This window comes from Thermobia domestica, chromosome 15 (genome assembly GCF_964235325.1).
Source record: "Thermobia domestica chromosome 15, izTheDome1.hap1.1, whole genome shotgun sequence".
Taxonomy (NCBI): Eukaryota; Metazoa; Arthropoda; class Insecta; order Zygentoma; family Lepismatidae; genus Thermobia; species Thermobia domestica.
Window position 1 is genome coordinate 122,497,809 of NC_137468.1, and position 144,179 is coordinate 122,641,987.

The window sequence follows — 144,179 nt, forward strand, 5'->3', positions numbered from 1 at the left end:
AAAGAATAATATAATAAATGTGCTTTCCCCTAACACAGAGAACTGTAAATCATGTATTTCAAGTTCGGGAGCGTGAATGGTGAGGAGTGTTATTAGATTTGCTCTTTAGTAACACATTGCATAGCAAATAAAGGTAGGCAACATTAGTGGTAAGTAAAATATTATTATTATTATTATTATTATTAATAATAATAATAATAATGTTAATAATAATATTAGGTGTTGTTTGTGGCAAGGCAATATCTTCCTCAATTCTTCTTCAAACGTAATAATTGTAACGCCATATCTCCCTTACAAACAAAATATTAGCAATTTATATCGAGAGAACGGGAAATTGTAGAGTGATGGGAGCTACGTTGGACAATATGCACTCATAGTAATCAGAAAAATAAGCGATTTCAATGCAAAATGAACGAAGAGTCATTGTCATGGGTAGTCATGGAGCCACGGCAGAGCCCTCTTTAGCCAAAATGTCGATAACTTATATCGAGAGACCAGGAGGTGATAGTGAGATGGGACCAACGTTGGACACTGTGGATCCATAAGGCTCATCGAAAAAAATTACTGGGAGGGGGGCAGCCAGCCTTACTTATTTCCACATAAGAATATAAAATTATATTGTCGAAATACACACACGAGTTAGCTAGTAATATTTGATATTATTATTATTATTATTATTATTATTATTATCATCGACAGCGTCTTTTCAGTACGTGTGCATGTTTGACATGAAGCCAAAGAGAAGATCCATCATTCGTAGAAACAATAAGAATAGTCAGTTACTTTAACTGTGAACGACAGCGATAAATACGAAAAGAGTGATTAGCTGTAGCGAAAAGAAACAATACACTCTTTCAAATGGATAAAAAACCAAGCCGAGATTGATTCGAACTCGCATAGACGGCGTGAAAAGTCAGTGCTTTGTCCACTTTTCTTTTAACTGACTAACCGAACGTGTTTCAGTAACTTACTTATTGCTAATTTTACTTGCTTCACTCGTTCAACTTGCTTTTTCTAATAATTTATAACGACCGAGACACGAACACAGAAACATAAGGAACAGTTAAAAATCATAGATGCTCCCCTGCCGGGAATCGAACCCGGGACACCAGACATCAAAGTCGCACGTGCTAGCCAGTAAACCAGAGGGGAGGGCACTGCTCACGCTCTGTGTCGTTAAGGATTTCGACCACTGTATTGCCAGCTGTTACTTCTGTGGGTTGTATACTATGATCACATGTTTCTTCTTTGCTGGAAGAGTTAAACCTACATTCTATGTAATACATGAGGTATTTAGACCTACATGCTCTTCATATATTGTAATAAAAGGGTCATGCTGGGAATAAGAAAAAGAACATTCCTTGGACAAAACGGAAACTATTGGCATCAGAAATATTTATCTACGAGGCATGCGCAGTAGTATATTTCAGAATAGTTACTGTTTAGTTCAGTAAACCAAGAAAGGGGTGTAAAAAAGCAAATATGTCGCGTCAACGAGATCGATCAGAGTTGACAGAGGCGGAAGCAGATGTGTAGTAATACAACAACTTGGTTAAATTGATATGGTTCTTTATTCTTTAGTAGATCGTATCACAACTTTACAGGAGAGCAGAGAAAGACTTACTAACGCTGTCATATAGTGAGCTTTAGTAACACGATCATATAGACACAAATGGATGTAACTGTGAGTACTACAATTTGGATTTAACGAAAGCCGTTTAGATATTCAGTGGTTTGCAGGGTTGTATAAGACACAAAAAGATAAGACACAATACAATTCTTCATACCTCAGCTTCCAGTAACTAGATACATGCAATTTCTAGTTAGATACTGAAACTGCTGTCGGATTTTAATACATGACGTATTGCAGGATACAAAATGCTTTGCATTACTTGTTTTATTTGTAGACAGCTACTAGCTTAGTGTTCTGAAAGGTTGTGTATAAACTAGGGATAGCCAATTCCGGAATTATTACTTTCCGGACTCCCGAAGGTAAAACCGGACAAATTCCGGAGTTCGAAAAATTCCCATTTTGGAATAATTCCGGAATTCGGAGCAATCCGGATTTTTTCGAAATCCAGTGTTTTTTTCAATTCCGGAATTTTCTAAATTCAGGATTCTTCCCGAGTTCCGGAATTTTTCTGAATTCGGGAGTTTAACTGAATTCCATAAGTTTCCGAAATCCGGAAAGTGAAAGTTCCGCTTCCAAGAAATGAATTTATTTTGGTTAATATGAATCGTGGCGGAAATGTCTTTGACCAGGTAATGGCGACTGGTTTGAAAGAAATGGGGTGTATGAGAATTCAATCTGTCATATTTGTAGTTTCGTGTGGAGAAAAAACAAACTTGTGAACCAGCGGTTTAAGAACAACTCAAGTTATTAATGTAAACTTTTCCGACATCATAAAAGAAATACGAAAGACATTTTGAATCGAAGAAATATAACATACAAGTTTGCAAGCGAAGACAAAGGAACCTAACGTAACCAGACTAAAAACGAATTTTTTACTGCGTAGCGATCGCGGTTTAGTGGTCAAGGTGCTTGTGCGAATGCACATTGTATTTTTTTTTTACTTTAGGATTTTTGATGGCGATTGATCGGCGATAACATACGTTTTATTATATTCAGATATTTGAATACTCGGATGTTTCAATACTTGAACTATCAAATCTTCAGGAATAATAATAGTAATAATTATAAACTAATAATAAATATTATTATCTCGTAGAAGATTAAAAGCTAGGAGCTAATTATTTCTCAGGTCATACCATTACAAGCAGAAACGTGACATTTGGAGAGAATATTTCGGTTTGGTTTAATGTTGCTCACGAGAAGAGGAGTTTCTCATCTCGTTTCTAAAACAAATAAAATAACATGAGAATTAACATTTTACATTCGAGACGGGTCAAGGCTAACTCAAAATTTTCGTCTCTCTTTGGAGATGAGAATCGAGACGAGACGAAAAGTATGGTAAACATTTCCCGTCTTGTCACGATTCTCGAAATAGTTTATGTCCATTCTGTAAGTAACAATTGCTCTGTAGACTGAATCTCATAGGCTATTTCGTTACATTATATTTCAGATCTCATTGAATTATGCTCTATGTAGGTATTTTGTAGCAGAGCTTTTATATTTACCTCTGCATATCCTAAAAATTAGTTTATTATATGCCTTACTGTTGCGTGATATTCAGTTATATTTATTACAGTTATTTTCCTTAAAATATACAGTAGAACACTTTCTACATGAAACTTCAACGGTACGTTGTAGTTTAAAATGTTGGTAGTTGCAGAGGTGTGTCTTGAAGGTACGGAACCCTTTCCCCGAAATCTCTACATTTAAGTAAATTTTGCCAAATTTCAACGGCAAGTTTAAAACTTTTATTATTATTATTATTATTATTATTATTATTATTATTATTATTATTATTATTATTATTATTATTATTATTATTATTATTATTATTATTATTATATCAACACCGTGTATAATTTTTAAAAGATATACGGTTTTTATTTGAATAGTAAAAGCCAATTGACAGTCGATCTCGGTCGTCGAGAAGTCTTCAGGAGGGAAGGACATCGGTCACGTTCTGGGTTTGAGTTCCGAAGGGGCAAGTATTCGGGCTCAAGCCAAAAATTGTTAAAAGTTATAGGGTTCAGCCAAACATGTTCAAAACAGCTGGGACCGGGTTTAGGCTTCTCAACGGCTCGAGCGGCTCAGCTTACAGCTCATTCACTATCGAACCGAACCGAGAAGTGAGCCGAGCCTACAGCTCACCAAACCGAGCCGATTTGAGCCATCGGCTTAGTTCAGCTGAATCGAAACGTGCCGATGGACTAGTTTGAACTTAGCTGGCTTGAACCGGTTCACGTGACCCGAGTGGGGACCCATCCCAACCGAGAAAGCTCGAGCCATCGGCTCAATTGAGCTGAGTCGATGGCTCGTTCTGAGCCGGCTCGGGTCATCGGCTCATCCCCACCGAGCCGACTCGAGCTGTTCGCTCAGTTGATACGAGCCGAGCCGGTTGATATCACTACCCGAGTTGGTCTTCTGCTTGGGCTCAAGAATTCGACAGTGCAGGTCTCAGCCTTGATTTTAAGAACTACAGTATATACTTATATTGGTGATTACGACATTCGAGGCTGTCTCGTAAAAAAAAACTCTTGTCTTCTCGTTATCTAGACGAGACGAGATACACTAAAATTGCCCCACGAGATGCACTAAAATTACGAGACGAGACGCACCCCTGTCGTGAGCAACACCAAAGTATTCCACACTACTGCTTACATTTCTCATGGCTTTCGCTTTCCAGTCTAATCAGGCCATTATTTCAAAATGAGTTAAAACGAACTGAACGAGCGAGCGAGCCATTATCAAACTCGACTCAACTCGAAACGTGCCCTCGAAAACAGCTTGACCTTGATCGCTACGCGGTAAACGATTCGTCTTTAGTCTAGTTACGTTAGGTTTCTTTGTCTCCGCTTGCAAACTTGTATATTTCTTCGATTCAAAATGTCTTTCGTATTTCTTTTATGATGTCGGAAAAGTTTATATAAATAACTTGAGTTTTTCTTAAACCGCTGGTTCACAAGTTTGTTTTTTCTCCACACGAAACTACAAATATGACAGATTGAATTCTCATACACCCCATTTCTTTCAAAGCAGTCGCCATTACCTGGTCAAAGACATTTCCGCCACGATTCATATTAACCAAAATAAATTCATTTCTTGGAAGCGGAACTTTCACTTTCCGGATTTCGGAAACTTATAGAATTCAGTTAAACTCTCTAATTCAGAAAAATTCCGGAACTCGGGAAGAATCCGGAATTTAGAAAATTCCGGAATTGAGAAAAACTCCGGATTTCGAAAAAATCCGGATTGTTCCGAATTCCGGAATGTTAACGAAATCAGAAATTTCTAAATTCCGGATTTTTCGAAATTCCGGAATTATTCCAAAATGGGAATTTTCCAAATTCCGGAATTTGTTCGGTTTTACCTTCGGGAGTTCGGAAAGTAATAATTCCGAAATTGGCTATCCCTAGTTTATACACAACCTTTCAGAACACTAAGCTAGTAGCTGTCTAAAAACAAACAAATAATGCAAATCATTTTGTATCCTGCAATACGTCATGTATTAAAATCCGAGAGCAGTTTCAGTATCTAACCAGAAATTGCATGTATCTAGTTACTGGAAGCTGAGGTATGAAGAATTGTATTGTGTCTTATCTTTTTGTGTCTTATACAACCCTGCAAACCACTGAATATCTAAACGGCTTTCGTTAAATCCAAATTGTAGTACTCACAGTTACATCCATTTGTGTCTATGTGATCGTGTTACTAAACTTGCTATATGACAGCGTTAGTAAGTCTTTCTCTGCTCTCCCGTAAAGTTGTGATACGATCTACTACAGAATAAAGAACCAATTATCAATTAACCAAGTTGTTGTATTACTACACATCTGCTTCCGCCTCTGTCAACTCTGATCGATCTCGTTGACGCGACATATTTGCTCTTTTACACCCCTTTCTTCGTTTACTGTACTAAACAGTAACTATTCTGAAATATACTACTGCGCATGCCTCGTAGATAAATATTTCTGATGCCAATAGTTTCCGTTTTGTCCAAGGAATGTTCTTTTTCTTATTCCCAGCATGACCCTTTTATTACAATATATGAAGAGCATGTAGGTCTAAATACCTCATGTATTATATAGAATGTAGGTTTAACTCTTCCAGCAAAGAAGAAACATGTGATCATAGTATACAACTCACAGAAGTGATAGCTGGCAATACAGTGGTCCTAATCCCTAACAACACAGAGAGTGAGCAGTGCCCTCCCTATGGTCTAATGGCTAGTACATGCGACTTTGGTGTCTGGTGTCCCGGGCATCTATGATTTTTAACTGTTCCTTATGTTTCTGTGTTCGTGTCTCTGTCGTTATAAGTTATTAGAAAAAGCAAGTTGAACGAGTGAAGCAAGTAAAATTAGCAATAAGTAAGTTACTGAAACACGTTCGGTTAGTCAGTTAAAAGAAAAGTGGACAAAGCACTGACTTTTCACGCCGTCTATGCGAGTTCGAATCAATCTCGGCTTTTTTTTATCCATTTGAAAGAAAGTATTGTTTCTTTTCGCTACAGCTAATCACTCTTTTCGTATTTTTCGCTGTCGTTCACAGTTAAAGTAACTGACTATTCTTATTGTTTCTACGAATGATGGATCTTCTCTTTGGCTTCATGTCAAAGATGCACACGTAATGAAAAGACGCTGTCGATAGTAATAATAATAATAATATCAAATATTACTAGCTAACTCGTGTGTGTATTTCGACAATATAATTTTAAATTCTTATGTGGAAATAAGTAAGGCTGGCTGCCCCCCTCCCCAGTAATTTTTTTCGATGAGCCTTATGGATCCACAGTGTCCAACGTTGGTCCCATCTCACTATCACCTCCTGGTCTCTCGATATAAGTTATCGACATTTTGGCTAAAGAGGGCTCTGCCGTGGCTCCATGACTACCCATGACAATGACTCTTCGTTCATTTTGCATTGAAATCGCTTATTTTTCTGATTACTATGAGTGCATATTGTCCAACGTAGCTGCCATCACTCTACAATTTCCCGTTCTCTCGATATAAATTGCTAATATTTTGTTTGTAAGGGAGATATGGCGTTACAATTATTACGTTTGAAGAAGAATTGAGGAAGATATTGCCTTGCCACAAACAACACCTAATATTATTATTATTATTATTATTGTTATTAATAATAATAATAATAATAATAATAATAATAATAATAATGATAATAATATTTTACTTACCACTAATGTTGCCTACCTTTATTTGCAATGCAATGTGTTACTAAAGAGCAAATCTAATAACACTCCTCGCCATTCACGCTCCCGAACTTGAAATACATGATTTACAGTTCTCTGTGTTAGGGGAAAGCACATTTATTATATTATTCTTTCAAATAACACGTTTCACAAGTTACTTCACTTTTAATGTGTAACTCCATATCGTCACTAATAATCATGTTGTTCCGATAGAAAAATAACCCCCCTCCTGCAAACAAACAAAAAAAAAAGCCTGACCGTAGCGAAAAGGCGTGAACCTTCTTTATGCGATTAATCGGGTCCAATATTTCAATAAGTCCCTGCACACAAATATCTCAGTAAAAGAGGAAAAGTTATTCAAACTTTCTGAATACCTATTTATGGGCGAAATTTGGTTCCCTTGGAAGTTTTTAAGAGTTTGAAGGGCCGCCATTTTGAATATTTTCATCTGATTATTCTGGTTAACGAACTCATCAAGATATTTCAACAATTAATGTTTGTGCCAAGATTTGTCTCAATCCGCTGAAAATTAGGGTGGCTATGGCATTCACAAATAGCGTTATATATATATACATACAGATGGATAGATAAATAGACACACAGAGAGAGAGGGAAAAGGTGTTTTGCTCCCTGCTCGCACCTGTGGTGCGTCAGAGCTAAACCGGGCCCCTTTGCAAAACGTATTGACCAGCCTAACCTAAACACAAACCTCTTAATTGCTAACGTAGAAACGTGGTCGGGAGGTGTAAAGCATGTAGAAATTGTATTTTTAATAACCATGAGTATGGATTCGAACACTCCACTTTCATGTTTTTCTTTTTACTTTTTGCAGCTACATCGGAACGTTCAATTTTTATTCTTTACTAATTGCAAATGGCGTTTACATTCAAAATATGAGGAATTTTGGTGGCATTTGTTCGGATATTCTTCTCTTTCAAAATTAAGAAGAGAATAAAAGCAATACGCAAAGACAAAAAGTATTATCAGTACTAAACATTACCAATAACAATTGCTACGAAAGACTAAATACGACCTCTTTTACCATCTCTCATGAGCTGTATGTATTATTAACAAAATTTTTAAAAACGTCCTTGACGTGGATTCGAATTCGCGTCCTTTTCATTTGTAAGCCAGCACCTTAACCACTACACCAAGATCATGGCGTGGTGAACGTTTAGTTGTCGGCGTATTTGTTGTAATTGTGTTTTATGTTCCCACTTCGACAATTTTTACTCTTTTTTCTAAGTTTAACAGCTGTTTCTGGCTTTCTCTTTCGGTGTCGTCCTTTATTTACAATATGCACTATTCGTATTCACAGCTTGTGCTCCTCTGCAATGTCTTATTCAGATTAAACTTTTCTTTTTGCCCCTCAGTAAACATTTGATTGATTTAATTCTCATACTCTCCACGGATGGAGCGCAGGAATGCCAGACTCGAAAAATAGGTGTACATTTACTTTCCTGACAGATAATACATTGACACAAAGTCATACTCGTACTCCCATGAAAATCAATTATTATGAAACCTGTGAAGACTATAAAATACATATTTTCTCTGCTGCTACTTGAAGGATCAAGACGAAATTTTCAGTTTAAGTTGAACTTAAAACAGAACATACAAATGCATTTTATTGTTCACCTAGTTTGCAGTGTTGCCACGTAATAACTAAAAGAATCGTGAGGAGGGACTTTTTTACGGAAATTTTCTTAAATATCCCACAATTATTTTTTCTTTGTACTTAGAACTGTCTTGTTCATTACGTAAACTGAAAGACTACACTCTTACGAATCGGTCGATGTATAGCTTCTTCCACTGTTGCACTGACGGTCGGAACCGTGACACAAAGTCATACTCGTACTTCCATGAAAATAAATTATTATGAAAACTGTGAAGACTATGAAATACATATTTCCTGTGCTGTTGTTTGATAGATCAAGATGAAATTTTCAGTTTTTTTTAACAAAAATAAGACACCCAAGCAGTAACGACGCCAGAGGGGGCAAGGGGGGCGAGCGTCCCCCTAGTAGCTACTTCTGCCTCCCTGACTGCCACCTAGACTGCCCCCCAGACCCCAACAATCTTTAAACATTCTACATGTAGTATTTTATACCAGTATCATAACCAATTTCATTGTCAAATTGTAGTCTACTCTCCATGCATTTACTATGTGGCAGATTAGTCCTCAAGCTTTCTTCTTTGAGCGTCTGGGTATGCACGCATATTTCTGTTTTCTGATTTAGCGCCTTTTGATGTAATTTTTAGTTATATTTCTTTCTTATGATTTTTAATTACTGTGCCTAGCGAACGACAGTAGATTTGGTCGATTTGTTTTCTTCTCATTGGATCAACTTCGATTGGAAACAAAAGAAAGGTAAAACCAGTTACGTAACTTGTTTGTATTTATCCAGGTTTTAAGTTTTCAGTTTCATATTTTGTTTTATTTAAAGTTTCTAGACTTCTTTTTTCTGAAACATTATTCTCAGCTTTCAATATTCAGGAGGTTAGTTTGCAACTACCAGTGATTAATTTTTTGAAGGGGATAAACAGGGTTGTGTTTTCTCTTCCTGCAAATGATAATAAATTTGTGGAATTAAATTGATTCCCAATAAAACGTATTGTCAGAGTGCTGATCTTTAGTTAGTAACTGGTTTATACTATTAGTAGTGCTCCCTTACGTATTTTGTTTCAAAATACTGACGTGACGTCTACCATATTGACTAGGAACTGCTGAAAAATTCGTAGCCCAATCCAGAAGGAATGCACGTGGAATGGTGAAGTTTTACTTCTTCTACGCTTCCCCCGAGAGTCAATATACTACCTTGTACAATCAGCGACAGTAATATTTGGAGGTTGGATACATAAGACCAGTAGCAGAATAGTTTCACTGTATGTCTGATAGTTGGACAACCAACATGACAGCAAATACATGCCAGGATATTCCTCCATTTGGAGGAAAAAAAGTACTACTATCTGAGAGCATCACTTAGAGAAACAACCACGAGATAAACAACATCGTCCGTCTTTCCTCCATCCCCCTGTATCCGTCCTGGTTTTTCTCCCTTCATAGGATAAATCTCATTCAGCATCAAACGCAAACATCATTTATAGTGTTTAATTCCTTGAAAAAAGTTAACTCAGTCCAGGCCGAGACTCGAACCCCGGACCCTTAGAATGACAGTCAGACGCTGTAACCACTTACCTACACACGCTATAGCAACTGCTTTTATAAACCAGCCATTACCAGCGCTGTTATCAAACGTCTTAAATCAGCCATAGTCGGGAGTTACCCCAGTTACACTTGAAGTTTGAATTTTATTTACGGCCTTTAGCCATCTATGGCAACAGGCAGCATGTTTTCATTAAAAGCATTTGTTATGTAGATTAAAATCAAGAATAACTTAATCTATACTCTTACTTCTTACTGTTGTCAATATATATATATATATATATATATATATATATATATATATATATATATAGAGAGAGAGAGAGAGAGAGAGAGAGAGAGGAGAGAGAGAGAAAGAGAGAGAGAGAGAGATAGGTATACAAAAATCGGATTAATGGGGGTTAAAAGAGTGATTTCGTAACCTCGAAATTGGTCTTCAAGACGGTGATCGCAGCACTACTGACATCTGGCAGCGGCGTTACGTAACACACACATTAGAAATAAAGCTTCGAAACGACACGTTGCACGTTGTGCCGTGGATAAGTCTGTAAGGTGTCTGCTTATTGAGTAGGCAACTCGAGTTCGAGTCTCGAGTATACCAATTACTTTTTCCTTCAAAATACAAGTCAGTCTAAACATACTTTGATCGTCAAGTGCCCGCAATGGGCAACAAGACATGACACGCTAATTTTGCTTTATGATAACGCAGCAATGCACAATTCAAAACGTTTTATCGACAAGAAAACGTATCTTGCCTGCAAAATATTAACTCACGTCCCGAATTCACCAGACCTTGCCCCTTCAGATTACTAATTGTTCCGTCACACACACTTTCTAGGCAGGACTTCACAACGGATGAAGAAGTGGACAAGTGGGAATCTAAATAGTGTGCCTTCAAGGAAGCAAAGTACTATTAAGACGGTATTGACAAATTATTACCTGAAAGATGGGAGAAATGTGTAGCTAGTGATGGCCATTACTTTGAATTAAGTGCATGTGATGTTTCTGTTAAACTTATCGTGTTTTCTTTGGTTACAAAATCCGCATTATTACCCGGTACCTGTAGTATCAAAGACAACCAGACCCGCAGCCAGCCACCAAATTGTGGTTAACATATTCGTGGTCTATTCCTGATACTATCCCACGTCTCTTTCACATGCTGTGGCAATGCCTCCTTTGTTCTCTCCTGTCTGTTATCCCACTCCCGTAAAATCATGCCCCAAAGGTTCTCTATTGGATTTAAGTCTGGAGATTTTGCAGGCCAGTCCAAAACCGAAATTTCGGGATGTTCATTTAACCACTCCGTAGTAACTCGTGCTTTATGGACGCTACTATTATCATGCATAAAAGTTATTTGTGGCATTTCTTCAGCAGGATAGACGAAGCGCACTGATGGCAACATACAGTCCTCCAAAAGCTGAACATACTCGTCAGCGTTCATTCTAGATGATACATCAACTAGTTCTCCAACCCCATCTGTTCTCATCCATGCCCAAACACACACAGATACATGGTCTTGTCTATATGTTGGCTGAACGTTCTCTGGAAGATATCTTGTGTTATCTTGCCGCCACACATACATGTTTTCTCCTTCGTCTGAACTATATACTTTCTCATTACTTCAGATTACACGGTTCCAGAACTCTTGTGGCCTGTTGATGTGTGTCTATGCAAACCCTAAGCGAGCATGGACATGTGTATCTGTTAGTTGAACGTGAAAAACAGAACAAATAATATGAGTACAGTTACATGTCTCTGCACTGCATTCCAGATCGAAAGTTTTTTTTATTTTTTCTGCAGGGAACATGTTTGCATATTTGCTTTAATGCTCGACACATTTTCATCTTCGTTGTCACGTGCGGTCTACCCAGTTTCTGTTTATGTGAAATTCCTATTTCCCTTTCTCAATTCAATGTTTTACTCTTTTTAATACCCAGTCCCATGGATCGAACAATTTCCTTTGTTAGTATTCCAGCCTCCCACATCCCAACTATTGCTCCTCTAGTTATAAGGGACGAATAGCTTTCCATTTTCGCTTTTTATTATGAAATCAATTTGCCGCACACAACAAACGGTCTTTTCTGCAATTAATGTGTGTTAAGAGTTGTAAAAATAGAGTTCTTTACTTCAAAAAGGGTAGAACTAGCAAGAAAAGTAGCTACATGTCAGTAAATTCGGCAACAGCCCCTCTTAAATGTGTTCACAGTTACTAAGTTCAATACTGTGGATAACGTTACATACTATTGGTATATTTTAGAAACAGATTTCAATTGAGATGTGACTTCGTATATTCATTAGCTGTTCACTTCCTGCTAGTAACAAATTGTTTGCAACTTTCCTCTATGCAACATATTAAGACTATACTATCAAGTACAATGTTTGTGTCTTCTGATATGCAATTACTTATAAGTGAATAAAGTATTTTTTAAAGAAATGGTTAGCGTATTTCGTTTCCATGTTACGCTTCTCAGGTTCAAATCCCAATGGAGGTTTGTATTTAGTAGAAAAATATTTTATAGCACTATTCTACATATACTGTTGATAATATATAAATGAAAACTTACCCTTTCAGACACGAACATGACAAACACGTTATGAGTTTTACTTTCCAACATTGTAATAATTTCAAGTTTCTGCCAAGTTAAGCTCGAAAGATGCCACGGAAGATAGCTTTTCTGGAAACAATTCGGTGTGTTTCTGACCTCTCATTACTTCGTTCTGGATGCATTTTTGCTTCAGTTTTAGGATTAGATGTAGTCACCAAGCTTAGATAAAGTGCTACATTTGACTCTGATAGTCCTGTTACTTTAGATTTTATTAATGCCAAAGTTAATTTCATTAGTTACTCTTTTATGAACATCAGAAGTTTTATGGTGCTTCCCGTACATATGGAAAGCTGAAATTTAGTATTGGTACGCTTGGTTTAGTGTGCAAGTAACAAACAATCATTTTATATTTCCAACCCTCAATACCTAACAGTGGGGTGTGCAGATTATGTAGCAACAACCAGAAACGAAAGAAAGGAAGAACGGGAAAAAATGAAACCACATTAAACATTTCATGGAAAAGATGTAGTCACGTCATGAGATATCTTCACACTCTGAAAGTTATTGTATGTCTTACAGGACCGATTCTATTCTGCTTGAACGCTTGCACTTTTACTGTCGGAACACTACAGGCCTCTTACTTTGCTTTATGACTTGGCCAATACGCAGCGAATCATTGACGCTACAGCGCGCTGTCTTTTATATTTCAATGTTCACATTTCTTATTGAAATGCCTATTACATGCACATATTAAAGAACAGTTTGCAACAATTTTGAAGTGAATATAAATATAAGTGTAGCAGCATGCCTATTGATATAATCAACCTAAATTCATATACGGATAACGATGGTAGGTTTTAATAGCTTCAGAGTTCCGTAATAGCCAAATCATGTAAAATATGAAGCCGTATGTTCATCTTTCGTAAATAGATTACAAATTTTGTAGTTTAGTTTACAAGTGTTGTGTAAGTGATTTGTGGCGTAATCTTAACGAAGGGGACTATCAAGAAAACCACTTCAGTTAGATTCCCGTCGTAGTAGTTGCTTTTCTTGTTCGATTTATTGTAATTTTATTTTTACTTATTATTATTATTATTATTATTATTATTATTATTATTATTATTATTATTATTATTATTATTATTATTATTATTATTATAACTATTGCAAACTCGATGACATGGCTACATCTTTTACATGTACTTTTTAATGGGATTTCAAGTCTTGTTGAAGAAGCAACATACTTGACTGTAAGGGCTTAGGGAAGGAAAATGTCATGTTTTTTTTGTTTTTAAATTTGTATTTGGACGCAAAACCAAGCCTGGATACAAAATGCCCTTGATTGGGGCCGCAGTGGCTCAATGGTAGAGCGTTCACTTCTGGTGCATGGGCCCCTTGGTTCGATCCCAGCTCGCGTCAAGTGGACTTTGTGTTTGACAAAAACCGTCTGCGTGGGTTTTCTCGGAGTTCTCCCGTTTCCTAATACTTTATTCATTCCACCAATTCATTCATTTCTCGTCATCATTGTTTCATTTAGCCTAGCCGGCATAGCCGTGTGACGTAAAACTGAAGAATTTAATTTTCATTTAAATTTCCCCTTTTTATACCTACGGAAAGTATCCTAAAGGTTTCGATGATCATAAGAGAGTAAGTTAATAAGTGGCGAAATCAATGAGCTTCGCGTATTAACAACATCTAAAGTAACAAGGTGTCGGAAAACCTCATGAAGTATTTTGGTGGGATATGACTAATGATGATTTGTGGATATATTAGAGTTATTCAGATCTTTGCAATTATTATGTCATAAATAGCTAAGAGATTGAGCGTCTTGTGTATTAATATTGCTCTTCGTGTGGTTTTACAGATTTGACAACACATAGAAGATAGAAGACCAAAAATTGTATTTTCACCATATGTTATTATTGTTTTACTTCAGGAAAGGGAAGAACGTGCGAAGAATCTTTGTGATTTTAACTGTCTTCAATGTTTCTGTCTTCTTGTCCCTGTTCTTACTGGGAAAACTGTTAAGTGAGTGAAACGACTAACATTAAGTAAAAGGTATAAAATTCGGAAACATAAAGTACTGAAGAAGGTTCGTAAAATTAGTTAAATTTGAAAATAATAATCCAGTAAGATTCCAGTCAAGAGGAGTGCCTGTTGAGGGTTCGAAGCCCTCTAAAGATCAGATTCTCCCTCATGTTCTTGCCTGTTTGTACGTCTTTTTGCTTTTCAATTTGTAGTTAAACTCGCTGCCACACGCTAGGGGCTCCATCTCCAGATTACCGGTCATGGCTTTGCCATGAACTGTGTAAACTTCTAAAAAAGTAGTGTAGACAAATTTACTTCCTTTTACAGCAGGCACTTGACACCAAGTACACTTCAATTCAAGCGGTATCATTTCTTGCATATCATCTTGAATTGCACAAACTACACATTTTTATTACAAGACCAAATTTTACGTTGTCTCGTGTCGATAGTATGTCATGCAACTGATGTCTCCTCTCGAAAGCTACATATGTTTGTATTCAAACAGTTCTGTCTCGTCTCGAAGCTTCACACTAACATACTGCCTTGTTTCGAGACCATCTCAACTGTTGTCGTATAAACAGTTGTCCCATTACGTATGTAACAACGAAAATATTTTGTTCGCGCAATACAAACAGAAACTACTATCCTAATACAAAGCAATGGTAATAGGAAAAATGCAAGAGAAAACAAGGTTTTGCCGGGAATTGAACCCAGACCTCACACTTAGTAAGCGGATGTGTTACCTCTCACCCAAGGTACTAACTTGATTAATAATCGTTCTATTACCCTCCAAATAGTACATAACAAGGCAGATCAAGTAATTCAACAACATGGCAACTTTGCATTCAAGACGGTGACTCTTCCAATGATTTGTTTCCTCACTTAAACTACCTTTCAACCTTCATGGTATAGCAAAACTTGACTGTGCTATCGCTACAAACATTTCAACCGCCATATTGAATCAAAAGTTACTACTTTTTCAACATGTCGGATTTTTCCCTTACGTATGCTGTAATCTACACATTTGGACGAAATTTCGTTATTCCACCATCTCTGTAAGTAGGCTAGAATTATAGCACCCTTGAACCTTTCAATGGACAGTTTTACACACAAGATGGCTACTTTATTCAACTTTAAGCACGGTCTCGCAAACTACGCATCAGAATAAAAATAAGTACGAAATTTCGACTTTCTAGCAGCAGCAGTTTCAAATTTCACATTTTTTCGATTTTAGCGGCCGAACGGAAACGAATTTTAGTGCTCTTGTTTTAACATAAACTACGTTTCTTTCTTGAATGCTTCAGGAAAAATAACGTTTCAATGATTTGTGGAACTACCATAAAAACGAACGTTTCGAAACGACGAAAAATTTCGACACTTCATTTGCATGGAAAGTGGCGCCCGTGTCACGATATGGGAGTTTTTCCGTTACACACACGATATCTTGAACATGTGTGCAAAGTTTGGCGTTTTCGGTAAGTGTGCGAACAAGTGTGATTCCTTCTTCAGATGTATATAATTCTCTGGACTATTCTTTCTAATAATTTCACTATTTTATCATGACTAAAATCAGAATTTTCCGTTATTATTACAACATTCGATTGGTAAAGAGTGTGCGATTTGCTGAATTCTCTGTACATCGAATTTTCTCTTTCTAAGCGTCAGTTTCTCAATGTTGGACTAGCCGGTTCCATTCCTGCTGAGGTAATTATGAAATTTTTATCATTTGTAATATTGATACTTCTGATGCATACTAACATGACAAATGTTCGATTTCTCTGGTTCTTAGAGTTGAGACGATTTCTTCAGAGGTTTAAAAACCAACAACAAGAAGTTACGTCATCAATATCAACCTTGATTCGTACTGTCTGGGAACGTAAAATGATTAGCCAAGAATTGATGAATACGTAAGGTATATCGTTAGTATTGATCAAAAATATGACTGATCAAACCAAAGGTTATTGTTTCCCAACAATTGCTTATTTTTCTACTACTTCTTCTACTACTACTGCTGCTAGAAATATTAATGTTTTAAGCAATTCACCACTTCAGGTATGTTCCATATCAATCAACAAAAAGCTTGAAATTGAATAATCAAAAACTTTATATAATACAAAATATGTAGCCAAGTCTTGACTTTACAATAATAATTATAATAATAAAGAAATAACAGACTTACAATACCGCTTACGTAAACAATACCATCCAATAAAGAAAAAATAATTGCCACGATGGGATTCGAACCCGGATCTCTGCCATACGAATTTCATGCTTTGGCATTTTTTTTTTTACAAAAAATTCGCCCCAACCGTGGTATTATTCGCCAGTGGTACCTCACTTCCTTGCGATTTATTTCAAACACGACAGAGACACGACCACAGAAATATCGAGGACAGTTAAAATTCCGACCTTGTTCTTCAGAGTGATTCGAATCCCCAATGGGCTTCACCTCACATTCGTCAGTAATTTGCCATAAATTCCTCATACAAAGATAATAAAATAAGATGTTAGGAAGATACAAATAGAGCTTTCTGTTTCTACACGTCTTGCTACAATTCAAAGCATGCGAAAATGTCTGCCGTCTTTTCTTCTTTGGAAATTAGAAGTTAGATTGATTTTGACTTCAGTTTAGCATCCCTTTCAGCAACGAGGCTATATGAGACATGGAACATCTGATTAAGGTGGAGTATAAACCACATGAGCTCCCTCCGGGAATTGAACCTGGGTCTCCCATGCCAAAGGCGCGGGCGCTAACCGCTTAGCCACGAAGAAGCTCCACTAACCAAGGAATTCACATTTGTAATAAAACAAGACTGTGAAATTATCACTAATCGGAGGCCACGAATACATTAGCTTCGATGTCACAAAGTGAAGTGTGTTCGAACAGGAGTCGAAAAACCGATCTATTGTTCCGACAGTGTAATCATTTCTCGGTTCAGCGTGCGCCACTGAAGATATTTCTGTGGCCATCTTTGAGTCTGTCTTCATCTCACTCTGCTACGTAATTCTATGCCGCACATTACCCAAGAAACTACCCCGATTATCCAGTAAGGTCCTCAAGATGTGGCGAGAACCGGCTCAGAAGCGCGGATTGCTTATCTGTGGATGCCGCGCATATCTAACGACCGACGGGCCCCTCGGGCATTGTGGGTCGGGCCGAACGTACAGGCACGCTAGTTTCCTATTATGACATGTCCCATTTGAGGTTGTTGCAGTGCCAGGGCCCAAAACAGCTAGAAACTGCTGATCGCTCTCGGGTATTTCGCCCACTGCGTCAGTTGAGCCTGGTTTGGGAGTGTGTGCGTATCAGGGAGCAAGTTGAACTACGCGTCTCCCATAAAAAAAACTCCTAGCTACGGGCTTGCTGCATATGGCAACTAAGCCCAAGAATGGGTTGCAGTTGAAACCAAACCAAGCTCATCTGACACATGGGTCGAAATAGCAGAGAGCGATCAACAGTGTCTGGCCGTTTTGAGCTCTGGCACTGGAATAATTTCAGGTGTGACATCGAGGTTTGCATATTCAAAAACCAGCGTGTCCCTATGTGCTCCTCATATCCACAATGCCCGATGGGCTCTGGATGGCCCGGTCACTGGAGATACGCATCCGAACAAGTAAGCAATTCTTCCTTCTGGGCCGGTTCTTGTCACTTCTTGTGAGGATCCTGCTGGATAATGGGGCTAAATTCGTGGGTAATATGCGGTATAGAATTACGCAGCAGTCAGGAGATGAGATCAAACCCAAATATTTGTAGAGAAATCCTCTCCGGTTGCGCACGGTGCCCTGAGAAGTGTCTTCAGTGTAGGTACTGTCTATCGGTTTTTTGACTCCTGTTCGAACACATCTCATTTTCTGACATCGAAACCAACGTATTCGTGACCTGGAAAGCCTACCGATTCCCTACATACCCATACCGACCATGGTACTCACCGGTCAAGAAAGTGAGAAGTCACTGGAGTTGTCCTTTAAAATGCCCATGTAATTAAGCTAACAGTACAAATTTTATGTCCATTTTCCTTACAAATTTATGACTTCATATCAAACTTTGTATTTCAATTTTGCTATACGTTAACACTGCACAATATCAAATTTTCTATTTGATACTTATCGTAATACATCTACATAACCATATTAATTTTCTAATTCAAAAGCTCACCACTTGCATTCTACTTATTACATCCAAAAATACAGTTTTGTTGGGAAAATGCACATACGCACACAAATCAGGATTTAATCGAATAATAGAAGTTTTCTCTTGCGAGTTTCAATAATAGTAATAATGATAATAATATCCAATGTTAAAATTGTACACAACAATTAGTCTTATTCGAAAATACAGTGAAACCTGTCTTCAGCGGAATCGAGCGGGACTCGCAAAAATTTCCGTTAAAGACAGGTTTCCGCTTAATGGAGATAGACCTTTCCGTTAAAAAAATATATATGCTTATAACGGACATAATGAGAAAATATATTGAAGTACGCAGCTTGTTCATTTACAGTACTTTTTCCTTCTACGGATTAATACCCAAAAAAACTTAAAATAAACACAAAATATGCTGTGCACACTTTCCTTTATTTTTCCCAATAGTCAAGCAGGATTTTTTGCATACATTGTTACTACTTGGCTGCGGTATACTTCAGGACACAGAAAAGCTTTCTCTGGAATTTTGGAAGTCCTCTGAACTCTTTCCTCCTTGTTTTCACGACACGTGATGGAGATATATAACTTCTGCTTTATCTCAATTCCTTTTTTCCAGAACTTTGTTTTGTCAGTTTTCTTCTCATTTTTGTTGGCTGTCGCTAGTTGCTACAGAAGCGGAACAGAAGTACGCCTACAAAGAAGACTGACAGGTGACATGCTACGTAGGACTAGCGAAAAATTGTGGGAGCTGAATATGAGTAGTGATTGACGAAGGTCAACACTGCCCATAAAGATTTAACAAAAGGACGAAGTATTTATCGCAGACAGTATATGTTTACCCTCTCACAGGATGTTTAAAAATTTTCTAAACGATGTAGTCTGAAACTCAGAATTTTCCGTTAAAGGTCCGCTTTCCGTTGTCCGCATAACACAGTTTCCGCTTAATGAAGGGACTTTTACATGTCTTTTACTCCAAAATCCATGGGACCATGAAATATTTCCCTTTAAGACAGTATTCCGTTTAATAAAGGCAGGTTTTACTGTATTATATATTGGAAAAAATATAAAAATGGTTGATTATTTGCCTATCTGCAATAACGTACGTTTGGTAAGAGGAGGGTGAATACAGTAGGAAGATTTCGTCCAAAGCTTTTCCTGGGGGGAGCGTTCCAAGCATCACTGCTACGTTTCCTCTTTGCACACCCATACTTATTCTTTGAATAAGATAGGATGAAGCTCGGGTGTAGCCTGTGTTAAGAGTTATGCGGTGTCCAACCACTTTAATGAAGTTTAGACCCTCCTGACCCAAAGAGCCTCAAGTTTCAATGGTGATGGTGACGAAGTGGTATTTGTCCAAGAGGTTGTTATATGTTCGTCTCTTTTCATACTCTCTGCGAGTAGCAGCCATCCCAGCTTTTGTGGAAGAAGGAGGAGGATTAGAGGGGGCTAAGGTATCAGTAGAAGTAAAATCCCATATTAAAGCCTTCCCTCGTTTCCAAGGCACCAAAGACATCCTGTCTGATCTCTTGCCATCAGAGCGACTACACCCCATTGGCTCTCTCACGGAAGGCGTTCCAGAGTATATTAGAGCACTCATTATGATGTCGTCAACAGTGGAGTGTCGAGAGTATCTGCCAGCACTATGAAGACATAATAGGCCATGTATGCCTTTCTTATTCACTAAACTTCCGCAAGCAGGGCACTGGTGTTGTTCACAGACATCTGCTCCCAAACGTAACCCACAAGCAATTCGAAAATTTTCGTCGGGAAGATGCAGCCCTAAGGATGGAGATGGGATAGCTTCAGGGGACCAGGTACCTGTTTCAGGGGAAGAAGTAGCAAGAAGACGTGCTTTATCTTCAGGATTGGTGGAGGACTGAAGAATAGAAGATAATCTGGAGTCTATAAGAAGAGCGTCCCATGAAGATTGAAAACTTCTCTTGTCAAGGTCAGGTAGATTGAGTCCGCCGCACGATGTCCACTGGGAGATAGAATCATTTATCTCAGATTCAGAATCCTGAAGAATATCCTGGCGAAGAAGAGAATAATCAAAGGCTATACATGGATGAAAGGAAAGATGGAGTAGCCAAGTCAAGGGCTTGACGAATTCCTAGACAATATGACTTGATTGTTTTATGCTCTGAACACTCCATATAATAAACACAAGCTTCAGCAATTATAATAGAATGCAGTAGATATAAATTGCGAAGCACTGTATTTTTTTCTCAATTAATAATTGTTTATCAATATGTTTCTCAACTAATATTGATCGTTTTCGATTACTTTTACAAATCAACCCACAACCAAATTCCAATATATAGAAAATGCTCCTCCCCTTAATAAAAGAGAATTTAAAAAAATGCTAGGATATGTGCTGTATATTTCTAATAAAAGCTAATATAGTGAATTTCAGCTCTCTAAGTTGAACGGCTTGTGAGACACTCAATTTTTCGTAAAAAATCCTACCACTACCCCCATAGGATATGAATTATAATGAAAGCGATACGCATATTATAACTTCCAAGTTGGAATTGAGGCCTAACTATATACCAGAAGTCATTTCATTTGACTTTGCAATTTGGCCGTGATGATCAAGCACACATAGATACATTCAATTTTTTATATAATAATTAATATATTACAGGTGATTCAAAAATATTTTTTTCCAGTAGTTAGCTCTCTAAAAACTCAGAGTCTGTGTCTCAAAAGCCTAGTAGTAAATCCTATTGCTATTATAACAATTGCAAATATCAATATCCAAAACTGTCTGATGTTCTTTCTTTAGTAGAAACAAATGAAAAACGAATAAAGAGGGAGGCCTTGAAAGTAAAACGTAAACAAATTCACCAGTGTTAAGAAGAAGCCGTCTATAATGCACTGAGCAGAATGAATCGGTCGGTGAGTCAGAGTGGATCGTTGGGTCAGAATGGGTTGTTGGGTCAGAGCAGGTCACAGTGGGTAGTGTTTCGCAGTAAGTCATGTGCTGTTGACCCACGACCCAGTGACCCACTCATACATCTTGACCCAATTGACCCACTTCATCTCTGGACTGGACACACGGATAAAGCAGTCATATATGTAACTTAACCTTCCTAATTTTACTTAAACTCCACTAGTTTAAGATAATCAAGTGATGCAAGAACGCAATTATTAATTCAAATGCAAAAATGTAGAAATGTATTTTCAACGGAACAAAACAACACTTATCAGCCCAGATTTGAACCCGGGTTGCTCCACTCAGCAAGCAGACGTCTTACCGACTTATCCACCCCAAAACTTGCTACTTTTGGTATTGAAGCTTTATTTAGACTGTGCGTGTTACTAACAACGCTACAAGATGTCATTACTGTTGTGACCACCTCCTTCAATACCAGTTTCGTAAATTTACGACATTACTCTTTTAATCCTCAATCAATCCGACATATATAGTGCTTATCGAAAGTTCCGGAACGGCTAAATATCTCGAATAGAATGCGTTTTTTGATAATTTGAAAGATACAAAAGTTGCAGGATATCAACAGACCTATCGGAAGCACGTGCCTGTCAAAATATGTGCGGCCCTGTGTGGGCCTCACGGGACCCAACTTTGATTTTTCAAATGAGAACCCCCATTTTATTACAAATTCGGTATTTCCGAAAAAAGACTAAATCAGAATATGTACTGCTCAAAGTTGTAGGATGTAAATACCAGGCTCTACAGGACCGCAAACACTATAAGAGTGAGTAGGGTGAAAAGTTCCGGAACAGCTAAATATCTGTTAGAGTGCGTTTTTCTGAAAATTTGAAAGGTACAAAAGTAGCAAAGTATCAACAGTCCTATCGGAAGCTGGTGCCTGTGAAAATATGTGCGGCCCTGTGTGGGACCCACGAGGCCTAACCTTGATTTTTCAAATGAGAACCCCATTTTATTATAAATTTGGTATCTCCGGAACAAACTAAATCAGAATAAGTACTGTTCAAATTTGCACGTAGACACAGCCGAAAGGATATGAGGTGCATTTTACAGGAATAATTGTTGATCCCTTCAGTATTTCTTCCCACTTAGGCTTGCGTAGCAACTCATTCTGTAGTTGTTAGACGTAACAGCACTTTGCGATGTCGAATTCATTTCTGACTACCCCAGTGGCCAATGTCCCATATTCACTTTGTACAGTCTGTCAAGGAAGTAAATGTGTACCTGTTTTATGAGTCTGGCATTCCTGCGCTCCAGCCATGAAGAATATGAGAATTAAATCAAATGTTTACTGAGGGGCAAGAAGAAAAGTCTAATCTGAATAAGACATTGCAGAGCGCCAAAGTGTAAGTACGAATAGTGCATGGTGTAAATAAATGACGACACCAAAAGAGAAATTCAGACACAGCTGGTAAACAAAGAGAAAAAGAGTAAAAATTGTCGAAGTGGGAACATAAAATACAAATGCCTCCAAATATACCAACACCTAAACGTTTGCGAAGCGAAGATCCTGTTGTGGTGGTTAAGACGCTAGATCATAAATCCAAAGAACGTAAGTTCGAATCCACTCGAAGTAAAACGATTTTTTTTAAATAATGCATACAGCACGTGAGAAGTGGTAAAAGAGAGCGTATTACCCGTTTGAAACGTTAAGTGAAAACGAGGCAAAAATTCCAGTGACATTTATTAGAGAAGTGAAACAATGAAAACGAGGTAGCAGGTATATCTAATCAGGGGTATGTATCAGAGGGCGGTGATCGGAAAAACGAAATTTTCCCGAATTTCACACATATGATTCTCTACAACATACAAACTTCTTCAGAAATATGCCTATTGCAGACACCATGATACACCACCGATTGCGCTAGCCAAAGTTTGTTTAACAAATGGTGTAGTGCTTTTTCCTTACAACGATAAATCAAAAAGTGTATACTGCAGATCAATGAAGTGTTTCGAATGTCCTGATAATTTCCTTTCCTTTTCCAAATTAACATGCATAAATCGTCTCTATCATGATACAAGTGCTTGGGTCTACTTTCTTAAGGATCGCTCATTTAGTATAAGAAGTCACTCTTTGATTCTTCACGATTGCTTTGAAAAAAAAATAACTAAAAAAAATTTGAAAGGGGACAAGCTCTAAATAGGCGGTCAATATGTGAAAGTGACATAGTGATTGTCTGTCCGATCACCACGGGAAATCGAATGAACCGTTTGAAATGAGTACTTCAATACATTTAGTACTTGAAAAAAAATGATTACCTGACGTCTACTGGAAACTTGACAAAACTTCACAAACATATTATGAATTAATATTTTACTCGTAGTTAAAAATGGTTGCTTTATTGGATAAAGAAAAAAACCAAAAACACTTAAGCAGGAATCGAACCCAGGACCTTTTACACCTGAGACGTGGATCTTTCTGACTCTGCCACGTCTTCTTTTGGTAACTTCCCACTTCGTCTCATACATGAGGTGAGTTGGAACCTTTAAGACGCTTTTCACCCAATATTTCTGGCAATTGCGCTACTCCAGTTTGTAATATTAACACTTTAAACGTGCAGTACTACCTCCGAAGTATATCCCCGAAGTTTAATAATAATGATAATAATATTAATAATAATAATAATAATAATAATAATAATAATAATAATAATAATAATAATAATAATAATAATAATAATAAAACAAAAACTGCTAGTCAACATCACTGGCCTAGTTTTTAGCAAGCGTGCCTTTGTCAGACGAGTTCCTTGGTTTTATTTCTGATAGGAGCATGGAACGCACTATAGTGGTTCAGATATCACTTTAATTTTGGATTTCATGCTAGTCTACCTATTGGCAAAGGACGTAAATACAAGCTAACAAATCAGTTAAAAGATCTAGAAGCAATAATTAGTTAAGTCAATAGTAGTTTATAAACACTATGTTACTTCTGTGTCAATGTTTGATATTCCGTGTTATCTTTAACGATGTTCCGTACCCGCTTACATACACAAGGGGGTCTTCGGGGTAGTAACCACCTTGAGCAAGATATGTGAAATAAATATTTATTAAGCTAAGATTTATATATAAACACCAAAAATTATATGAACTTGGTAGCTTGAACCACCTAGGCGAAGTTTCTCGTGCACCACAGTGTGTACCTACACCATCTTTGTTCAGTGGCGTGTATTGGTTTAATGTCTTGGTCTACCACTAACCTATATAACATCTGCATATTATTATTATTATTATTATTATTATTATTATTATTATTATTATTATTATTATTATTATTATTATTAATAATAATAATAATAATAATAATAATAATAATATACTGTATTTTAGTTTCCACTCATTATACAGTCTTCAATATAAGAGAAAACCTTACAACATACCATGTGCTATTTCTACAATTACTGTTATGCAACCGCTTTTGAAGTGTTTGATATAAGTAAAAAAAATCCTTGCAGAATATGAAAAAAAATTAAAGATTAATTTTTTAATCCTTACAATTTTTAAACGATTATCAATTAAAAAAATCAACTCCTGGAAATTTTATTTGATTAAATTAGAAGTTAACACATTTTTGTTTATTAATTTATTCATTGTTTTCTTATCGGATTAACTACGAACTTCTTTGTTTCACTCAATCATATAGAGAAGAACGCTAATTCCCTACTGGATGTTTGTGATGTCACTGTTTGCGGCCCTTATTCTCACTAAACCTCACGGAGAGAAAGGAGTAGACAGGGAGCATGCTATTGATAAAGGCATTGGTGACAAGCATAAAAGATGATAACGTAATCGATAGTCCTGTAGATATGTTAATCGGATATTCTCGACGACTTGTGCACTACCAACACTTCTTTATCGTGTTTTCCTTCTTGGTTTTTTCCTCTCATTTACTCTACCTATTTTAGTGCATTGCTTTACGAAACTTAAGCAGGTCGAAGGAAGCAGCAGAAAACAAAACGACAAGATCAATGCACCTAGTATAATCAACAGGAAGACGGCACAGATGCACAACGCAACACAAATAAAGGTTAACAATAGAGTTGGGATGTACAGGGTGGCTAGAAAGTTCCGAACCACGACACCTCGACATGTAAAACTTAAACTGTGCGAGAGCATAGGCAGTCAATGTGGTGTGTGGCCAACACGAACAGATAAACAGGCACAATATCTGGCCTCCATGCTGCAACTCACAGTATTGATCAAGTCTTACGGAAGATGGCGCCGCTCCGCGAGGAGAACTGTTCGTAGTTCAGGAAGAGTACGTGGTAATGGATTGCCTTGCGCTATTCGCCGCTCAAGAGCATCCTACACATGCTCGATGGGTTTAAAGTCTGGCGAGTATGCAGTCCATGCAATGCGCGTAATGTCTTCGTTCTCCAGATACTCGGACACCAAATGTGCACGGTGTGGGCGGGCATTGTTATCCATAAACAGGAATTCCGGACGAAATGCTCGTGGAAATTGCGTACATCAATATGGCGAATTTCATCCCGATACCATTGCGCCGTCTGAGTGCAAAGTTCCACAATATGGAGGTCCGTTTCCCCATCCAGCATGATCCCACCCCATACCATGGTTGAATCATTGTCAAAAGACGGCCGTTCAGCAATGAAGTTTTGGTGATAGCGTGTTCCTGGCTCTTTCCACACTAATGTACAATCAGAATCAGACGACAGGCTGTATCGAAACTCATTGGAGAACATAACACGCGCCCACTGTTCTTCTCCCCATGCAACATAACGGGGTTCTTCTTCTTCCTGACACCATCTGTAACGCACACGTTTGTGCTCCCGTTTCATTGGCGCACACAATACAATCCTTTTGCATACAGTCCTGCTTTTTTGAGCCACTGACGAACAGTTTCACGACTAACACGTTGTAACGCTCCCTAAAACAAATCATTTGCAAGTTGAGAGAATGACGCTTAACGATCACGTCTGGCAGCAATTGTGAGAAAACGGACATAGGTAGCCGACATCTTCCTTGGACGACCTTCTTCGTGACGTCTACTGACTATTATGTCCATTTTTGAAGCGACTTCTCAGCCTTGATACAATATTTTGTTCACATTGAATTCCTGCGCCACGTCTACTTGATATCGGCCTAGTTCCAATCGCCCAATTATTCGCCGGCAGTCAACGCTACTTAATGTAATCTGCCAGCCAATGCAAGGTATCTATGCTTGATATCCCACATAGGAACCACTAACTCACTCCTTAAAGTTTCGGACACAACTGGGCTGTCCTACCTCACGCCTTGGCCAGTTGAAAATTACTAACGCTTTGTTGTTAAATACAGCAATATTCGTCCCTTATCTATACTTCCAAAATTTAAGCTGGATACTAAAGTTCAGTCTGATCCATCAGTGAGTCAGTGAGTCACGACTCATGTGTTGAAAATAGTTGGTCTTAGGGCATCAAATATCAAAAAACGATCATAACTCCGGGTAAGCACAATTTCTCGCCAATCAGCAATCAAACAAATAAATCAACATTGCTTCATTACAGTAAAATATTTAAAATGAAATGAAATATTTCAGTTTAACGTTCCAAGTTTATGACCTTTAGTCTAAGGAAGACGGATGATGATGATTGAAGAATTGGTGGAATTAGAATGTGGGAGGGAACGGCAGTACCCCGAGAAAACCCACGGACACCATGTTGTCCACCATCAGGAATCGAACAAGGGAACGCACGCACCAGAGGTAAGCTCTCTATCACTGATCCACAGTGTCTCCCTAAAATATTCAAATTTAAGAGAGACAAGACTCCCTAGACTTTCCTTCTCTTTTGATTAAATTTATTAGGATCACGTTAATCTGCCTAATTCTACAGGTAACATTAGAGGGATGGACAGATTTGAGAGGGTTCTTTTTCTGCAATTCATGTGCCTCTTCTTGGCCAGGTAGTTAACCTGGGATCCTGACTTCCATTCCAGGTGGTAGTGCCTAATATACTAAACTAATTTAGAACCCACCATAAATAATCTGCTCCGTCACAAATATTCTTAATGCTAAGATGAACGTTTATCTCCAATCAATCAAGGTATTTTGACATTCGCATTATAATGTCCAATAGGGTGGAACGAAAAAACCTTGAATTTTTAAATTTTATTTCTAATAGTGCGGAAATGTTGCCTTTTGATGTAAAAAACAGAAAAATAAAATTTTAGGGTAATCGAAGTGTGCTGCAAGGACGATAAAGTTTCACAAATATTACATTTCTTGTTCCATTTCAGCCTCTCTTACTCTTTCATTTGCACTATAAGAACACTATATGATTTGATGTTCACAGATCTATGATTTGGTGAAGGGAGGTTAAAGATGTCACCGTTTCACTTTACCTGTTTAATTCAGCCGGGTCCACCGAGGCTCGGTCCCGGTACTCTTTTGGGTGCCGGGGCTGAGCCCCGGATCTTTTCTCGTTGCTTTTCAAAACTTTCTCCGCATCTGAAATAATGTTGATAAAATCCGTACTTTAACTTTCCTTTGTCAATGTTTCGGTAGCTCGGTGGCTCACATAATGTAAAATTAAAGTGCATTATTAAGGCAACCGGGGAATGAGAAAATAGAAGAAACAAGGTTCTTTTCTCTCCGGCCGCTGCTGGTAGTTTTCTTTGCTTTATTTATTTATTTATTTTTCAACAGAGGTATAGCTGAGCTATAAAATTCTTGGGGGAGGGTAGTGACAGAAACTAAGAAGTTCTTTCTTCTGCTGTCTTCAAACAAACTACAAAATAAGAATAAAAAAGAAATAAGAGTACTCATTACCTTTCCACTTTTTCTGAAAGCTATAGAGGCGGAAATTTCATCTTGCGAACTCAAAATTGACTCCTTACACTTTCTATGGCAATAAAGTAATTTGTAGGGTTTGCCAATGCTTGCAAATTATTATTATTATTATTTTCGAAAACCTCCTTTCTGGCTTCACTCGTGTTGTTTTCGCAAAGTCAGAATACAAGAAAGCTTCTTTTTGTACTTAACCTTTATAATTTTATTAAAATCAAAATAAGTCGTAACAGTTTAAATAACGTTATCTTAATCAGATGTTAGCTGGCAGAAATATCTCCATAACATTAAATCTATACAATTTTTTTTTATTTTTAAACGTAAAAAAAAATATCTATTTCATCACACACTTCTACACCTAGCACTCCATTTTCGACAACAACAAACACATTCAATGTTACCAGAACACAGAACAGGAACTGGAGACCACAGTTTAGCAGTATAAATTTTTTAAAAAGAAAGAAGTCCGTCTAAGTTCAATATCTTAGGCAAATCTTTTCGGAATTAGTGATAAAAAATTGAAATAAGAATATCATCCCAGCGAAGAAATATAAAGGGAAATAGAACGGATTTACTAAATAAACTTAGAAAGCAAATCGCTGTCCATCACCATGTTTATACTACTTATTTTAAGTAAAAAATTTCATCCAGCTCTTGTGCTGATGGGAAGCTTCTTGTTTCTTTCGATTATGTCAATTTATGTAGGCCTTTCAGTCTCTTTGTTTTCTTTTGGGATACGCTGAAAAGGGGGAGGGAGAAGGCGGGGTCACTCCGACAATTTACAATTTTACATCTTCCGAGGGCTATGTGGTAACCAGTGACGAAAATTGTCCGGAAAATTTTCCGATTCATAAAAACATACTCCACTTATTCCTACGTCGTTATTTATCCGTGGTGTGAGGTGGAAAAGTTTCTTCTACATTTTTTCGGAAAATTTTCCGTTCTTGACAAATATAAGTGATCATGTAACAATTCCTCAGTATTCATAAAATCGATTGAATTCATGTATAGAAATGTTAAAAAGTGAAAGATCTTTTAAAGAATCTGAAAATTTTCATGGCTCAGACAATTTTCCGTACTATGTAGGAACAAGTGAAACAATTTTTCATGAATCGAAAAATTGTCTATTCTGTACAGTGATGTAAATTTTCCGATACATAAAACGTACTCCACTTATTCCTACATCGTTGTTTAGCCGTGATGTGAGGTGGAAAAGTTTGTTCTATACTTTTCTGGAAAATTTTCCGTTCTTAACAAATATCAGTGATCAAGTAACAGTTCCTTAATATTCATAAAATTGATTGAAATCATGTATAGAAATGTTAAAAAGTGAAAGATCGTTTAAAGAATCTGAATATTTTCATTGCTCAGACAATTTTCCGTACTATGTAGGAACAAGTGAAACAATTTTTCATGGATCGAAATATTTTATGTCTTGTTTGGAAAAATTGAAGAACTCTTTATGAGTCGGAAAATTTTGATCATTTGAAACAAAAAGTAAATCAACTTTTTGTGAATCGGATAGTGTTAATGCTCTGTAGAAACAAGTGAAAGAATTTTCATGAATCGGGAAATTTTCATCACGATGTAGAAACAAGTGAAAAAACTTTTCATAATCAGGAAAATTTTGGATATTATGTATAGTGATGTTAGGGAGAAAATTTTCCACTATATTTAACTGCACATTCAGTTATAAAATTCAACTCCTGTAGAGGAAAGTTAAACAGCAACAAATTATCATTTTCCAATTAGCTTTCGAAAACCAGAAAATTTTCTATTTCAAGTTGGAAAGTAAAAACATACAGTGTTTCTCTCTCTCTCTCTCTCTCTCTCACTCTCTGTATCTATATCTATATCTATCTATCTATCTATCTATCTATCTATCTATCTATCTATCTATCTATCTATCTATCTATCTATCTATCTATCTATCTATCTATCTATCTATCTATCTGTCTATATCTATATATATATATACAGTATGTGTGTGTGTGTGTGTGTGTGTGAGAGAGAGAGAGAGAGAGAGAAAATTAAATTGAGTTGATTTTGTGTTTAACATCCCTCTCAGCAGCGAGACTATATAAGACGGGACCAACTAATTAACGTGGAATCCAAACTACATGAACTCCCGCTGGGAATCGAAGCCAGGTCTTACATGCCAAAGACGCGTATCCTAACCGCTTAGCAACGAAGGAGCTCGCAGAGGAAGAGAGAGAGAGAAACACTGTGTAAACTTTTACTTCTCAACTTGAAATATTAGAAAATTTTCCGGTTCCCGAAAGCTAATTGGAAAATTATAATTTGTTGCTGACTAACTTTCGTCTACTGAAATTCAATTTTGTAGCTCTATGTGCAGTTAAATATAGTGGAAAATTTTCCACCTAACATCACTATACATAATACCCAAAGCTCACGGGATATAAATAGTTTTTTCCACTTGTTTGTACATCGTGATGAAACTTTTCCGATCTATGAAAATTCCTTTCACTTGTTTCTACAGAAAAATAAAACTTTCCGATTCACAAAAAGTTGTTTTACTTTTTGCTTCAAAATGATGAAACTTTTCCGATTTATCAAAGTTATTAATTTTTTCCATATAGGAGAAAATATTTCGATTAATGAAAAACTGTTTCATTTGTTCTTACATAGTACTGAAAATTGTCTGAACCATGGAAATTTTCAGATTCCTTAAACGATCTTTCACTTTTTAACATTTCTATACATGAATTCAACCAATTTTATGATTGCTTAGGAATTGTTACTTGATTACTGATATTTTATTAGAACGGAAAATTTTCCGGAAAAAATATAGCGGAAAATTTTCCACCTCACACCACAAGTGATAACCTTTTTGTCCTTCTCACATAGTTGTGTATGTACAAGTGACGGCGGCAGCTTTGGCAAAAATTTCTATAAACTAACATCAAAGCCTGTCGGATGGAAAGGTTGAACCATGTGAGGCTACTTAATTTTTAGAAACAAGAGGTCAAAGAAAGAAAGCTAAACAGAGAAGTAGAAAATGAAAACCTCATAACAAACCTCCTTCTTGATAGGTGCCATATGCAGGCTCCATTGAGAGAAGATTGCTCCTTGCTGAAACCGAAAAGAAAGGTCCGAGATCCCTTATATTTATTTTCAATATCGGTTTTGGTGGCAGGTCATTTCCGTGGAGAAAGAGGGATCATTGGCCATGTAGCACTTCCTGTCTCTATTGCCACCAAATTTCCATGAGTTCATAGCCGCAACAATAGAAACCAATAAAAACATTAAAGTGAAAATTCGTTCTGTCCCGAAATAAAGTCTTTTTCTGAGGTAACAAAGAAGCGGCTGCTAGTCTTTGACGCCTGCAGAGTTCTATGCCCATAATTTGACAACTTTATTTAGAAACTTTTCTTTTTTGAACCCGAAAAGTTCGTTAGTTGCGCTCTTTAGTGCAGGATAAGACGACGATAGTTAAGTCCGGTGCGATAGTTGTGCGTTTGTTCGCGATATTTTGGTTTCGTTACTGGTTATTTGGTTAAGTAACATTTCGGTAATATAGGCGTAAGACGCATGTGCTGACGTGAAACTGATGAACAGTACAGTTTAACTAGATAAATTTAATAACAAGGTGAAAAAGGTTTCGTGGACTTCGTACTCGCATTGTTGTGTATAAGACAAGTGTTATATATATATATATATATATATATATATATATATATATATATATATATATATATATATATATATATATATATATATATATATACATATAATTACTCGTATCAACAATGGAAAAGTACATTGGAACATTTTTTAAACGTAAGAATAATTCGGACAACACGGATGCGAGTGATGCGAAATGAAAGTGTAGTGACAGTCTTCATGTAGTGTGTGAAAATAATTCTGAAGCTTCCGAAAATTTTCTAAGAGTTGTAGTGAACACAAAGATAACGAATCAAACAAAATGGAGGGCATACCGGCTTGTTGGACACATGAGCAATGACTACAATTTAAAGGTAAATACTCTTGGTTATTTTATAACAGTGGGGCATTAGGATGCATGACGTGTAAGAAAGTACAGACTCTAGGTATGTGTTTTTCTGAGCAGGGTATTCATATTGCACCAGAGTGGGCAAAAGCCTTGATTCGTATTAAAGAGGAACGTTGTAAAGCTGATCAGCAAAAGCAGCTCAGAAAGAAAATGTATGAGTAGAGACCGGATGTTTAGGCACTAAAAACCTAGAAAATAGGCAGGCAAATAGGCACTAAAAATTTAAAAAATAGGCAGTACAATAGGCACTAAAATGTAGTTCGAAATAATGAAAATAAATACTCAATACCATTAAGAAATAGATTCGTCATAAATAATGCTCAAAGAATATAGAAACATACTTCTTTGTCAATATCTTCTTTTATTGCATATATAAAAACGAAGCTTGCTATGCATTCCATATATACTGGGTAAACCTGAAAGATGTGCACTTACTTCGGGAGGTGATTCGTGACATTCAAGAGGACTTTTTGTCTTCTTTTCATGTCACGAATCACCTCCTAACGTATGTGCACATCTATCTGTTCCGTTCCAATTGTCAGGATTCGATTTTCGATTCCAAGTTGGCACCCCTGTCAATCGTACACGATGCGGAATTCCACAGGCAACAGGATTTTTTGTCTTCTTTTCATGTCACGAATCACCTCCCAACGTAGGTCCACATCTATCTGTTCCAGTCCGATTGTCAATATTCGATTTTCGATTCCAAGTTGGCATCATTATCACTCGCACACGACAAAGAATTCGACAAACTACAAGAGAACTTTTTGTCTTCTTTTGATATCATTCATCACCTCGGAAATATGTGTACATCTTTGAAGTTCACCCTGTGTATATATTGTAACGTACCACGTGCTTGTGTTTACAAACACCTAATATACGTATATATGTATGTATTATTTATGTTATATAAATTATATATTTTTCCAATGAAGGCTTACTTTGAAGAAAATGCATAGAATAGGCAACATTAGACACTAAAGCAATTATTTAGGCAGTAAAGGTCGAAATAGGCAAAATAAAATTGGCTTAAATCGAAACTATAACCCCCTTTATATACTTTAAAACGTTATTTTTGATCATACCTTTTATATTAAAGAATAGGCATTTTGCCTAACATCCGGTCTCTATTTATGAGCATAGAGATTCAAAAGCACACACAAAAGCGGAAGAAATTCTTAAAAGTAGATGTGATGATCTACTGCGGAAAGGTATATGGAGAAGAAGAATACAACCGCATAGGAAGTCACATGTCGCGCGTTTCGCAAATGCACATTGCAAAACACAATCATATTTTTTAGATTATCCGAAATTGATCGATCTACAAATGCTTAACGGGTTAGATATTGGGAGCACTTTGCAGAGTAATGTCAGTTGTACAGAAATAGTACATCATATCGCGAAAGAAATGAGACACAAAATTGTAAATAACATTATTGATCGTAGAACCAAAATTCCCATTCTTCTAGACGAAAGTACCACAGTAGCTAACCAAACTGTGCTTATAGTGTATTTGCAAGGGACAATAAATGATGGAGCTGTCACAACAATATTCTTCGATTTCATTCCTTTAGAAAGGACCAAGGCGATTGATATTAAGAACTCACTCATGGAATGCCTTGAGAAGCAAGGATTGAGTAAAGAATAGCTCCAGGATATCTTGATTGGTTTGTGTACGGATGGAACCTCAGTAATGCTAGGGAAACGAGCAGGTGTAGCAACATTGGTGAAACAAGACTTCCCTCGTATTGTAACATGGCATTGCGTAAATCATCGGCTTGAGCTTGCAGTTCATGATGCATTGAATGACGTTACAGCAACAAACCATTTTGTAGCGTTTCTTGATAAAATATATTTAACTTTCAGTATGTCTCCAAAAAATCAGCACGAGTTAAATGCGCTCAACAATTATGTAGCAACCTAACGAAATTGGGAAAAATTTTGTCAGTTTGCTGGATGGCATCAAGTTTTTGAGCTGTGGAGTCCGTATGGAAAGGATATTCGTCATTGTATCATTTCTTTGTTAATGCTGCTACGGATGAAAATCGCGATCGGAGAGAGAAATCAACGTTTCTAGGGCTAATAAATATGCTTGAAGAAAGTCACTTCATCACAAGTTTGGGAATAATGATGGATGTCTTGTGTCAGCTTTCTAGCCTTTCAGAGCCCTTGCAAGAAAAGACTATATCCCTACCGAAGGCAAAAAAGCTCATATACAGAACAATCGAGGTGTTTAAGGCCCACAAAGAGAGAGGAGACATATACTGGAGAGAAGTACAGAGAGCCATAAAAGAGAACATTTTAAAGGAGTTCCCTTGAAAATGAGTGGCAGTAAAAACAACGTTTCGGAAATTAACAAAGGACAGTTCTATAAGAGTGTAATTACAAACTTGAACAGAAGATGCCTGACTGAGAAGGACACTATGTACTCCGAAATGATGAAAATTATTTACCCTGAGTACTGGCCGGAAAATATTAATGTCGATTATGGAGAACAAGACTTGAAAGAATTGTGTGAATTGTTTTCTTTGTGTTTTCGAGAAACTATTCAAGCTTATCGCGACTTTAAGGATAGTGGAGGCAGGCAGGTCTTGGGGGCAATGAAGGTTCTAATGCAGTGTGTGCAAACGGTACCAGTCAGCAATGCTGAGTGTGAGCTGGGTTTCAGTGTAATGAATAATGTTGTCACCCAACTAGAAACGCGCTACCGGTTGAAAGTGTGTCATTTTTAATGACAATAAATATTAATGGTCCGCTATTGTCACACTGGGCTCCCCTCCCGTACGTTAAGTACTGGATATCCCAAGGGGGAAACACCGCCCTCTCAAGTTGCAAGAAGAGACAGGAGGCAGAAGAAGACAAATCGAAGAAGCTTTATGGAAACTATTGTGACTTAACTGCTTCCATTGTCTTATAAGAGGTAAGTTCAGCTATTTTGATATTATTATTCACATAAAAATTATGTGAAAATATGTTGTCATGAGATTTGTTTGATTTGTATTTTCATAATTTTTCGCAACTCTATTTAATATGGAAGTGCCTGGAATTTAAGTTACAAGATTTGACTAAACCGTACACACACACATATACATACATACATATATATATCCAGGAAGGGCCCCGGTACCTTTTCATCACGAATTTAAGCACTGCCTTTTGTAGAAACACATCAAGTGGGATAAGTGTTATTTTATCAACTGTAAAGTTGGAGGTCAAGGAGAAGGTGTGTTATTTGTGTACATAGTGTACACAAAGATAATAATTTCTGTTCGAATTTTAAAATAGTAGTTACAGTGTATGCGGACTATGGGTTGCTTATCAAAACAATATACTCTGGGTCTGGGAGATCTAAAATTTGTCTAGAAATAAAACGAATAGAAGATTACTAAGTGCACAGGTGAGAAGTATCTTTAAAAGACTTTAAAATTTAGAACTATTTAAACAGTGGAGAGATCTTAGAAAGCTGGCCTACAGTTCGCGGCTGGATGTTATCAAGGGTTATTTAGAGTACTCTTTCAATAAATCACGTGAATGTAAAATAAATGAAATGGATTTTATTTAAATCATGTCTCTTGTATTTTATTATTATTATTATTATTATTATTATTATTATTATTATTATTATTATTATTATTATTATTATTATTATTATTTTGGTAATTGTCGTGAAACAAGATTTTTTCATCCAGTAGAGAATGAGTACCTTTTCATAAGTTGCTTAACACAAAGAATGTTTACACTACCAAAGATTATCAATTACGAGGGTCGTTCTGAAAGGAATACCTCATTTTTTTTAAGGAAACTAATGGAGATTATAAGCAACAATAGCACAGCTGAACAGATCAATATTTGAGCTACAGACTGTCATTTATCCACATAATTCCTACCATTCGTTATACACTTTTGCCAAAAATGAACCAGAGCCTTCATGTCGCGCTTGTAAAAATTAGCATTCCATGAAATGTCTTTTGGATTCCTTCTCGTAGTGATGACACCACGTGTCATCTCCAATGACGATGCTATCCAGAAAATTGTCACGTTCAGCTTCGTATTGGTTCAGCAGGTCCCGACAAATTTCCATTCGCTGAGTTTTGTGATCTTCTGTAAGCATCCACGGCACCCATCTCGCACAGACTTTGCGCATTTTTTCCAAGGTATTATAGCCGACATTCAGCTTTGTACACAATTCTGTGGTCGTTATCCGGTGATCAGCATGGATAAGTTGATCAAGACGCTCTTCATTGCAAGGGATGACCGCTGTGCAGAATCGAACGGGCGGTGGCTTGTCATGAACACCTTTTTCACCACCTTGAAAATGCCGTTCCCATCGCCTCAAATTGCTCACGTCTATTGTACCGTCTCCATAAACCTTTACCAAGCGTCGATGGATTTCAATCGGCGCAATTACTTCAGTAGTGAGGAATTCAAGCACACATCGTTGTTTTATACGCACATGCGTATCAGGCTCCATTTTGGAACACTGCTATGCTGGCGCCAACTACCGCAGAACAAAGGGACCAGGTGCAAATAAAAGAGGAAGGTTCAAGCATTAGCATTACACCAACGACATCTGGCACGGACATACAAAGTCAACACAAAAAATAGGAGGCATTAATTTCGGAACGATTCTCATACATTCTGACAGCTAAAAATCATGTCATCAATTTCTCGTGACAACAATTTTATTTTCGATAGCGAAATTTTAAAATTGCAAGCTAAAGTCATTTTCTGTACAACTATCTTCATTTTTCAATAATTCTGAAACTAATAGATCAATATTAGAATACTATTTTCGACAATATACAAGGAATTGCGTTTTCCTTTCTGTGTGTGTGTATCTAAGAAAATTGTGGGCAATGCTTAATTTGTTGAAGTAATGCGTTTTAAATTTATGATGAAGTTGAAAAAAGAATGTGTACAGAGCTGAATGTCGGTTATAAGGTCTTGGAGAAAATACTGAAACATCTTGGTTATCGCAAAATCTGATGCTTACAGAAGATCACAAAACTAAGCGAATGGAAATTTGTCGGGACCTGCTGGACCAATACGAAGCTGAGCGTGACAATTTTCTAGATAGCATCGTCACTGGAGATGACACGTGGTGTCATCACTACGAGCCGGAATCCGTAAGACAGTCCGTGGAATGCTGATTTTTACAAGCGCGACATGAAGGCTCTGGTTCATCGTTGGCAAAAGTATATAACGAGTGGTGGGAACTATGTGGATAAATGACAGTCTGTAGCTCAAATATTACTCTTTTTAGCTGTGCTGTTGCTATTTATGTATCTCCATTAGTTTCAACAAAAAAGTAGGAGGCATTACTTTCGGAACGACCATCGTAATTGATAATCTTTGGTAGTGTAAACAATACCAAGACCAAGAAGGAAAATGCAATAAAGAAGTGTCGGTAGTGCACAAGTCGTCGTGCATACACGATTAACATATCTACAGGACTATCGATTACGTTATCATGTTGTATGCCTGTCACCGATGCCTTTATCAATACCGCCCACCCTGTCTACTCCTTTCTGTCCGTGAGGTTTAGTGAGAATAAGGGCCGCAAACAGTGACATCACAAACATCCAGTTGGGAATTAGCGTTCTTCACTATACGATTGAGTGAAACAAGCAGGTTCGTAATTAATACAATAAGAAAACAGTGAATAAATTAATAAACAAAAATTGTTAACTTTTAATTTAATCAATTAAAATTTCCAGGAGTTGATTTTTTATTGATAATCGCTAAAAAATTGTAAGAATTAAAAATTGATCTTTAATTTTTTCTCACATTCTGCAAGGATTTTTTTTGCGACTTATATCAATCACTTCAAAAGCGGTTGCATAACAGTAATTGTAGAAATAGCACATAATATATTGTAAGGTTTTCTCTTATATTGAAGACTGTATAATGAGTGGAAACTAAAATACAGTATATTATTATTATTATTATTATTATTATTATTATTATTATTATTAATAATAATAATAATAATAATAATAATAATAATAATAATAATAATAATAATAATAATAATAATAATAATATGCAGATGTTATATAGGTTAGTGGTAGGCCAAGACATTAAACCAATACACGCCATTGAACAAAGATGGTGTAGGTACACACAGTGGTGCACGAGAAACTTCGCCTAGGTGGTTCAAGCTTACAAGATCATATAATTTTAGGTGTTTGTATATGAATCTTGGCATAATAAATGTTTATTTTTACATAATATCTTGATCAAGAATGTTAGTACCCCGAAAACCACTTTGTGTATGTAAGTGGGTAAGCAACATCGTTAAAGATAATACAGAATATCAAACATTGGCACAGAAGTAACATAGTGTTTATAAACTACTATTGACTAAACTAATTATTGCTTCTAGATCTTTTAACTGATTTGTTGGCTTGTATTTACGTCCTTTGCCAATAGATAGGCTAGCATGAAACTCAAATTAAAGTGATATCTTAACCATTATAGTGCGTTCCATGCTCTTATCAGGAATAAAACCAAAGAACTCGTCTACCAAAGGCACGCTTGCTAAAAACTAGGCCAGTGATGATGACTATCAGTTATTATTATTATTATTATTATTATTATTATTATTATTATTATTATTATTATTATTATTATACCAAAATGGAAATTAAGTGTACAGTTCATGACGATGTAATTGTCTGGCACTCACGTTTGCGCATTCTATGAAAGATCATAAAGGCAATAATTTGTTACTTATAATACCATTCTAAAGGTATTAAATTACACACTTCTCAAAATTATCAGTGTTTGTTATTTGTATATAAATACTAAATTTTGAAGCTATACTTGAACTATTAACTTCATATATGTTTCGTTACATTTAATTTGTGTTCAACGAATATTTACAATAAAAATCACCACATTTGCCTCAACGATTATTTACAATATACAGATATAGGGCTACGTAGTTGCAATTTAAATAAGATCATGAAAGTGTTCTTGAAGTAAGACGAATAGACTGCTTCTAAGTGTGTAACGAACTTCGAAATTGATTACTTGTATACAGTAATTCATAAATTTGTACTTCAAATAAATTTGCAAAGTTTACAAACAAGGAAGTCTTTTGCGAGTATAACCACTTCACTTGAAAACTTAGTCCTCTCTAACAACAAGTAAAATGAGTATCACCATCGTCCTTTTATAAAGAAAAAAGATCCCAAGACTGCAATAACCACTCTAGAAATCTCCTTATAGACCAAGGGCTAAGAGGGTAATAATTCCCTCCTGCCCACTTCGAAGCTTTTGCCACTATATTAGAAATGTTCCTTAGGATCAAAAAATAGTTGTTGGTCAGCATATAAGTGCAACACCTGGGTCCTGGGGCCCCTAACCCTTTAGCACCCGTGTATATTTACAGACATTGATGGGATCTCCTTGAATGACCGTAGATCAGACCGTTAGTGTAACATTGGAACAAGTTATACCTCGATCAATTTGTAGGTGTGTAGGCTTTCAGTTCACGTAATAAACGAGACATATCTGCACACAAAGGAATACTAACTGCGGGATATTTAAGAATATTTCCCTTAAAAACGTCCCTTCTCGCGATTCTTTTAGTTATTACGTGGCAACACTGAAAACTAGATGAATAATCAAATGCATTTATACGTTCTGTTTTATGTTCAACTTAAACTGAAAATTTCTTCTTCATCCTTCAAGTAGCAGCACAAGAAATAATGTATTTTATAGTCTTCACAGGTTTCTTAATAATTGATTTTCATGGAAATACGAATATGATTTTCTGTTAATGTAAAGTTGTTACGTGGCAACACTACAAACTACGTTAATAGTAAAATGCATTTGTGTGTCCCATTTTATGTTCAACTTGAACTGCAAACTTCGTCTTGTTCCATGAAATAGCAGAAGAGGAAATACGTATTTTATGTCTTCACATGGTTGAGTTGAGTTGATTTTGAGTTTAACGTACCCTTCACCAGCGAGGTTATATGAGACGGGACCTACTGATTAACGTGGAATCCCAATCATGTGAGCTTCCACCGGGAATCGAACCCGAACCTCCAGCTTCATTCACATGATTCATAATAATTGATTTTCATAGAAGTACGAGTAATTCAAAGTAGCGAGAAATCCCCCAAGAACGTGTATGTTTTGTTGGTCCGCGGTATAATAGAAAAAATTTCAATGCAATAATTTTACTGTTGTGCAGTTACATTATGTTCTTTTGAAAATACTTGTTGGTCTGCAATTGTAAATGAATACAACTTCCAAACATGTCTGCTGATATGTGAAGTTATCAGACAACTTTCGAAGTTATTGCATATTGCATGTATTCTTATTACGTGTCCACACAGATAATCGCACTTAATATAGTATGTAATATGTGGTTTTTTAATTGCCGTAATACTAAACAATTCGTTATATTTTAGACATTGAGGAAAAAGTGTGAAATTATATAAAAACCTCCAAAGTGGGTTGACGAAACTTGAGTGGGCCCCTTTCCGCTATAGGCATCCCTCACCATACTCCCGTTATTTACGCCGGATGCATGATACAGTTTCGCCCTTTTAGGAATATTTTCTAAGGCAGTTGGAATATTTTCTAAGACAGTACGAGTTTTTTTTTACTGCTGTGTGAATTAAGTTGTATTTGTTAGAACCGTTTTTTAAAGGAGACGAAAGATCCTATACTCAAACACAAATCATGTCTTTCAAAGCTCTAATGGAAAACGAAACGATACATGTTACGTTTTTGAAGAGTAAAAGAGGAAAACATTGATTGCACAAACCAGTAAGTACGCGAGAAATTTTTACTTGGGGGAGTGTTCAAAAGAAAAGGGGGTGCTCTCAGAATAGTGATATAATTTTTAAACTCAAACAAGAAAACAGTATATTTTGTTACGCAACTATTGTACTACTACTACTACTAATACTACTACTACTACTACTACTACTACTAATAATAATAATAATAATAATAATAATAATAATAATAATAATAATAATAATAATAATAATAATATCAGCTCTTCGCAGTGGTAGGTTTAATAAAGTAAGTTCACACATTTGAGCATTTATTATTATTATTAAACTAAGTACTACAGTGAAACCCTCAAAACGGACGTCGGTGGAACCAACTACTTGTCCGTAAATGAGAGGTGTCCCTAAAAGGAAGGGTTCTCTCTCATAACTAGAGACCGGATGTTAGGCAAAATGCCTATTCTTTAATATTAAAGATAGGTTCAAAAACAACGATTTAAGAGTTATATGGTTGGTAATGGTTTCAATTTAAGCCAATTTTATTTTGCCTATTTTTCCTATTTTGCTCCTTACTGCCTAAATAATTACTTTAGTGCTTAATGTTGCCTATTATATGCATTTTCTTCAAAATAAGACTACATTGGGAAAATATATAATTCATATAATATAAATAACATATATGGAGTACATGTCAAGCTTCGTTTTTATATTCAGAGTGATCAACAAGTAGGTATACAGTCCCATACTGATGGCTCATGGCATTTTATATAATTTACTTTTTGTTATACATAATTGCAGATTTTGACTTAGCTTCTATGTTAGTTTTGCTAATTTCTTTTCACTTATACATAATTTCGGGACAGACAGAAGCAAATAAACTAAAATGTCATACTTAATTAACACAGGGATGTATACCTACTTTTGGGCCAACCTGCATAGTAAAAGAAGATATTAAGAAACTTCTACGTTCTTTGAACATTATCTATGAGTTGATTCTTTGCTTTAATTGTATTGCGTATTATCTTCATTATTCCGTGTTACGTTTTAGTGCCTATTTTACTGCCTATTTTTTTAAATTTTAAGTGCCTATTTGCCTGTCTATTTTGTAGGTTTTTAATGCTTAAACATCCGGTCTCTACTCATAACACTACACCACACATATTTATGGCATGGAAGAATAAGAACGTTTGTCCTCTTATGAAGATGTCCACTATTGAGAGATGCCCATTAAGAAAGGTTTCACTGTATTGGGAATTTACCTCCACTATTTTACCCAATAATTACATGTGAATTGATTACAGACGAATTATTGCAATTATTTTGCAAAATTCTGCTATTATTTCAATTTATTCACCCCCAGCAAGTTTTAGTGGGTGATTTTTTTCCAAAATATTAATTGGGAAAAATTCCTTTGTCCCATGCTGAAATCACATTCGTTTAGTAATTAATACTGTACATATTTCCAATTTTATTATTTTAATATTCTAACCCTGTTGTTAACGTTAATTGTTGTAATATTATTTGATGTCTTAATCTCCGTTTCTGCCCCTTCTTGGCTACGTTATTCGCTCTGAATATCTTTCATAAGAAAATTATTCATTGATTTAGTTCTTTTCCAGAAATCCAGTTTCTCAATTTACAAATATTTCGTATCTTTCTATTCTGTCTTTTTTTAATATACCCTAATTTTAATAATCCCAGGGCTTATAGTGGTCTGGTCTCTTGTAAATAGTTGAAAAGTGACCAAAAATGGCCAAAAGCACACGAAAAAGTGACCAAAACCTCATCATGTCTCTTTTTTCCTTTTGCAATTTCTCCATCACCTCCCTCCTTGTTGTTTTGTTTCTTCTTTTTGAGCTTCCTCCTTTCTTAGGTTTTCAAAGTATGCTTTGTAGTTACGGTAAGCAGACTTAGCAAATGTAAAAAGCTTCTGAGTAAGTGGAACCAGTTCTGACCTATTTCCGAATTTCTTCATCACAGACATTATATTTAACTTCGCATTAAGAATTCTCAAAAACGTGAAATATTCAAATTTATCACCTAGTCTTCAGAAGAACATACAAGAAGCATAGCACAAGACGAACATGATGAACCACACAAACACACACACACACAACGTTGAACGGAGCGTTAACTATTACGAGGAAAAACTAAAAGATCGTTATGATAGAAGAAAGAATAGACACAGAAGGGTTCTCAACCCCACCTTGAGAGCTTAAGCATCCACCAACCTTCCACTGTGCTTGAGAAAGAACAAAAGCTGAAGTGAGAATAAAGCTGACTGTTTCACATGTGGCAGCAAGTACTGAAGCTTTCAGAAGACTAATGAGTAACAAGTTTCTGCCTTCTTTTCATTTGTTTTTATATTTTTCTTAGAAAATTGCCAATGCAAAACATAAATCACACGAAAAAGTCACTTTACCTCTCAAAAAAAGTAACTTTTAGTGACAAATTTTTTTTAAAAAAGTAACTTTTAGTGACCAACTTGAAAAAAGTAAATTTTAGTTTAAAAAGTGACTCGCCATGAGCCCTATTCAGCTTAATTCCGCTCAGTGAATAAAAATATACTTTACAAAAAATTAAGCTAGCGCCTAATGCGTTCCTGCATAACACTAGATTCAGTCTAAAATAGGGATGGCCAAAATTTTCCGGAATCCGGATTCCGGAAATTTTGTTTTCCGGAATCGGAAAATTTACTTTCCGGATTTCGGAGAAATTCCGGAATTCAGAAAAATTCCGACATTCGGAAAAAATCCGGAATTTAGAAAAAGTGCGGAATTTTTCCGAAATCCAGAATGTTTCCGATTTTACTTTCCGGATTCCGGAAAGTAAAAATTCTGGAATTGGCCATCCCTAGCTAGTAGCTGTTAAAAGAAAAACAAAATACTGCAATGAATAGGCCTATATATACTTGTATTAGTTTGTTGTAGTTGGATATGTCTTTATCACTTACGTAGACAACTGCTACTGGACTTATTTACTGCTTTATGAGGAAGGTCTTATTTTCACACACAAAAAAGTCACCGGTATGTCTCAAACATTATCGTGTTCCCACCTGCAGCTGCTCCAAAGCGCTGCAAACTACTTTTTAACCAGACGAAAGGCAGTGAGGGAAAAGAAATCTCAACAAAAATAACGTTCGCTTATGGTCAACATACCTAGGTACAGTAAATACAAATTTATAATTTTTGACTTTACGAAGTATACAATGTAATTGTTCAATAATTAACATAAGCAGGCATTCATTAATTTATATTAATATAATAATTAATAAAACTAATAAGCGGGTGATTGATGACTCAGTGGTAGAGTTTTCATCTATGGTATTCTAACCTAGGACATGTGGGTTTTGGATAGCTAATTTTGTGTTCGAAAATTTTCCCGGTTGTACTCTTGGTTCCCTTTCTTGTATTTCTTCCATCATCACTCATTAACGAATTTAGTTTATCAAAACTCTATAGCCATATATTCATTCTGTCCGTCAGTGAAACAAACAGTCTCAAGAACTATCATATGGATTACCATCAATTTTGGCCACGATGTACAGAGTCAATAGTTAAGAATCGAGTTCCCTGATGAATGTAAATTTGTGCTTCTGCTGAAAATAATGAGCTTAGGTATTTAGAGAGCATTTTCCGCTTTAGAAAATGTGTGCTTGGTTATGAATGTAGAGAATTATCTGAGTCAGGCACGTAGCTAGAATATGGTAATAGGAAGGGGGGGTCTGTCACGAAATACTGTGGTTATTTACCAGGGGCTCAATCATTCTAAACTATTTTATTGGCAACATATATTGCTTCGTTTAGCCAAGATTTCTAATGGGGAGGATGATATGAAATACTGTGGTTACACACCAGGGGCTCGATCAATCTAAATATTTTACTGACAACATATCCATATTGATTGGTTTGGACAATAAAATGAGGATATGTTAATATTTTAATAAGAAGCCATGAAGAAATCTCGAGTAAAAGAATATAAAAAAGTATTGAAAAAGATATAGTCTTCCGAGGCCATTCGAACGGTGTCGAGAATTTCGGCCTGGGAAATTTGCGCCCTACCTCAAGAACAGGGAAAATTGCGCCTGCGATGTACCTCCACCGGGAAGTTTGAGCCCTGCGAAATAAAAGAACCTATTCGAGCTTACGCATTTGCTCGGAGGGGCTGACATTACAGCATAAACAATCTTCCCCCCACAGCCATGCCATTTGTGATTTATTTTCATTGTGGCTATATAAGGGGAGAATAAACTTCAATATAAGCCAAAAGAACACAACGGAACAACGCAATCACTGCTCCTTCCAGAGATGATTTTGGGGGAACACTGGCTTCCCCAGAGCTCTCAAGAGTGCCCCCTCGGAGGAGACCAAAATAATACGCCTATAATATCATAATAAATAGAATAGTACCACCAGTGACCCCCCTTCGGAATACTAAGTGTGCCCCCCCGGAACAATTTTTCTGAAAGTACGACTGAACGCAATTGTGTGTTTGAAGTGTAATTCCAGCAAGTAAACACATTGTACATAGTTTTCTTGATAATATTACTGAACTGATTTTACATTCACTTTACATTTTCTTTTCTATATTTTGTGTCCTGAAATGCCAAACAACTCGCAAGGATTGTGAACAGAGATAGCTGGGTAGAGCCAAACAGCCTTTTGTAGATTAAATTATACTCTTTGATTATATTAATAAATAATTATATATCAGTCATTTATACTTTTATTGTAAATTTTGTAGTATATGTCAGACAGTGGCTATACTACGTATATTTTGTAGTATAGCCACTTATGTCAGACCCCAATTTCGACTTTAAACATCGCTAGTGCTACGTTATGGTTCGATAGTGACGCAAATCGTCAGTACTTCACAGATAACGTGTGCGTTTTAAATAATGGATATAGGTCTTCTAACTGCATGCCAACACGCCCACTTATAAGAATCATCTCAAAAATGAGGTTAACCGTTAGAGCAAGTAAGTGTTCATTAGTGCCATTAATATTAAAGTTAATGCCTCCGTCGTACTTACCTTAGAGTAATAATATGACTTTAACAATTTTATACATCAGGCTCACCTTATTAAAATTAGCCAAACGAACATGATAACACCAAGCTCTTTGCTAGAGTCTCAATGCATCCCTATATTCTCGCGAACATAATGCGCAATATGGATATCCCCTGACGTGCCCAAGTTAGTTACTTTTTTTTGCAACTATTGTTTATCTTTTATTTATTGCTAGTCTGCAGAGTAGTCCTTACATTAATATGCCATTGTCCTTGGTAATTATTGCGTATTTACAAGCAGTTTGTTATTACTGTTAGAAGATATCAAAAAACAACAGATAAAATCTACTACTTAACGGTTCATATTCTTCTTTTACAGTACATAAACGATTAATAATAATAATAATAATAATAATAATAATAATAATAATAATAATAATAAGACTATTCCAGCATAAAAGTTATCAATTGCATCACACTGGCAACAAGCAACGCATATTTTAACTTCATAAAAATTCGCTTCTCACGATTTTCTGGAAAACTACCTGTCAAGTTGTTTATCTCAGTGTGATATATGTCTTACCTCTGGACAATATCACAGTAAAACAAAAATTAAACATTAGGAGTACATCGTACTTTTGGACTACATCTCATTAACCATGGAAAGATTGATTAGTGTATACTTTAGGATGTTTCAGCTTAACTTGCCTCATGCATTCTTAGGATTACAAAAAGAAAATTTGTTCGTTTGCATTTGAACAAAATTCTTAGGATTACAAAAAGAAAAATATTTTTTCCGAATTCCCGATTTTTTCCGAAATTCGGATTTTTCCGAATTCCGCAATTTTTCTGAATTCCGGATTTTCCCCCGAATTCCGGAATTTTTCCGAAATCTGGAATTTTTCCCAAATCCGGATTTTTTGCGAATTCCGGAACTTTTCTGAATTGCGGAATTTTCCCGAAATCCGGATTTTTAAATTCCGGAATTTTTCCGAAATCCGGAATTTTCCGATTTTACTTTCCGGATTCCGGAAAGTAAAAATTCTGGAACTGGCCATCCCTAGTCTAAAATATATATAATTCTTACTTCGATCGATCTCTTCATTTCTAAAAATGTTATGACCACATCCTTCTAACGCCCGTCCGTTGATACACCACTTGCAGAGCAGGCTCGAAACCAGCCACAGGGCTTTAAGGGCTATGAATATGTTAGGAGGGGACAAGTCATTAAACATACTCTTACAAATATCTAAATTGTGCATTTTGTATTGAGGTCTGGAGGGGACATCAAAAATTTAAGGAGGGCCGCCCTCCCTAGCTCCACTCTGGTTGTGAACCTGATGCAGAGTAGCACTTACGAAGTGAATCTGGTATAAGCTTATTACTATATTGTCACATTTTTCCTTATTGAGGAGGTAGGTGAATGACCGCTCAAGACGTCCCCAATTTCAGTAATTTACATCTGTTCATCAATTTCTTTTCTTGGAAATGACTGCGGAGCCCAGGAGGGTAGGTATCAGCGGTCTATTTTGTGAATTGTTTCGATCGAAACACCGCCCGAAACAATGAGGTCGTGTCACTGGCGTCTCTGGCATGTAAAATTTGAAGGGGACATCAAAGAAAGTGGTTAAATGGTAACCTAGCCCAACCTGTGTATTATCCATGATTCCATTTCTTACCTTTCTGCTTACCTTCACGGATCCCGTGAGCTATAGCAAGAACTCTGTTATAATCGTTTTACAGCCTGAATATTACCTAGGTATATTCCAAATAAATATAAATATTATTATTTATATGTTATTCTGTCCTCAGTATATAAATTAAATTAGAATAAAATATTGAATATTTTGTACTTCAAAATATTGGGGAGGGACGCGTCCCTCTCGTCCCCCCGCCAGAGGTGCCCATCGATCGTGTAGTTCTCGAAGCCGTAAATGAGAACGAGGTCGCTTCGTATTTTGAAGTTAAATAAATAAAGAAGAATTTTGCCTTCTTTCCTAAATGCTAAACCTTTTCTAACTTGATGTAATAAATAACCTATATGATACTGATTGATACAATTGGATTTGGGGGAGTATTCCTTTTCCATCCAGGGGTATGTGTAAAGAAATTTGGAGGGGTGTTAGGGGGTGTTGGGGTGTAGATTACTCCCTGGCACAAACGTATAATGGTATCATTTGCATGCAAATTTATAACTTATAAAACGTGTTGGCTTGTTAGATGAGGGGTTAGTAAACGGGATTCTTCTGCTGGTGGTTCTACCTTCGAATTTCGTCCATTCTTGTTTCTTTTTTCTTTTAGTTACACTGTGTTTTTGCATTCCAGACCTTCAAGCTTGAACCAAATTTAATTATTTTCAAACTTTATTTTCAAACATTAACATTATTTTCAATTTATGACATTATTTTCAAACACGAGACGTTATTACATGCTTTTCATTTCAGTACTCAACTTTGATATTAACTTTCCCATACTTCATTTAACTCATTTCTTGAAGTGTTTTGTTACAAAATTCATTAATCCTGACGGAAAAATTGCTTTACCACTTAATGCTGACTGCTTTGAAAGCAAGTGCAAAATATGAGAATTAAATGTTATATCTGTATTTTCTTCTGGAGAAGTAACAAACTTGTGAACCAAAGCTTTAAGAACACCTCAAGCTATTAATATAAACTTTGCCGAAGATTATTCAGTTATATCATCATAAAAGAAATACCAAAGACGTTCTGAAACGAAGAAATATAACATACAACTTTGCGAGCGGAGGCAAAGAAACCTAACGTAACAACACTAAAGACGAATCATTTGTGGCGTAGTGATCGTGGTTGAGTGGTCAAGGCGCTGGATCAGTAATCTGGAGGTTTGTGGTTCCAATCCGCGTCGTGCATTTTTTCTTTAGGATTTTTTTATGGCGATTGATCGACGATGACATACGTTTTATTATATTCAGATATTTGAATACTCGGGTGTTTCAATACTTGATCTGTCAAATCTTCAGGGATAATAATAGTAATAATAATACTTCTTATCATCTCGTAGAAGATTAAAAGCTAATTAACGCTCCGGTCATACTAAACAAGCAGAAACGTGACATTTGGCAAGAGTATTTCTGTTTTGTTTAATGTTGCCCACGAGAAGAGAAATTTCTCATCTTGTTTCTAAACAAACAGAATAACATACGAATTAACATTTTACATTCGAAACGGGATAAGGGTAACTCAAATTATCATGTCGCTTTGGAAATGGGAATCGAGGCGAGACGAAAAGTATCGTAAACATTTCTCGTCTTGTTACGATTCTCGAAATAGTGTATGTCCATTGTTTACGTAACAATTGCTCTGTAGACGGAATCTTATAAACTTTTTGTTACTTTGTATTTTACAGATCATTGAATTATGGTCTGTGTAGGTATTTTTTTAACGAAAGCTTTTATACTTACCTCTGCATATCCTAAAAATTAGTATATTATAAGCCTTTCTCTTTATCAATTATTTCTATTACAGTTATATTTCTTAAAACATACAGTAGAACGCTTTCTACACGAAACGTTAGTGGAAAGCTTTTGTTTAAAATGTGGGTAGTTGTAGAGGTGTATCTTGTAGGAAGAGAACCCATTTCTCCGAAATCCTTACGTTTTTAAGAAGTTTTTCAAAATTTTAGGCCTACTTTAAAAGTTTTAATACCATTATTATTATTATTATTATTATTATTATTATTATTAACAATAATAATAATATTGCTAAATATTTGAGACCTAAATATTACGTCCTATTCCAATGCAAATAAGCATACTGAAGTTAAGAAAAATCAATAGAATTTTGTTCGACCCTCTATAAGGATGCCTTATAAGAGATACCTTGGAAGGAAAAGAGGGGGCAAAAAGAAGGTCTCAGCTATTGGACGATACGAAAATCTAACCTTCGGATTCCTTAACAGAAACTAACTAGGATTTCTGTTCAATTTTTCAGATTGAACCAGCCAATCAGGAACCAGCATTTTCTCCAGCCCAGAGTATATATTACTTATATCCGCTGATCTCTACATAACCTGATGACGAGAACGATGACAGCTCTCGAAACGTTGGCCTATCCACCAGTTTTCACCTGGCTGATTGCCCGAGAAGAAATTTATCATAACTAGGATTTGTCTTCATCACGATACATAGTAACGTCCTTTCTTTGGGTAAAAGACATAGGATTATGTTTGCGTTATATTGATATTTTAACAAAATATATATACAAAGAAATAATTCGCATTTACCAATTTTGGTTGAACCAATATATAGAACGTGTTGAAAATGACGAACGGAAATATTATTATTATTTTTAGTAAGAGTGGAGGAACGTAGAAACAATTCCACAATGTCGTTTCAGACAAATTTATGACTCATACTAGACCTTAAGGATGACCGTTTTGTGTTCATGAATTGCTTGCGAAACATGCGAAATTTGAGACAATAGGAACCCAGAGTGTAGACTGTGACGTCATGTTAGTTTTTCCCCTGTGAAGGAAGTCGTTTCAACTCTAACTTGTAAGAACGAGAGAAATTCAGTATTTTTCATGTTATAATACATCAGAAACATCAACTTTGTAAATTATTAATTTTTATGAATTTCGTCGGAGGGACTTGAACTGCCGACCCCTGACTCATGAAACGACATCTCAAGCCACTACCCTAAAATTGCTCCTTTAAGTAAGATTCAAGAAACACTTGTGTGTATAACAAATTGCAATCGTTTACGATTGCAATATTTTATTAACGACTAAACACTGGTTTCTGTCATGATAAAATACTATAGTCCAGAGAATTTAAATCTTTTTTTTTTTCAAAAAACCGAAAGTATCTCCGTAACTTACCTCTATTATATTCGGTTATTCTCGTTTTACATTTATTTCCAGTAATGTTGAACGACAGGGACACAAATACATCGAGAACATTTAATATTTCAAATGCTCTCCCATCGGGAATCGAAACTAAAACCCCGCCAACTGAAATATCTGATGGATGGGGTGCCTGGTTCATTCCCAAGGCAAGTAAGCTTGAGACGGACAACATCGTGCTCGTGGGTTTTCTCAGGACACTCCCACTTTTTCATTCCACCAATTTGTTCATCATAGTTCACTTCCTTTAATCATAGTCTTCCTCAACCTAACAGGCATAATCGTGGGACATATAACGTAAAAATTACATTTGCTAGCTGTTAACCCAAACCAATCCGAATCAAAAAACAGTTGCATATTATTGCTCACTAAAATGTTTTCACAAAAATATGTAGAAAAAAACGTAAAATCGTAATCGCGTTTCGCTTTAGGTGAAGGCATTATAAGTCTGCTGTTTCGCTTTTGAATCGAATTACGGTTCCCCGTTTCTTATTATATTATAGTCCTGAAAAAATATAAAAACAAACGTTATTTCTATATTACTGTTGGATTTCTGGTAACGGAACTTTATAATTTTATGTTGTTTTCATATTAAGTTTAAAATTCCACATTTTTATCTGTTCTCCCTTTTCTTTTTCTTCTTCGCCTTCTCTCTCTGCCTCATTTCTGAACCTCTGTGTAATATAGATCCATTGGTTTCAATTTTTCATTGTGTGTGTTTCAGTTTCCCCTATATCAACTTATGAATCTTGTTTCGTCTCTTTTTTGTTATTTCGTTTCATCGATACTAATACATGTACAGTTTGAAATTAGAATTACGTTCATGTTGTTAGCTAACTTTAGTTATGGAGAGAAGAAAGGAGGAGAGAGATGGGGTCTCTTTACCAGACACGATTATGGGATAAGAAGGTGTATATTGGGTGGCCTAGCTGCACGGCGGTAGGTGTCGCATTTTTTATGCGGAGTGTACCAACGAGAAATGCCATTTTCACTAGGTGAATATTTTAAACCATTTTGTACTATTTAAATAAAGAAACGGATAAATTTGTACTAACCAGAAAAAGCGAAAATTGACTGAAAATTTATCTAAAACTTTTGTCACTGCTCAAATAAACGAGAGATTATGTTTGTGTGTCCTACGTTAATACCAACGAGAAATGCCAGTTTAACTAACTCAGCATTTTATACCATTTTCTGCTATTTAAATAAACAAAGGAATATATTTGTACTAACTAGAAAAAGCAAAAAAGGACCATTTTCACTGACTCAGAAGTTCTATACCATTTTCTACTATTTAAACAAACGAAGGGATAACTTTGAGTGAGCTTTTGAATTTTGTAGCAAGAAGAAAAAGCGAAGAAGGACCAATTTAACTAACTCAGAATTTTATATCATTTTGCGATACTCAAATAAACGAAGAAAAATTTGGATGGAGTATTTAGTTTTCTACCAAGCAGAAAAAATCAAAGAATTAACATTTTGTACTAACCAACTAAGCAAAGGAATAAATTTCTATTGACCAGAAAAGGCAAAGAAGGATCATTTTAAAACTCAGCATTTTATACCTTTTTGTGCTACTCAAACTAAATGAAGCAATAAATTTGAGTGACTTATTCAATTTTGTACCAACGAGAAATGCCATTTTTAACTAACTCAGAATTTGTATAGCAAATTCTGAACTTTATACCGTTTTGTAATACTCAAATAAACAAAGAAATAAATTTGTGATCGTGCTGTTTTGTAGCAAGCAGAAAAAGGAAATAATTTACATTTTGTAATAATCAAATAAACGAAGTAATAAATTTGGGTGGCCCATTTAGTTTTGTACCAACCACGAAAAAAGCGAAGAAGGTAGATTTAACTAGCTCAATATTTCTGTACCACTCAAATAAACGAAGGAATAAATTTGGGTAATCTAGTTTATTTTTGTACCAATCAGAAGAACAAAGGTCCATTCTAACTAGCTCACCACTTTATATCATTTTGTACTACTCAAATAAAAGAAGGAATAAGTTAGAGCGACCTATTCATTTTGTAGCAATAAGTTCCATTTTAAAAAACTCAGCATTTTAACTTTTCTGGGAGATTCAAATAAACGAAGGAATAAATTTGAGTGTTCTATTTTTGTGGTACTAGATTTTGTACTATTTTTTATATTGTCCTGTCAACCAGAGAAAGGGCTACTTTAAAGTAGCATTGCTAAATAAATTTTAATTGCCTCTCTCGTCACATAAATATGCACTATATAAGGAGCTTTTGCGTCATGAAATTACACTAAAAAATAATGTTAATAGCCTTTACCTTCCACACTAGTAAGGTGCCTATGTTATATAAGAAACAGATTTGCGCTCAATACACTGTACCTTAGGACCCTCACTATACTAACAATACAAATGTTAGGTAACTCATTCGTAATGTTCATTTTTTATTTTATTTAAAGCGCATTAATATTGAGAAGCTTAAATATATGTAGCAACAGAAAGTATAGTAGTTTTTGAGTTGAATAAAACTGTTCACAGCTAGTAATTAAGCACTTTTATAGATGGTGTGCAACATGGATCTTTGAAAACTTTTCTTTTTTTGGTGAGCTGAAATTTATTTTGATATGTTCTCTTCTTCTGGTTTTCCTTCTACATTTTCCTTTATCAGCACGGTGATCCAAAATCATCCACGCCCAAGCATGCTGTTTCTTCTTTTTATTATTATTATTGACATGATTCATCGTCCTTAATTACTTTTCTTTAATACGTCTTCATCCCCTAATAACGTTAATTGTTATGGAGTTTGTTATACAGAATTAAGTTAAATTTGTATGTATGACTTTGCAATCTTCTACGTGCATATTGTTCCTCTGTAACCAAAGCCAGCTCTGGTTGGTTAAATCTTACGTTCAAATATGTAGTTAGTGACCTTGAAACTTCAGACTTTAGGGTCGCCGTTAGTATTTTGTCAACCTATACTAAATGTAAGACCTAATTCGCTAATCAAACTTCCATTAATCATATAAGTATGAGCCTTGCTTAGTGACGGGAGAGGGAATTAAAATTTATTTAGCAATGCTACTTTAAAGGGCGACACAACAATATACAAAATATTACAATATTTAGTACCACAAAAAATAAAACACTCAAATTTATTCCTTCGTTTATTTGAATCCCTCCAAAAGGTTAAAATGCTGAGTTATTTAAAATGGACCTTCTTTGCTTTTCTTCTGATGGCTACAAAATTGAATAGGTCACGCAAACTTATTCCTTCGTTTATTTGAGTAGTACAAAATGGTATAAAGTAGCGAGCTAGTTAAAATGGCCCTTCTTTGATTTTCTTCTGATTGATACAAAAATAAAATAGATTACCCAAATTTATTCCTTCTTTTATTTGAGTAGTACAGAAATATTAAAATGGACCTTCTTCGCCTTTTTTCTTGGTTGGTACAAAACTAAATGGGCAACCCAAATTTATTCCTTCGTTTATTTGATTAGTGCAAATTGTTAATACTTCCCTTTTTTCTACTTCCTACAAAACTGAATAGATCACACAAATTTATTCCGTCGTTTATTTGAGTATTACAAAATTATATAAAATTCTGATTTTGTTAAAATGAAACTTCTGCGCTTTGTCTGGTTAGTACAAATTTATTGCTTTGTTTGTTTAAATAGTACAAAACGGTATAGACATTCTGAGTTAGTTAAAATGACATTTCTCGTTGGTAGAAAATTGAATAGGCCACTCAAATTTATCCCTTCGTTAGCTTAAATAGTACAGCATGGTCTAGAAATTCTGAGCTAGATAAAAATGGCATTTCTTGTTGGTACAAAATTGAATAAACTACTCGAACTTATTGCTTCGTTTAGTTTCAGTAGCACAAAAAAGGTATAACATGCTGAGCTAGCTAAAATGGTCTTTCTTCGCTTTTTCTGGTTGCTACAAATTTATTCCTTTGTTTATTAGTGTAGCACAAAAGTCATTAGTCAGTTAAATAGTATTTCTTTGCTTTTTCTGTTTTGTAGAAATTTATCCCTCCGTTTGTTTAAATATTACAAAAAGGTATAAAATGCTGAGTTGTTAAAATGATCCTTCTTCGCATTTTCTGGTCAGTACAAATTTATTCCTTTGTTTAGTCGATTAGTAGAAATTGTTGATTCTTTCTACTTGCTACAGAACTGAATAGATCACACAAATTTTACCCTTCGTTTATTTGAGTATTACAAAATGAGATAAAACTTTGAGTAAGTTAAAATGAAGCATCTTCGCTTTTTCTCGTTAATACAAATTTATTCTTTTGTTTATTTAAATAGTACAAAAAGGTATAGACATTCTGAACTAGTGAAACTGGCATTTCTCATTGGTACAAGATTGAATAGGTCACTCAATTTATCGCTTTGATTATTTAAATAATACAAGATGATTTAAAATACTCAGCCAGCTACAATGGTTCTTCATCTTTTTTTCTCTCGTTGGTACAAAAAGTAGAACACCCACATTTATTCCTTCGTTTATTTGAGTAGTACAAATGGCATATAAATACTGAGTCTTTTTCGCTTTTTCTAGTTAGTACAAATGTATTCCATTGTTTGTTTAAATATTACGAAATGGTATAAAATACTCATCTAGTTAAATAGCCATTCTATTTTTTTCTTCTGATTAGTACAAAATTGAATAGGTCACTCAAATTTATTCCTTCGTTTATTTGAGTGGTACAAAATGGTATAAATTACTCAGCTAGTTAAAATGGTCCTTCTACATTTTTTCTAGTTGATACAAATTTATTCCTTCCTTTATTTGCGTAGTACAAAAGTTATAAAATTCCCAGTTAGCTAAATGGCGTTTCTTAGATCTTTTTCCTCTCGTTAATATAAAAGTAAAAAAAAAAACCACTCAACTTTATTCGTTATTCACTTTTTTTCCACTTGGTACAAAAATTGAACAGGTCACACAAATTTCTCCGACACTCTGTTTACAACTTATTAAGAGTTAAATTTTGACCTTTGACCTGAATGGTAAGTATTGTTAGTACATGCAGTAGTTGATGAACAATCACTAAATGTGGAAACAGTACGTCATTATGTGGCTCCGTTTACGAGTTATTCGAGTTTAAATGTATGACTATTGACCTGGATGGTCCGCACTTTTGGGACATGTAGTAGTTGATGACCTATTACTAAATGCAGAAACACTACCTCAATACATGGCTCCGTTTACGAGTTGTTCGGGTTTAAATATTTTAGCTTTCACTTCGATGGTCAGTACTTTTGTTACAGTAGTAGTTGATGACCTATTAATAAATGTGGAAACAGTACCTCAATATTGCTCCGTTTACGAGTTATTCGTGTTTAAATATTTGACCTTTGATCTCGATGGTCACTACTTCTGTGTCATGTAGCACTTGATGACCTATTACTAAATGTGGTAACAGTACCTCAATATGTGGCTCCGTTTATAATTTATTCGGGTCTAAATATTTGACCTTTGATCTTGATGGTCACTGCTTTTGGGACATGTACTAGATGACCTATTACTTAATGTAGAAACAGCACTTCAATACGTTGCTTCGTTTACGAGTTATTCGGGTTTAAACATTTGAACTTTCACCAGGATGGTCACTACTTTTGGGACATTTAGTAGTTGATGAATGATTGTATATATTCTACTATGTTACATTGGGTTAATAAAAGGAAACGATTACAATCCTGCTATTGGTTCATATTCGCTCCTCTATTAAATAGGGGATGTAATCTGTGCTATGCTAAATAGTAGTAGGAAAGATGTGCATTTCGCCAGCCGCCCCCCCCCCCCAGCCTGGAGTTTCGAAACAAAACCAATGACAATCGTTTCTGCTACGTTTGTGCTGGAATGTAAAAAAAAAGTTTCGTTTTCACCACTTCCGATACAAATTTATAAGTGTTTTAAAGTGGGATCTGGGGAAACGGCAGCCCCACATTGGAATTTCGAAACAAAACCTATGCCAATAGTTTGTATCCTCGTCGCCAAAAGTGCCTTTACATCGCCGTGACGGGTATGCGACCGCGCAGTACTCCAAGGAAGGGATGGTTGCATAAGAAATTGTGATTAATTTTGAACAGTTTTTATTTTGACTAGGGAAATAACGTAGATATAGGGAGCAAAGGAAAAGATTTGAAGCATCAGTACACTATCATCTCTGAAAAGATTCGTATTCTCAGTTTTTCATTTTATTCTCTTATATGTTAAGTTAATAACTGCTGACAACTGCTACTAGCGCTTTTCACTCTTCAGGAATTTAACACGACATGTTCGCAGGACACTTTTCTAAGTCCTAAATGTATGCGTGAATTATTTCATTCGTCTCACTGTCCTTTATTTCAGAATGGAAACTGAATATGCTGAACGTATGTTTCGCTGTCGTCAAGCAAGGATTGTAATAAATATAAATAAGGTTCTTATTATTAAATAAAACACAGAAGTATCTATTCCATGTATAGCACAATATAATACAGTAATTAACCAACACGATAATCACTAACGCCCGCAGGACTTTTTTCGAACAGGGGGGGGCAAAAGACCGGTATAGAGTTTTTTGATTTATTGCCCTATATATATTAAAAGTCATAGTTTATCATTGATAGCGTATATCCTCTTACTTTTTAAAATCGCCAGTTTAACCTATTAGTCAGAACATACATCTCCAGATATAATGTAGAGGGAAAAGAAGGAAAGAGATATAAAAATTTGCGTAAGTAATTTTACTGCACCCTGGATAATCCATTACTCATACCCCCCCTGTCCCACGCATTTCAACTGCTGCGTTATATATATATGGTTCCATGTCAGAAGGGCCCGAAAAAGGGCTAGGATAGAAAGGCCCAAGTCAAAACGGGGCTCGGTTTTAAAAGGCTCCGCGTCAAAAGAGCAAGTTCAAAAGTGGCCCCGCGACAAAAATGCCCGAGTCGAAAATGCACAGCGTGAAAATGTTCCCCTCGTCAAAGGGGCCCGGGTCAAAGATCATCGCGAGAAGATAATCAAAAGGGCCCTACGTAAAAAAAACGGACAAAGTGGACATCGCCTCAAAAAGACACGGGTCAAAAGATCCTTGCGAGTAAAGAGGCCGAGTCAAAAAGGCATTATGTCAAAAAAGCCGGGTCAAAAAGGACCCCGTTTCAAAAGGGGACAGGTCAAGGCGGTCCCGCGTCAAAATGACTCGAGTCAAAATGACCCCGCGGCAAAACGCCCCAGTCAAAAAGGCCCCGCGTCAAAAGGAGCCAAGTCAAAAGAGCCCCGCGTCAAAGGAGTCGGCAAATACAATTCCACGGCTAAAAAACCTGAGATCAGGAGTGAAAACCAGGAGAAAGATACATACGACCAGTGGCGTAACTAATTTTATTGTGCCCTGATCGTTCATCTAACTCATACCTTCCCTCTGCCGCCCGCATTTCAGCTGGTATATATATATATATATATATATATATATATATATATATATATATATATATATATATATATATATATATATATATATATATTTCTATGTCAGAAGGGCACGGACAAAAGACAAGAATAGAAATGCCCGAATAAAAAAGGTCGAAAAAGCCCTGCGACCAAAGGATCCGAATCAAAACAGCCTCGCTGTCAAAAGGGCCGGAATCAAAAGGACGTCGCGACAAAAAGCCCCTATCAAAAATGTCCGAGTCAAAAGGGACCTCACCTCAAAAAGGACACGGGTCAAAACGGTCCCGGGTCAAAACGGTTACAGGCGAAAGGGCACCGCGAAAGGAAGCCCGAGTCAAAAAGGCCTCCGTTAAAACGGGACGAATCAAAAGATCCCTGCGTCAAAAAGACCGACTCAAAAGGCTCCGCGTCAAAAGGGCCCGGCAATATAATTTCACGGCGAAAAAGCCTGAGATCAGGACTGGAAATCAGGAGAAAGAAAGAGATATGATCAGTGGTGTAACAAATTTTACTGCGCCCTGGTCATTGATCATGTATTTAATCATACCTGCCCCTGCCCTGCCCCACACAGAGTTGATGTATATATATATATATATATATATATATATATATATATATATATATAGCTCTGTCAGAAGGACACGGACAAAAAGGCGAAGACAGAAATGCCCAAGTAAACTGGACCCCGGTCAAAAGGGTCCAAGTAAAAAGGGCTTCGCTGTCAAAAGTGCCCAAGTCAAAAGGTCGTCGCGACAAAAGGGTCCTATCTAAAAATGCCCGGTGAAAAAGGACACCGCATCAAAAGGGCACGGGTGAAGACTGTCCCGTGTCAAAAGTTTCCGAGTCGAAAGGGCCACGCTACAAAATGTCCCGAGTCAAAAGAGGCCCCGCGTTAAAAGAGGCCGTGTCAAAGAAGCCCCGCGTCAAAAAGACTCAGGGATAAAAGGCCCGGTAAATACAATTCCACGGCTAAAGAGCCTGAGATCAAGAGTGGAAATCAGGAGAAAGAAAGATATATGACCACTTACGTAAGTATTTTTACTGTGTCCTGGATCGTTGATCATCTATTTACTCATAACTTCCCCCTGCCCAACGCATTTCAGCTGGTGAATATATATTCTATGCCAGAAGGGCGAGGACCGAAATGCCCGAGTCAAAAGAGCCCCGAGCGAAAGGGTCCCATGACAAAACTGCCCTAGTCAAAAACGGTCCCGCGTCTAAAGGGCTCGGCGACCAAAGGGGCCGAGTCAAAAGGGTCCAAGTCAAAACGGCCCCGAGTAGAAAGAGCCCGGGTAAGGAGTCGGCGACAAATGAGCCCGCGTCAAAAGGGCGCTGTTTCAAAAGTGCCCTGGTCAAAAGGTCCGGAGTCGAAACGGCCGCGCACCAATACCGTTCGAGTCGAAAGTGCCACGCGTAAAATAGTCCCAACTGAAAAAGGCCCCGCGTCAAAAGGGCCCGGTTCCACGGCTAAAAAGCCTGAGATCAAAGCACGAGAGGAAATCGAGCATGCACAAGTGTATATTGTCCCTTTGGTAAGTTGATGGTTTTGTGCAAAAGAAGGAAAAATATCTGTAGTTATTAGTAGCAAATAGGAAATTTGAATGGTGATATAAGTTTTGTTTGGTTGTTGATTGTTCTGCAACAAATGCTATTACTTAAGTCATTCTCCATTAAAGTAAGGTTGCACTCCCGTCTTTCGGAGTCTGTATTCTCGTTACTTTATATATTATTCATTTTCCCCTTAGTTCTAAAATTCGATTTCTAGCCGTAGATCAGAGTATAGTATGAAAACTATTCTGTGAAAGCGATTAGTTTAATTTGGCAGTCAGAAGGCACATGTGGAGCTGTATACAGGGTTAGTGAAAAGTATTGGGACAGAACAATAATAACGACGTGCGTGGATGGAGGCAAAAAATGTTACAATTGGCATTATTGCATTGACTTGGAGTGGGGTCACCTTCGAACCGATCTTGAATTCCGCCATATGGCATATCACACAATATTATTAAATATAAAAGGTTATGTTTTTAGACTAACTTATACCTTAATATTCCTACAAATGAGAATGTGAACTCGTTTGTGACACATCATCTGTTTGGGACAGAGTATGCTCTGTTTTACAGGGTGTCCGATGTTTAAAAGTAAATTACAGACATTCAGTAAAGCGACATCAGCATCATCCCTATTTATCGTATGATCATACTTCAGGTTTCGTTTTATCACAATACAGCAGCCTTTTAAATGGTAAACTCCGCATAAAACATTGCAACAGCTAACGCCGTGCAGTTAGGCCACCAAATATACATCTTCTTATCACATAGTCGTGTCAGGTAAAGAGACTCCTCTCTCACCTCCTTTCTTCTCTTCCATACTAAAATTAGCTAAAAACATGAGCGCAATTCTTATTTCAAACTATACATGTATTAGTATAGATAAAAAGAAATAACAAAAGAGAGACGAAACAAGATTTATAGGTTGATGTAGGGAGAAACTGAAACACCCACAATGAAAAATTGAAATCAATGAATGTCTATTACACAGAGATTCAGAAATGAGCAGAGAGAGAGAGAGAGAGAGAGAAAAGGAAAGGAGAGGAGAAGAAGAAAAAGTAACGGGAGAACAGATAAAACTGTGGAGTTCAGGCGTGGTAAGAAAATAACCTAACATTATAAAGTTCCGTTTCCAGAAATCCAACAGTAATATAGAAATAATGTTTGTTTTTACATAGTTTTTCAGAACTATTCGAATATATAGACGATCCTTTAAATATTTATTATGTTACTTTCATAATGGATAGCATACTCAATTTCAAGTAGAACTGTAGATCTCCGAGACACATCTAGGATAATGTCAAAGGTTTAACACACATGCTTTGTTTCCGCGTGGTTCGACTGCAAATTCGGTAGTGTTCGTTGGACGTAATGATCCAAAATACATTCTAATATACCCAGTAGACAGCGTTGGTCATATCTTCCATTTCAGACTACTAATGCGAACTGAACGAAAAAAACGAAACGAAAAGAAAAGAGAAAGAAAGAAAAAAGAGAAAATTGAAGAGTGCTATTTTATTGCTAAATATCTATCAGATATAACCTATATTAAAAGTCCAAACTGTATCGTAATGGAAAGCTACAAATGTTGGAAAGGAAAAGTTCATGTTTCTCATAGATGTAGCATCTTTCAAATTTCAACGTGAATAAAACACATTGAATTGTAGGACGGGAACAAATATTGTGTCGAACTAGTAAAATAAAATTTTGTTTTCAAATAACCAGAGAGGTACCATTTTCTAGTCTTTTCCGAAGAGTTATCTGTTCCGAACATCCAGCATTGATTTCATCTCTTCCGAATATAACGTAATTTGCACAGAGAGAAAGAACACGCTAAGAGCTCATACGCATCATCGTGTCTGTCGTATGATGTTGGTTAGGTTATAGACCACCACTGGATCGAGGAATTTAAATCCGTAGTGAACCAGTAATTCGACTGAGATTCGGTAACCCAGAGGATAAAAAAGAGATTTTACTTATTTCCTTGCGTTTAAACAGTATTTCTGTCAGATATGACTAAGGCCGTTGATGTTATCCCCAGAGCACGAAAAACACGACGCCGAAGTTAACAGTTAATTAGATTCCCCGGACCAGGCTTCTGCTCCGTTTTAACTTTGGAATATGAACTGCATGTATGTGTGAGAGGGAGAGAGCTAGAGAAGTGAAAGATGCAAAGACAGATAGGGAAACGTCAAGAAAGAAAGAGAGAGGGACGGGACGAATATAAATATGAAGCATACTTACTATTGCAGTGTATGATATAGAACGCACACACTATTTACTCGAACTATCGCTAGTGATGCCTTGTAAGTTCTCCATCAGGAGATGAGTCTCTGTTTGCAGCCATTATTTTATGCGAAAAAATCATACTACCTGATGGAGTATCGAACCAAGATTTTTCATTTGGAAGTCTGACACGTTACCACTACATCACCGATTGCTTTAGCCAAACTTTGTTTAAGAAATGGTGTAATGTTTCTTTCTGAGAACGATAACACGAAAATTGCATACTGCAGATCAATGATGTCTTTGGAATGTCCTGGTAATTCCTGTCCTCTTTCCCATCCAACATTCGTAAATCGTCTCTATCATGATACAGGTGTTTGCTTTCACATTGTTATGTATTGATTGTCCAGTATGATGAGTCGATTCTTCACAATCACTATGCTACGAGGGTCATCCGGAAATTGGTACCCGTTTGTGCAATAAAGACACAGCAGTACATATTAACAAATATACAGATTTTTATTGGAAAGAGCATACTTTACACTACTTCTCCACATAATCACCAAGCAAATTTAGGCATTTGTCATACCGTGTGACGAGTTTTTGTATTCCAGCGTCATAGTCCTCCGCCACCAGCGTATTGAGATACGTAGTCACGCCTCCTTTAAGTTCGTCATCACTGTCAAATCTTTTTCCCGCCAGAAAGTCGAGACACATTAGGAAAATGTTCACAGAGTTCATCAATTGTGACGCGCCGATCGTTCCTCACTCATTCGTCTACTGACCTCAGCAGTTCGTCTGTAATGACAGATGGTGTCCCTGAACGCTCCTCGTCGTGTGTACTCCCCCTCCCCAGGTTGAAGTTGCGACACCAGCGCCGAACAGACGATTCGTCCATCGCATTGTCTCCATACGCCTCCTTTAATTGGGGATGAATTTCCCAAGGTCGAACGTTTCGTTCATTAAGAAATTTAATCACGGCCCTCACTTCACAACTGGCGGGGTTCTCAATTCGTTTAATCATTATAAATGAGCACAAACATAACACAGGCACTGCTAGCATCACGCAACCTCGCACAGAGCAGGCAGACAAGCCACTGACGCGTTATGACCTTGCCCAGCGGCTTTCCGAGTCGTCAGCGCTTAATGCGGCGCAAACGGGTATCACTTTCTGGATGGCTCTCGTAGATAGCAATTATTCATAAGGCCATTGCGTTACCCCTACACTATCATGCCATCTAAAATTTCAAGCCGAATATTACTTTCTTTAGCCCTGATCTTTGGAACGAATCGGCTTCTTTCTGTAACGTTATTTGCAACAAAGTGCACAACAAAATTGATTTGTTCGACGGCCTAGAGAGAAATAAGTGCCCACTGATAAAAAAAAACTTACAATCGAGGAAAGAATGTGAAATTAAAACATATTTTGCAGTAAGTTCTCCGTGCAAGTTCAAAAGTAAGCAAATAATAATAATAATAATAATAATAATAATAATAATAATAATAATAATAATAATAATAATAATAATAATAATAATAATAATAATAATAATAATAATAATAACCTATATTATAAAATTGAAAGTAACTATGTGTGTGGCTCCTAATCTCTTGAACCACCCAACTGATCTCTATAAAGCTCTCAACATAGATAAGGTTCGGATCTGGGACTACTTTTGTCATTTCAGTTTGACGGTGCAACGTAGGGGCCGGTGAGAGGGAGGAACATGTAAAAAAAAAACTTAAAATGAAAGTGGCTGTCTTTGTGACTTCATCACTCTTGAACCACCCAACCGATCTCAATTAAATTTTCAACACAGATCAGGTTCGGGCCTAAGATAGCATTTATCTATTTACTTTGACGATATAGCTTAGGGTTGAGGAGAGGGAGAAGTTAAAAAGTGTAAATAAAAGTTGATAACTCGCGAAACAAATGATCCATCACGATCAAATTTTCAACCTAGATGAAGTTCGAACCTGAGAAGGTTTCTGTCATATCACTTGGACGTTGGAACTAAAGAGATGAAGAGGAGGAGCGACATTTAACAAAGAACGAAAAATTACTGGTATAAGTGGTGTATCTGTAATTTTTGGATTCGCTGTGATTAATAGTGACACATCTGATGCTGTTTAAACCCAAATTCAGTCCCTCTAGTGGGAGGAGGGAGAGACATATAAAAATGATCGAAATAACCAATATCAGTGTCGAATTCACAGTTTTCCGGCTCGCTGAGATCAACAATGACACTGCAGATGCCGTGCCCCACAACATAGGGATGGGAGAGGATATAAAAAACACAACGAAAATGGCCGATATCAAAGAGGGCTTTAGTAACACGAAACAGTGACTGAGTAACGGACCATATTAATATTTTTTCTCAATTTAACCCAATGAAGCGGGTAAATGATGCTAATAATAATAATAATAATAATAATAATAATAATAATAATAATAATAATAATAATAATAATAATAATAATAATAATAGACTACTATAGTGTGAATGTACACATTTATTATTATTATTATTATTATTATTATTATTATTATTATTATTATTATTATTATTATTATTATTATTATTATTATTCCCGTACTTTTGAACTTGCACGACGAAATTACTGAAAATATGTTTTATTTCTGAAATTTTTCCTGGATTGTATGCATTTCCTTCATTTATTAGTGGGCACTAATTTCTCTCTAGGCCGTCGAATAAATCAATTTCGTTGTGCACTTTGATTCGTTACAAAGATCACACCTAAAGTAAGTAATATTTGGCTTCTAATTTCAGGTGGCATGAAAGTGTTCGGGTAACGCAGTGGCTTTATGCATAATACAGCTATCTAACATAGGTTCAAATCTTATTCACGTCAAAGTTAATATTTTTACAATGTGATTGTGAAGAATCGACTTATCATACTGGACAAGCATTACGTAAGAATATGAAAGCAAACACCTGTATCATGATAGAGACGATTTACGAATGTTGGTTGGGAAAGAGGTCAGGAATTACCAGGACATTCCAAAGACATCATTGATCTGCAGTATGAACTTTTCGTGTTGTCGTTCTCAGAAAGAAACACTACACCATTTGTTAAACAAAGTTTGCACTGCGTTAGCTGTCGCAATGTTTTTGAATCGGAGTGTACCATTTACACTTCCCTATTTTGTCCCTGAAGTGAGAAATTTTGAGAGAAATCAGAATTTTTTCTGAGTTTGAAATTTTTTTAGTCCTTTGGAGCCCCGTGTAAACGTAGACATCTTAAAATCAACTGCAAAATACTATATGTGTGTACAAAATTTCAAGTTTCTATCTTGAATAGTAAGGGCAGGAAAAGTATTTCATTTACCAGTAATCCCCACAGTGCCCCAGACTACCGCAAAAGACCCTGATGGCAGGTAAAAAAATTTCCTGAGACATCCGTTTTTATTCTAGGATCATGGTTTGCCATCATTCTCTTGAGAATAGAACTACCTTTCAAACGGTATTATTCACATGTGTCTATCATGTACCTAACGCGGGAAAATCGCGAAGAAATTTTTCATTAAAATATCCTTTTAAAATTTTGCCCCTCTGGACCCCTCTGTTTTAACGCAGAGATCTGAAAGAAATCTGATAAATACTATTCGGTGGAGTGAATATTTGTCCAAATTTCAATCTTCTAAGTGCAAAACTAAGCCTGCCATATATATATATATATCCATAATACCCCAGATTCCCGTATAAAACAGGATCTTCTGTAGAAGTTTCCTTGAGACATCCCTATTTATCCTAGAATCGTGGGTCGTACATAATTCTCTTCAGAACTGGCTTTCAAACGATACCATTCACATGTCTCCATCGTGTATCTAAGGCGTGAAAATCGCGAAAAAAAAGAGATTTTTTGGTTAAAAATATTTTTTTTTTACCTTTTTGCCCCTATGGACCCCCAGTGTTACGCAGAGATCACCTGAAAAAATCTGATAAATTTTGTTCGGTGGACTGCATGTTCGTGCAAAATTTCAATCTTCTAGTTGCAAAAGTAAATCCGCCAAAAAATAAAAAATAAATAAATATCGGCCTAGTAACAAAATATTTTTTAAAGTTTTGACGTCATCACCTCCTATGTCTCGACGCAGAAAGACATGAAACCATACTTAACGTGTTCTACAATGCTTCTAGGCTTGGAAAACAGAAAACCCAAAGTAAAAAGCTTTATTTGTTCTTTTTAAATCGAATAATGAAGACACTCATTTAGTAGCTAAAACATATTAACAATCCACAAGAACTGTTGAAACCTTCATATCGAATTATGAATGGATTTCAGGTGCTGTACTCAACAAACGAAAGTCAAGCCTGATGTGTGCAAACACAGCTGACCAACTCATGGCAGACACGTAGACTACATCTTTCGTGCCACAACATGCACTGTGGTAGTGGTTGTCCTTATTCATCAAAGTAAAGCCCGCCATGTAAGTCTTGCAGGCCGAGTATACCTTTTAAATGTTTTTATATTCAGTCGTCTTTGGTTCCATACAAAACTATTTTCCTGCCAAAGAAATATCTCAGTATCATACGGAAACACACAATGCAACTGTTGTGGCATACTCACTCCCTAATGGTGAATCACGCGACCGTGTACTTATCAAAATGTGTTGGTGGCCATGGCCTTGAAAACATTCAACTTCAGAGCTGCTCGCACATAGCTTGTGCCAAAAGGACTAGATCAGGAGAGTAATGCTCTCGGAAGTAGGAACGAGAAACACAGTTCTGATTGGTTGGTGTTATCAATTTCTTGCCACGTTGCATTTAAATAGCAGAAATCAAATAATTGTTGGTGTTAGTCTTCGTGGCCGAGTGGGCTAGCGCTATATGCTACTAATGAAAGTCCCTTTTGGCGTGAGTTCAAACCCGGCTCGAGGATTTTTTTTTTACATTTTTAAAATATTTTTATAACACTTTTAAAATTAAAATAATATGAAAATAATATTCAAAAAAGTGATTTACTTACTTTTGTGCAGATAAGTAGTAGTAGTAGTAGGAACGGGTTAGAAACCCCGCAGGGCTCGTTTTGTTCTCCTTGTACTCGATGATATAAATTTTGTGACCAACTTAAAACAACTGGCTAGGATAGCGTTTAGAACAGCTGGCTAGATTAGCGCGCGAAAAAAACGTACTTCTGGGAGCATTACTCTCCCGAGTGGGTCGTGTGCCAAACACTGCTCATGAAGTCCCTTTCCAGCACAGTAAAAGGGCGAAAAAAAAAAGAAAAGAAAAAATAAAGAATACGGAAAGCTGTTCCTTATGCAAAGAGCGTTTGAAAACATTTCAAAAGGTACGCTATGACTATTATCAGTTAATTGGCAACAACCGATATCACGGACAGATCCAGGAAGTTTTGAGGGGGGGGGGCAGGTCTGAAAAATAAATTTGAGACATTTCTTGATATGTGGTTGGCTAACCAAAAATGTGAACTGGAGTGCTTCATAATACGTATTTATCGCCCTTCTGGAGGCTGCATTGAGGAAAGCCATGTTGTTCAACACGAGAGAATCCAGGATTACAATAAAAAACTTTTTATTACCATCTTTTTATTATTGCATTATTTTATTTTATTATTATTATTATTATTATTCTTAAATTAGATTATGTAGAGTAAACTATTTTTAATTTAATTTCCTATTAACATAATTCATATTAACTCTTTACTAATATCCTTATTTTTATACTGCATAAGTGCTATCGTGAGGTCAGATTTAACACCATTATTTGTTTTGAAATTAAAATATGTTAATACGTGTTACCATTGGCAGTTGATTGTGGACCGTTTACTAGTGCTATACTTTAATGGATTTAACTAGTTTTGGGGACAAAAGATATTTTCAAAATATTTTTGACTAATGGTCTTTTGGTAAGAGATTATTACGAAGCGAAAGAACATACTTAAATGAAATAAAGTTTTTTGTTATCCGAAAATAAAGTATGAAAATAAACTTATTTTTATGTAAAAAAGCATTCAATTATTAGTGCTGAGAAAATGTAACTTGTCATTCAAAAAGCTGACAATTGATGCTTTTGTGTTTGATTAGTTGCTTGGCTGCAGGCCCGTATCCACAGGGGAACTAGGGTGCCGGGCCCCCCTAAAGTTTTATTGTTCCCCCTAACAGGGACGTACCCAGAAATTTATTTCGGGAGGGGCGTAAAGCGTTTTGGAGGGGTTCAAATACAATTTGAGGCTAAATTATATGAAAATTTCTAAAATTGCCCCTAAAAGTAGATTACATTTTTTTAAAGTCGGGATTTCGGGGGGCGGAGCCCCAGGACCCACCCTGCGTATGCCCCCTAAAATATTCACGGTAGGCTTGCAAATGAACTGCTATACTATAATGATGAACTATAATATGGTTGGATCGGCCCCCTAACTTCTACCGCCCCCTCATATTTTTGAGCTGGCTACGGCTACCTACCAATACACACAATGATTAGTCTTAAGGTGCCGTCCACATATTACGTAACGCTACTTTTGACCAATTTTTATCCTCTCCCTCCCCCTTGTCACACTTCGTAATGCAAGGCTGAACCCCTCCCCGTTCGTTACGTAACACTTTTGGATTTTTGTTTTCTCACCAATTTTCCTTATTTTGGGAGTTATTATAATAAAAACTATTTTTAATAGCAGAAATTTTATTACAAAATGCTCTTTTTCTGAATATATTTGTAGTATTTTTCACTAATAAATCAAAGTACCGGTACGTATTAGAAAATGGTAGGATGGTAATAATATTTTAACCCCATAAGATTGCTTAATTAACAGTCCTAATTCTTCAAAACTGCATACTGTCGTTTCCCAAGGAGATCACACCTATCCTTTTCGGTCAGATGATGACAACGAGGGTCACTACGAAAGTTTTGAGATACGCATTGTTGTGGCACAGTATTTGAATTCCAACAATTGCGTTCGGTAGTGGTATCCAGAGCAAAGAAGCGAAGCAGGTTTCAACGGCGTATCGCCTTCACTTGTTTGTTGATGTGAGCAGTATTCGGCTGTCTAGAATGGAGCTCGAAAGGGAACCTTTTCGGGCAATGATCCTTTACGATTTCAAAAGTGGTTTGAACGAGACACAAAGCCTTGACCGTTTGCAGGGGGCATTTGGGGTCCTTGCTAATTCCCGTACTACAATGTTTCTGTGGTTTGGTGAATTCAGAAGAGGCCGGACATCGCTTAAAGATGGAGAGAGAGCTGGACGTCCTGCAAAAGCTGTGTCAGATGAAAACATTGCCGCTGTGGAACAAATGATTCAAGAAAATCCTCGAACAACTTTCAACGACATTGAATCTACAGTGAACATTGGATCGCCAACAGTAACAAAAATTCTTCATGTTCATCTTCGGTTCATGAAGGTTTCACCTCGTTGGGTGCCGCACACTTTGACTGAACAGCAGAAGCGCATGCGTGTGTAATGGTGTGAAGAAATGTTTGCAAGATTTGATGGAGGCAATTCTCGACGCGTCTCTGACATTGTTACTGGTGATGAGACTTGGATCTATCAATTTGACTCTGAAAATAAACGCCAGTCTACAGTTTGGATCTTTCCAGACGAAAATCCACCCACGAAAGTAAAACGACCGCGAAGTGTGGGGAAGAATATGGTCGCAACTTCCTTCTCCAAATCTGGCCATGTTGCAACTGTTCCACTTGAAGAACAAAGGACTGTTACTGCTCAATGGTACACTACTGTTTGCCTAACAAAAGTGTTCCAAAAGCTTCGGGAACGGCGTCCAAGAACTGGATTGCGTGGGATCCTGCTTCATCATGACAACGCGTCCGCACACACGGTCAATATCACAATTCAGTTTTTAGAATCTAGGGAGGTCAAACTTATGTCTCATTCGCCGTATAGCCCTGACCTGGCCCCGTGTGATTTTTTTCTGTTCCCCAGGATCAAAGATCGCTTGCGTGGGAAGAGATTTTGCAGCCCTGAAGAAGCTGTAGTGGCTTACGAGAACGAACTTTCAACACTTGGATGGCACACTGCTTCCAAAAGTAGCTTTCGAGGATGCAAAAGTGTGTACAGTGTAATGGTGAATACTTTGAGAAAATGTAAGTGTTAAATTGATTTTAAGTAAGTTATTTCACATCTGAAAACTTTCGTAGTGACCCTCGTACTGACAAGGAAGATGAAGGTGGAACAGGATCTGAAGAACTAACATCGATCTCTTTTTTAGGGATCCAGGATGCTTCGTGCATTTGAAATTCGCCAGTTTCGACGATGCAAAGTTGCCTTCCTCGTCGACCACAGATTCAAAGTGGCTGCGCATGTGAAGAAGCAGGGACATCTCGTTTGTGAAGAAGCTCTCGAGCATCTATTTTGGACTTAGGACTTCAGTTTACCTCTTTTCATATTCTTCTTGTCCTAAATCAGTGCGAGAATGCGAATAAACTCAATTTCTTCAGAAATATTCAAATTCAAAAATCAAAAATTTAGTACGAGCTAATATCCGACGAATTAGGTTTTATAATATCTTATTTTGATCTACAAATCCTGGATCGTTCCATCGCGGAAAATATAAGTTCACGAAAAAGAATTTCTTCTTTTCCTATGCAAAACCCATTAGAAGAATAGAGTGAGTAATGATTCAAATCAAAGGTTTCAGATAACATTCTCAGAAATAGTGGGAACATGAGGGCATTTTCAGGCGGTGGTTACGATCACTAACAACTAACTCCGGAAAAGCGTGTTCCCTAAATCCAATGCTGCGATAGCCACAAAACGGAGTTTTATTGTATTGTAATACATGCAGGATTCGCCACCATTTACGCTGGTGTCTAGTGCGTCTTCGAATCTCTTCTGTGTGATTCAATTTATATAGGCTATAGTTCGCAATTTTCCAAAACAATAGGAATATTTATTTATCTATCTATCTATCTATCTATCTATCTATCTATCTATCTATCTATCTATATATATATATATATATATATATATATATATATATATATATATATATATATATATATACACGAGGGTTGGAACTTAAATAGTGGCAACACTGCTGTGGAGACACTATGCAATGAAATGTACTAGTGGCGCTGATAGCGCACGTTGTTAACATACCTACCTAACCTCTGAGCAAGTAGACTCGCCCGTCCCACGTCACCGGCAGGCTCGCAAGCGAGGGAAGTACAGTCACTTGTGAGCGAGCGGTCTAACGTAAAGGTGTCACTATGTTTTCGAAACAGGAACAACGGAGTTGGATCAAGATTGAATGTGCCAGAGGTCGTACAGCACGACCGTGTCATCAAGGGCTTCAAGAGGCGTGTGGGGAATCGGCATTGCCGTACAGAACAGTGGCACGGTGGGTAAAAACCTTTAACGAAGGTCTGCAAACTGTGGCGGACATGCATCGGGCAGGTCGTCCTAGCGTCTCTGAAGAAGAAGTGCAAGCTGTTGCCGCTTTAGTGAACAGTGATCGACGCCTGACGATTCGTGAGCTCGCCCACGAAACCTGATTAGGGCATTGACGGTCTGCCCTGGAGGAACGTAATGCGTTAGGATAACACACCATAACTTTCACCACACTGGGGCTCTGACGCACTTTCGACTTTCGCGGCGACCCATAATGACACCATTCGTTGGATTGGCGTTTCAGTGTTGGTTCGTAAGATCTGGCCCATGTCTCATCCAGTGTTATGATACGGCGTAAGAAAGCCTCGCCTTCGCGCTCATACCGCTCCAAGTGCGTCTGAGCAGCGTCGTAACACATCCATTTTTGCATTTCCATCAACTCATGCGGAACCCATTGTGATGCAGTTTTGCGCATGCCCAGGCGTTCCTTCAGAATGCGAAGCACAGTCTTACGGGCTAATCCGGTTTCGTGGACGAGCTCACTAATCGTCAGGCGTGGATCACTGTCCATTGTCCACTAGCGAATTTGACACCTTTACGTTAGACCGCTTGCTCACAAGTGATTTGTGCTTCCCTCGCTTGTGCGCCTGCCAGTGACGTGGGACGGGCGAGTCTATTTGCTCGGAGGTTAGGTAGATAGGTCAACAACGTGCGCTATCAGCGCCACTAGTACATTTCATTGCATAGTGTCTCCACAGCAGTGTTGCCACTATTTAAGTTCCAACCCTCGTATATATATATATATATATATATATATATATATATATATATATATATATATATATATAAATGAAAGTGACTATGTTTGTAACTTAATAACTCTTAACCACCCAACCGATCTCGTTCAAATTTTCAACATAGATGAAGTTCTGACCTGGGATGTTTTTTATCATTTTACTTTGAAGGTGCAACTTGGGGGAGGGGGAATATATAAAAAAATGATTGAAAATGAACGATGTTAGTCAAATGCATAAATTTCGGCGTCGCTGAGATAAACAGTGACTCTTTCGATGCAGTTTAAATCCAAATTCACCCCGCAACTTGGCTAAAGTGGAGGATGACATATACAAAATGTTCGAAAATCACAAATATTAGAGTCGAGACCATGGTGTTAGGGGTCGCTGAGATGAACAGTAACACTTTCGATGCCGTTTAAATTAAAATTTGGCAATGCAACTTGGGGAAGGGGAGATATATAAAAGTGATCGAATATGACCGATATTTGTGTCGAATCCATAGTTTTTGGAGTCCGTAAGTTGATGGTGACAGTTTTGGTGCCCTATATATCCAAAATTAAACGTATTCTCCCCGTATGAAAAACGGGTATTCTAGCTAATTTATAAAAAAGAAGAAAACAATAAAATTATTTGTTTAAAAGATTGCATATAAATCTGAGAATAAAAATAAAAAATACAGCAGAAAAAACTGTTACGTAGCGAAGACCTAAAGCCCCTCCTCCCCCTTATCACTCTTCATAACGCAAGGCCGAACATCCTTCCCTCCTTGCCGCGTTACGTAATATGTGGGCGACCCCTAAATGTGTCTTAATCACATATCCATTAGACACAGAACAAATATGGACACTTTAGTTCTTCTACTGCCAGTCAGTACATATAGTGATTTTTCTTTATTGGCCCTTATGCACATTTCGGTTGCACATAAAACAAATCCAAGAACGTTTTATGTCATCAATTCGAGGACAAATAGCACATCTCCTTCTTTTAGCTGGAGAATCTGTTTGCGGACAGTCTTCATTGATGTTCCTATCAGTTAGTCGTAACAATGACTGCCGAAGCCTACGAGAAAGTGTCCCGCATTCGCCCCTTATTTTTAGGTGATCTTGAGCGAGAGTCATCGTAATACTCCTCATGAAGTCTCGTCTCTGAAGTCTTCTTGGTTCGTTGGAAAGATGGTAAAAAAAAAAAAAACAAGGCTATTTAAGCATGCAACGTCCAGTATTCTATAGAAAATTGCAAGAAACCACCTTCTGCAAAATCTGTCAGTTCCGAGTTCTGCACACATCTCCGTAACACTCCCCAAGAAAACCACAGAAAAAATGTAATGCAGGAAACGTATAGCGCAAGTACTATCCTGGGGAAAATTTCGACCCCAGAGGTCCGAAACTATCGAAACAACAAAGTGCATGGACACGAACAACAAGTCGCTACGAAATATCAAGATCAACTGAAAAAAATGCAACCGTTAAGTTTTACGACCCACGATTATGCCGGCTAGGCTAAAGGAGGCGGCGATAATGAGAAATGAATGAAATGGTGGAATGAAGAAAGTGGGACGAAATTGGAGAACCCCGAGAAAACCCACGCACACAGTGTTTATCCAGCACAAGGTTCACTTTTGCGCGGGCTGGGATCAAACCCAGGACCCCATGCACCAGAGGTGAATAGTCTATCACTGAGCCACCGCGGCCCCCTAGCAAGGTCAACTGAGAATAGACGACTGAAGCCTCAGTGATACAATATATATATATATATATATATATATATATATATATTGTCCACAGCTAGAAATGTGTTTGCGGAGGTCAAATTTGATCCCCCACGATAGTAGTTACGAGTTAAGTATGTAGTGATAACTTAGGAAAAAGATAAGTAAAAACTTAGATTTCTTAATAAAATAACTTTGCATTCTGTTAGTATATATATATATATATATATATATATATATATATATATATACAGGGTTTGTCCGGGAAGTAATAGGACTGATTTTATTCCGCCATGACTGTACTTCGGAGCGTGCGCGCACTGACTGAATCCAGTAGAGGGCGTTCCTAGCTAACGAACGATCGGCTGGTCAGTTGTCTCCGAGCACACGGAGAGTCAGGACAGGCTTTTTCGCGCTACGTGTTTCTGTGAGTGGTGCAAGCCGAAAATGCAGCGTTCGTTAGAGCAGAGGTACGCGATTAAATTCTATGTTAAACTCGGTAAATCTGCGACAGAGACGTTTGATATGATCAAGCAGGCTTACCCAGATGATGCTTTAGCAAGAAGTGGTGTGTTTCGGTGGCACAAGGCCTTTTCGGAGGGCCGGGAAGAGGTCGCCGATGAAGACCGTGCTGGAAAACCTTCGACTTCGACAAACACCGACAATGTGACTCGTGTGCGCGAAGTTTTGAACTCAGACCGTCGACTAAGTATTCGTTTAATTGCCCAGATGTTAAATTTACCAAAAACTGTGGTTCATGAAATTGTGACGGAGCATTTGAACATGCGCAAGGTGTTCGCGAAGTTTCTCCCAAAACTGCTCACTGACGACCAGAAATTGCGACGAGTGGAATTGTGCCAAGAAAATTTGAACATATGTGAAAGTGACCCCCAATTTTTGAAGAAACTAATCACAGGTGACGAATCATGGATCTTTGAGTATGATCCCGAGACAAAGAGGCAATCTTCCGAGTGGCACACGCCGGCGTCTCCTCGCCCAAAAAGAGAAGAATGAGCAAATCCAAAGTGGAAACGATGCTCATTGCCTTTTTTGACATCAAAGGCTTCGTCCCATATGAATTTGTACCTCCTGGACAAACCGTCAACGCCAAGTTTTACGTGGAAGTGCTCAAGAGACTCAAACAAAGGGTCAATCGGGTCCGACCAGACATCGGAGCTGACTGGAAGCTGCACCACGACAACGCTCCGGCTCACACCGCCTTTCTTGTGAACAGCTACCTGACCAAGGCCGGAACCCAACGCTTCCGCAGCCACTCTACAGCCCAGATGTGGCCCTCCGGACTTCTTTTTGATTCCTCGCCTGAAACGCCCGATGAAAGGCAAGCATTTTGAGACGACAGAGGGGATCCAAGCAGCTTGCACCGCGGCTCTCAAGGCTATTCCGGAGAATGACTTCCGTGACGCCTTCAATGCTTGGAAATCGCGCTGGCAGCGCTGCATCGACACAGAAGGAGCCTATTTTGAAAGTTTTCAAAGAATTGTAACGATTGGCTCAATATTTTTTTTTAAAATTGACTCAGTCCTATTACTTTCCGGACAAACCTTGTATATATATATATATATATATATATATATATATATATAACGCAGCAGCTGAAATGCGTTGGGCAGGAGGGTATGAGCAAATCGATCACCAATGGAATGAATCGATCCAGGGCACAGTAAAACTAGTTAGGCCACTGGGCATATCTCCTTCCTTCTCTTCTCTTTACATTATATCTGGAGATGTATGTTCTGACTAATAGGCTACTGTGGCAATTTTAAAAAGTAGGAGGATATACGCTATCAATGATAAACTATGACTTTTAATATATATAGGGCAATAAATCGAAAAGCTCTATATTATTGTTCTGTCCCAATGCCCTGTATAGAGATCCACATATGTCTTCTCAGAGCAACATTAAGCTAATCTTTTCCACAGAATATTTTTCATTCTATACTTTGATCCAGGGGTGGAAATGGAATTTTAGACCTAAGGGGAAAGTCAATAATAGATAAGGTTTGATTCAGAAAGTCGGAAGAGCAAGCGAACTTTGATGGAGAAGCGATAGAGATTGTTGCAGAACAATTAACAAAATTATTATCACCATTCAAATTTACTATTTGTTAATAATAACTACAGATGTTTCTCCTTCTTTTGCACAATCACTTCAACTTACGAAGGGGATATTATCCCCTCGTGCATACCTGATTTTCACTCTTGCTTTGATCTCAGGCTTTTTGCACGTGAAACCGTATTTACCGGGTAACTTTGACGCGGGGCCATTTTGACTCATGCATTTTTGTCGCGGAGCACCGACGCCCAGACCTTTTCCATGCTGGGCCGTAAGACTCGGGCCCTTTTGAGGTAGGGTTCTTTCGACCCAGTCTGCTTTGACGCAGGAATCTTTTAACTCGATTCCTTTTGACCCGGGCAATTTTGACGCGGGGCCATTTTAACTCGTGCATTTTGTCGCGGAGCACTTACGCCCAGACATTTTTCATGCTGGGCCGTAAGACTCGGGCCCTTTTGAGGCAGGGTTCTTTCGACCCAGTCTGCTTTGACGCAGGACTCTTTTAACTCGATTCCTTTTGACCCGGGCAATTTTGACGTGGGGGCCATTTTGACTCTGGCCTTTTAGTAGCGGGACTATTTTCACCCGTGTCCTTTAGAGGCGGGTCCTTTTGACCCGGGCTCTTTTAATGCAGGGCCCGTTTGTCGCGGGGCCCTTTCACCAAGCCCTTTTGGCGCGGGCTGTTTTGACTCGTATCCATTTGTAGCGGGGTCGTTGTGACTCTGGCCCTTTTGATGCGGAGATCTTTTGACTCGGAAACTTTTCTCGCGAGGCCTTTTGACCCGGAGACCTTTTGACCTGTGCTCTTTTTTTTACATTCGCTCAGCCGCGTAACTCTCAGCCGGTGCCTTAAGCATTCAAAACCGGCGAGGTAACATTATTGTGAATGTTTCTTTATTTTTTCTAGGCTCTCTCGACGCGGGGCTGTTTATACTCGGGCTTGTTTGACGTAGGGCCCTTTTGACTCGGCTCTTTTTGCCGCGGGACTATTTTGACCCAGGTCTTTTTCACGCTTGATCGTTTTATCCCGGAAACTTTTAACTCAAGCCTTTTCGACCCGGGCCATTTTGACGCGTGGTCATTTTGACTTGGACTCTTTTTTCGCGGAGACTTTTGACCTGGACATTTCACTCTGGGCTGTTTTGATCCGGAACTTTTTCACGCGGGATCGTTTTGACTCGGGTAATTTTGTCGCGGAGACCTTTTGACGCGGCCTTTTTGACGCGGGCTGTTTTCTAGCGGGGCTGGTTTAACCGTGCCGTTTTGAGTTGCATCCTTTTGACCCGGCCTCTTTCGAAGTAGGGACCATTTGTCGCGGGGTTTTTGACTCGGCTCCTTTTCACGCGGGGCCGTTTCTACTCGGGGCCTTTTGTCGCTAGGCCCTTTTGACCTGCAGACTTTTTGACTTGCGCTCTTTTAACACGGGGCCGTTTGTTCTCGGGTCCTTTTGACGTAGCAACCTTTTGACTCGGGTTTTTTATCGCGGGATCCTTTTGAGCCGGGCTCTTTTGAAGCAGGGCCCTTTTAACTCAAGCCCATTTAACCTGGGCCCTTTAGACGTGGGGCCATTTTGACTCGGGTCCTTCTGTCGCGGAGACCCTTTCACAAAAGTCCTTTTGACTCGGGCCCTTTTGTTGCAGAGATATTTTGAACCCGGGCCTTTTGTCGGGGGGTTCTTTTATCCGAGCCCTATTGACCTGGGCTCTTTTCACGCGGAGCCCTTTTTACTTGGGCCTGTTTGACGCAGGTCCATTTTGGCTCGGGTCTTTTTGTCGCAGGACACTTTTGACACGAGCTCTTTTCACGCGGGGCCGTTTTGATCCGGAAACGTTTGTTGCAAAGAGCTTTAGACCCGGGCCTTTTCGACTCGGGCATTTTTGTAGCGGGGCCCCTTTTGACACAGTCCGTTTGGCATAGAGCCCTTTTGACTCAAGCTCTCTTAACACAAGGTTCTTTTTTACTCCGGTCTCTTTGTCGCAGGACGATTTTGACCTGAACTTTTTCACGCTGTTCCGATTTGACCCGGGCACTTTTGAGGCGGGATACTTTTGACCGGGGCTCCTTTTACGCAGGCCCCTTTTAACTCGAGCCCTTTTGACGCGGGGTCGTTTTGAGCCGTTCCCTTTTGTCGCGGATACCCTTATACCCAGACCTTTTTCACACTGGGCCGTTTTGATTCGGGTCCTTTCGAGGAGGGTTCCTTTCGACCCAGGCTCTTTTGACACAGGGCCTTTTAACTTTATCCCTTTTGACCCGTACAATTTTGACGCTGGGCCATTTTGACTCAGGCTATTTCGTTGCTTCGCTCTTTTGACCCTTGCCCTTTAGAAACCGGTCCTTTTGACTCGAGCCCTTTTGTTGTGGGGTCCTTTTCACTTGTGCCCTTTAGAGGCCGCTCCTATGACCCGGCCTTTTCTGACCCAGGGCCAATTTGTCCCGGGCCCTTTTGACCAGGGCCCGTATTGACTCGGGCCCTTTTCGCTCAGTTCCCTTTTGTCACTGAGATCTCATGACCCGGGGCCGTTTTAACTTGGGGCCTTTTGTCGCGGTGGTCATTTACCCTGGCCCTTTTGACACTGAGACATTATGACCTGGGCTCTCTTGACGTGAGGCTGCCTTTGACGCAGACCCGTTTGACACAGACCTTTTTCACGATGGGTCGTTTTATTCCTGGCTCTCATGACGCGGGATAATTTTGTCTCGTGTCTTTCTCACGCCGGACTGTTTTGACCTGGGCCCTTTTGAGGCGGGGTCGTTTTGACCCGTACTCTTTTGCCACAGGGCCCTTTTTTCTCGAGCCCTTTGGACTAAGAACCTTTTGACGCGGGGTCGTTTTGACTCTGGCTTTTTTTTCGCGGAGAGTTTTGACCCAGGCCTGTTTGACGCGAGACCTTTTTCACTCGGGCTCTTTTGTAGCGGGGCTGTTTAGATCGGTGCCCTTTTGAGGCGGGTCCTTTTGACCCGGCCTTTTTTGAACTAGGGCCCTTTTGTTGCGGGACCCTTTGACGCGGGGCCGTTTTGACTCGGGCTCGTTTGACGCAGGTCCGTTTTGTCGCGGATATCTTTTGGCCCAGGCTGTTTTTACTCGGGGCTCTTTTACCCGAGCCCTGTTGACTCGCAGACATCTTAACCTACGCTTTTTTAATGCGAGGGCGCTTTACTCTGGCACGTTTGACGCAGGAACCTTTTGACTCGAGTCTTTTTGTCACGAAATTCTTTTGAACGAGGACCTTTTGAGTCGGGGTCCTTTTGACCCGGGTTCTTTTGACGCAGGGCACTTTTGAACCGGACACTTCTGATGCGGGGTAGATTCGACTCCCGTCTTTTGTCGCGGAGACCTTTTGACCCAGTCCCTTTAGACTCGGGTCCGTTTTGACTCGGGCCCTTTTGTTACGCGTTGTTTCGACCCGTGCCCTTTTGACCCGGCTCCTTTGATGCGTAGCTGTATTGACTCGGGCACTTTTGGCACAGGGCTCCTTTGGCGCAGAGAGCTTATGACCCGGGGCCGGTTTTACTCGGGGCGTTTTGTCGCGGAGGCAGTTACCAGGGCCCTTTTAACCCGGGCTCTTTTAACTCGGAGCCATTTTGACCCGGTCCCATTTGACGCTGGGCCGTTTTGACTCGGGTACTTTTGCTTCGGAGACCTCTTGAGCAGGTTTCTTTTGACTGGGGCCCTTTTGTAACGGGGCCCGTTTTGACACCGGTCCATTTGACGTAGGGTCCTTTTAACAAGGCCCGTTTGATGCGGGTCCATTTTGCCTAGAGCTCTTATGTCGCGGGTCCTTTTGATCGTTCCTGTTTTGAGTCCGGCCTTTCTGTCCTCGCCCTTTCGTCTTGCCCTTGTGACATAGAACCATATATGTAAGGCAGCAGCTGAAATGCGTGGGGCAAACGGCGGGTATGAGTAAATCGATTATTAATCGATCCCTGGCGCAGGAAAATTAGCTACGCTACTGATCATATCTCTTTCTTTCTCTTCTCTCTACATCATGTCTGGAGATGAATGTTCTGACTAATAGGCTACAGTGGCGATTTTAAAAAGTAAGACGATATGTGCTATCAATTACAAATGTTATGAATTTTAACTTAATATATATAGCGCAATAAATCGAAAAACTCTATATCGGCCTTTTGCCCCCCCCCCCTGTTCGAAAAAAGTCCTGCGGGCGTTAGTGATTATTGTGTTGGTTAATTACTGTATTATATTGTGCTATACATGGAATAGATACTTCTGTGTTTTATTTAATAATAAGAACCTTATTTACATTTATTACAATCCTTGCTTGACGACAGCGAAACATACGTTCAGCATATTCAGTTTCCATTCTGAAATAAAGGACAGTGAGACGAATGAAATAATTCACGCATACATTTAGGACTTAGAAAAGTGTCCTGCGAACATGTCGTGTTAAATTCCTGAAGAGTGAAAAGCGCTAGTAGCAGTTGTCAGCAGTTATTAACTTAACATATAAGAGAATAAAATGAAAAACTGAGAATACGAATCTTTTCAGAGATGATAGTGTACTGATGCTTCAAATCTTTTCCTTTGCTCCCTATATCTACGTTATTTCCCTAGTCAAAATAAAAAACTGTTCAAAATTAATCACAATTTCTTATGCAACCATCCCTTCCTTGGAGTACTGCGCGGTCACATACCCGTCACGGCGATGTAAAGGCACTTTTGGCGACGAGGATACTACGTTTATGCCGGAATGTACCGCAAAAATTTTCGTTTCTACCACTTCCGGTACGAAGTTATCAGAGTTTTAAAGTGAGGGCTGGGGAAACGGCAGCCCCTCAACCTTCGAATTTCGAAACAAAACCTATACCAATCGTTTGTGCTACGTTTGCGCCGGAATGTACCGCAAAAAATTTCGATTGTACCACTCCCGGTACGAAGTTTTAAAAATTTTAAAGTGAGGGCTGGGAAAACGGCAGCCACCAACCTTCGAATATCGAAAAGAAACCTATGGCAATCGTTTGTGCCGGAATGGACAGTAAAAAATTTAGTTTGTACAACTTCCGGCACGAAGTTATGTCTTAAAATCGGGGATAGGGAAACGGCAGCCTCCAATCTTGGAATTTCGAAACAAAACCTATGCCAATTGTTTGTGCCACGTTTGTACTGAAATCAACCACAAAACGTTATAACAGGTTCAAAGTGAGGGCTGGGAAAGGCCAGCCCCGAACCTTAGAATTTCGAAACAAATCCTATGCAAATCGTTTGTGCCGGAATGTGCCGGATAAATTTTTGTTTGTACCACTTACGGGACGCAGTTACAAGAGATTTAAAGTGGGGGCCTGGGGAAACGGCAGCCTCCAACCTTGGAATTTCGAAAAAACCTATGTCAATTGTTTGTGCTACGTTTGTGCCGGATTGTACCGCAAAAATTTTTGTTTATACCACTTCCGGCACGAAGTTATAAGAGTTCCAAATTGAGGGGCCTGAGAAAACGGCAGCCTCGAACCTTGGAATTTCGAAACAAAACCTAAGCCAATCGCTTGTGCTACGTTTGTGCCGGAATGTACCGCAAAAATTTTCGTTTGTACAACTTCCGGCACGAAGTTATAAGAGTTTTAAAGTCGGGGGGTGAGGAACGGAAGCCTCCAATCCTAGAATAACGAAACAAAACCTATGCCAATCGTTTGTGCCACGTTTGTGTCGAAATCTACCAGAAAACGTTTCATTTTTACCACTTCCGGTGCCACGTTAAAAGAGTTTTAAAGTCATTGCTGGGGAAACGGCAGCCTCCAATCTTGGAATTTAGAAACAAGACCTGTGCCAATCGTTTGTACCGGAACGTACAGCAAAAATTTCGGTTTGTACAACTTCCGGTACGAAGTTATAAGAGTTTCAAAGTGGCGGGCTGAGAAAACGCCAGCTTCAAACCTTCGAATTTCGAAAGAAAACCTATGCCAATCGTTTGTGATACGTTTGTGCTGGAATGTACCGGAAAAACGTTTGTTTGTACCACTTCCGGCACGAAGTTATTAGAGTTTTTAAAGTGGGGGGCCTGGGGAAACGGCAGCCTCCAACCTTGGCATTTCGAAACAAAACCTATGCCAATTGTTTGTGAGACGTTTGTGCCGGATTGTACCGCAAAAATTTTCGTATGTACCACTTCCAGTACGAAGTTATAAGATTTTAAATGTGGTGGGCCTGGGGAGACGGCAGCCTCCAACCTTGGAATTTTGCAAGAAAACTTATGCCAATTCTTTGTGCTACGTTTGTCCTGGATCGTACCGCAAAATTTTTCGTTTGTACAACTTCCGGTACGAACTTATAAAGGTTTAAAAGTGTGGGGTTGGGGAAACGGCAGCCTCAAACCTTCAAATTTCGAAACAAAACCTTTGCAAAACGTTTCTGCTACGTTTGCGCTGAAATGTACCGCAAATATTTTGGTTTTCACCACTTCCAGTACGAAGTTATAAGAGTTTCAAAGTGGGGCTGGGGAAACGGCAGACTCTAACCTTGGAATTTCGAAACAAAACATATGCCAATCGTTTGTGCTATGTTTGTGGCAGAATGGACCGCAAAAATTTTTGTTTATACCATTTCCAGCAGGAAGTTATAAGTTTTAAAGTGGGAGCGTATGGAAACGGCAGCGTCCAACCTTGGAATTTCGAAACAAAACCTATGCCAATCGGTCGTGCTACATTTGTGCCGGAATGTACAACGAAAATTTTCGTTTGTACCACTTCCGGTACGAAGTTATATGAGTTTTAAAGTGAAAGATTGGGGAAACGGGAGCCTCCAACCTTGGAATTTCGAAACAAAACGTATGCCAATGGTTTGTGCCGGAATGTACCACAAAAATTTTCGTTGTCACCACTTCCGGTACAAGGTTATAAGAGTTTTGAAATGGGGGCTGGGGAAACGGAAGCCTCCAACCTTGGAATTTCGAAACATAATCTATGCCACTGGTTTGTGCTTCTTTTTTGCCGGAATGTGCCGGAAAAATTTTCGTTTATTGCACTTCCGGCACGGTTATGAAAGTTTTAAACTGGGGGGCTGGGGAAACGGCAGCCTCCAACCTTAGAATTTCGAAACATAATCTATGCCAATCGTTTGTGGTACGTTTGTGCCGGAATGTACCGCAAAATTTGCGTTTGTACTACTTCCGATACGAAGTTATAAGAGTGTTAAAGTGGGGCGGCTAAGGAAACGGCAGCGTCCAACCTTGGAATTTCGAAAAGAAACCTATGCCAATCGTTTGTGCTGGAATGTGCAGCAAAAATTTTCGTTTGTACAACTTCCGACAAGAAATTATAAGAGATTTAAAGCGGCGAGGTGGGAAAACGGCAGTTTCCAAACTTGGAATTTCGAAACAAAACCTATGCCAATCGTTTGTGCTACGTTTGTGCCGGAATGTAACGCTAAAATTTTCGTTTGTACCACTTCCTGTACGAAGTTATAAGAGTTTTAAAGTGGAGGACCTGGGGAAACGGCTGCCTCCAATCTTGAAATTTCGAAACATAACCTATGCCAATCCTATGTGCCTCTTTCTGCTGGACCGTAGCGCAAAAATTTTCGTTTGTAGCACTTTCGATACGAAGTTATATGAGTTTTGAAGATGGGGAATGGGGAAACGGCAGCCTCCAACCATGGAATTTCGAAACAAAACCTATGCAGATCGATTCTGCTATGTTTGTGCCGAAATGTACCACAAAAATTTTCGTTTTCACCACTTCCGGTACAAGATTATAAGAGCTTTGAAGTGGGGTTTGGGAAACGGCATCGTCTAACCTTGAAATTTCGAAACAAAACCTAAGCCAATCGTTTGTGCTACGTTTCTGCTGGACCGTAGCGCAAAAATTTTCGTTTGTAGGACTTCCGGTACGAAGTTATATGAGTTTTTAAGTGGGGGGTTGGGGAAACGGAAGCCTCCGACCTTGCAATTTCGAAACAAAACCTATGCAAATTAGGGATGCGCACGAGTCGAGTCGAGTCGAGATTTAAGCCTGTCTTGACTCGTCTGGAGAATATGTTGTCTCGACTCGAGTCTCGACTCGAAAATATGGTTCTGTCTCGAATCGAGTCTCGACTCGAAAATATGTTTCTTTCTCGACTCGTCTCTCGACTCGACAGTCTCTGTCTCGACTCGAATTCGAGTCGAGACGTCTCGAAATTCGAGTCGAGACAAAATGCACGAGTTAAATTATACGCACACAACAGTCAGACTATTATGACTGCCTACCTAATTATCAGTATGTCGACCTTTGGAACGGATAACAACTGCGACGTGTCTTGGCATGGACGCAATGATCCTTGGTAGGCCGCCGGAGAGAGTTACACCACATATGCATACACAGGTCACCTAATTCCCGTAAATTCCGGGGAGGGGGCGATGCGCCGTGACATCACGTTCAATCACATTCCAGATGTGTTCGATTGGGGTCATATCCGGCGAGTCGGGGAACCAGCACATCACTTGGAACTCGCTCCTGTGTTCCTAGAACCACTCCATCACATTCCTGGCCTTGTAACATGGTGCATTATCTTGTCGAAAAATCCTACTACCGTTGGGAAACATGATCATCATGAAGGGGTGTCCGTAGTCTGCAAGCAGTGCGCGATACGCTTCGGCCGTCATGGTGCCTTGCTCCAGCTCCACTAGACACATGGATGGTAACGTGAATGTTCCCCAGATAATAATTAAGCCGCAGCTCGCTTGTGTCCATCTCGCAGTACAAGTGTCAAGGAGCTGTTGCTTTGGAATACGACGGATTCGCATCCTCCCATCGTCATGATGAAGAAGGTATCGGGATTCATCAGACAATGCAACGCTCTGCCACTGTGCCAAGGTCCAGTGGCTATGGTCACGTGTTCATTTCAGTCGTAGTTGCCGATGTCGTGGTGTTAACATTCGCACATGAATGGGTCATCGACTGCGGACGTCCATCGTTAAGAGTGTTCGGTGCAATGTATGTTCAGACTAGTATAGTGAAGGCCTGGGAAAAAACGTAAATTTTGGGTTTAAAAGAACATTTTTTTTACGGTTCTCCCGAGCTTGGGAAAAAACGGAAAATTTGGGTAAAATTGAAATTTTCGAATATGTTATTATATTACGCTTTCAAAATTAAAAGTGTTTTGTATTTACTAGTTTTTAGTTAATATGTTAAATCAGACATATTTTATAGAGATATATTCTATGCAAAATTTCCGGAAATTTTGAATCCATTAGAAAAAATAATTTGTTCGGAAATATTAGCAAAAACAGGAAAATATAGTTTAAAACTATTTTTTGGCCTGATGCTAGTAATCTTAATGCTGTAACATGTCTGCCGCATATACAGTAGGAAGTCGAAAATCCGGACTAATTGGGACCACAGGTAGTTCGCATTTTCTAAAATGACAAAAAATGCCATTTAGGCTTACATATACTGTACGGTATGTTCTTCTATCGATACAGTGGTTATTCAGTACATACAGTAATTACAATACAGTACGAAAGGTTACATACATTTAATGTTTCTGAAGAACCTGCTCGTACACTAAAATACACTGATCTTGTAAGTCACACTTAAAACTTATAGGCCTAAGAGAAAATAAAAATAAAAATGTGTGTGACAAACAATTACATATGAATGAACTTTTGTAAAAACACTGACTTCACACAACGTCGACGGACACATTATTGTTTGTTTATCGCTAGCGTTAAGACAAAATATAAAAAGCTTCTAGGGACTGGGTTCGGATTTTTGACGTTCGGATTATCAACGTCCTACTGTATATCAGGCGCGTGCTGGCCCACCGGGACACCGGGACGTGTCCCGGTGCGCCCTCCGAAATATCACAGTATAAATAAAGGTACAAGTTTTTAGTAATAAATTCTTACAGTTTTATTGGTAAAGGACCCGTGAAAGGTGCAGTGCCTCCTTTATATTAGGCGCCCTTCCGAGACCACATCAAAGATGAACGATTTTATTTACTCTTCAGTATAGCACAGTTCTGTACAATGAATACACACAGTTACTGTTTGCGAAGAACCCGTGAAAGGTACAGTGCGCCCTTTACATAAGGCGCCCTACGAAACATCACATTATAAATAAGTGGTTTTAGTTATCCTGTATACGAGCTTTGTATAATAAATTCAAATACACACTGGTAGTACAGAACCTGTGAAGAACATAAGATGGCCCGCGAAATATCACATTATCGTTTTTTATTTTATTCTTCTGTATTTCAGTTTTGTATTATGAATTCATACAGTTGCTATTGGCAGAGAACAGGTAAAGAGTATAATCACTTACAAAAATATTATAAAGTTATATATCTATGAAACGAAACAATGTGATACATCAAGAATAGTTCGGATAGTCAAACGTACGATGCATTTATGTAATACTACACTGACACTAGTCTCTAATTTACGATTTTTACGACATCGAAGCTTTCACAGTCTTAATATGCATCCATATATCCGAGCATATTGATTGTTCCTGTGTGTTTTAAAGCAGTGTTTAGATAATCAGTACCTTTTGTATTTCTGAAATATAGCTGTATTAATTTCCATAAAATGTGGTCTTCCTGTCACCACGGCACGGCGTGTCCTCAGGTTGGTGATCGAGGAGAAGGCCTCTGGGACATAGAGGTTAGCTGCGAATATACTGAGTAAGCAGTCGCGGACAGACAAGGGGTGAAAATCCAGCTTGAGAATTTCGTATGAGGCTAACAAACTCACCCTGTAAAAGAAGGATTGTTCAAATAAGTTCGCAGAATCCTCTGATCAGAACTGATAACTTGGCACGAACTCAGCAAAGTAAAATCGACATGAGATCTGGAACATGAAATATAAGAAGTTCCTATAGGACAGGCGCGTTAAAATTTGTAAAAAATGAGTTTAGAAATAGAGGTTGGACATTGTGGGATATCAGGAAGTTAGATGAGATCAGTCAGGAGGAGTCAAGTCGGGAAATTTTACGTGCTTTTACGGGGAACAAATTAAAAATTACCAACTAGAAACAGGGCTTTCCGTTCACAATACACAATTACATAGGTTGAATTTGTTAATGATAGATTTTCTTTCACTTCCCTTAAGGGCCGGTAGTGTAATATTATTGTTTTAAATTCACATGCCCCAACAGAAAATAAGGATGGCGATTTAAAAAAAAAATACAGTTTTTACGAAAGAATAGAATGGGTATTTGATCATCTCCTGCAATATCATATGAAAATTCTGTTAGGCGGTTTCAATGCGAAGGTAGGACAGGAGGGAATTTTCAAACCGATTATAGGGAATAAATGTTTGCATAAGGAAGGTTGTGACAACGCAGGCCCGTATCCAGGGGGGTCTAGGTGGGGCTTCCCCCCCCTAAATTTTTGCTGGCCCCCTAAAAGTTTTACAGTAGGCTTGCAAAAGAACTATAATATGGTTGGATCGGGCCCCCCTTAACTTCAACCGGGCCCCCCCTAAGTTTTAGGGCTGGCTACGGGCCTGTGACAACGGCGTTAGACTCGTCAACTGTGCAATATCCAGAAACTTTATCGTGAAGATTACAAAATTCCAACATCGCGAAATTCATAAATCTACTTGTACTTCATTAGATGGAAAAACACATATTCAAACTGATCATGAACGACTAGCACAACTGATGTTCGGTCGTTCAGAGAAGTTGATTGTGATAGTAAGAGGGAGACTATCATTGAATAAAGGAAATATTCAATATCTGAAAACGGAGCGGTTTATTTTATTTTTTTTAAACAAATAGAGGAGAGTCAGGTGAGAGGGCAGCCAGATTGAAGTGTCGAATAGATTCTTGTTTTTAGAAGGTTCGGAGTGCACTAGTGTTCAAGGTACTTGGTTGAAATTAGAGATAACATTAAAATTTCAGCAAAAGAAATATTGGGTCACGCAGAAATACGTAGGAACAAAGCATGGTTCAACCAGGAATGTACTAAAGTAGCAGGGAAGAGAAAACAGAAGAAACAGCGTTGGCTACAAAATCCGAATGAAATAACTACATAAAATTTCATTGTCATCTGGCAGAAAACTTCTAAAACTTTTAGAACAAACAAACGCGACTTTTGAAAGTTAAAATTAATTAACTTGAAGATAATAGTGAAAACAAAAACATTCGGGACATGTATAAATGCATCAACGAACTTAAGAAAGGCTATAAACTTCGTGCTTATATATTAAAGAAACCTAAAGGAGCAGTTCTCACTGATACAGATAGCATCTTAAATAGATGGAAAGATTTCTTTGACGATTTGCTTAACGCAGCCAAAAACCAATGCGCGTGGAGAAAGTGAAATGCATGCAGCATAACCGTATAATGCAGAACCCAACCAAACAGAAATAGAAATCGCTATTTGAAAAATTAAACACACATCTCCGGGTGTAGACGAAATTCTGATTGACTTAATTTTACCTGGAGGGGAAAAATTGTAGAGCAAAATACACAAACTCATTCTCATTATCTCGAACAAGGAGGAATTACCATAAGAGTGAAGTGAATCAATCATTGTTCCAGTTCAGAAGAAAAACAGCAAAACAGATTTAATAATTATCGAGGCATTTCTCTTCTGTCAACATCCAATAAATCCTCCTAATCATTGTATTAGCAAGATTGACACCATACGCAGATGAAATTATTGGAGATTATCAGCCCGGATTTAGGTAAAATTGATCAACTATCGAACAGATATTTACCATTCGACTAATACTTGAAAAGAAATGAGAGAATACAACATCCTGACACATCAATTATTGACTTTAGACTCTGGTAAGAGGGAAACATTGTACAACATGCTTACAGAATTTGCAATACCGAAAAATGTAGATTAATTGAGATATGTTTAAATGAATCCCAAAGTAAGGTTCGAGTAGGGAAATTCTTGTTCACGAGCTTTCACGTTGAGAATGACCTGAAACAAGGAGATGCGTTGTCGTTATTATTATTTAACTTTGTTCTGGAGAACACTATAAGGAAAATCAAAGATATCAATCAGGTTCTAGAGTTGAATTGTATTTGCCAGGTTATGGCGTATGCTGATGATGTAAATTTAATAGGAAATGATAGAATAATAGAAAGGAATGCAGAAATCTTAATTAGCCCCTTTGGGATCCTATGGTACAATTTGTACCATATGCACTTTTCATGGTACATTGCGTTATTTCTCTTCTATTTGAGCTTTTTCGTCCGGTTTTTTTTTCCAAGCCCAGAGGCCTTGCAGAAGACATTACGTATGGTTTCAGACCGTACTGCGTCCAGACATAGGAGGTGATGACGTCATAATTCAAAAATTTCTTTTCTCATTTTCTAAGCGTATGTTCAATATTTTTTGGCGGGCTTATTTATCTACGTAGAAGATTGAAATTTTGCACAAACATTCAGTCCACGGAGTAGTATGTACCAGATTTTTTGTTCCGATGTCAGTGCTAAAACAGGGGGGAACCAGAGGGGCAAAGTGGCAAAAATAGGGATTTTTTACAACAAAAATCCCGTTTTTCATTTTCCCGCCTTGCATACATGATAGGACCACGTGAGTCATACCGTCTGAAAGGCAGTTCCATTCTGAAGAGAACGACGGTCGAATTATTATCCTAGGGTAATTAGGGATGTCTCAGGGAATTTTTAAAAAATATACTTCTATATAGGGTAATATGGGGCATTGTGGGTGTATATATTTTTTGGCGGGCTTATTTTTGAACGTAGAAGATTGAAATTTTGCACAAACATTCAGTCCACGGAGTAGTATTTACCAGATTTTTTGTACCGATGTCAGTGCTAAAACAGGGGGGAACTAGAGGGGCAAAGGGGTAAAAATAGGCATTTTTTACAACAAAAATCCCGTTTTTCGTCATTTTCCCGCCTTACATACAAGATAGGACCACGTGAGTCATACCGTCTGAAAGGCAGTTCCATTCTGAAGAGAACGACGGTCGAATTATTATTCTAGGGTAATTAGGGCCGCCTCAGTGAATTTTTATCCAAATATACTTCTGTATAGGGTAAAAGTGGGGCATAATAGGGACATTTTTTCTGGCGGGCCTATTTTTTCACGTAGAAGATTGAAATTTTGCACAAACATTCAGTCCACCGATTAGTATTTACCAGAAGTTTTTTTCCGATTTCTGCGTAAAAACAGGGGGGTCCAGAGGGGAAAAAGTGGAAAAAAAAGAAAATTTGCCCCCAAAAATCCCTTTTTTCAGGAATTTCCCGCCTTAGATACATGATGGAGACATGTGAATGTTACCGCCTGAAAGACAGTTCTATTCTGAAGAGAATGATTGGCGGATTATAGTCCTAGGATAATTAGGGATGTCTCAGGAATTTTTTCCCTGAGATCATAGTGTTTTATGGTACTTTGGGGCATTGTGGGAATTTTTGATAAAAATTCTCCCGCCCTTACTATTCAAGATAGAAATTTGAAATTTGGCACACACATTCAGTATACCAAGTACTATTTATCAGATTTTTTTTATGGCTACGATCACACAGAAGGGGGTCCAGGGGGGGCCAAAGTTCGAGAAAAAAAATTTTCCCTCCGAAATTTTCATTTTGACATTTTTTTTGCTTCTGGTATATGGTATGAGCATGCAAGTGGTACCATTCGAAAGCCAGCTCTATTCTGAAGAGAACGAGGTATGAACCATGATCCTAGGATAAATAGTGATGATGCAGTAGCTGCTTGACTGAGTCTAAAAAATAGCTCAAAAAGCCAGGATCCGGAAAGGGTTAACGCTTGCAGGGATAGGACTATTTAACTTTGTTCTGGAGAACACTATAAGGAAAATCAAAGATATCAATCAGGTTCTAGAGCTGAATAGTATTTGCCAGGTTATGGCGTATGCTGATGATGTAAATTTAATGGGGAATGATAGAATAATGGAAAGGAATGCAGAAATGTTAATTAACGCTTGCAGGGATAGGCCTATAGGCTTAAAAGTCAATGACTGAAAGTATTTGAAAACAAGATTCTTAAACCAATATTCGAACTCCAAAAGGAACGGGATTGGGGAAAGGCGGAAACTTCATAAGGATTAACTGCATAATTTTATACCGTTTACCAAACATTGTTAGGGTCATCAAGTTTAGGAGGCTCAAATGGTCAGGTTATTTAGCAAGATTGGAAGAAATTAGAAACGCTTTCGAAGTTGTAACTGGAAATCCAAATAGGAAAATGACCATTAGGAAGTTCGAGGCGCAGATGGGAGGATAATATTAAAATGATTCTCGCAGAGATTGAAATATAAAGTAGAAACTGGGCGTAGTTGGCTGACAGAAATCAATGGAGAGCTTTTGTAAACGCGGCAATGAACCTCCTGCGTCCATTGGTGTGGTATATTAAGTTGTTGATACATTTAGCTTCTTTTTATTTGACAGAAATATTATTACAGGAGCTAAAAATTTTTTCTGTAGTAAAGAAGATTTCGATTCGAGGTTAACTATTTACGTTAATACTAAAACAAATTTGATGGTGATTTTGATATTAAATGGCACCCATACTTTCTTTCAAAGTCTCTCTCTCTCTCTCTCTCTCTCTCTCTCTATATATATATATATATATATATATATATATATATATATTTTACTGTTTGTATGACGCTCTTTTAGTAGACTTGTCCACCGCCCTCATTAGTATCCCAGCACGGCCCTGCTGTATATACAATGTATTTCGCTAATGGAAAAATACTTAAAGCAACAGGTTTTAATTCTACTTTTTAGTTTTCTGATTTCTGGTAAAATCCCTCTTTATTCTTTGTATATTTTTCGAAGAAAAAAGAGAGAGGATCTTATTTACACATACACACATATACCGCACAAGTGAGTGAATTTGAGCAGCAAGAAATATATTAAAGGATTGAATGTGTGAAACTTCCGTTCGTTATTATTACAGACTAGCAGAATACCCGTTCTTCGCACGGGAAGAATACGTTTCATTTTGGACATTAAGGGTACAAAACCTTCACCAATGAACTTTTGGAGCCCCAATACTATGAATTCGACATTAATATCCGCAATTTTCAGTTATCTTTACATGTCACCATCCCCCTTAGAGTACTAATGGGACTGAATTTCGATTTAAACGGCCGGAAGTGTCACTGTTCATCTCAGCGACCCCGAAAACTTTGATTCGACACTAATATCGGCCATTTTCAATATTTTTTTGTATATCTTCTCCCTCCTCCAAGTTGTGGGGCCGAGTTTTGATTTAAAGGGCATCGGAATTGTCATTGTTCATTTCAGCGACCCCGAAAAGTATGGATTCGACACTGATATCTGTCATTTCCCCCTCCCTTTCCCTCAAGTTGCATCTTCAAAGTGAAATAATAAAAAGCATCCCGAACCTCATCTATGTTGAAAATTTTATCGAGGTCGGTCTGATGATTCAGGAGTTATTAAGTTAGAAACATAGTCACTTTCATTTTGATTGTAATAGATAATCTGTCGCACTAGAAAACATGTATTTGTTTACATACAGGTAGAGGTCTGCGCGGATACAAAATATCGCATCCGCAGCATCTCTATCCGCACCCGCATCCGCATCCGCAGATAATGAGATAACAAATATATACAACTTACATATTATATAATACACGTAGTTTTCTGAATCAAACGAAACAATATATTATATCAGTGTGCTCGTAATCAAATACCAACTACGATAAATAAAATTCAATATACACCGTGCAGATACAAATTAGAAATTATGAACGATTTATGTACTTACCCAAGATCTCCAAATGCAGATATCGGGCCAAAATAATGCCACGTAGGTAATATCCCCTCAATCGACTAATTGTAGAGCACGTCCCTAAGTTTTTAAACTTGATCATTACTCATAAAAAAGGGGCATTTGTTCTAAACACAAAGGCGAAATAGAAATAATCGTTATTAGGAAATAAAAATTAATCACAGGACTGCAAATACATCCACATATCCCGAACTGACACTGGCACCAGTAATTGCACTAAATTTAAAAAAAAATAATAATAAGTGACGAAACTAACAACGCAATACAATGCATGCTTTCACGACCAAGCTCATTCATGGCTAAGCGGTTAGCGTACACGCCTTTGGCGTGGGAGACCCGGGTTCAATTCGTGGCGGGAGCTCATGTGGTTCGGATTCCACGTTAATCGGTAGGTCCATGTATCGTATAGCCTCGCTGCTGAACGGGACGTTAAAGTCAAAATCAACTCAAGCTTTCACGACTAAGCTTTTATTGTGTATTCCATCTATAGATGTGCAGTTCGGCAAATTGTTTGAACTTCCCCTGCTGGATTTTACAGCAGTATCTCTTCCTCCCCCTATCCCTCTTTTGACCGCATTTGCGGAGTTGCAATATCGCAGCGCCCATTGTGTCTCGTGTCTCTTACTCTCACTCCCAATACTATCACTAATGTGAAACAGATGTCAGGCCTTCACATTTCGCTATAATCGAGCATAATATATATGTATAAGAAAACTATATATGTTGAACGGCAATCTTCTAATCACTGACTGAAAGGACAGCGTTTGGAACTGTGGCAACTAAGTACCCCACGTGGACTTGACGAGCGGTTGTCAAATACTAGAAATGAGGGTTCTGGTTGGCCATTTAGTTATCGGGGATGTTTTCCTCAAGTTCTCGCGGACGATGGCTTATTTATGGCAGTAGCCCCCACACATAGAAGGCAGCATCCTTTATATACAAACTGCACATGTATAGATGGAATAGAGAATACTGAAACTAGAAGTGAAAATAACTTCGAATACAAATAGGAAGTCTATACCGTTAATTTCGGGAAGAGGCAATAGAGGAAATTTAGAATTTACTGCTTTTCTTTGCAGCCCCCACTCATTGTTGGACACATTTAGGGTAGGAGAAACAACGCATTGGTTGTTCTTTCTTTACCAAAGGCCCAGAACATACATACATATACACATATACACAAGAAGAAAGAGAGAGAGAAAACAATTGCTGTTATAAAACTCCAATCCCTCGGAATGTTCAATGAGGTCCGTGGCACCTCTCCGAAGAGAGAAATCTGTGGGATCGCAAACGTGCATTCAGTATCTGCTGTACGGTACTTCAAAGGAAACAGCGAAGATGATTTTTCTTTTTTTTTTTAACAGAGAGGGAGAGAGAAAGATGAGCGTATGATTTGATTTGCTAACTATTTCGGTGACCTACGCGCTTCTCCAGCTTGTCACAAAAGGCAAAGATAATTCTGCTGACCAGTTTTCAGTTTATGGAAGGGGATGCGGTGTTTTAAATTAGGGTTTTGGTTCCTGACCTCTCAGGCTAGAGAAACTTTATTTGAAGACATTTCTTTCTCTTCAAGGCGAATGGTCTGAAAAGTTTCAGCTTTATTAGAGGGGCTTTGGCGGCAATTTTTTTCTTGTTTACAGTAAATAGCGGTACTTGAGGATTAGCGATGGGGCCTGTCGTTTCTTTTTGTTTAGGTCAGAGGTGTCATTTACCTACAAAACGGCTGCTAAAAATATTGAAAACAGCAATAAAAGGACAACTCTCTCGTTTCATTTTTTGTCCTTTTGCTGTCACTGAGTCACAAGCTTCAAACACACATTTTTTTGGTGATTTTAGTATTTTCAACTGGTTTTAAAACTTTTAATTCTAAACGAACGTTTCTAATGCTCTTTCCACCATTATCAGAAAATTCAGAGCATTTTTTTGGTACAAAAAATGTAGGAAACATTATCCGCAATTTTATCCGCTATCCGCACAGAAAAGAGATATATATCCGCAAATACCCATTTTAATGCGGATATCCGTGGATATATCCGCGGATATCTGCATCCGCGCTGACCTCTACATACAGGATTTAGTACATAAAGTTTATATAGGTGTCTATATTAAAATATTAAATAATAGTAATTATATGTTTTAGTGCATGAGAATTAGTGAAGTTTGTCTACTGCTCTTTCTCATAAGAAGTGATTTGGTTAAAATTAACAAATTTCACTAGATCGAAGAGCATATTAAGAACCCAGTTTCATTCAAGAGACCTATTTGTTGCAACAGAAGCACTTCATGTTGGTAGGCTTGTATGTAACTGTAAAAGTTCTGTAATTAATGCAATCCGCGAATAAATGGCATAATAGAAATAAGTGCAGACTATTAATTTTCAACTAACTGAACCTGCGCTCTCTACACAGCGCATCATTCACATATGAGCATGAATCTCCTTGTCAATCCTCATATCTGTATATGACCCTTTACAAATACAAGTGAAGTACGCCTTCATAAAAATCGGCAAGGGGTATCATAAACGAGAAATTTTTTCGATTATTTTTTTTCAATATTTCGCAACGTTTGCAAGATTTGAGCCCACTTGTAGTTGGAATTTCTAATTCATATATGACCAGTGTTTCCTTTCTTTTTGCATGAATTATGTAATAAATAAATAAATTACACACAGAATTAATTATGTCAGAGATATACGGAGTTCATTGTGAAAAAACTCCCCAAACAATGAAGATTCATCTTAGATTGGAGAAATGGTTATCCTTCATTTTCTTATACTTTGGCCATTAAACAAACCCCTGAGAGATATACAACCCCTATACACAACTATGCGACGTTGGAATGTCTAGCGTATGATGCTTTACTTTTACAAAAAAATTCAGTACTTCCACTGTACCCCTAAACATGTAATAAAGAACTAATGGCCATGTTGTTTTTGTTTTTAAATATTCAATTAGAACTGAACAATTTATACAAAATTTTGGAATCGACCAATGAAAACGGCACGTTTCTAGCACTTGTGGGTTAAAGATTTCATTGTCGAAAGGACTGGAGACAAACATATAAACTTTTCTGTGGGGGCAAACATATACGCGTAAATCTAGTATTTTAATATACAGATAATGATTGGAATAGTTTTATTTTCGAGTGCTATTTTTTAATATTGGCAATATTCAAAATTTTTGAACTTTCGCGTTTGAAGAAAAAAGATATGATTACTAGTAAAATTAATCTAATACAAATATTTTTATTTTTTCAATTTATCCAATTTTTAGAGAAAGAAATAAAAAATTTTTTACCAACATGTTCAAAATTTCCGGAAATTTTACAACGCTAGTTCAGATACACTTGTACTTTGCCCAGCATTAATTAAACTCTGATGTTGATTCCGACGCAGTTTGCTGCCTGTTCTGTTTTACCAGTCTGTCCAGCCTACGACGTCGGACAAATGTAATGAGGTGGGGGGCGCCCAACCCCTCGACGTTTGGACGTCGTTTCCTCATAGCTTCTCCACTTGTTGAAGACACTCACCACAACACTCCCCGAACACCTGAGAAGTCCTGCAGTTTCCGAAATTCTCGTGCCGAGTGGTTCTGAATGCGTACTTTCTTCTAAATAATATTATAAATTATAGAACGATTTTCGAGACATTCGAGACGAGTCGAGATTTTAAAGAGCTGTCTCGACTCCACTCGTGTCTCGACTCGAATTCGAGTCGAGTCGACTCGAGATTCGAGACATGTCTCGACTCGTGCGCATCCCTAATGCAAATCGTTTCTGCTACGTTTGTCCTGAAATGTACCACAAAAATTTTCGTTTTCACCACTTCCGGTAAGGGTTATAAGAGTTTTGAAGTGGGGGTTGAGGAAACGGAAGCCTCCAACCTTGGAATTTTGATTCAAAATCTACGCCAATCGTTTGTGCCGGAATGTGCTGCAAAAATTTTCGCTTGTACCACTTCTGTCACGGTTATAAGTGTTATAAATTCGGGGGTGAGTGGGAAAATGGCAGCCTCCAACCTTGGAATTTCGAAACATCATCTATGCCACTCGTTTGTGCTACGTTTTTGCCGGAATGTGCCGCAAAAATTTTCGTTTATAGCACTTTCGGCAGGGTTATAAAAGTTTTAAACTGGGGGGCTGGGGAAACGGCAGCCTCCAACCTTAGAATTTCGAAACATAATCTATGTCAACCGTTTGTGCTAGGTTTGTGCCGGAATGTACCGCAAAAAATTTCGTTTGTACACCTTCCGGCACGAAGATATAAGAATTTTAAAGTCGGAGGTGGGGAAAGGGCAGCCTCCAATCTTGGAATTTCGAAACATAACCTATGCCAATTCTATGTGCCACGTTTGTGTGGAAATCTACCACAAATTGTTCGTTTTTACCACTTCTTGTGCCACGTTATGAGAGTTTTAAAGTCAGGGCTGTGGAAACGGCATCCCCCAACCTTGGAATTTCGAAACAAGGCCTATGCCAATCCCTTCTACCACGTTTGTGCCGAAATCGACCTCAAAACGTTTAGTTATTTCTACTTTCGGTGCCACGTTATAAGAGTTTCAAAGTGAGGGCTGGGAAAACGGCAGCCTCCAACCTTGGAATTTCGAAACAAAACCTATGAGCATCGCTTGTGCCGGAATGTACAGCAAAAATTTTCGTTTGTACCACTTCCGGTACGAAGATAAAAAAGATTTGAAGTGGCGGGCTGGGAAAGCAGCAGCTTCCAACTTTGAAATTTCGAAACAAAACCTATGCTAATCGTTTGCGCTACGTTTGTGCCGGAATGTACTGCAAAAATTTTCGTTTGTACCGCTTCCGGCACCAAGTTATCAGAGTACTAAAGTGAGGGCCCTGGGGAAACGGCAGCCTCCAACCTTGGAATTTCGAAACAAAACTTATGCCAGTCGTTTGTGCTACGTTTGTGCCGCAATGTACCGCAAAAATTTCCGTACGTGCCAGTTCCAGTACGAAGTTATAAAAATTTTAAAGTGGGGGCTGGGAAAACGGCAGTTCCCCCACCTTGGAATTTCGAAACAAAACCTATGCCAATCGTTTGTGCTACGTTTCTGCTGGAATGTATCCCAAAAATCTTCGTTTGTACCACTTCCGGCACGAAGTTATATTTCTAAGGTTTCTAAATTAAGGCCCTGAAGAAACGGTAGCCTCCAACATTGGAATTTCGAAATGAAACCTATGCAAATTGTTTCTGCTACGTTTGTGTCGAAATCTACCGCAAAAATTTTCGTTTTCACCACTTCCGGTGCAACGTTATAACAGTTTTGAACTGTGGGCTGGGAAAACGGTAGCATCCAACATTGGAATTTTGAAACAAAACCTATGCCAATCGTTTGTGCTATGTTTGTGCTAGAATGGGCCAGAAAAATTTTTGTTTATACCACTTCCGGCACGAAATTATAAGTTTCAAAGTGGGGGGCCTATGGAAACAGCTGCCTCCAACCTTGGAGTTTCGAAACAAAACCTATGCCAATCGTTTGTGCTGGATCATACCGCAAAAATTTTCGTTTGTACTACTTCCAGTACGATATTATATGAGTTTTAAAGAGGGGGTTGGGATAATGGTAGCCTCCAACCTTCGAATTTCGAAACAAAACCTATGCAAATCGTTTCTCCTACGTTTGTGCCGAAATGTACCGCAAAAATTTTCTTTTTCACCACTTCCAGTGCAACGTTATAAGAGCTTTGAAGTGGGGGCTTGGGAAACGGCAGCCTCGAACCTTGGAATTTCGAAACAAAACTTATGCCAAGCGTTTGTGCCACGTTTCTGCCATAATAGGCCAGAAAAATTTTTGTTTATACCACTTCCGGCACGAAATTATAAGTTTCAAAGTGGGGGGCCTATGGAAACAGCTGCCTCCAACCTTGGAGTTTCGAAACAAAACCTATGCCAATCGTTTGTGCTACGTTTGTGCCGGAATGTGCCGCAATACGTTTCGTGTGTACCACTTCCGGCACGCTTATAAGAGTTTTAGAGGGGGGGGACTGAGGATACGGCAAGCTCCAACCTTGGAATTTCGAAACAAAACCTACGCCAATTGTTTCTCCTACGTTTGTGCCGAAACGTACAGCAAAAAATTTTTTTCACCAATTCCAGTGCAATGTTATAAGAGCTTTGAAGTGGGGGCTGGGGAAAAGGCAGCGTCGACCCTTGGAATTTCGAAACAAAACTTATGCCTAGGTTTGTGCCGGATGGACGTGAAAGAATTTTGTTTGTATCACTTCCGGCACGAAGTTACAAGAGTTTTAAGGTGGGGGGCCTGGGAAAACGGCAGCCTCCAGCCTTCGAATTTCGAAGCAAAACCTATGCCAATTGCTTGTGCTACTTTTGTGCCGGAATGTACCGCAATTTTTTTATATCACTTCCGGCGAGAACTTATAAGAGTTTCAAAGCGGGGAGCCTGGGGAAACGGCAGCCTCCAACCTGGGAATTTCGAAACAAACCCTATGCCGATAGTTTGTGCTACATTTGTGCCGCAATGTACCGCAAAAATTTTCGTACGTACCAGTTCCGGTACGAAGTTATAAAAATTTTAAAGTGGGGGCTGGGAAAACGGCAATCCCCCACCTTGGAATTTCGAAACAAAACCTATGCCAATCGTTTGTGCTACGTTTCTGCCGGAATCTATCCCAAAAACTTTCGTTTGTACCACTTCCGGCACGAAGTTATATTTCTAAGGTTTCTAAATTGAGGCCCTGAAGAAACGGCAGCTTCCAACGTTGGAATTTCGAAATGAAACCTATGCAAATTGTTTCTGCTACGTTTGTGTCGAAATCTACCGCAAAAATTTTCGTTTTCACCACTTCCGGTGCAACGTTATAAGAGTTTTGAACTGGGGGCTGGGAAAACGGTAGCCTCCAACCTTGGAATTTTGAAACAAAACCTATGCCAATCGTTTGTGCTACGTGTTCTAGAATGGACCGCAAAAATTTATGTTTATACCACTTCGGACAGGAAGTTATAAGTTTTAAAGTGGGGGACCTATGGAAACAGAAGCCTCCAACCTTGGAATTTCGAAACAACACCTATGCCAATCGTTAGTGCTACGTTTGTTCCGAACTGTAACGCTATAATTTTCGTTTGTACCACTTCCGGTACGAAATTATTAGGGTTTAAATTGGGGGCCTGGGGAGACTGCAGCCTCCAACCTTGGAATTTCGCTACAAAACGTATGCTAATTAATTGTGCTACGTTTGTGCTGGATCGTACCGTAAAAAGTTTCGTTTGTACTACTTCCGGTACGAAGTTATAAGAGTTTTAAAGTGGGGGGCCTGGGGGAAACGGCAGTCTCCAAAGTTGTAATGACGAAACAAAACTTATGCCAATTGTTTGTGCTACGTTTTTGCCGGAATGCACAGCAAAATTTTTCGTTTGTACCTCTTCCGGCACGTAGTTATATTTCTAGGAGTTTTAAAGTGGGGGGCCTGGCGAGACGACAGCCTCCATCCTTGGAATTTCGAAACAAAGCCTATGCCAATCGTTTGTGCTACGTTTGTGCAAGGATGGACCGCAAAAAATTCTGTTTATACCCTTTCCGACAGGAAGTTATTAGTTTTAATGTGGGGGACGTATGGAAACGGCAGCTTCTAACCTTGGAATTTCGAAACAAAACTCATACGAATTTCGTTTGTGCTAAGTTTTTGCCGGAATGTGCCGCAGAACTTTTTTAGTACCACTTTTGGCACGGTTATAAGAGTTTTAAACTTGGATGCTGGAGTAACGGCAGTTTCCAACCTTGGAATTTCAAAACATAATCTTTGCCAATCGTTTGTGCTACGTTTGCTGCAGCATGTTCCGCAAAATTTTCGTTTGTTCTACTTCCGGTACGAAGTCATAAGAGCTTTAAATTGGGGTGCTGGGGAAACGGCAGCTTCCAACCTTGCAATTTCGAAAATAATCCTATGCCAATCGTTTGTGCTACGTTTGTACCAGGAATGTATGGCAAAAATTTCAGTTTGCACCACTTTCCTCACGAAGTTATGAGAGATTTAAAATGGCGAGCTGGGGAAACGGCAGCTTCCAAACTTGGAATTTCGATCAAAACCTATGCCAATCTTTTGTGCTACGTTTGTGCCGGAATGTCCCGCAAAAATTTTCATCCGTACCAGTTCCGGTAAGAAGTTTTAAAAATTTTTAAGTGGGGGCTGGGGAAACGGCAACCTTGAAATTTCGAAACGGAACTTATGCCAATCATTTGTCCTGGGTTTGTGCCGGAATGTACCGGAAAAAATTTTGTTTGTACCACCTTCGACACGACGTTATAAGAGTTTTAAAGTAGGGGGCCTGGGGAAAGGGCAGCCTCCAACTTTGGAATTTCGAAACAAAAGCTATGCCAATAGTTTGTCCTACGTTTATGCCGGCAGATGCCAAAAACTTTTCGTTTGTACCACCTCCGGCACGGTTATAAGAGTTTTAAAGTGGTGGACTGGGGAAACGGCAGCCTCCAACTTTGGAATTTCGAAACATAATCTTTGCCAATCGTTAGTGCTACGTTTGTGGCGGATTGTACGGCAAAAATATTCATTTGTAGTAATTCCGTTACGAAGTTGTAAGGGTTTTTAAGTGGGGGCCTGGAGAAAGGGCAGCGTCCAACCTTGGAATTTCGAAACTAAACCTATGCCAATCTTCTGTGCTACGTTTGTGCCGGAATGTACCGGAATTATTTTTGTTCGTACACCTTCGACACGAAGTTATAAGAGTTTTAAAGTAGGGGGCCTGGGGAGACGGCAGCCTCCAACCTTGGAGTTTCTAAACGAAACCAATGCCAATTGTTTGTGCTACGTTTGTGCCGAAATGTGCCGCAAAAATTTTCGTTTTTACAACTCCCGGCAGGAAGTTATAAGAATTTTAAAGTCGGAGGATGGGGAAACGGAAGGCCAATCTTGGAATTTCACAACAAAACCTATCCCAATCCTATGTGCGAAGTTTGTGCCGAAATCTACCACAAATTGTTCATTTTTACGACTTCCTGTGCCACTTTATGAGAGTTTTAAAGTGTGGGCTCGGGAGACGGCATTCTCCAATCTTGGAATTTCGAAACGAAACCTATGCCAATCGTTTGTGCTATGTTTCTGCCGGAAGAACCCACAAAACGTTTCGTTTTTACCACCTCCGGCACGGTTATAAGAGTTAAAGTAAGGTACTGGGGAAATGGCAGCTTCCAACCTAGGAATTTCGAGACCTAATCTATGCCAATCGCTCGTGCTACGTTTGTGGCGGATGTACGGCAAAAATATTCGTTTGTGCCACTTCCGGTACCAAGTTCTAAGAGGTTTGTTGGGGGTCCCGGGGGAACGGCAGCCTCGAACCTTGGAATTTCTAAAGCAAACCTATGCCAAGCGTTTGTGCTACGTTTGTGTCGTAATGGACCGCAAAATGTTTTGTTTATACCACTTCCGGCACGAAGTTATAAGTATTAAAGTGGGGGGCCTATCGAAACGGCAGCCTCCAACCTTGGAATTTCGAAACAAAACCTATGCCAATCGTTTGTGCTACGTTTGTGCCGAAATGTGCCGCAAAACTTTTCGTTTGTACCAATTCCGACACGGTATAAGAATTTTAACGTGGGGGACTGGGGAAACGACAGCCTCGAACCTTGGAATTTCTAAACATAATCTTTGCCAATTGTTTGTGCCCCGTTTGTGCAGAAATCAACCACAAAACGTGTCGTTTTTACCACTTCCGGTGCCACGTTATAAAAGCTTTACAATGAGGGCTGGGGAAAGGGCAGCTTCCAACCTTGGAATTTCGAAACAAAACCTATGCAAATCGTTTGTGCCGGAATGTACCGGAAAAATGTTTGTTCGCATCATTTCCGGCACGAAGTTACAAAAGTTTTAACGTGGCGGGCCTGGGGAAAAGGCAGCCTCCAAACTTGGAATGTATGTATATGTGAGCGCAAGTGGACGTGTGTGTGTCGCTCCGGCAAAATACGGTAAAACGTACGGTTTGCAGACTGAGCTGGAAAGTCTCCGCTTGTCTGTGGACGCGTAAAGGTATAACGTAAAGGTTTGCGAAAATAGATGTTAAAAATTTTAAAATCTTATGGACATATTAGTAAAATATCTAGTGTTTTTAGTGTATTACATGACAACTTTTAAAAACTTAAGATGTGGAGACTGAAGAGGAAAAGAAATATTTGCAATTTTGCATTTTGTGCGAACATAGGAAGTGACAAGGTGTAAATGAACTGTGAGTGACCTAAGTGTGCGTGAATTTCTCCCGCGGAAACTCATCCTGTATCATGTGTTGTAGTAAACAATAGTAAAAGAGCACGTGTGCATATAGTGATATTTCTGGCTGACTTAAACATCAACACAACAAGGTAAGTGGACTTTATAGCTTTCTTTTTTTTCTCCACTGACTTGTATATGCAAAACAGATAAGAACTTGTCGACATAAAGAGGGGGCGGGATTTTCCCAGAACTAAGAAATACAAATTAAATAAAATGAATAGACTACCGCAATATTCAAGTGGCTCGTATGACGATATGCTTGATAAACTGGAACAGGAACAAGGACATTTAATGTATACACGACTCCAAAAGCGCATTACCACCTGCTATTCTCCTTTTCCTGCAATAGCAGGCAACCCAAAAAGCTCGGCGTTTGGATTGGTTGCGAATTCGAAAGGCGTTGGATCAAACTTCAATTTTGTAACAAATATATCAGTGTAGCAAACTGCAAATAAGAGAATAAAACAAATTGTTAAGAATGACAATTTTATTATCGTGACGGAGTTGGATGACATCAAAAGTTACAAAATGATCTTACTTAAGCAGTTCAAACAAAATGAATGGCAACAAACAGATACCAGAGGAAAGCATTTCTCTTCCCCCCACACAAAAATTATCTCATAAAAAAGAAAAAGTTACATAATGTAAAGTTTTAATATAAAATCCACACAAAAATTTAGAAATTTGATACCCGAAAGGCAAGAACAACTGAGTCGAAGTAAATGAAATTGTGCACAGATATTAGAAACATAAAATCAGGGAATACGGGTTTCGTATTTTCTTGAAAAAAAAAACGGTTCAGTGGGGCACGGACCTCTCCAAACATTTGATCAGGAAATATCAAAAGTGCTAGTAACAGTATGTCAGATGTGTGTAAAGGACATAGAGAATTGCCAGGAAACTTTGTGTATGGATAATACGCAAAAAAAAAAAAGAATACGGTTTGTTTTGTATTCTACGGAAAATGGGTTTCAGGGGCAAAAGAACGCACTCCAAAATTTTGGAATTCGACGACCGAAAAGTAAGAAGAAATGAAACAAAATGAATGAAATTTTGTACAGATATTGTAGTCACAAAGTGAGGGAGTACGGGTTTCGTATTTTCTTGGAGAAGACGGTTAGGTGGAGCACAGACCCCTTCAAACCTTTGATCACAAAATATCAAAAATGCTAGTAACTGTATGTCAGATGTGTGTAAAGGGCATGACGAATTGCAACGAAACAATGCGCATGGACAATGTTCAAAAAATGAAGGTATACGTTTCATATATTTTCTTTGGAAAAACGGTTTAAGGGGGCAAAAGAACACAAACCCAAAATTTTGAAAGTTCAGGCTCGAAAGGTAAGAAGAAGTGAACCGAAATGAATGAAATTTGGCACAGATATTGTAAACATAACATGAGGGTATGCGGGTTTCGTATTGTCTGAAAAAAAAAACGGTTAGGTGGAGCACAAACCCTTCCAAACCTTTGATCATATAATATCAAAAGTGCAAGTAATAGCATGACAGATGGGTTTAAAGGAGAGGAAGAATTGCCACGAATCTTTGTGTATGGACAATACGCAAAAGATAAACGAATACGGTTTTTTTTATTTTGCCCGGAAAAACGGTTTTAGGGGGCAAAAGCCCCCATTCAAAATTTCGGAAATTGATGCCCGAAAAGCAAATAGGAGTGTACCGAAGTGAGTGAAATTGTGTACAGATATTGTACACACGATGTGATTGATTATGGGTTTTATATTTTGCAGGAAAAAATGTTTGAATAGGGCACGGACACATACAAACCTTTGATCACGGAATATCAAACTTGCTAGTAACAGTACGTCATATGTGTGTAAAGGATATAAAGAATTGCAACTAAGCTTTGTGTATGGACAATACGCAAAAAATAAACTAATATTGTTTTTTTCAGCGAAGAAACGGTTTTAGAAGGCAAAAGCCCCCACCTAAAGTTTTGAAAGTTAAAGCCCGAAAGGCTAGAAGAAATGAACCAAACCGAATGAAATTGTGCACAGATTTTGTAGACACAAAATGATGGGATACGGGTTTCGTATTTTCCTGGAAAAAAGGTTGGATGGGGCACCGACCTCTCCAAACTTTTGTTCGCAAAATATCAAAAGTAATAGTAACAGTATGTCAGATGTGTGTAAAGGACATGAAGAATTGCAACATAAATTTGTGTATGGACAATACAAAAAAATAAAGGAATACGTTTTTTTATTTCCTGCCGAAAATCGGTTTCAGGGTCAAAAGAACGGACCCCAAAGTTTTGAAATTTCACGCCCGAAAGTTAAGAAGTGAACCGAACTGAATGAAATTTTGTACAGATATTGTAGACACAAAATGAGGGAATACGGGTTTCATATTTTCGTGGAAAAGACGGTCAGGTGAGGCACGGACCCTTCCAGACCTTTGATCACGAAATATCAAAAGTGCTAGTAACAGTATGTCAGATGTGTGTAAAGGAAATGATGAATTGCAACGAAACTTTGCGCATGGACAAACCGCAAAAACTGAATGAATAAGGGGTTTTATTTTCTGCGGAGAAACGGTTTTACGGGGCAAAAGATCCCACCCAAAATTTTGTAAAGCTGGCGCCAGAAAGGGCAAGAAGAAATGAACGAAAGTGAACGAAGTTGTACACATAAAATGAGGGAATACGGTGTTCGAATTTTCCTTGAAAAAGCGGTTGTTTGGGGTACGGACCCCTCCAAACATTTGATCACGAAATACCAAAAGAGTATGCCAGTATGCCAGATGTGTGTACAGGACATGAAGAATTGCAACGAAACTTTGTGTATGGACAATACGCAAAAAATTAAGGAATGCGTTTTTTTAATTTTCTGTTGAGAAACGGTTTAAGGGGCAATAGAACCTCCTCCAAAATTTTGAAATTCGACGCCCGAAAGGTAAGAAGAATGAACCGAAATGAATGAAATTTGGCAGATATTGTAGACGTAAAATGAGGGAATACGGGTTTTGTATTGTCTGGAAAAACGGTTGAGCGGGCCACGCATCCCGCCAAACCTTTGATCACGGAATATAAGAAATGCCAGTAACAGTATGTCAGATATGTTTAAACGATATAAAGAATTGCAACGAAAATTTGTGTATGGAAAATGCGCAAAAACTAAACGAATACCGTTTTTTTATTTTCTGCGGAAAAACTGTTTTATGGGGCAAAAGCTCCTATCCAAAATTTTGAAAGTTTACGCCCGAGAGGCAAAACGAAGTGGACCGAAGTGAATTAAATGTCCAAAAATATTGTAGAGGTAAGATTAGGGAATACGTGTTTCTTGTTTTCCTGAAGGAAAAAAAAAAACTGTTGAGTGGACAGAGGCTTTCAGTGGCGAGAGGAGTGGACATAAGCGAATGAAATTTTATGTAGATATTGGCTATGTAAAATAAGGTCTTTCGTGTTTCAGAAGTGTCGTGTCTTCATCCGCTTTCTTCAAATTTGGCACATCAACTACAAGCACAAAGAGTATAGATTATTTTATAGTATTTCAGGAGGCACATTTAACCCCTACAATGTTTTTGCGCATAAACAAAAACATGTGTCGGTTTGTTTCCAGTTTGCTGTTGATCTGTGATACTTGAGATCTTATTTTAAATAGAGTCTATATAATATCTACACACAATTTGATTTGCTTCGGTCCACTCCTTCCTGCGCTTTTACGGTATTATTTACTTTTTTTCGGATGTGGTCTAGGCCTCAGCACAGTTTTTTCCGCAAATATTAAAATACGTTACATTTATTGCTTTGCAAATTGTCCCTATACGAATCAATTCTCCATATTCTTTACGAACTTCTGACGTATGCTTAATTGCACTTTTATATTTTGTAATCAACGGTTTAGGTCCGTGCCTCACTCAACCGATTTTTTTAGAAAAATACGAAACCCAATTATCTCATTTTACGTCTACAATATCTTTGCACAATGTCATTCAATTCGGTGCACTTTTTCTTGCCTTTTGGGCCTCAAATTCAAAATTTTGGATGGGGGCTTTTGCCCCCTAAAATTTTTCTCCGCAGAAAGTAAAAAAATGTATTCTTTTATTTTTTGCATATTGTCCCTACACAATGTGTCGTTATAACTCTTCGTGTCCTTCAAGCACTTCTGACATACTGTTACTAACACTTTTGATATTTCATGATCTTAGAGGGGTCTGTGTCCTACCTAAACGGTTTTCTTTTTTTCTTCAGGAAAATAAGAAACCGGTATTCCCTCATTTTATGCCTACAATATCTGTGCACAATTTCGTTTACTTCGGTCCACTTGTTTTTGCTTTTCGAGAGTCAACTTTCGAAATTTGGGGTGAGAGCTTTTGCCCCCTAAGACAGTTTTTCCGCAGAAAATAAAAAAACACGTATTCGTTTATTTTATGTGTAGTATCAATGTGGCAAATTTTATCAAAATTTTAGTGTTGCACTTAGGAAGTGTTACTTGTCCTTCATTGTAGAATTATTTTCCCTGTTCTTCCATCAATAAGAAATTGTCTGACAAGTAAGGGGTCCAAATGGATTAATCGAGTTGCGGAATGAGACGTAGAGCTACTGATAGAGGTGTGGAAATATGTATATGTGCAAAGTTATAAGTGCTAAACGCCATAAGAAACGGAGGGGGTCAAAACTGATGGGAGAAGGGCTATGCTATGTTATTGAAATACATCAAATAAACTATTGAATCGTGAAAATAGTGAACGATAGACAATGCAAACGATGGTAGTATCACATATTGACAAGAGAAGAATGAGCAGAGTAGATCACGAACCTCCAGTGCCATCTTGATATCCGCCATTTTGAAATCTGTGATAATTTTTGAAATGGAAAAGTTGTGATTTGATATATCAGTTAGGGCCAGCAGGTTCTCAAAATTCAATTATGAACTTTAGTGGTCCTTATCTGTACTTATTTGGAAGATTTAGGATAATCTTCATAGTTATTTACGAAAGCTAGGAGACTGATATTCGTATGTTGAAAGTTTGGATTATCACGAAAACACATGTAAGTTGAACATATCCAAAGCCAAGGAAAATAACCGCGAAATTTGATTGTCGAATATCAAATTTCACTGTTACAAAAAGTGTTTAAAAAGTTTAGCACAGTGGTCTCTATTTTTTTTATTTGTTGCCGGAGGAGAATGATTTATTTTCTGAATATACTTGGAACATTTAGCTATAAGTTGGTATATTAAAGTATTTTTTTATTTACAAGTTAGCCATAACGGACCGTGAAGTAGATGTAAGATTGCGACAACGGTCGGTGATGGAGTTCCTCTTCAAGACTGGCGATGACTCTGCCACATGGATTCACAGGAAGTTGTTCTCTGTTTATGGGGAGGACACTTTGGATCGCAGCAGTATCCAGCGGAGGTTGCAGAGGTTTAAAGAAGGTGGTTTCTCTTCTGGAAAATCCACGATGCGGTAGACTATCGACGGTAGTGACTGATGTGAATAAGGAGACCATTAATCAAATCATCCAAAATGACAGACGTGTGACTACACGACAGCTTGCTGAAATGAATGGTTTGTCAATGGGTAGTGTGGTATCAGTGGTACAGTCACTAGGGTACAGAAAAATCTGTGCACGTTGGGTTCCTAGATTATTGACAAGAGAAATGAAAAAGATGAGGAAGGATGTGTTCGAGGGTCTCATGACGACCTTTACTGAAGAGTGGAAACAGTGTTTCGACGGCGTCATTACCCAGGAAGTAACATTGTTGTTTTCGTCCGAATCTGAAGGCAAAACACGTCTGAAGGCCCACCTGCGCGTAAAACATTTGATAGTGAGAAAGACCTTATATCTTGTGTCAAGCGATGGTGTAAAAGTCAATCCCCAGAATTTTACCAAAGTGCACTTACATCATGGAAAGAACTTTGGACCAGATGCGTCACAGTTGATGGAGGCTACCTTGAGTAGGCTCACTGTATAGCTAAATGTTCCAAGTATGATCACAAAAAATTTCGTTTTCCTTCTGCAAGAAATAAAAGAAATAGAGACCACTGTACAAAACTTTTTTGAACATCCATTGTAGTTTTCTTTGTTGTAGATATGTGAGCCATTTCTTGTCCATAATACGACTAATAACATTGGTCGGCAAAATGAAACTTTTTTTCGCTCCCACGAATGAAAATAGATGATTCCTATAGGTTTCGAGCTCCTGAGTTCGAATCCGTAACCCGTTTTTCTCCAGGACGTACCAGTTTTCAGAAAGGAGGGGGTGTTTCAATATCCGCCCAAAGATACTATTCTCCACCCATAATAATTTGCACGTTATAATTTAAATATCAATATAAATTATGCAGATAAAATTGAATAAAAAGTTAAAGTTTAACACTTACGTGTCACTTGGTTTTCCTACTCCTCTTGTAATTACTACAGGGTGTCTCGCGTGTAACACTCCAACAGAAGTCTGCCAACATATTCACACTTCATTTACCAAGGTAGCGCCTCTCCATGGTAGCTATTTGCTGGTGAAACCTTTCCCCGTGTTCGTCAGAGACCTCCCCCAAGCTGTACATTTCAGGGAAGAAGTCCAGATGGCAATCCAGGAAGTCTAACTTTAGGGACATATTACATCCCATGTTACGAAATGAAGTAATTAACCTGCCCACAATGTCTTTGTAATCAGGTGACTTATGATTCCCTGGAAAGTAACTGTACACTTCTCGAAGGCTCCCAAGCCTCACTTTCCACTTCATTAAGCTTAGAAGAAAATGTAGTATCCTTAGAAACGTCTCTGATTTGAGGTCCCGTAAAAACACCTTCTTTCACCTTGGGCTCGCTGACTCTTGGGAATAGTTTCCTGAGATGATTAATTGCTTCACCATCTCGGTTCAGGGCCTTGACGAAGACCTTCATGAGCCCTAATTTGATATGAAGGGGTGGTAAGAATATTTTCTCCGGATCCACAATACGTTCATTAGCCACGTTCATCTCCCCTGGGACCAGTTGCTTCCTTGGCATCCATTTTGTGATGGTGTACTGGTCTTTGGCTCGACCAACCCAATGACACAAGAAGCAGCAGTGCTTTGTGTAACCTCCTTGTAAACCGATGAGGATGGCAATAACCTTAAGGCCAGCGCATATAGACCACTGGGACAGTTCGTACTTTATTTTCTGCAATAGGTTTCGTATGTTCTCGTACGTGTCTTTCATATGTACAGCATGAGCAATACGGATGGCTGGCTTTTAATTGCCATTGTGTAGTAACACTGCCTTGAGACTTATCCTAGACGAATCTACGAATAGCCTCCAATCTTCAGTGTTGTAGTTCAACTTCAGTTGCCTCATAATCGATGAAATGTCACTGCAATACACCAAATCACCATCCTTTGTAAAATTAGGAACTAGGCTCACCTCTCTTTTCCTATACATCGATATATTCACATCTTGGTTTAGTAGATTCCATTGTTGTAGTCGTGATGCAAGCAACAGGGCCTTAGACTTGGGAAGGTTTACGTCTCTGATCAGATCATTCAGCTCTTCCTGACTTATCACATGTGGTTCATTAGTGTCAGGCACTGGAGCGTAATTGGGATCTGTGTACTTGAAGATTGTGCAACATCCTCACAAGCAGCAGGTTCTTCATCGGATGAAACACTGCACAGGGTGTATGAGTCTGGTAGTACGGGTACAGGCAGACAAACATCATGTTTCACAGGTCTCCTCGCGGAATCCAAGTTCGGATATTATGCTTCATGTTTTTTGAGAAACCTTCTATATTAGTCAGGCAGAAGTAACAGTCTGAAACATGATCACAGGGCTCGCGCCAAACGATAGGTATGGCAAACGGCATCGATTCATGTGTACCTTTCAACTATCATGTGAGAGCACGCGCGCACGAGTTACAACTTTGTTTCAGAGCCCAAACGCGACCCTGGTCGCCGATTTTACACCCGAAGTACAGATTTTAGGCTGTCTTCAGTAACGGTGATAATGGCCTACTTTGTCCCTTGAAAATCACTTCCCCACTTACGTAGCAGAATGGATCTGTCGAATTGTTGCAAGTTCTCGGCATGTTCGTTTAACATAAACGTCAATATTTCACGCAGAAATATTTTTCACCTACGGCATACACAGACTCAGCGTAACACCACCTTCTAACACGAAGATCAACTCGAAATTGAAATGTTTGTTTCCCACGACAACGTGGTGTATGTCTTGGCGCCTTTTTCAACAATCTGTTTGTCGTCTAGACAAAAGGGAGCCGACAAATGATCGCAAGTTGATTACTAAATCTTTCTCCGTCAATAACGCCTAGGTTTTAGTGTATGCAGTGTGGAACGACAATACATTTTTGCAACCCAAGGGGAGGGGGTACGTTTCCGGGAGGTTGTAAGCTAGAGAAAATAATTTTCCTGGGATATAGCCTAGTAACAGTTCTTCGATTAAGGTAAAAATTCAGAATTATGCACTCCAAACAAGGAAAACACATATTAAATACGAAAAATACGATTTTTCTGTCAATTATGGAAACAGCAACCCGCCCCCCGAAAAAAACCTTACGTGCTGGAACTTTCTCGATAAGATATTCGTAATCAGCTTCTCGAAATCTATCCGGTACACCATTTCACTCTCGTAAAAATTCAGAATTATGCACTCCAAACACGGAAAACACATATTAAATACGAAAAATACGATTTTTCTGTCAATTATGGAAACAGCACCCCGCCAAAAAAAAAAAAAAAAACCTTACGTGCTGGAACTTTCTCGATCAGATATTCGTAATCAGCGTCTCGAAATCTATCCGGTACATCCTTTCACCCTCGTGGGAGGATTTTCATGCCGACCAGTGTAATGCTAAAAGACTCAAAACTCGAATTTAGTTCGTATCTTTAGTATTTCTTACAATCAACGTACAATTGTAGTTCTCAGCCTTTCGAAAATTATGAGCCCCAAAGACTCCTTCTACCATACAAATAATAGTATCAATAATACAACCTATCAATAATACATATGAACGGTAACCACCGATATACTGTAAGCAACCCCTGTGAAATGAAATGAAGTATTTCATTTTAACGAACCACGATTATGCTCTTTAGGCTAAGGGAGACAATGATTAAGGCAAGTGAATGTTGATGGAAGTTATGATGGAATGAGAATGTGGATGGAAATTGGAGTATCGCGAGAAAACGCACAAACGATACGATGGTGTCCACCACAAAGTTTCTTGGCTGTGGATCGAACCAGAGGTCCCACATACCAGAGGTAAGTGTTTACCACTGAGTCACAGTGTCCTCCCGCAATACCTAAGAGACGCGGACATCCAGTTAACAATAACTGACATAGAAAAATGTACTTACCATTTTCGCACGAAGGAAACTTCAAGAATCCCACATTCTGACCTTTGTCCTTCTTGTATGTTGGTTTATCGCACACAATATTTAGTATATCGATACATCTGTCAGAATAATAGTGTTTCATCCAAAGTAGGGGCAGGGTGACTTCGTTATATAGCGCTTACTTCTGGTGCGGGATGGACCTCGTTCGATCCCAGACTATAAAAGTTTGTAGTGGATACCATCGTACCCGTGCGATTTCTCGAGATTATCCTGTTTTCTCCTACATTTTCCTTTCACGAATTATTTCCCAAAAAAATAGCTTCCATCTATTATCTCTCTCTATTTTTTTTTTTATTGCTCAGACGCGCCTCTACAGTTTCGGCACCTGAAGATTTGAACCGAAACGGGCTATCATCATTGCAATATCATTCTTCAACCTTTATTTCATCAATCATATTTATTTGAGGAACGGGGACAAGGACAAGGACGAGGACAAGGTTGGATTTATCAAATCACAACGTTGAACAAGAAAACAAGAAAACAAACAAAACAAAACAAACAATAAAATTTGAAAAAAAAAACAAAAAAACAGGATCCTAACTACTAATTATTATCTGATAATGAGTAACTTCCTTTATATAATCTAACTAATCTACTTTGATTCTGTTCGAGTTGAACTTGACGTCAGGCCTATAATTTTCATCATTCGTTGCTTCTGATCTATACTTAGCCTTTCCCGTACTATTTCCTCTTCTTTTTTTCGTTTTGTTCAAGTTTTTCCCTGTATGATTTGTTTTGGTTTAACCTGTATGTGTAATTTGACTCTCTCCTGTGCGAGAATTCACCACATTCTCCAATTATATCACTAATCACACACATCGCTTAGCACTATTTAGCCCTATCCACACTGAATTTTTGTAGTTTGGACACTAGCACACTATCTCACTCCTGTGTGAGAAACACAACTTAACACTATTTCACTACACTCATTTCACTCACTACATTCCCCTGTCGTGTATTCTTCTCTAATGCCTTATTTATCTTATGTTTGATGATTTTGTTTCTAATTTATGTTCCTCGATTGTTTTGTACGTCCTCGATCCCTCAAGCAACGGCTTGGGGCCCAGGACCCACTCAGAGCACTTAGTGTGGGCCCTGGTCAGTGGTGTCCCACCGCCGTCGCACCGGAAACGGAAATGGTGCCTACGCAGCTTAGTCACGGAGAGTCACGTTATCTTTCGTATTGATTCGTAACGTTATATAGTTCCATGATATCTTATATATTTGTTTATTGAAGAACACGACGTCCCGCCACCGAAACTCAAAATTCACTCCGGCCCGGCGCATCCGTAGTTCCATTCCGGTCTGTGCCGGGGATGTGTCGAGCCCACATTCACTCACGCGTTTCCTTCCGGGACACGCGGAATACCAGCGTTCCAGGAGATGACCTCCGGTCCGAAAAGAAAGACACAAACACACAATTCACACACTCCGTTTCTTTCTCTTTCAAATCTGTTGATTCCTTATTGGTTCCTATTTGCTAAATTCCTTTCCTCATATTGTTTTTTACTCCGTTGGGAAAAATCAGTGGTTATTTTATTTACTACTTTGAAGTCTCTTTCATCGGAGATAACATCTTCCATTCTTCTTGTTCTTATGATATTCCTGTCGTTTATTCGATCCTCAAGTAGAGGGCACCATAATATGTAATGTTCCGGTGTGCCAAATTCGCCACAATCACAGTTTCCGTCTTCTTTTAGTCCAAATCTTTGAAGGTATTGGCCATAGGGGCCATGTCCCGTGAGAAAGTGGATCAAAGTGGTGCCAGCAGATGGATCAAAGTGGTGCCATTTAAGTCTTTCCCTTATGTTTGGGATTAAGCTATATGTTCTTCTTGCCTTTTCTGAATTATTCCAATCTCTTTGCCACTTGTCTAATATTCCTTTTTCTATATCTTGTATGTTATCCACTTCTATCCCAATTAAGTCCTTTACTCTATTTTTATCCCCTTTTTTGAGCCAGTATGTTGCCGCCCGTTGAATTATTAATAAATGCATCGGCTTTAACCCCATCAGTACAGCTAATGCATTGTGGGGAGTGGTACCAAAAGCCCCGCTTAATCTGATCATTATATTTCTTTGAGGTCTTTCTACTTTCTGTTTTAACGTGTTATTTTCTAACAATCTGTGGGCCCACACGCTAGCAACATAGTTCATGGTTGCTCCTAGAATTGAGTCATGATAAACTTTTATTACTTTACGTGGGAGCTTGTATTTGTTACTTGCAATATTTATAAGTTTGTTAGTAACCTTATGACCTTTATCAATAATATAGTTTATGTGTTGTCCAAAATTTAATTTATCATCAATTTGAATGCCAAGGTATTTGAATTCATTAACTTTTTCTATTTTTTCTTCTCTAATTTTGATAATTGGACCCCTTACCAATTTTGTTCCGAACGTCATAAATTTAGTTTTTTTCTTTGATAATTTTAGTTTACACTGTAAACTCCAGTCTTGCAATATCCTTATTATTTCTTTCGAGTTCTCTTCTATTTCTCTTCTTGTGTTTGCCGAGGTCATTACTGCAAGATCATCTGCGAAGACTATTACCCGATCTATGCATTTATTTTTATTTAATGCTTCCAAACATGGCTGAAATTCAATATCCCACATTATTGGGCCTAAAATAGATCCCTGTGGGCATCCTTTTCGGGTATTAATGATTATATCTCCGTTCTCTTCTTTTATTATTATGTTTCTATTTTGAAAATAATCTTTTATTGTATTTACTAAATATTCTGGTATTTTTAGATCTTTTAGTCTTCTTACTAGCGACGGAATCCACAGATTGTCGAAAGCCCCTTCTATATCTACGAACAATGTTAATACATATTTTTTTGCGCTCCTGCACTCTATGATTTTCTCCACGAAAGCATTGAGAGCGTCCTCAGTTGATTTCCCACTTCTGAAGCCGTATTGCAGATTATCTTCTTCAATGTTTCTATATTTGTTTAATCTGGAAGCTATTGTTTTTTCATAAATTTTTGAAATGTTGCTGAGGAGGCATATCGGTCTGTAGGAGCTCACATCTGTTGGGTCTCTATCCTTACCCTTCATTAGAATTATTAACTTTGATTCCTTCCAAGAGAGCGGAAACTTCCGTTTCCTTAGTAGAGTATTACATAGTTTAACTAAGTAAGGTATCCATATTTCTTTTTTCTTTTTGTAAATTTCATTTTTTATTCCGTCCAAACCTGGGGCTTTTCCTGATTTCAGTTTCTTAATTATGTGTTCCATCTCTTCATTTGTTACTAAATCTATATGTTCTTCATTTTCTTTTGGAATAATTTGGCTATATTCTTCCCTTAATTTCTGTTGTTGATCTGTTTCTTCATTTATATTATCTCTTGGGAAGAATTTACTTGACAGTTTTTGTATAGTTTCCTCCCTTGTTTTTGTGAATGAATTATCTTCATTCTTTAGTGTTGTCAGCGTTATATTGTTAATTTTCTGCATAATTAGTTTGTAAGGAAGCCCCCATGGATCCGATTCTATATTATTTTTAAGAAAAGTTTCCCAGTTGTTCTTTTTGGCGATTAATAGTTCTTCTGTGTATTTTTGTTTTGCTAGCCTATAGTTCTCTAATCTTCTTTCCTTAAGTATGGGAATTAATGTGGATTGGCAACTCTTCCTTTTTGCTTTTGTTATTTTCTTTAATCTTTCTAGTTTTGGAGACCAAAAGTCGTTATATTTTTTCTTTGATTTGCCTTCTAGAATTGATTTCTCTAGAGAGATCTTAGTTTTATTTTCTATATCTATTACTAATTTTTCTACATCATCGTAGTCGTCGATTTGTGGTAGACGTAAATTTTTTTCAAAGAGTTTCCAGTCTATTTTTTGTATATTGTAATTTTCTCTTTTTGTTTCCAAAATAGTATATTCGATGTTAAAAGTTATGACTTCATGATCACTTGTTGTTACACTGTCCTGGACTGCCCAATTCACTATTTGTTTTTCTATTTCAGTGGAACTTATAGTTACATCAATGAACGACTTCCCTCTCGGTCCTACGAATGTCGGTCTATTACCTTTGTTTAGAACTATTAAACCATTTTGTAGAATAAAATCTTCTAGGATTTCGCCTTTGTCGTCTGTTATCGGTGAGCCCCACATGCTTGATTTTGCATTTGCATCTATTGTAATAATAAAATAATTCCTCGGGTTTTCCCAAATTATTTTCTGTAGTTTCCGTATGAAATCTTGTATGTATAAACTATATTGGAAGTATGAATTTATCAACCAAAAGAATTTATTACCAAACGTTACTTCTAAGCAAACGGTCCATTCATCACAGTATTGCGCTATTTTCAGAACTTCAATATTTTTATTCATGATTACAGTTATGGCTTTCGGGTCATTTCCTTCTTTTACTATTCTTGCTCTAGGTGGAAATGTTATTAATTTGCTCTTAACAGTATATGGTTCCTGGATGTTTACTATGTCTATTTCATTTATTTCGGCAAATCTCCTTAATTCCATTGTGGCAACTTTGGATCTTTGAGCATTATTTTGCACTAATTTTAATTTTGTGATTTTATTACGTATATTTGGTATGGACCAATGCCTCCTTGCCGGATTTACTAAAGTCGAAATATATTCGCCCGTGAGCATTGACTAGTTGTTTATATACGTTTTCTAGGTTCCAGTAAATTCCGCGTCGTTCAAATGCTTCGTCAACTAAGTCTACTAATTCCCAGCCATTCGCTGGTAAATCATATGTACGTAACTCCATCCTATCTACTTCTTCAAGAACAGGATATGTTATAGATCTTCCCTTCTCGTGGAGGTCCCTGGTTATTTGCCTAAACGCAACCGTTAATATCTGCTTATCTTCCAGCTTGGCTAATTTATATTGCCTCTCCATTTTCTCATAAAGTGGTCTTGGTTCTTTAAATATTGGTGACTTATCTGAAATATCTGGAGATGTCGACGAAATTGTTTCATCTTGAATTTTCTTTTCGTTGGGTGGGAATAAGTATTTTTCTTTACCGTTTATGAATGAATTTTCCAATTTAGGTATTTGCAATTTTTCTTCCAATTTATGTTTATTCTTTCTGTTTTTCTTTCTATTCTCCAATAAAGATGTGAATTCACTCTGAATTGACTTCGCTTCTTCTGATTCTTCTGTTTGAATATATTTGTTTTGTGTTGCTACGTTTCCTCTCCTCTTTCTTTCTAGGAAGGCTTCCAGTCTTATTTTGTCTCTTCTAATTTTGCTTGGGGTTTGTTTTTTCTAGCTTTACCTTTATGTGTGGTGTCTTTATCCATAATTAATCTTACTAATTATCCTTTCACGAGCTACTCTATAGGATACACATTCCTCTGTATTTGGAGTTTGGCATGTCTTGTGTCTTAGTTTACAAGGAACGCAGATGTTTTTGTCCTTTTCGTCACAGTCTTCACTTTTGTGCCTCAGTGTACCACAGTGTCTACATCTTACTTTATCTTTATTATCACAATATTTTGCGATGTGCCCAAACTCCTGACAGATGTAGCACTTCGGCACCACCAGGAAGTCCTTAACTTTATGTGATTCGTAGTCGATGTAGACTTTATCCTTATTTATCAAGTAGTTCCTGATATTGGGGGAGACTTCAATAACTAAGTGGCATTTCTTTTGATTCTTTTTCCCTGCACGAAATCTGGCCTTAATTTGCTGTGCTATTTCCGAAAGATTATCTTCAAAATTTTGTTTAATCATTGTTTCCAAGATTTCCTCATCTTTCAAGTCGGACGGAACACCATAAATGATCATGAGTGGGTTTCTTTTTCTATTTTCCTCAAAGTCGAAGTTCCTTTTAATTTCCTCTTTCGATTTGATTCTGTTTATGTCTTCTTTGGTGGCCGCCTCCAGTAGTCTGGAGGATCGGTCATATGATCGTGCACTTTTTGATACAAGTATTAAATTTACAGTACACAATAATTGATGTGTAAACAACAATATTAGGGGTGGAGCCAATCGAAATTGACGCTCTTGTCATAATGGCGGCCATATTGAAAAATCAATCTCGTAAAAGTGTTTTTTTTTTCTTTCTTGAAAATAGCTTATATTTTTCTCTTTATGTGCAAGTGATAATATTATTTTAATTACCATTGCCCAACAAATAATGAACAATTTACACATTTGTGTATTTTAGTTTGTTATTTAGTTTATTTAGTTTGCTTTTTTTCAACATGGCGCCCAATGTGACCAGATTTAACATAATGCCATAACAATAGAGTGATGGGTATCAAAATATATGTTCTTGAGGTCACTAATTGCAAATATATGCTTAGAAATACTATCAGACGGTCAGTTCTTGATTTAAGAGAACGGAATTCATAGTACTATTAAGTATTTTAAGTTTATCTTTCTAACTTTACACGTCAATCTTGTGGAAATTGAAGTTTGAATATAAGATTTCTGCAATACCAAAACTGTACAATAAAACATATCACATAGCAACAAAATTGAAAATTTTACTTCATGTTAAAACATGAAGGAGAGTAAAATTGGAATTTACAGTCTTTCTTCGTGTACCTATATTCAGTGTTCACATCCTTCACATCTACAGAGAGCTGTACATGGTAAGTCAGCTTTGAAACAGCTACACTTTGCAGAACACACTTTGGAACAATTACATTTCAATATCTCTCTTGAAGACTCACTGACTAGTGGAGTTGTTATCCAACGAGGTATCCATCTTCCTTCCTCGGTTTGTGTCCATCCGTAAATACTTGGAGATGGAAGTTCAGGTTCTTTTTCAAGTGATGTTCCCCAAATCTGTCCTGCTTGATAAGCTGTTCGAAGTAAATGCTGTAGCAAAGCATCTTGAGTTGGAGGTATAAGCTCAAGCTCACGATTCTTTCGTGTAGACATCTTTTGCCTTACTACATGTATGTCATTATCTATGCAGCAATGGTCATATAGCGATACAACAAATTTTTCAACAATTGGAAACACTGTCTTCACGGCTTCTACACATGGAGCGCTTGATAATGCTTGAAATGCCGACGTAACCTCATCATAAGCTTTCCATGTTGTGCAAGCTAATATTTTACCTTTACCCGCAAAATTAAATGTAGTGTCACTTCCCGTCAAAGCATGAAAAGCAAGTATTGCATAGCTTTTCTCACTTCCCAGTGCCTTTGATATTGCTGTAGCATTGATGTAACGTATATGTTTTCCTGATCCATACAATACCCACAAACAATCACATTCCAACTTAGCTGCATGGTTGACTGCCAACACAACCACATCTGAGTCAACCGTACAAACTTGTATATTTCGTTACCCTTCTATTATACCATCTGTTGCATGTAAAAATATCCTTGTGTCTGCTTCATCTTGAGAATATGGTACTATTCGACTTAAATCTTCAGGTTGTGAACTAACGGCACTGTTTCCTTGAGTGACAACTTTTCCTGGATATTCTGCTAAACTTACAAATTTTGCCAATAAAAGAAAATATCTGTTTAGTTTTCACCAACTTTAAGAAAGTCCTTCCAGTTTCTAGGCACCTTTTTATCCGCTTCAACTTTCCTTCGAATGCTTCCTCTCTTCTCACGAACACAACTCTTCAAGCTATCTGGTTTATAGGTATAAAACACTACATCAATACGTTTCACTTTTCCTTTAAATCGATTTCTAATCATGTTTATGAACTTTCCGGCATAGTCAGCAAACGAATCTGTAGCTTCGGGTGTCAGAAAGTGCACAATGACTGCACCATCAAGAGTAATCATTTCGACATCAGGTCCAGCTTGATGAGGTTCATCACTATCTTCTTCACTGCAAGAAATAAGTTTTTCCAGGCAGAGTACTATGTCTGATTTACCTCCATACCGAATACTTCCTTTGCACTCTGCCAGTGACGGAGGAAATGATTGATGCTCATGACTGAAAAACTGATAAAGGTCGCCATCTCGCACTTGACATCCTATGTACATTCTAAGGAAAAGATTGCGGTCTTGTTTAACGGCTACAATTTGTTGGATGGTTGTACATTTCGACCTAATTGGAGAACTGAAAAGCGGAAATTTATTCTTTGTCAGAGTTTCATTCATATTAACTTCACAGTTCAATAGACGATCAATGAAGAATTGTGTGCTATGTTCTCTTCCAAGTGCTTCCATGTTTCTATATGATTTTGTAACATTTTCGTCAGCAACCACACGTGAATCCAAGGTAACTAAATCTTGTGTATTGTCCAGAAAAGGATCTCCCATTTCTTTTATTGTTTCCGCCAGGTTTCTAACATCCTTGATAAATCGAATCTGATTTGATGACACTTGTTCATAATGAATAGTTGAATCTGAGGAACTTGACAGGCTAATAATTTTTTAAGAATTCCTCCACTACCCTTGATATTTCTGGCCCTGAGACCTATTTCGCTATTTGGAGAATGGACTAAATGCTGTGAAACTTTTCTAGGTTTTTTAAAACAATTAAAGGATAAAAGCTGTGAAAGAGAGGGACAAACTTGGGACATATAATCCGCTTTGTTTTCAATATTAGAACCATATAATATCATTCCAATAAGAGTTAACAATGTCGTTGGTACACTGTTTTGTTGGCGCTTATTCTCAAATGACTCTTTAAATTGAAACTGGGGATGTTTAAAAATATCTCGTCTTACTATGTTTGCAGCATGAGATAAAACAATGGCATCTAACTCAGAATAATGAGAACAGGCTTGCTTGAGGCTTTTTCCAATATCACTGTTTCTCACAAGCAAAACTTCTGTACCAGAGCCATAGGGTTCAAGTTCTGGAAAATGAATAAGTATTTTCTCTTTTAGCCGCGTTGAATGCACTGTACTTGGGTCACCACCCAGTTGCTACATTCTCTGACAATAGAGTTTCTTGAGATGGCTCAACTGCAGCACAGGGGAAATTTCGTCGTCATCAAGAATACTTTGAATGTACATTAAAAGTTCTGCTAATGCGTTTTTTTTCCATATGTATTAGCGTATTCTTATTCTGATCTTAATTTTAAATCTCCTTCCCGATTATATAGGGCCACAAGACATGTAGCATGATACACTGCATCTTGAGCAAACATATCACAAGCACTTAGCTTTGCAATTAATTTGTGGTCTTGAAGAGTAAAAGCACATGATCTCACACGTTTATCAATTTTAAGTGTTCGTGATTTTCGAAATAACTGTGATTTTTCATCCCCTGTTTCGTCACAAAAGAAGCACAATGTATACCCACTTTGACTGACTGAAAGTGTGTCCTTTGATCTGATATTTTTCTCACTTGATGCAGATACGTCTGACTTATCTTGACTTCCACTTTTCTTCTTTTTTCTTTCAATTGCCCTGTTCATTTTAGTTTTATTGAATTTCAAAGATCAGTTTTTATGATATTTTGCCTTTTTATCCATAAATGTTTGCTTAATAGCTTGTCCTTCATCCAGCCTTCTTATTTTAAACCCAGAAGGTAGTGACTCTATTTCTTCAAATTTTACTAAATTTTCCTAAATAGTTGAATACCCAGCAGCTTCATTTAATGATTTACCAGCAAAATCACCAGGGCAGGTCAGTCTCTCCTTTGTCACTTCTTGGCAAAAAAGACAAAGATCCCAGTTTGTGATTTCATCACGTGGTTTGGAAACCTCAGTATTGTCTATTAGTTTGAAATTTCGTTTCATTTTAGCTGCAGTTCAGTTCTGAAATAAATCGAAAACAAAATTTGAGTTACGCTGAAAGACGAAAGAAATAGCAGGCAAAATAACTGTAAAACAACTAATAAAAATAAATCAATCAATCAAAATCAAACATTTAAATTCAACATTTTACCAGGCCAAGTGTCAAATGACCTTTATCAAAAGCATAAAAGTGAAAAATAGATTATAATTTAAAAATTAAAATGCATTAACATGTTAAACAATACAATTAAATGTTATTTTATATGTGCTGAGCGGCCATTTTTAATATGGCGGCTATCTCGACGAAATCACGTGATATTTTTTAGCTCCACCCCTAGAATTGTTTCTTATGATGTCTATAAACCGTGTGTAAAATTTGATGCTTGTATCATAAATTGCACGATTCTTTGAGATTTTGTTACGGATCCTCCAGACTACAGTACTACTATGTCCTTTGTACTTCTCATACCCGTTATCTTTAGCTTTTCTTTCCTTGGGTCTATAACTTCGACTAATCTTTGAACTGTTTGTTTCGTGGTTTCCCCTTCTTTTGGCCTAAAGATTAGTGCCGGTTTCGTCTTTGCCGATACCTCCAAGATTTTTTTCTCCTTTTCAGTGATCTTCCTTCCCTGTCTTACCACCTCTGACCATGTTTGAGATGTAGACGCTTCTTCTGTCTCCATTTTGTCTGATTTTAGATTGTCAATTTTTTTGGCGATCTCCTTTAGTTCTTCGTTAATATTTGTGTTTCCCATTTTTTCTTTTAAGATGGAAATTTGTTTCAATGAATTCATTTCCGTATCTTTTACCATTAAGCCAAGTTCCTTAATTTCTTCCTTCAGTTTTTTATTTTCCTTTTCCAGTGGATTCAATTTGTCTTCTGATTTACTCAGTTGTGACGTTTTTTCCTTGAGTTCGCTTTCCATTTTTTGTATTTGTTTGTCCCTTTCCTGTCTTATTTCTTGTTTATCCTTCCTCAATTCTTCTATTTCCTTTTTCTGTTCTTTTATGATCTCCTGTAGATTCTCGATTGTTTGTTTATCCTCTAATCTTGAACCCTTGTGTCCACCCATGATTTCCATTTCAATCATTAATTTTTCTTTTTGGAGATCTTCGTATTTTCCCTGAAGTTCTTCATTTATTTTCTCCATTTGCTGCAGTTTCCCCTCAAGCAGTGTTCTGTCTTTAACCCAAACCACCATTCTTTTCTTTAATTTGTCTAAATGCACCTTCCCTACCTTTCTCCAGTCTAGAAATGATTCTAAGTAACTTAATTCGCTTTCATATTGATCTATAGTGTCAAATCCGTATGATGAAGTGATTGATTGTTTTTTGAGAGGTTGAACCTCTGGTGATGCTTCCTCCCTTGTTCTCTTGCGCGCTTCCTCTTCCTCCATTCTTGAAGTTGTGTCTTGTGGGTTTGAGTGACCAAATGGTGATTCTTCCCTTGCTTGTTTTTGTTTTCTCCCCGATGGTGGAGTTCTTTGCATCTTGCCCCTTAAAAAGTACGGACAACCCGCAACGCGCGCACGTGTGGAGGGTTGCCTATACTACACTATACATTGATGCTTCTCCAACTTAAGATGACTATAGGTTTATATTGAGAGATCTTAATGTTCGTGTGCGTACGCCTGTGTGTTTATGCAACCTGGCCCGTTAAACTGCCACGAGGATTGCCTAACTACTGATAATAATAAGAAATTACAAATCACTCACCTCAACATTGAAGTTCATAACAGCCACGCAGGAAGTGATGATTCATGAGTTTTTACTTTTTAGAATCTTCGTTCCTTTTAAATAATACCTGTACTGTTTTCTAATGGTAACTAACCCAAAATATTAAAGTTTTCTTTGCTTCCTTTTTTTGAACCACTTAACCGATTGTTACACTGTTTTCATTGTTTCTCTCACTAAATGTTCACACACACAATGAACACACACACTGCACACGAAACACAGTATTGGATCGGATTTCAGTTTAGCATCCTTTCGGTCGCAAAATTACATGAGACATGGAGCTACGGATTAACGTGAGATCCGAACTGCTTGTGCACCCGCCACTAATCGGAGCCGGGTCTCATATGCGAAAGTCGCACACGCTACTCCATAGCCATGAGTGATCTCGCTGTCTTCATTAGCCTAGAAGGCATAACATTTAAACTTTATGGACTTCAAATAATTTCAGTTTTTTCTCGATAGTCAGTTCTATACTGACACAAAGTAGATCAATCAAATATGTGCATCTTCCCTTTTTATAATTTTAACGATGTTCTTGTAACTTCGACCGTGTTCTAAGATTCCTGTTAGTTGAAATATCGTATTTAATTGTAGTTAACTTGCCTCAGTCAACATTTCGTAAAATATCCCAATAATTCTTCAATTTCTTTAGGTGATCTTTGTGCTGCCCCTGTACCATATCTAGTTGTGCATTAATGGAAGCTATGGCTAAAAATAATACACATTTCTTTTCCCCCGACTTCGACCCGACGTTTTGTTCTCGAGTTACATTTTGAACATTTTTCCGACAGGTTTTTAGCTGGTCATAGCGCCAAGAGGAAGTATTTGTACACCCAGGTTGTCTTATCTTGGTGTCAGAAATCAGCTCCGAAACGTTGTCGGTGTTGTTTGAAACACCCTGTATATTTCTATCCTGTTTCTGATTAGTTCCTGATTAGTTTCTGATTTGCCAATCAATTTACAGTATTCCCAAAACAAACCAAAAGTAACTAAATTAACTAAATCACCTTCCCCTATGCTTTCTTCTTGTATATTAATTATTATATATTTATATTGTAGTTGACAGAGATTGCCAATATTGATTGAAATATCTGGTTAAAATGCTAGTAGAGGAATTCCCTCTTTAGTACAGAAATTCCCTCCTTGGATCCTACCGCCATATTAGGCGAGATGGGATTAGGCAAGATGAGAATTCCCATCTCGCCTAAAATGGCGGACATTTTTATCTTAGAGATAAAAGTGGCTGATAAATCGCTAGGCGAGGTAGGATTAGGCGAGATGGGATTTAATCATCTGAAAAGGTAGGAGGACGGTAGGTAGTGGCGTGACGTCACGCCGTCCCCACGCCTATCTTTGCCCATGGTAATTTTTTAGGAACTGGGGGACGCCGTACACATTTTTTGGAGGTGGGGACCGGTTTTCCCCGCGTTCCCACGCACTTTTACCTCTGCTGGTAAGTATTAATTGCTGTGAGGACTAAGGAAAAATATTATGCGGTAATAATAATAATAATACCACTACTACTACTAATAATAATAATGGATCTGAATGATAAATATATTTTCATGATAAATATAAACCTGGATATATTGTATATATATATATATATATATATATATATATAAGGAATAAAGAGGCTTCAAACAACAAATTGAGAAGTATAATTTTGTATAACAGAAAACTAGCCTTATCACTTTCACAAAGAACTAAGCCACTCTGACAACTGACCTTGTGTCTGTTTTTTAAACACAATGTTACAAGGCACAAAACAACGCCTGGGGGCAGCTTCCTTTTTGCCTGAGGCAGCTTCAGTACTAAAATTAAGACTTTCATTCTGTCAATTTATGTGTAGCTATCAGTCAAACACACAGGTTCTTTGCAACGCTGAATTTTACAAGAAAGGTTTTGTTCATCGGTTTCCAAGAAAGTCCATCGTACGTTGTAGTCACTTCCCCTCTTTTGCACACTGTCTTACATTTAACTTGTATACTGTAGTGAGTTACAGAAAAGAGAATGCTATTTTTAAAAAAATGATATTATCAAATAAGATTGAAAATTATCACAATATATTCAAGATGAAAAATATTCATTTAACAGTTGTCGTACTTAGTTGTCTGCACTGAAATTCCCACAATGTGCTTTCTTCTTTACTAATATGAGCACCGAGCTTGAATAAAAGTGGTCTAAGTAGTTAGCGTGCGCGCCTTTGACGTGAGAGTCCCGGGTTCGATTCCCGGCGAGAGCTCATGTGGTTCGGATTTCACGATTAATCAGTAGGTCCCGTCTCATATAGCCTCGCTGCTGAAAGGGACGATAAAATCAACTCAACTCATATTGAGCACCATAGGAGATGTAACTCCGAAGGGAATTTTGTCCCTGGAAAATCTCGCAAAATCATCAACGGTACCCACCTAGACAGACAAAACTCACCTAGACAGACAAAATGAAAAATAGCGGATTTCTCTCAGAAAATCGTGTTCCAGGGTGGGGGATCACACAAGCCAGTATCCACGGGGAGTCTAGGGAGCCGGGCTCACCCTAAATTTTTACACGAGAATGAAATATGAGCATTAAAGTAGTCAGCCGTTAGGATTTTTTTGTTAGAATGATACCAGATTCGACTCCTGGTGTAAGTTCAACTTTCAGTCCTATGTCATTTGCAGGTCTCGTTTCATACAGATTCGTTGAAAAAAAAACTCTAAACATGTGCTATGACTAGTATGAAAACTAAAGATTTGTTTAGCAAAAGAAATATACTAAATTTCTTGCTTTAGACTCTTCCCTGTAATCCAGTTTTCCTGGAGGCGTGATAGTATGGTTGAAAACGGCCCATCAGATTCAAGCTCCGAACCCATATTAAATAGACCATCCTTTATAACCTTGGTGTTGTATAAAAACGAAAAACAAAATTATACTGATAGCTGCAGTAACAGATATAGGAAAGAGATTTGTAGCTGGTTTTGAAATAGAGAAAGGACAGTACCTGAGCTTTATTAGTATTACTAGCATATATTACCCGCTTCGCTGGGTTGAAATTAAAAATAAAATGCCCAACTCCGTATTTCATGTGTTTAGTACCCGTGAAATACGCTGTTTTCGTTTTCAATGGCATTGGTTTAAACAGCATCGGAAAGATCATTGATCATTTCGGCCATCCCAAAAATCATGGATTCGACATTAATATTAGTCATTTTCGGTCATTTATATGTATATTTCCTCCTCCTCCATGTTGCGGGCCATGGTATCGAAAGTGTCACTGTTCATCTCAGCGACCCCCTAAAAATGTGGATTCCGCACTAATATCAGTCATTTTCGATCATTTTTCAATATCTCTTTCTCCACCTCCCCCAAGTTGTGTAATTGAATTTGAATTTAAACGGGATCGAAAGTACCACTGTTGATCTAAGCGACCCAGAAAACTATAAATTCGACACTGATAATGGCCATTATCGACCATTTTTATATATCTCTTTCTCCCCTTTTTCAATTGGCGGAGCTGATTTTGCATTTAAACCGGATCGGAAATGTCACAATTCATCAGAACAATCCCGAAAATTATGAATTAGACACTAATATTCGTCATTTTCGATTATTATTATTATTATATATAGCTCCCCTACCCCTCCTCCGTGCTGCGGCACACGGCATTAGAGTTGTCACTGTTAGTCTCAGCTGCTCCCAACACTATGGATTCGACACTAATATTACTCATTTTCGATTATTTTTAAATGTTTATCAGCCTCCCCTACGTTGTACCCTCCCGCTCCTCAACCATCAGGGCTGAACTTGGATTGAAACAACATCAGAAGTGTCACTTTTTCTCTCATCGACCCCGAAAACTATGGACTCAACACTAATATCGGTCATTTTTGATCATTTTAATTTTTTTCTCCCCCTCCCCCTCCCCTACTTTGCATCGTCAAAGTGAATAGCCTAATGCAATCCCTGTCCCTAAACTCATGTATGTTGGAAATTTGATTGAGATCGGTTAGGTGTTCAAGAGTGATGAAGTCACAAAGGTAGTCATTTTTATTTTAATTTTTTACATATATTTCCCGCTCCACCTCTCCTACGTTGGCTCGTCAAAGTGAAACGATAAAACATCCAAGGCCCGACCTTCATATATGTTCAAAATTTGATCGAGATTGGTTGGGTGGTTCAAAAGTTATTAGGTTTTATTAGTTTTTATTTATACGTCCCCCTCTCCTCCCCCTCCCCTAGGATCTACCGTTAAAGTGAAATTAGAAAAATGTTTTCAGATCCAAACCTCATATATCTTGAAAATTTGATTGAGATCGGTGAGATTGTTCAAGAGTTATTAAATTACAAAATAGTCACTTTCAGTGTTATATAAATTGATTTTTATATGTCTCCCACTCCTTCTCCTCCCTCACGGTGCTCCGCCAAATTTAAATCATAAAAACGATCCCAGGCTTGAACCTTATCCATGTTGAAAATTTGATCAAGATCGGTCGAGTTGTTCAGGAGATATTAAGTTTTATTTATTTTTACATCCCCTCCTCCTCCTCCCAGTTCTACCATCAAAGTAAATAGCCTAAAACCAGCCAAGCCTTGAAACTCATCCATGTTAAGAATTTTTTCGAGATCGGTTGGACGGTTCAGGAGATTTACTCACAAACATAGTTATTTTCAATTTTATATATATAGATTGGTAGTGTCGAATCTAGATATTTTCCCATTGGGGCAACGTAAAATTTTGCGGCACTTTCCACCAGCCCCACCACCCTTTCCAATATAACGGCGGATGCATCACTTTTATCACTAGCAATCGTCAACATTGAGACTTTCCCAAATACGCATTCCTGGCTTCGATAGAAGGAAAAAAGTTTGAAGGGCCGGATCAGGGCAGTGAAGAGAAGAGTCATCTCTTTTTTTTAGCTACACAACACGACTAGCCGACGTGACGGCCACCATGGTCTCGCATCATGTAGTCCATTTTTTTTTAATTTTCAATGGAGACCTGCCTACGTATTTTGAATTGCAGAGGAAGGTAGGTTGTATGCTTTGACAATACAAATGTACGAGCATACTGGTATTGAAATTTGAAAGACGTTTAGGCCAAATTGAATTCAATAGGTGACTGTATTTCCTTTTTACGAGCTTTTACTTTTTACTTTTGCAGCTTGTCGTCCCCTAAACTGCTGCTCGGAGCGTTCGCCCCTTTCCTGTGATTATTGGAGATGACTGTGATCTGCACAGAAGGTCATGGCTTAGTTATAAACAATAATATAGTAAGAAACTAAAACGTAAATATAGTACGAATAATAACAACTCGCTGATTGTGCGAGCTGTTATTCTCTTTTTCCCCTCAGTTGATCTAATAGTGACTGTGCCGCACTCAGAACACGAAAAGGAGAATTGACAACGCCACACGCGAGCCGGCCTGAAACAAATACGAACTGAAACTTCTGAGTGATTCTTTCAACCTACATTCAAGGTTTCTTTATGACGACAAAAATTATATTGTATATTTTCCGTTGAACTTCGCTTACAATATTTTGTTCTTCTCTCCAAGATTTTAAGTTCAACCCCTTCTTTCTCTTCGTTGATAAAAGCTAACGACCTTTTTTTACTTATTCGTGGCATGACTTTTTCCCCACACAGGTTCTGAACTTTTAATTTAGCGGTTGAGAGTAGCAAAAACATACGAGCTTGATATTCCTCCGCGAGACCAACATCCACTCATCACTGAGTTCTGTTGCTTGCCACTAGATGGCAATATAAGATGCAGTTACAAAAAACGAGCAATTAACGATTTGAATTCCACTAATTTCACTTACAAATGTTAACCTATTGCATTAGTACTGCAATAGGTTGCAAGCAATTAACGAGCAATTAACGATTTGAATTCCACTAATTTCACTTACAAATGTTAACCTATTGCATTAGTACTGCAATAGGTTGTAAGCAATTGCAAACAGTTTGCTTATAATATTTAGTAAACATATAGGTCTATAGGATTTCGGATCGTCATCTTTTTTATCGTCAGATTTCTTAAAAATTACTAAGTTAGCCTGTTTCCATCTTCTGGGTATTTGTCCTTTTTTAAAACATAGATTAAACAGCTTTGACAAGTATGGTGCCCACTTATCCACGTTTTTCTTATAAATTTCTGGTTTTATGCAGTCTGGACCTGGACCCTTTTAATTTTTTTAATCTTTTAATGTAATTTATTATTTCTTCATTCTTAACTTCTTCACTTTTATCTTTTATTGGAGTAACCGTCATTAAATTTCGTAGTTGTGTCTGTATTTCATTTTCTTCCCGCTGATCGTCTTTTGGCAGCAAGTTGTTCATCAGGTATTCCACTGTTTCTTTCAGTTTTTTGTGTACGTCCCCTCTTGTTTTCTGAAGGTTGAAAGAGTGGTAGGTGTTTTTATTTTCTTGCTTATTATTTTATAAGGCTCTCCGCATGGATCTATATTTGGATTTTTTTCAATATAAGATTGCCAGCTTCTTTTCTTACTTTCTGTTATTTTATTTTGATAGTTTTGTTTTAAATTTCTGTACTTGTTTAACCTTCTTTCTCTTAGATTATTATCTATAGTATTTTGGTATAATTTACTCGCTTTTCTTGTCTTCCTCTTTAAATTTTGTAATTCGTTTGTCCAAAATGTATTATTATTTATTTCTAATCTGGTTGTTTGTTTTAGTTTTAGTTGATTTTTTATTGCACTTTTTGCTGCTTCCTCTATCTGTTGGGCTAGTTGATCTAGGTTGCTCCAATTTTCTATTTTTGGTAATTTTATTTCGTTCCAAAGTTTCTCCCAATTTATTTTATCTGGGTTATATAGAAATCTTTCCTCTAACACGTTTGTGACTATTTCTTGAGTTTTTGTTTTTACTATGTCGAAGATTATTATATTGAAGATTATTTCAGTGGCGGCATCTTGAACTTTCCAATTTTTTATTAGGCTATACATCTTCGTTGATGCTATTGATAGATCAATATTTGACTCTCCTTGACTGCTTCTATAAGTGGGAGGGTTTCCTTCTTCGTTGATTATTATTAAATTATTGTTCATTATTAGATCCTCCACTCTTTCTTCTCTTTTATCTGTTTTATTACTATGCCATAAATTTGATTTTGCATTCGAGTCCATGCATATTAAAATACTGTCTCCCTGTTAAATCTGACAGAAGTCATCAATATTGTTTAAAAAGGTCTCTATGTCCATGCTATATTGGCAATAACAGTTTACTAGTTTGAAATTTCCTAAAGTAGACCTTAACTCTAAACACACAGTCCAATTATCTCCGAATTGCGTAATACTTAATATCTTTATATTTTTGTTCCTATTTATAACTGCTGCCTGTGGTTTTTCACCTGTATTGTATAAATTATGGTCTCCTCCTGTGTGACTTTTAGATACAATTGTTTCCCATGTTTGTTAATTTTTTGTTTCTTGTATATAGTCCTAGAGGGTATGGTGGCGGGAAAGAGAGGGAGGGGGCGAAGGAGACTACAATTAATGGATGATATTAAAACAGAAAGATCATACGCGAAGACGAAAAGGTTAGCGGAGGACCGTGGAGCATGGAAGCTTCTCTGCTGCGGCAAGTGACCTGCCAATAAAGGCACAATACCTATGATGATGATGTATATAGTTCTTGAAGGATAATCAAATATGCTTCCACTTTTTCTACCAAATCTTTGATTTCATCCATTACTGTTTTGCTTCCCTTTTCATTTAGTTGAATGACTGTTATTTTTTCCTCTTTAGCTTGGTTATTCATTTTGTTAATATGAGTTTGTAATTATTCAAAGATTTTGTTATTATTTTACTATTTTCTTGTATTAAAAGTCAATTCTTGCTATTGTTCTCTCATATAACAATTTGTAAGTTGCACAGTCTTGATCGTTTTTTGCACTACATTGTTTTTTCCTTTTTGTGCAAGGGATGCATACTTTCTGTTTATCCTTGTTAGGGCAATTTGTCCGGTCATGATTTTCTCCACAGTTGTTACAGACTCTTCTCTCCTCTTTACAGTACTTACTTACGTGTAGGTAGTCACAGCACACCGAACACTTGGGAATAGTTATAAAATCTTTTATTGCATGGGCCTCATACATGAGGTATACCGTGTCATTTTGCAGTAGCCTTCTTCTAATTCTAGAGGTGACATCTATGACTAAATGACATTTTGTTTGATTTTTGGGTCCAGTTCGAAATCTTGGTTTTATTTCACTTTGTACTTCTCCTGTTTCTTCTTTTTCGAAGTTTTGTTCTATGTGTGTCTCTATTATTTCTTCATCTTTGAAATTAGATGGGACACTATATATAATGAGTAATGGTTTTTTCTTCTTGGGTTGTTCTACCATTACCATTTCTTGAAGTTTCTTGTTCCTTATTATTTTTTTTCATGTATTCTTCGGTAGCAGTCTCTACAATTACTGTGTTCTTAATTTTCCTTAATGATGTAATTTTTATTTTCTCCTTTGCCGGGTTTACACTTGAACAGAATTTTCGGTGTACTTCCGTTACATTTTCGTTGTTTTTACCTTTCAGAAATATTGTGGGCTTCTGCTTTGTTATTACTTGTTGCACCACCTGTGCTCTTTTGCTAGTCAGTCCTGTATTTTGTGCTCCCGAAAGAACTGAGGAATATGTTGGTTTGTTTTCTACTCGTTTTCCGTTTTCGGCTTTTAATTCTGCAATTTCGGTCTTCAGTCTTTCATTTTCTTGCTTCAATTTTTCGTTTTCCATTTTAAGATGCTCATTTTTGCCTAGAGTTTTCGATTGTTGAATGAGCCATTTTGTTAGCTTCTTCTTTATGCTTTTTCCAATAGCACCACTAGCCTTGCTCCTTTTTACTGCGTTGTTCACCAATTCTAAAGCAGATTAACTAACAAATAACAAACAACCATGTTTAAATCACTTAAATAATATGGAAGAACATTCGTCTGTGATATATCTCCCACTGATCCCTGCTCCTGATATTTGTCCTTTTCTCTTGTTAATTCTTGTTCGTCACCTGATAATATTTCCTCATCTTCCTCTTTGTTTATACTTTTACTTTGGTTTGAATTTGCACTTTTGTATACACGAGTCCAAAAGTGCATTATCACTTGCTATTCTCCTTTTCCTTCAATAGCAGGCAACCCAGAAAGCTCGGCGGTCAAGTTGGTTGCGAACAATAACGGAAAGGATTAATCGGACGAGAGTTTTAGAACTGACTTATTACAATATGGTTTTAGAAAAGGAAAAAACACAGAAACAGCTATTAAAAGAATGATAGACCTGATAGAAGAGGGAAAAGTAGAAAAATATCAAGTAGTGATTTACGCTGACATAAGTGGAGCATTTGATAATTTATGGTGGCCAGCTTTCTTCAACGAATTAAAGAAAGTGAACATTAGTAAAACACTGTATAATATAATGTTAGATTATTGTAGCGGAAGACAAATACAAATACAAACACCGGGAGAAACCATTAAAGCAATAAGCACAAAAGGCTGCCTACAAGGCTCGATACTCGGGCCCTTAATGTTTGATGTTACACTACAGCCATGTTTAAATCACTTAAATAATATGGAAGAAACAATCGGTGTTGTGGATTATGCTGATGATCTGGCAGTTGTAATTTCAGCATCATCAAGAAATGAAGTAGAAACAAAAGGAAAAATGGTATTAAGAGAATTAGATAATTGGAGCAAAGAAAATAAGTTGAATTTATCAGCAAGTAAAACTAAATACACGGTCTTCGGTCAAATTTTAAAGAGGGATCCAATAATAAAAATTAATGATACAAAAATTGAACACGTAAATGAATTCAAATATCTTGGAGTATGGATTGATAAAAAATTAAACTTTCATAAACATATAACAGAAATAACAGAAAAAGCAAAAAACGTAGCCAACAAATAACTAACAGTTGCAACAAAGGACTTTAGATTGGACAAGAAGATTTTCAAGTTATATAACAAGACAATATTAATGGCAATCTTACAGTACTGCGTGGGCATATGGGGACACCGAAATTTATGAATATTAAACTAAAAGAAACATTGACAACAGTACAGAGACCTATTTTAATAAGGAAAAATAATATAATGAAGACAATCCCAGCCGAAGTACTGCAATTACTTAGATATGAAGAACCGACACATCTCCAAATATTAAGAAAATGTATCAAGACTTGGATCCAAAATAAAGAAATGACGAAGATATTGGAAATCACAGGAGAAATACCAAGCTTCGATGGAGATATTGAAAGAATCATCCGAACAAATGGGAAGAAGAATGGAAAAATTCCAGGAAAGGTGCCAGAACGAGAAATCTTATACCAGATTTAAAAACAAGAGAAAGTATGAGAAATATAAGTAAAGATGTGATAGAATATATATCAGGACATGGACCATTTGAAACACATTTTAAAAGACTAAACTTACGAAAGGATGATAAATACTTTTGTGGCGATCTTCACACTCCGGAGCATGTTTTCTGGTTTTGCGACAGATATAGAACAAACAATACAATAAAAGAAATAAGGAATGAACTGAAACAAGATAGTATAAAAACGATCATAGAAGAAGAACAAAAACTAGAAAAATTTAGTACTCTGGCTAGGCATGTTTCGGAAAACCTTTGGAAAGAAAGACGAGAAGAAAGAAGAAGATAAATTTTGTGTGATACACTAAAAATAAAAAAAAATTAAATGAATTTGATATCAAATAAAAAAATCAGCTCTGAGGAAGCCAAGAGCTAAAAACTTTATCTGTTTAGTGTTTTAGTGTTAGTGTAGTGTTGTAGTGCAGAATGTGTAGTGTTTGTGTTCTGTCAAGAGGCAAAATTCAAGTCTGGATAAAAAGTAAACAAACAATAAAGATAAGTTAATACGAGAAAATTTTTGGGAAATCTGGAGTACCGATTTCCTAACAAACCAGAAGAAAAACTTTGAGGAAGTCTGGAGTACCGATTTCCCAATAAACGAGAAGGAAAATTTTTTGTTTTTACTATCATAACTATCATTTTTAATATCATTTTTATATATTATATTAATATTTTTTTATTTTTAGTCTCTTTTCAGCTCTGTCTCTTTTCAGGTTTTATGGCTGTGATCGTCTGTGTATGTACTTTTGTAAAAAAAGATAATAATAACTTTAATAAATATAAATAGTAATTTTAAAAAAAGAAGAAAATAAGGCATGGTTTATATAATTAGGCACCATGCCATAAAACAGAGCGTCATCTCAAATCTGTCGAGGACGAAACCCGAATAGCAGAGGGAGAAAAAATGAAATAAAAAGTATATGAGAGAGAGAAAAGGCAGAGGCAAGTTGCGACTGCTCTATAATAAGACCGTAAGAAATCGGCCAAGGCAGGAAGAAGTGGAGGCTTAAAAAAAAGCCTCCAATCTTGGAATTTCGGAACAAAACCAATGCCAATCGTATGTGCCAAGATTGTGCCGAAATCTACCTCTGAACATTTAGTTTTTCCTACTTCCGGTGGCACGTTATAAGAGTTTCAAAGTGAGGGCTGGGGAAACGGGAGCCGCCAACCTTGCAATTTCGAAACGAAACCTATGCCAATCCTTTGTGCTACGTTTGTGCCGAAAGCTGGCACAAAACTTTTCGTTTGTACCACCTCCGGCACGGTTATAAGAGTTTTAAAGTGGGGGACTGGGGAAACGGCAACCTCCAACCTTGGAAATTCGAAACATAATCTATGCCAATCGTTGGTGCTATGTTTGTGGCGGATTGTACGGCAAAAATATTTGTTTGTAGTACTTCCGGTACCAAGTTATAAAAGTTTTAAAGTGGGGGGCTGGGGATCAGCAGCCTCCAACCTTGGAATTTCGAAACAAAACCTATGCCAATCGCTTGTGCTACGTTTCTGCCGGAAGGTGCCACAAAACTTTTCGTTTGTACCACCTCCGGCTCGGTTATAAGAGTTTTAAAGTGAGGGACTGGGGGTACGGCAGCCTCCAACCTTGAAATTTCGAAACATAATCTATGCCAATCGTTCGTGCTACGTTTGTGGCGGATTGTACGGCAAAAATATTCATCTGTACTACTTCCGGTACGAAGTTATAAGGGTTTTTAAGTGCGGGGCTGGAGAGAGGGCAGCTTCCAACCTTGGAATTTCGAAACAAAACCTATGCCAATCTTCTGTGCTATGTTTGTGTTGGAATGTACCGGAAAAATTTTTGTTTGTACCATCCTCGACACGAAGTTATAAGAGTTTTAAAGTAAGGGACCTGGGGAAACGCCAGCCTCTAACCTTGGAATTTCGAAACAAAACCTATGCTAGTTGTTTGTGCTACGTTTGTGCCGGAAAGTACGATAAAATTTTTTGTTTGTTCCACTTCCAGTACGAAGTTATAAGAGTTTTAAAGTGGGGTCAAGGGAAACAGGACACTCCAAACTCAGAACTTCGAAAAGCAACCCTTGTCAATTATTTGTGCCGGAATGTACCGCAAAAATTTTCGTTTGTACAACTCCCGCCACGAAGCTATAAGAATTTTAAAGTCCGAGGGTGAGGAAACGGCAGCCTCCAATCTTGGAATTTCGCAACAAAATCTATGCCAATCCTAGGTGCCAAGTTTGTGCCGAAATCTACCACATTTTTTCGTTTTTATTACTTCCTGTGACAGGTTATGAGAGTTTTAAAGTGAGGGCTGGGGAAACGGCACTCTCCAGCGTTGGAATTTCGAAACAAAACCTATGCCAATCCTTTGTACCACGTTTGTGCCGAAATCTATCTCAAAACATTTAATTTTTCCTACTACCGGTGCCACGTTATAAGAGTTTTAAAGTGAGAGCTAAGGAAACGGGAGCCTCAAACCTTGGAATTTCGAAACAAAACCTATGCCAATCGTTTGTGCTATGTTTCTCCTAGAAGGTGCCTTAAAACGTTTCGTTTTTACCACCTCCGACAAGGTTATAAGAGTTTTAAAGTAAGGGACTGGGAAATTGGTAGGCTCCAACCTTGGAATTTCGAAACATAATCTATGCCAATCGTTCATGCTACGTTTGTGGCGGATTTTACGGCAAAAATATTCGTTTGTAGTACTTCCGGTACGAAGTTATAAGAGTTTTAAAGTGGGGGCTGGGAAACCAGCAGCTTCCAAATTTGGAATTTCGAAACAAAACCTATGCCAATCGTTTGCGCTACGTTTGTGCTGGATCGTACCGAAAAAAATTTCGTTTGTACCACTTCCATTAAGAAATTATATGAGTTTTAAAGTGGGGGGTTTGGATAACAGCAGCCTCCAACCTTGGAATTTCGAAACAAAACCTATGCAAATGGTTTCTCTCACGTTTGTGTCGAAATGTACCGCGAAAATTTTCGTTTTCACCACTTCCGGTGCAACGTTATAAAAGCATTAAAGTGTGGGCTGGGGAAACGGCAGCCTCGAACCTTGGAATTTCGAAAGCAAACTAATACCAAGCGTTTGTGCTACATTTGTGCCGTAGTGGACCGCAAAATGTTTTGTTTATACCACTTCCGGCACGAAGTTATAAGTTTTAAAGCGGGGGGCCTATCGAAACGGCAGCCTCCAACCTTGGAATTTCGAAACAAAACCTATGTCAATCGTTTGTGCTATGTTTTTGCCGAAATGTGCCCCAAAACTTTTCGTTTGTACCAATTCCGGCACGGTATAAGAATTTTAACCTGGGGCACTGGGGAAACGGCAGCCTCGAATCTTGGAATTTCGAAACATAATCTTTGCCAATTGTTTGTGCCCCGTTTGTGCAGAAATCAACCACAAAAATCTTTCGTTTCTACCACTTCCGGTGCCACGTTATAAGAGCTTTAAAGTGAGGGCTGGGGAAAGGGCAGCCTCTAACCTTGGAATTTCGAAACAAAAGCTATGCAAATCGTTTGTGCCGGAATATACCGGAGAGATTTTTGTTTGTATCATTCCGGCACGAAGTTACAAGAGTTTTAACGTGGGGGGCCTGGGGAAAAGGCAGCCTCCAAACTTGGAATGTATGTATATGTGAGCGCGAGTGGACGTGTGTATGTCGCTCCGGCAAAATACGGTGAAACGTACGGTTTGCAGACTGAGCTGGAAAGTGACCGCTTGTCTGTGTACGCGTAAAGGTATAACGTAAAGGTGTGCGAAAATAGATTTTAAAAATTTTAAAATCTTACGGACATATTAGTAAAGTATCTAGTGTTTTTAGTGTATTACATGACAACTTTTAAAAACTTAAGACGTGGAGACTGAAGAGGAAAAGAAATATTTGCAATCTTGCATTTTGTGCGAACATAGGAAGTGACAAGGTGTAAATGAACTGGAGTGACCTAAGTGTGCGTGAATTTCTCCCGCGGAAACTCATCCTGTATCATGAGCAGAGTTGGCGTGGGTCAATGAAAACTTGACCCACGACCCACTGACCCACCACTCACCGTGACCCCCGACCCACCGTGACTCACTGTGACCCACGACCCACCGTGACCCACCACCCACCGTGACCCACTCTGACCCACCACCCACCATGACCCACCTGACCCACCATGACCCACCACCCACCGTGACCCACCATGAACCACTCTTATCCACTTTGACCTACTCTGACTCACCAAAATCCATCGTCATCAACTCTGAACACGATCCACGGCCTCTTCTGAACTGACTAAAGAGTTTACACTTGTAATAAAACAAGAGTGTGAAATTATCACTAATCGGAGTTTGAATTTCTAGTCAATCGCTCAAGCACCACTCTGATACAATAACGATGGATCTGACCTTTACGATATAAAATGGTAAAGTGTCTGTCAGTAAGGAAATTGAAATAGTTCGAGGTGGGGGGAAATTAGTGTGTGGCTAAAATATACTTGTACTAAGAGAGTATTCTTGCAAGTGTTAATTTCTGAACGCATTCCACAAGAAACTTCTATTCGCAGGAAAATATCCCTGTACAATATGGAAAAGGTTATGGTTTCTCAGTTCACAGTATTTTTCTCACAAAAGACTTGAAAAATCAGTTGTTCATACTGTATAAAGGTGCTCTGGTACCCTATGTGAGAGCATTTCCATAAAGCATGCTCATAATTGTAATTTGTGTTATCACTAAAACGCCACGTTAAATTTAAGTTACAAATATGCAAAATTTCAATTATTATGAATATTTATTCAAAGTAATTTACCTAAAGCAAAGAAGAGACTTACTAAAAATTAGGTACAAAGGTGAATAACATAAATAAGCCATTAGTAATACAAGTATACATTTTCCGTAACTCGTAATTTTCCACCTTAAAACAAATTTGAAATCGGATTTATTTCCTGTTGGTAACTTTTTCGTGGTAAATCGTCCGCAGCGGAATGATGTCCATCCTTCAACCAAGAAATAACTAGCTCGTCTATTTCGAGCTTGTCTAGCGGTGGGTCATTAACATTGATTAGCAACAAGTTAGACGATGTTTGAGCACTTAGTCTATTTCTAATATCAGTCATCTGTAAATTCATAAGGGGAAATCCCTGTTCGCACTCTGTCGTGGAAATTGATAGTACTTCTACCCGATTTCTGCAACTTCTCATCGACAATCTACTTGTTACACTTAAGTCTGATAAGGATTTTTCTTGGTCAGGTTTGAAATACTCAGCAAGAAGTATCATCTCTCCATCACCATACAACATCTTTTCCATATCGACCATGTCAGTTGGCAATGTCGACCCATGTAGAACAGAAACTTCATCTACCGCGCCTTTGATAGGGAATCTTGTGAATAAATTATCAATCAAAGCCTGATAAACTGATGATTTCTTATTTGTTTATAAATTTAATTTTTGTAGTTACACATGAAGGTTTGATACCATTACCAAGTTTCCTCCCCCGTCTAGAAAGAGAAAGGGAACGAGGTTCCTGGAAAGTGTTCAGAGGTGAATGGGAATTTCCCTCCTTCCCCTTCAATTACCACACTGCTGTTTGCCATGTGCCAAATTACGATGAATTTCAAATAAATTATCATAATATAATTATTTCCTTGTTGAATTATCAATACTTTTCAGTGGAAAAAAAGATGAAATTTCAAAGTTCCAAATCAAAGTAAGTAGACCAACGTAAAGGGTAAAAAAAAGTGTAAAATTTTGCATACAATTATGCGTACCATCCAAACTTAAAAGTTTCGTGTAATTAAGCTTACAGTACAAATTTTATGCCTATTTTTTTCAACTTTATGGGTTGATTGCCCTGTGCTGTAAGCGCTCCATATAATACCGTAAACATAAGCTTCAGCAATTATTATAACAGAAAGCAATGGATATATGAAGCCAAGCACTGTATTCTTAAATAACATCTTCTTAAATAACATCGATCGTTTTCGATAATTTTTACTAGAGATGGGCACGAGTCGAGCTGAAACTCGACTCGACTCGAAACTCGACTCGAATTCGAGTCGAGTTTCGAGCCGTGTCAAAGGTTGTTTTCTCGAGTCAAGTTTCGAGCCGAGTTACTGTTTTTGAGATCGAGTTTTGAGTCGAGTCGAGTTTGGTACATGGCTCGCTCGTTTAGCTCGTTTTAGCTCGATTTGAAATCATGGCCTGATTAAACTGTAAAGCGAAAGCCATGAGAAATGTAAGTCGTACTGTGGAATACTTTTAGTGTTGCTCACGAGAGGGGACACTGCTTGCATCTCATCTCGTCTCGATAACGAGGCCACAATAGATTTTTTTTTAAATAAAAGGACTGCCTCAGATGTCGTGAGCACCAATATATGTATATAGACCTACTGTAGTTTTTACCTGCACGGTCGTATTTCTGAACCTAAGCAGAAGCCCAACCCGGGTACTGATGTCAACGGGCTCGGCTCGGTTCAACTGAGCAAACAGCTCGAGCCGGCTCGGTTGGGATGAGCCATCGGCTCGGCTCAATTGAGCCGATGGCCTGAGACGACTCGTTCGGGATGAGCCACCGAATCGGTTCGATTCGGCTCAGGTGAGCGTGAGCCATCGGTTTTTGCCGTCTCGGTTAGGTGAGGTGTTGACTCGGTTCATTTCTCGGTTCGGCTCGATAGTAGATGAGCTGTGAGCCGAGCCACTCGATCTGTTGACAACCCTAAACCCGGGCGGAGCACCGCGGTGATTCAGATAACTGCTAACTCCAGAACAGAAAAATAACAAGGTTGCCGGGGTATTCTAAGATCGATATAGGCCTATACATGATGTGTCTCATGTAACCCCTCTTTAATCAAATTGATGTGGGCATCAATTTATCTCCTGGTATACATCTTAATGCTATAGCCGTGTTGAAGCAGCTCTAACGTTATGAATACTCGTAATTAATTAATTAATACGTAAAATTTACCATATTTTCCAATATTTTACATGCGACTGTGTATAGCTGTGTTGAAATGGATCCCATTATGAATGATTAATAAAAGGGATAATTCAAAATTGATCACTTTTCTGAATATCTTATCATAGGCTATATGGAGAAATTACTAATTTTTCAGTATTAACATATTGCTTTATTAGTCTGTTTTTCTGTTAGTATCAATCATTATAAAGAATTCTAGTGACAAAAGAAATCATACTTAAGAAATCATAATACTCTTTAGTAATATTCCTATATTGTCTTTAGCTTTATAATTTTCCTATGGTATTTTTAAATTCCTCATATTTAGAATTTCTTGCGAGAAGAATAATCGTCATCTAGTTTCTACATATTATTATTATTTATTTATTTAACAATCACCAGATACAGCTCAGAGGCCATTTTACACTGGATATCCAACAACAACAATAACAATGGAAAGGATTAGGGAAGGTATCGGCCAGGGCCTGTTTACTAGGTACCATCCCGGCATTTGCCTGGTAGGACTGAGGGAAACCCTGGAGAACCTCAGTCAGGATGGTCGACAGCGGGATTCGAACCCACGACCTCCCGAATGCGAAGCGAACGCTCTACCACTTGAGCTACTTCATTATTATTATTATTATTATTATTATTATTATTATTATTATTATTATTATTATTATTATTATTATTATTATTATTATTATTATTATTACCAATATTATAAAAAGCCTATTCCGGATAACAATGTTGTTATTTGTATAATATGGGCAGCTCGTGGAAACATAATTGTATGCCACATTTTCTGACTTTCGAGTAAGTATGAAAAGAAAGTTCATCATTCCTATGCAATTCGATACAATGACACATACCAAACAAGTTTCCCTTGTGGTTTAATACCAATCCAGTCCACCTAATAACTTAATTTTACCAGAAGTGACAATTATCATGATGTTCGCTAAATCCTCTCGTATCATGGTAATAACGAATTGAAATCTTTAAGTTTTATGTCCCGCGGTTTTGCCGGTTAGGCTAAAGGAGACGGTGATGATGAGAGATTAATGAAATGGTGGAATGAAGAAAGTGTGAGGAAACGGGAGAATCCCGAGAAAACCCACGAGCACGGTGTTTGTCCACCACAAAGTCCACACGGCGCGAGCTGGGATCGAACCAGGGACCCCAAGCACCGGAAGTGAACGCTTTACTACTGAGCTACCGCCCCCCCCACATATCATGGTAAATAAAGTGATGACTTCGCTTCTTCATATTTTGTATGGCCGGAAATTCTCTTTTATCTTATTTATTGGAGGCAAACGTTCTTACAGATTTAGACTGGACTGCAACTGAACACGTGTGGTTTATTGTTCAACAGTCCTGCAACTCTGCAAGTAAACAAGTTACCACCAAACGGAATCTGTAATCAGAGGTCCCTCCCTACAGGGGTTAAGACTTTTCTTTACTGAATAGTTTTAAGCTCTTTCCTTTTTTATAGTAGGCAATAAAAATAGGAGAAGAACAATATTACTTTTCTGCGGCAATGTGTCATTTATTTGAGCAAAGCTATGGTAGTCAAAATTTGCAGACACTCCTCAAATAACAGGAAGAATCCCACAGCTATTTACAAAGGCAATCGGAAAAACAAGTTCATTTCTCTGCTTTCACGAAATATTTACATGTGTGACACTTTGCGTGCTGAAATTAATAATAATAATAATAATAATAATAATAATAATAATAATAATAATAATAATAATAATAATAATAATAATAATAATAATAATAGTGAATATCTACAATATATTATCATTATTCATACTTTATCTTATTTCTGACAGCAGTGTTACATACATAATTTTGTCTTCTTCAATCCCAAGCCAGTGTTGTGCTTATCCGATCCAAATCTCTCTATATCGTTCTGCTTATTTACTTAGTAAAGTACTACTAGACTAATATTCATTCAAAACAATTCTTTGATCCAATACTTGATTCAATTTTTTGTTGTATATACCCACATTCATGTCCAGTTCCATCTAAAGAAACTAGTGTAAAAAATATTTGTTCCCGAGTGTTATAGTAGTGTATGATTGAATTCCGGATATATGAAGGCCCATAAATATGCAAATGACATATGGGCCGTTAAAATTAGTGCAATATGCATTGGGCCGCGGAGAACTTCGCATTTGAATCAATTTTACACGAATACCGAGAGAACACTTCGCGAATGTAGCATAGATTGTGTCTTAAAGTTACTCATATATAGACCACGACAATAGTCTAGGAGACAAAGTTTGTGTCTGTCTCGTATCGAAAAAGTATCGTAAAAGTGGTGGTCTCTTAGGAATTGTATATGTACCTGGAAACGTATGACTTCATGCCCACCATCAGTCATCTTTTGCAGAATTAAGTGAACGATATATATATATATATATATATATATATATATATATATATATATATATATATATATATATATATATATATTTATTTATTACTAATCTACCAGATACAATCTCAGAGGCCATTTTACACGGGAGCACTCAAATCAACAATAATAACAACATTGGGAAATGAAGTGGAAGAATGGCGGCCAGGGTCTGTATTTTAAGGTACCATCTCAACAAACGAGATGGTGATGATGAGAAATGAATGAAATGGTGGAATGAAGAAAGTGGGAGGAAATGGGCGGGCCCGAGAAAACCCATGCAGACGGAGTTCGTCCACCACAAGGTTCACTTGGCGGAAGCAGAGATGGAACCCGGGACCCCATTCACCAGAGGTGAACGTTCTACTAATTAGCCACGGCGGTCCTTATAATAATAATAATAATAATAATAATAATAATAATAATAATAATAATAATAATAATAATAATAATAATAATAATAATAATAAGTTGTTCACAAATTCTAAAGCAGATTAACTAACAAATAACTAACAGCCATGTTTAAATCACTTAAATAATATGGAAGAACATTCGTCTATGATATATC

General features: G+C 37.8%; 1 protein-coding gene across 1 annotated transcript; it reads right to left on the minus strand.

Moving 5' to 3' along the window:
• Positions 1-36,441: 36,441 nt before the first annotated feature.
• Positions 36,442-36,966, minus strand: LOC145671604 (histone-lysine N-methyltransferase SETMAR-like). Its single transcript, XM_081740796.1, has one exon. It carries the CDS (start codon positions 36,964-36,966, stop codon positions 36,442-36,444), a length of 525 nt encoding a protein of 174 aa, XP_081596922.1.
• Positions 36,967-144,179: the final 107,213 nt, after the last annotated feature.

Coding starts and splice junctions, on each gene's coding strand:
- LOC145671604 (XM_081740796.1), bottom strand. CDS start 36,966: ATGGAGCCTGATACGCATGTGCGTATAAAACAACGATGTGTGCTTGAA.